Source organism: Barbus barbus, assembly GCF_936440315.1.
Source record: "Barbus barbus genome assembly, chromosome: 44".
In the NCBI taxonomy this organism is placed as follows: domain Eukaryota; kingdom Metazoa; phylum Chordata; class Actinopteri; order Cypriniformes; family Cyprinidae; genus Barbus; species Barbus barbus.
Genome location: NC_136722.1, coordinates 11,983,788 through 12,127,966, shown reverse-complemented (window position 1 = coordinate 12,127,966; position 144,179 = coordinate 11,983,788).

Genomic DNA, 144,179 nt, shown 5'->3' with positions numbered 1-144,179 from the left:
TGTCATATCCTAATAAACCATACATCAATGGGAAGCTTATTTATCGGCTTCCATATGATGTATAAATCTCAATTTAAATAAATTGACCCTTATGACTGGTTTTTATATATATATATTTGTGCTACAAACATCAATACAAACACACATTCTACATATATTCTACATATATTCACACTATTATAAATTTTCTCAGCATGAATACAAACACTTTTAGGCCAGCATTTGTGGCATAATGTTGATTACATAAATACTAATATACATACTTAAATTAAATATACATTATTATATACATACATTTTAATATACATAAATAATAAATGGATTAATTAATTTGATGTCCTTCATTAAAAAAAAAAAAAACAACAGGAAAAAAATCAAGGTTACGGCGAGGCATTTATAATGAAAGTGAATGGGGACCATTTTTGAGGATGGAAAAAAAACAGAAATGTTATTTTATGAAAGCATTATGTTAATTACTTTTTCAATTTAAAGCGTATTATTTGCAGTAGAAATTTGTTCTCGTAATTTTTCCGGTCATTTTGGGGTTTTAGGTGTTACATTGACATGACGATAAAGTAAAATTGGATATAACTTTACACAGAAAAGTGCAAGATAATGATAAAATGCATACTGTACTTATGCTATTGAAATTGTGTGCATTTTAATGTTGACAGCAGATTGATTGATTCATTCTAAATACAGTCAACATTCAACAACCTCACTGGAACCCTTTTTATCTGGGGTGGGGGGGCCAAGTTTATTTTTGTGCTAATCAACATTATGCCACATCATTTGAGTTTAACTTAAATATTTCTATAAATTCTAAATTTCTACAGCCTATAAAATAGTGACTGGAATTCATTAAAGTTCATTGATCCACGTCTCAACATTTGAATGAAGGTTCTTTTTCGTATGCATTTAACTTGTTGGTATGGAAAGCAAGAGAAAAAAAAAAGATGCTTGACTTGCCTGTCATGTATTAAAAATGAGATCTTTGCCTTCTGGACGTTTTTTTTTTGTTTTTGTTTTTTTCCAGTGTAGCGTAACGTTAGATCTCTTTGCACCAGCATGTTGACTGTGAAACCAAAGGCCAATTATACAGTAGCAGTTTGTGCAAGTTTCAGCCAGTCCACTCAAAGATCACCGACTTTCCTCAATAACTTGACTTGAGGAGGAAAACGCTGTTTGAAACATAATCACCACCAACAAAGCTTCATTCGTTCTCAGCCCACCGTAGTAGTTTTTAATTGCTATTGTGATAATTGGTGCAATCTGAAGCTATTTTAGGTGTGGTTTAATCATAATCTTCGATTACAGAGAGTAATAAGCTAACTGTCTTTCGTCAGCTCTGTTCACTATTTGTGAAGCCTACTGTGTTTGCCTATTCAAAGTCTGCACCACACACATCCTGGCCCAGTTCTTGGGAGCTTCCCATCTGGTTTGACAATCTGTTTTGATGGAATTCAGTTGTTTTTGTTCCGCTCTCATCTTAGCAGCGCGCCACTGCTTGATGTTTCAGAATTTCCTACTTTAAAGCACGGTGAAAACTTAGGCGGGATCACAGTCCTGAATATCAATAGATCAGTAGCATGTCTGAGAGAATGTGTCCGTCTGTGTTCAATGAAGATTTACAACAAAAAGGGGAAATTCGAATCAGTTCTTTAACTATTTAAAAATTATTTAACCATGAAATACTCAACATAAAAACTAATTTGTTTTAACCCTATTTATTTTCTTAATTCATATTTACTTGCCTCACCATGCATGATTAGTGCAATCATATTATTCCAATAGAATAGGCTTATCTTTGTACTCCAAAATAAAATAACAGCCTCTTTTTCTATCAGTAATTTTCAGGCACAATCAATACTGCAAAACCCAAATAGCCACAAGCTATAACCGTCTACTGTCTTTTTGCTATTTTACTTGTACAATGTCAGTAATCTGTAGTAATAATGAAAGACAAGGCTTGTGTTTTGTTGATGTCCTGTCCGATACTGCTCCTAATGCAAAGAGTTGAGATATACTGTTTCTATGGTTACCGCCTCAGGCGAACAAAACTTCTGTGAGCGTCTATTTAGTGCACTCAGATGTAGTGCACCAAGATGTATGGACTTTTCCTAACTTTACTGAGAGATTGTTTGAAAATGTTGTTGAAATATATACACTCCCATTCTAAAGTGTGGGGCTGTTAATGTTGTTTAATGCTTTTGAAATGAGTCTCTTTTGCTCACAAGGGCTGAATTTATTTTTTATTTTTGATCAAAATACAGTCAAAACTGTAATATTGTTAATAAAAATACATTTAAAGCAGCTGTATGTAAGTCTTTTTAAGTTTGAATATCAGTTTCAAAACCATGGTTCACTGACTACTAATAAGATGAACAGGTCGTGTTTCTTTCCCACTTTTCCCGCAAATGTCTGTTCTGGTAATATATAAATTTGATGAGCAGGTACGAAATTCCAAGAAAAGGGCGGATTGCTTTACGGCAGCAACAACTGCACGTGTACCGCTATCCACTGTAATTACGATAATGATATATTTACAACAGCACATTTCACTCAATTAACTGTAGGGTGCTCCAAAGTCGCAAAATTTCACAAGACAACATATAGTTGTTTAAACTAGCCATTTTCTATTTTAATATATTTTATAATGTCATTTATTCCCGTGATGGCAAAGCTGAAATTTCAACAGCCATTGCTCTAGTCTTCAGTGTCACATGATCCTTCAGAAATCATTCTAACATGTTGATTTGTTGCTCAAGAAACATTTATTAACAATGGTTAAAAAAAAAGCAGTTGTGCTGTGGTCACACTTTATTTGAAGATCCAATTCTCACCATTAAAAAACTATTAACTATGACTTTTGTCTCAATAAACTCCTAATTGGCTGCTTATTTATAGTTGCATTAGGGATGTAGAATAGGGTACTAATAAACAGCCAATATGTTAATAATAGGCAACTAGTTAATAGTGAGAACTGGTCCCTATACTAAAGTGTTACCTGTGCTGCTTAATATGTTTTTGTGTAAAATGTGTTATTTTAAAAGAATATCATTTATTGAAATTGAAATATTTGGTAAAATTATGCACTTTCATCTCTACAGTCACTCTTTAACAAATTAATGTATCCTGGCTGTAATAAAACATGAACTACTTAAAAAAAAACAATACTTGTGTATAAAAACCTTAAACACTTCTATCTAAAATTCAATACTATCATATCAAAAGGATGTGAATATGATAATTCAGTGTCCTATTCTGCTCCAAGGAAGTAATGTTTAGTTTATCCATTCAAAGATATTGAAAACCAAACCATGCAAAGCCTGCTCAAGCCAATGACACGATCATCCTACGAGGACACATCTTTACCAAGGTAAGAATCCCTAGCACTGGTTACCCGCTTTGTGCAGGAAAGCTGGAGCAAATAATTTACCTTGTGTACATGTGGCTCAGAGAACAGAGTGATGTTGGAGAAATTCACCCCAACGTCCTCTGTGGAATAACAGTGGCTGTCTTGTGGCTGTCTGCATGCGTTCTGTCAGCAACTCCTGACACTCCCCTCAGATGTTCAAGCCTCCCCTCCACCCACCACCACACAGCTCTCCCCTGACGGAGCGGGCGGGCGAGAAGAGACAGAGGCTTGTTTTGCTCGAGCATTTTTGAATATTCTTTTGTGTTTGCTGTTTGCAACTCCCTCTTTTAAATCACAAAGCCGAAGACTTTTTTAAACACAAAGCTGGCGTGGTGGAGTATTTCTCCCCACTGAGAGAATGGCAGCATCCAGCCGCTCTTTATGTTTCTGTCTCTCTCAACGATTGTTTTAACTCGCCTTTTTTCCCTCGTTTTTCTCCCTCCACATTTTTTTTGGAGTTCTTTCTGACTTCACTTCAGAGAAGTTTAGGAAAAGTAGGGAGATTTTTCTCAGCTCTTTCATCTGCCTGCAAAGTGAACAGGAGAGAGCATGTGTTGAAGCAATTTCTAGTTCCTCGGTGTTTCGCTTCACTAGCATCTGCAACCTCCCTGAGTCCCTGCCTGTCACTATGTTCGCTGCCCTGCATGTACCCCGGCATCCCCATGTGTTTAACTTCCCACCGTTTTTTAACAGGAAGCTCTCGCACCACAAATTATGAGAGCTTAGTTTTTCGGAAACTGCTACCAGCAGCCCTGTTTAAACATTTACATATTTTGAAGCTGTTCTTTATTCTTTTTGTCACTCCAGGAGTGTCCCAGGTGTTCCATTTCAGAAGTAATTGAATAATGTAAAAAGGACAAGAAAGACAGGCCTCATCGTTGCTCCAAGCAGCCTCAGGCAGCTGCTATTTTATAGCTATTACCATTCTTTCTAATATGGAATCTAATCCGTATCCCCCTCTGTGTTTGGCTCCTTCCTCTCAACAACTTTCCCTTGTGGATCAAATCAGTAGAATATAAGAACATGCAAACATCCCAAATTGGCTTCAAAGAGTGCTAAAATCAATCTGTGCTGAAAATTGCAGGCAGTGATGCCTTGGGATATTTGGAAGGGGAAGAAACCAAGGCTGTGTGTGGTTATGTGAGACATTGCATGGCGTCGTGGTGCTAACCAAGTGACTGACAACAGTCAAAATGTAGGTACAAGCAAACTCCTGCTTGGGGCTACAAAATCAGTTTGTGCACGCTGGGTGTTCGGACGACTGCATTAAGTCAATCATTTGCATAACATCCACCAGTGCGGGTTAAGAAATAAGCATTCAGTAATGCTATGAGGAATGGCACAGTTCCATCCCTTCCATAATAGCTTTGGAGCGTATTCCCCCAGGTGAGAAACCGGTATTGCTGATTCATATAGAAGCTACACTAAAATAATGTTGGGATTTTTGGTATTTCCTTGCCCATCCTTGAAGGGATATTTCTCTCAACTCTTACAGAAAATCAGTCACATGAAATCACGTTAAAACCACATGCAAAATATGTGAAACACATGCAAAACATGATGGATGATATGGATGCATCGTATGGGTTTCACAAATTTACACCTTGAAATGGTTCCAAAACCAGATGTTTCTGTAAGGGAAAACAAAAATTCTGCCATCATTTACTCTCCCTCCACTTGTTAAAACCCAGAAAAAGATATTTTGAAGAATGTTGATAACAGACAGTTGGTGGTAGCCATTGACTTCCATGGTATGAAAAAAAAAAATATATATATACAGTATATACTATGGAAATCAGTGGCTACTATCACCTGTTTGGTTAATGGCATACTTAATGAATACAGCAGTTTACCATTTTTTTTTCTTGCCTATTCTTAAAAGGATATAGCTCACCCAATTTGAAAATTCTGTCATCATTTACTCACAGTCATGTTGTTCCAGACCTGTATGACTCTATCCTCTGAATATTCTGATAATAATCTGAAAAATTGTAAAAAAACGTTTTAAATATCTTTTGTATGAGTGTGTTTCCGCAAGTTTGGACCAAGATGATTAAATGATGGAATGTTCACTTTTGGGTAAATTAATGTCTCTCTCTCTCCCTCTTTCTTTTTTATTTATCACTTTCTCAACATATTCTTCAGACATGTGTCATTAGCCTTGACTTTAAACTGTTTGTGCACAGCAGTGTGCCAACAATTGCTAGCATCTAATATCCTGAATATTCATTGTATTTGTTTCTCACTTTATATTGAAATAACCACGTCTGTATACTTCTCTCAAAATACAGCCTCACCTGGGAACATTAATATCTTCTACAGTCTCAAGCTGGCTGTTTCTAAAACATGAATTATAATGCAAATAAAGTGTTGGAAACTGGAATGTCATGACCCCAAAATGGATTTGGATATCTGGCACAGCTGTGAAAAATGATGCTAAATGAAAAACATAACATGCAACAAGCCGTATAATAGTGCAGGGTTAAGATTTGAGCACATATAAGCTCAATAACACAGTAAATATGTTTAACAACATTTAAAATGCTCCCCATATATTTAACATTGTTGAAAATGGTGTGCATTAACTGTAAACGTAAAAAAAAAAAAAAATGGTTACCATCAATTATTTGGTTACCATCATTCTTCGAAATATCGACACAAAAGATTATGTTAAGCAGATGAAGGAAATTCACACAGGTTTGGAATGACAGGAGGGTGAGTAAATGATGAGAGAATGTTCATTGTTGGGCGAACTATATTTATTTATTTAGCAGATGCTTTATCAAAGCCTATTTAAAATAAGAATAACACAAGCAGCAGATGTGTATGGATTTTTTTTTTTTTTTTTTTTTTGTCCAAACAGCCAAATGTGTAAAAAGAAATCTGGTTAGTTAGATTAGTGTTCCCAGACGAGGTGTGAGAAATGAAGAACAGTATAGAATAAATAAGATAAACATGGTACTTCTGTATGTTGGGGAGCCACTCCATGTCCAGTTTAAAATGCATATTTTAAAGCATTCGGATATGCTCTGAAGTTTGTGACTCAGGTGCTCTTCTGTACTTGGTTAAGCAAAGTTATGGGGCCTAGCAGGGCTGATCTGAGCAGAAGGCAGCCACATCATTAGGGGGAGTTCAGAGCCTGCTCTGCCTCTAGGGAGGAGATGACAGCTCATCACAGCCTTGGGGTTATCTTTCTTTAAAAATATGTTAATCAAAAGGCGCTAGGGAGAATTTTAATAAAATGAGATCAAATGCATTCATTCTTTTTTTAAATAATAATTGTCTTCCATGATTTAAAAGAAATATTCTGTACCATCTAGAACTATATCTGACTAATCATCCTGGTCCTACAGAGAGATGGCCATGTGATATAGAATAATTGGCTACACACTGTCCAGAAAGATTCAGAGCTTTAGTGCATAGGACTACACCGGCATGTCAACTGCCTGAACTTGTACATGACAACAGAGTAAAAGCTGAAGACTGAATCTTTATTACTCTTCATAGTTATTATTTATAAAAGATGGGCTTTTGAAAATAGAGGTGTTTTTTGGCAATAAAGTACAATAAAATTATTTAGGGCTTAATTTAAAATAAAATAAACATTAAATAACACCCTACAAATATTTGTGGACATAAATAAATAAATGATACCCTGCAAATACATGTAGTCATTAACTCGAATATGACAGATAAATAGCATAATAATAAAAATACAAACTAAAATAAAATAAAATAAAAGTTGCTTAGGGTTAAAGTTGCTTGCAAAATGACCTCAACCCCTGTGTTTCTCTTTCTTGCTGTCTATATTAGTTGATATTGATATTAGTTTGTTACAGATAAATAAAATAAAATCAATGCAAATAATAATAAAATAGACATATTAAATAAATAATACCTTGCAAATATTGAAGACAAAGCATGATTCTGCAACGTGTTCCCCAATAAACACTGCTTGGGACCTCTCACAAAACAACCCCAACCCATGTCTTTCTCTTTGTTGTTGTCATGAAGCACTTTGCCAGTGCTCAGTTGCAGTAATGCTTAATATCTCAATAATTCTCCTTTCCCTCTGTTATTGTATACTCTATCATTTTTTTATAGTAGGATGCAGTATGCATAGAGAGCCGTCTTAAATTCGGCGCTTTATGTGTTGAAACTATCGGGCAATGAAAGCACATTAGTACATCTTAAAGGCAGTGTCCGTGAGATCCAGACAGTCTGTACATAAGACTATTCACATGGGAGTCTTTGTCAATGCTAATTGGCCCACCAACCTCTGGCAGTGAAGAAGAACAACATTTTCAACACACAATACTTGTTAACTAGTAAATCCAGCCCTGAAAGATCCACTTTTTGAGCTACAGCGTCTAGGGATGTATTTAACCTGTGATTGTACAACAGGAGCAAATTCTGAGATCAGTGACCAAGAGCAGAACGTCTCTGAGGCTTTCGCAAAGCACATAATGCTGCCAGACACTCTGTTCTCTTGTATACCATTTTATTTTACTTTTTCAATTTTTAAAATAAAATGGACATTTGTATGTCCATTTTATTTCCAGAAGTAATTAAGAAACATGTTGGATTTTGTCTCGTATCTATTGGAATTTAACAAATGCATATGGTACTATTATACAACAAAGGCAAGAGGAAAAGAACACATTCATAGTCATTTCTTTTCCTCTTCTCTTTCATGCCATAAAGCTTGGGTCATGATTAATGAGTTTAACACATTCAAATGCCATTTTGCTTCAGATAAATAAATGCTTTCCGAGCAAGAACATTTTCTTTTCACATAGCATTTAGGGACAAACACGAAACGCTGACCTTTTAAGAGAAATTTAATGGCCATTAGCGTACTGTGAACATGAATATAGTTCTTTTACCGCACACAGTCACATTTAATATGTCTTTAGATTGCATTTTTTTCTTTTGCTGTTGTCTTGTTCTTATTAAAATGCGTTTAAATTCCCTTTGTAGTCTGCAGCGCTCAATAATGAATACAGTGCCTATAGTTTTCCATAATTAGAACCCATGAGGGTTTTTTTTGTACTACAGTATTAGTTTGTTTTATTCAGCATTAAAGGGGCAATTTGTTTAATTTCTCAAGAGTTTAATACTTGCTGACAACGATGGTTGGCCAAAGACAAACTTCACTCATTTCTTGGGATGAACTGAAATATTAGTGTGTAATCTTTAGAAGCAACTGTTGTCGTTTAGTCTGAGATTTATATCCTTTACATAATTTAAATTTGCATCAGGGAGGCTGCATGGATTAAATGGAACATTATTTGAAAATGAGTTTCAGGTTCCCTCAAAGCACCACCAATAATTCTGCATTAGTCTCTGAAATATTTAATAAGGTTTTGAAATATTTATAAAGGATGGAGTTTGGAAAAAAGAGACATTTTCTGGTAGTAAAATTCTTATCAAATTTGCACAGTTTGCACCATTAGGATTGCAAAAAATAAAATAAAATAAAATAATTTTAAAACTTAAAATAATGTATAATAAAATTTGCATGTCAAAATTTGTTGGGTAAAATCCACTAAATAAAGATAAAGTCATTAGGGCAGCCAAAATCATTGAACAAAGAAAATAAGATAAGGATGGTGAAACTGCGGTACACAAATTTATGACATGTTAAAACAAGTCGGTATACTGCAGATGAGGACTGCTTACCACACGTTTTCATAAAAAGAAGAACAAAATATCTGAGACATCTGTTTTCTGGGTCAGACTTAAAAGACAGATGTCTAAAATGGTATCAATGCATTGGTGTGGACAAAATAAAAAAGTTGCCTCCACCTTTCACTTAAAATGACGCATCAACTGTAAGTCATTTACCTAACCATTGTTTAGAGACATACACAAAAGAAATGCGTATCTATGTATGTATGCACTGTGAAATGTGTAGCTTTGAGTGTAATAGTTAGAAAAGTCTGAAGTGTAATAGTTGTATAGGTCACAGAAATACACAAACACCTGCTTCTCATGCTCGGTTTGTCTTGTGAACACACACATCTTAGACAGACCAGAAAGATGTCCTAAATGAAATATCATTTGTTCAGTCTTAAGCAGCGCCGTGTAGAGAGACTGTCATATTTGATCGATCGATAGAAAACAATTATTTTGCTGTATTTCTTTTGAGAGTTTAACCCTGTTAACCCTAATTACAGAATAATGCAATATCAGAAAACGATCAGACAAATCTGAACATAAAACGATTAAATCAAATCTGATTTAATTTCTTCACTTAGAGAATTTGTTAAAATGTTATCCATTAAGGAATTTTCTTTAACTCTTGTAGGTTTATGATTGAATAAGAGGAAAATAATAACTAGAATAAAGAATATTGAGAAAATCTGCAGTAAGGGTATCAAATTTCTCAGACCCGGTATGCTATTGTGGCGAAGAATAATAATTTTCGATCCATCTCAGCTATCATTGAGGTTTTGTCTGTCTGTCTGTCTTTTGGTCAGGTTTTTGATTGAATGCATTGTTTTAAGGCGAACAGAATGCGTTAGATGGATGCATGAACTATATGCGTGATGGATATGTATGTGTTTTGAACATATTTTCAAGCTCAGTATAAGTATGCTTCGCTTTGAGAACTTGTTGGGAATTTACATGTTGGGAACTTGCAGACAACATTCTGTTTGACAGCATTTACCGGATATGAGTTTATAGTATTTGATAAATGTTTTATAAAGCGTTTCCATAAGAGGAATGTATTGAAATGGTTGTTTAACAAGTTTGAAATGTTTTAATGTTCCTGTTTAACTGTATTATATACAGGATGCTGTAAATAAAGCGGTTAAATAAGCTCATAGTAGGCTATTATTTCAATTAGTTCCGTGTTAACAAACAGTACGTACTTCAGTGGTTCTTTGTGTGATTTCATAATAAAAGCATCTAAATTGTTAACAGACTATTATCTTTTATACTAAAACTGAATAAAACGTTAAGAAACACGCAGTTGTGTAAGACACAAACCAAAACATCACGTTAATATGTTATCCGTCCTTTTACACACATTTTGCGCACTATAGATTTTAAGAGCGTATGGATTATTGCTTGTGCACATTACATTTTAAAGTTGTTAAAACAAATCAATGAGTTTATAAGACTGGTTTATTCTTTCTACAGGCTTATACTTTAGACATGTAGAACATATCCGCGTTTATGTGTAGGCTGCCCGATATTGGTTGGTCGTGACTCGTATCCGACCCGAAGGATAAGTGAATGAAACCGCGATCACAAACATCATCAGGATAAATGAACAAAAGACGATGCGCGTTCACACGGTTAAATTTATTTGAATGTTTCACTGATATATAATGACCCCGAGTTGTTAGAAAAGAGATGTACACTGACATCATCACGAGACGACTTATGGAAACGATGAATCGGTACTTTGAACTGCTTCGTTGAACCGAACTGTGTGAAAGAATCGATTCGCAGAAATGAATCGGGCTTTGCATCACTAACGGAGATCGCAAAAAGGTTTTGTAACATCACGACGTGGAAGAAGCGTATACTTCGCAAAAAGTATGGAAATGCGAGTCTTTTTATATAGGGTATCTGAACATCCGTATAATCAGAAGTCCGACAATTTACAGCTCTGTCACGTATGACCATTTTGGGAAATGGACCCCCGACGGCCATGTTTGTAGTCTGAGGTGCATGCTGGGTATTGTAGTTCGCTGACCTGAAAGGCCGCAACATTTGAATGAGGTATTAGATACACCCGTTCAATATAACATCTTTGTAAAAACAAAAACAAAAAGAATTGTTAAAACGTATTTAGCCTAAACAAATATATATATAAAAAGAATACGATATACCTGGTAAAATAGACTTGAAATGTAAATGTTGAAATGGAGCACCCGTCGTCGTGTTATATTGTGAAATAGCATTAGGATTTGTTTGCGTGTTCGTGGTCTTAGACAGCTTGCTTCACGACCCTCAAGTTTGCTGTGTTCACTACCTCTGTATGTCTTCATCTAATTGTACGTGACCAGTATTTTTAACGACTGTTAGCTCACACCTATATTTTTCTAGTTTCGTCATAAACTATAAGTAGGGCCTTGTGATAATATGTTGAACGTCTGATAAGTTGGGCGATCACACATCCAGAGTTTTACTGCGGTGCTATAATACATTCTTAACGGTTGTACTTGTTGTTAAAATGCTTCAAATTGGTTCCGGGCTTGTTTTATGAGCGCAACCTTGTTTGTCAAACTAGTCTTGAATGATATTGTTCACATTTTTAGAGTTAAACAGGTTAATAATCTCAGCATCTACAGTTGCAACAATGCATAAAATAACTCTGTTATAGGGTTTCAGCTACAGCTGAATGATAAAACAAAGTTAAGATTGTTGTTGGCAATTTGTGGGTGTCTGAGAAAGCTGCGTGCCTGCAGAGTTTGAATAAAAAAAATTTTTAAGTTAAAGATGTGATTACCTACAAGCATCCTAAGTTAGAAACACAACCCTATATGGTTTTCCCCCAAAAGCGGTTGTTCAACACATTTAAAAAGTCATTAGAAAATGTGTGTTTTGAAGTGAAAGTCAGATACTGTATATAAAAAAAAAAATAAAAAAATTGATTAATATGATAGAATCACGCTGAATTTATGAGGTTATGTATTTATACTGGTTTGTGTACTTACCGGTTACTGTATACATATTCAAGAGAAATATATACACTCAATTTTTTTATAAAGTTTTTAGTCTGTCAGTTACAAATATCTTAAAGAGAAAAGTCTTTCACACATTTTATTTTCATTTCTCTCGGGACTCTGTTACACAAAAACCCCATGAGTGTGGACACGAATCCTACATGTGTTATATGTCTGTGGTTTTCTGTTTCTCCTGTGACCTAGTTTTCCCCATTCTGTTTAATTAGTCATTCAGTTCACCTGTGGTCTTAATTATCTCATTAGTTTCCTTTGTTTGGTTCATGCTTTATAAGTCCTCAATTCTCCCTTAGTCTTTGTCCGTTCTCATCCATATTATGCCGTTATACTTGCCTGTTTCCTGGATTTACTAATTAAAATACTTTTTATTTATCTCCTTTGTGTGAATGTGCCTCATCCACCTGTGACAGAAGAACAGACCAATACAGTTTGTTTTTTTGCGGCTTTTTTTTTTTTCCACTTCCTGTCACATGGACAATCCCGATATAGCCCTGCTATGCCTGGAGCAGGGTGACCGTCCACTGGAGGATCACACACAGGACTTTTTACTCGCGTGCCTGAGCCATTACCCTGATCGCTCGCTCTGTGTATTCTACCACGCCAGCCTGAGTGAGCGATCGAAGGCGTTCCAGCAGACGGTCCCAGGGACAATTTCGCCACATTTGTGGAGTGGGTGCTGGAGAAGAATGGACTATTCTTCTCCGTCTGCTCCGCTGATGAGGACATCTCCAGCCCCACTCCCAAACCAGTAACCAGCCAGCCATCATCCCGCTGCACAGAGATATCACCTGAGCCCACTCCAGATGGAGAACCTGAGCCTGCTGTGACACATGAGCCATTACCCAGTGCTCCTAAATCTCCTGTGTCTCTGCTGGTTCTGTCCAGCCCTGAATCTCCTGCGTCTCCACTGGTTCCACCCAGCTCAAGTCCTCCTGTGTTCCCTCCCAGCCTCCCTCTCCCGCCTCCTCTTAAACTGGTCAGCTCCTCAGCCCAATTCCCACTGGTGCCTGTCAGCCCCTCAGCTCACTCTCAGTCTGCCACAGATGGGCGCTCTGATCCATCGCCTCGGGACTTCCAGCCTCCAGCTCTGCCAAGGTGTGAGGATCCCCTGTCTCCGCCTCCGAGCCTGGACTCCATCTCGCTCCTTCGAACCATCGGCTCCACCTTGGCTCATAGCTCCCTCGTCTCCACTGTGGCCCGTCCTCCCACCAGCTCCACCGGGCTCCCTCGTCCCTCCGGTTTCGCCTTGGTCAGTCGTCGACCATCCGCCGCCACTCCACTCCTCTGGCTACGCCTCGTCACTCCGCCCCTCCGGCTCTGTCAGGCTCCTCCATCCCTTCAGCTCCACCTTCGTCCTCTGTCACTCCGGCTCTGCCATGCCATTCTGGATCCCCGCCTCCACCTCAGTCGCCTGAGCCACTGGCTCTGCCTAGGCCCTCCGGATCCTCGATGTCACCCTGGATCTCCATCTGTTCGGCTCCATCCTGGGCTCCCCTTCCATCGGCTCCATCTCCGTCAGTCGTCCCCAGGGTGTCGTCAAGGACTTTTCCGCCCTGGGGCCTCATCCTGGCTGGTCTCCAGATCTTCATCTGGGTCCTCCTGATCCTGTCTTCCCCTTGGCTCCTCCCGCCACTCGCCCATGGACTTAAATTTTTTTTTGGACTCTTTTTGTTTCAGTCCCCCTCCTGTTCCACGTCCTCCAGAGCCCCCACCCTCCCTCCTCAGTTTGCCTGTTACGGGAGGGGGCAAACTGTTATATGTCTGTGGTTTTTTTCGGTTTCTCTCCTGTGACCCTAGTTTTCCCCCATTCTGTTTAATTAGTCATTCAGTTCACCTGTTGTCTTAATCTCATTAGTTTCCTTTATTTGGTTCATGCTTTAAGTCCTCAGTTCTCCCTTAATCTTTGTCCGTTCTCATCCATATTATGCTGTTATACTTGCCTGTTTCCTGGATTTACTAATTAAAATACCTTTTATCTCCTTTGTGTGATTGTGCCTCATCAACCTATGACAACATGAAAGCTAAAATAGATTAATTTTTAAACTATTTTTTACAGATGCTTAACATGTCTGTATCGGTAAGATATTTGTCATCACAAACCATCAGACACACATCAGCTTGGGGGTGATAAAATTGAATATTTGTATGTTTCTCATATCAGTTATTTGATCAAATCTTAGTAAAATAAACCTATATAGACCAGTTTTTTTTTTTTTTTATAAAACATACTGTGAAAAATAAATATGCTGTATTTAAACCCCATGGTTAAAAATACAAATTTAAAGTGAGAAAGAAAGTCTAATCTGTTGTAAGGATTCTGTGAGACATTTGTAGCACCTTGTTTAGGAATGACTTTTGCTGCAAACAACTTTGACAACTAATTTTTTGTCTAATTTAGCACCAATTCATAAAGAAAATCTCTGTAACTGCCTTGCATTCATCAGAGGATCATTTGCTTTAGAGCATCATGGTTTTAGGTTTGAAAGATCTAAAACTTATTTGTTAAAACAAAAGTTATATCATTGTTTAATCATGCTGCTTTTCATCAACTTGTAGAGAAACCCAGTGTGATTCTAAGTTTGTTTATTTGTAAAAGGTTTGTATGAGACATCATAAAAATCTAAATGTTTAACTGTATAGGGGTTGTTTTAGTGTGTGAGTGTTTGTTTTATTATACTATTTTTAACAGTAATATTGCACTTCACACGTTTTACACATACTTAACATTTGTATAGGCATACTTAACATTTGTATAATTTTTATGACCCCCTCATCAATCAAATTTTGAGACTTAGTATACTATGGTCTCTCTCATTTATTTCCATTACATCTCGCAATGTTTTTCTTGTAAATTGCGCCATTAGCGCCTTTTCAGTTGTTAAGTTAATACTTCAAGTTAAAAAAATGCATCCCTGCTTTTAATGGCAAAAATTCATTGTATGTAGAAAAAGGTCACAAATCATGTTCTTCGAAACACAAAATGACTTGCATGCTTTACATTAACAGTCATCTTTTCCTTGGATGTATAAATAGACCTCCAGTATAAATTTCTTCCCATTGCTAATAGAAAGCAAGGCTCACCCAACACTCATAGGCTCTTCCACAGAGAGACTCTCTCTGCTGCCAGGCCTATTCCCACGTAAGAGATTTGGCAGATCCGACTCCAGAGAGCTCCTCTCTTTCTCTGCCAACATGCATGCCTGCTCCCTGGGCCCTATCCATGGCAACCTCATCACTGCTCTCCTCTCCTCCATCCTCCATCTGTGGCCATCACTGCGGTCTCAGACCTGCAGTTAGCGCAAAGCCGTCTTTACCTCTCATTTCTGCTCACCGCTATGATGTGCTGAAGGCTGAGACCCGTAATGAGCCCCTGTCCTACCACCATCAAACTGCACAACACTCTGAACGCAGACACAGGAAGACAATAAAGCAAAAATGACACGAACAGAAGGTCTGTCTTATTGTGCCCTGAAATGCAAACACTGAATATCTTTACAAGCTGGGTTCATCATTCGGCCTTCCCCAGTTATGATCCGCTATCGGCAAACACCTGGCGCAGGAAATTTAACAGTGACAAACATCAGAGACTGAATCTTCAAAGACTGAAGGTTATTGAATAGATTTCCCTTCTTTCTATGCCCATTTATCACAGTAATTTTGTGTAGGCAAATTATAATTAAGGAATTTATGTCAAAGTGTTTGTGCATGTTTATGCAATTAAAGGGAGAGTCCATCCAAAAATTATGTGATCATTTACTCAACCCTTTTGACGTTCCAAACCATTGTTAGCCATTGCTACCAACATAGATCAACAATTTTGTGTTTCTCGAAAGCATAGTTCAAACGAACATTCGCAGTATATTGAAGAAACGCCAACTCTCAGCCTGTGGTTAGAAGCATAGTTTCTTGCTAGTATGATATATGGACTTGGGCGTAATACGCAAGATCACATGCTGTACATTTTATATCAGTGAAATGACATTGTAGGGAAATCTCCTAACTGAATTAATCATGTGTATGGGAGTGAAGTGTATGCCAATTACATAGGCTAGTGCATAACCTGTTTTTTTTTGTTTTTTTTTTAATTAACTGTTTTCTTTGTTGGTGTAAATTAACTAGTCCTGTATTAGAGGCTTTCACAGCAGGTAGTTATAGGAAATAGCCACCAGGGCGGTCCCTTGAGATCTAAATTTTCCCCTAGGGCCATTGTCCTAGTTGCATTCGCACTACCAGTTAGAATTCTGAAGTGACATAAGCTGGCAAGGAGCAACGTTATTTAAGCACTCAACAACTGGAGGATGTAGAAGTGCCTAGACTCTTTAGCTTTGGTTAATCTATCGCGTTTTTTCATGTTTTTGGAGTTAGTCCGTATATTAAAGGAATAGTTCACGTAAAAATGAAAATTCTGTCATTAATTACTCATCCTCATGTCATTCAAAAGACTTTCATTCATCTTCAGAACAAAATTAAGAGTTTTTTATGAAATCCGAGAGCTTTCTGACCCTGCATATAGACAGCAAGGGAACTAACACGTTTCAAGATCCAGAAACCCAGTAATTACATTGTTAAAATAGCCGTTATAATATGCGTCATGGCACTCTCGTGAATGACGGCGGAGACTGACAGGAAGAGAACAAATTGTTAAATTAAGTCATTATTTTTGTTTTCTTTGCGCACAAAAAGTATTCTCGTAGCTTCATAAAATTAAGGTTGAAACACTGATGTCAAATGGACTATTTTAATGATGTCCTTACTGCCTTTCTGGGCCTTGAACGTGATTGGTCCATGGCTTGGGTCAGAAAGCTCTCGGATTTCATCAAAAAATCTTTAATTTGTGTTCTGAAGATGAACAAAGTTCTTACGGGTTTGGAACGACATGAGGGTGAGTAATTAAAGACATAATTTTTATTTGTGGGTGACCTATCCCTTTAAGTTTATGTAAACTGTATGTTAACACGGCTTTTTAAAAATGTTGGATGGCAGTGTTTCGTATGGCATGTGTTCGGCCCATCAACATACACTTCTGTCATTGTTCCTATTGCGCTGGTTAGACCCTATGCTGTAGTAGGAGGTCATTTAGTTCCCCCAAAAGGCATTCCTGAAATCTTTCCCAGTTCCTGCTGTGCAAACATGCCAAAAAGCAGGTACTTCTGCCAATAGTTATAGGAACTATGGAAATATTCCTCTGGTGTGAAAGCCGCGACTATTTGGTTAGTTTCTCCAACAAGTTACACGATTGTATGCGAAACACCACAGTATGACTTTCTTTCTTCTGTGCAACATAGAAGAAGGATATTTTAATATCTGTTCCCAATGACTTCCATTACTGTTTGGTTAACAACATTGTTCCAAATATCTTCTTTTGTGCTCAGCAGAAGAAAATAAAAAAGTCATACAGGTTTGGAACTACATAAGGGTGAGTAAATGATGACAGAAGTTTATTTTTGGGGACTATCCCTTTAAGCTCAATTGTTTCTGTTATTTTGAAAAAAAAAATGTAGGATCAATTGGTTATTTTGGCACTTGTTTTTTGTAAAAAAAAAAAAAATAAGGCAAATGTAGTATTATTTATAGCTAAATGTCATTTTTGTTTCAAAGAAATCTATTGCTGGTTAAGGAAATCCAAAAAAGCCCTTTTTTTCTTCTTCTGAGACTTAGTGTCCCGCTGCGCAGGAAATCTTAGAAACTCTAAATCAATCCAAACTGCATTATTTGTCAGGGGTCCTTGCTCCTAGTTTCTTTTTAGTTGCCTACCGCATTCTGCTAGAACACCTCCTACCCGGCATCTATAGCGGGTTCATTGCTCTACTTTCGGATAATTCTGTGGTATTAACTGGCTAGAGTTATTACCCTTTATATGAGATGTCTGTGTTGAGAGCAGTTTATGAGATTCTGGTCCCGGTGGAAAGGAAGATGGAGTTGAGGCAGGCTGTCATCCAGAGCGGTATAATAGCATCAGTTGGGAAATACACAATGCCATGGATTATTGATAGAGCTGTATCTGTTCTTCTGCTGACAAATCTGAGAGCTCCACAGAAGGGGCACGTAATCTTGAAAAATATCTCTGCTAATCTGCTCATTCCACGCATTCTCTTCCGAGTTTCTCTCTCTCCCTTTTTTCTTCATCTCACACTCTTTTTTTATTATGATAAACGATCAGCGATTTAATGACAATAGCGATGGTGTGTTAAACAAAAAAAAAAAAAAAAAAAAAAGGAGAAAAACGATGAGACTGTCTTGCCTGCTCTTTTGCAAGTGCAATGCATTTTGGAAGGATTTTATCCCTTTTTAAGTAAAACGCTGCAGCATTTTTCGTGCCTCAAACATATAAGCGTAAATCAAAGTCAACCGACAGGCTCTATTTAGGGTCTGAGAGACACCAAGAGCCCTTTGAGAAATCCAAAAAAAAAAAAGATTTCACATTTCTCTGGAGCAAGGGAACGAGGAGACAATGAAGTCTACAAATAACAATATCCTTTAATCAGAATATTCGCAGGGAATCCAAACACTGAGGACATTCACGGACAGGTGAAGACAAACAATATAGGACATTGAAGACGGGGAGGCACAGGGCTTAAGAACACTGGGAAATCAATGAGGAAGAACAGAAACAGGTGAGGAGTAATTAAACACAGGGTTGGGGACTAATGAACTAATAACTACGGGAACGAGGACAGGAACAGGAAGACCAAATATGAGCACGAGAGGAGGGGAAACACGAGACACAGTCTGACATAAGTACACAGAAAAAAAAACTGGTGTGGAAATAATTTTCACACAAATTGCTAGTAAATTTCACAATTAATTACAAAGAAATGGGAAGTAAAAATTTTGAATAAGAAAGAATATATATAATTCATTTATTTTTTCTTCCTATTTTGGGCCTCAGAGACCACAGATTAAAGTCGAGGATATTATAAAAAAGTGTCAATAATATCTGTTAAATGGGTTAACTAAATCAAAGGTAAAAAGATTTAAGAGACAAATAGGTTAATTTAGTCATAAAAAGTTGAATTTTCACCAGCCATCCCTCCAGTCTTTGTTGTCACAATACCCATCCATGAAATCATTCTAATATGTTGATTTGGTGCTCAAGAAACATTTATTAATGTTATCAATGTTATATTCACCTTTGATTTATGACCAAATAATTTTTTTTTTCTCCTTAAGTTTTTTTTAATATTTACTTTTAATTTAATGGAATCAAGATATCATTGATAGATATTATTGACACTTAATATTGACTTAATGTACATCACTGGGTCTCTGGAACTCTAAACAAAAGCAGTCAATCAGTCTGCTCATAATATAAAAGTTAATTAAATAATTTAAACACCACTAATAGCTGTGGTTTTGGAAAATTTGCACTTCAAGATACAGTTTTTCAAATCAGAAATTTGAAATTAAAATATATAAAATAAAAAAGTAAAATAAAAAAAGGCTTGTATCAATTTTCCTCGTGAGACTGTAGATCACAGCTGTTCCTTTTGCTTATGCTTTCTAACAGTTACACAGTGTCTCACAAACGCTCTTCCAAAATGTGATATTAGGTATCAGGAGCAGCTCAGTGCACTTCTCCTCAGGAGCTCTGCCTAATTGGTTAGAGTGGGCCAAAATATGCTCATATTGCAGCAACTCAGCCTCATTTCCATACAAAAAACATAAAGGTGACCTAGATATAAGATTTATTTATATGTGGGATTTTTTCTTTCTTTCATATTTGGTTGGAAGAGGTATCAAACAGTGTGCTGGGGATATATTAAAGACATTTTTCAAAGCCTTCTACAAAGTGAAGCATCCAAAAAGAAGAAAAAGAAAAAAATCGGCGCCACTCACTGCTGTGCCGCGTTAGTGTAAGACTCACACTTAATAGCGACTAAAAAATCCCACTCCCTCTATTTATGGTTGTCAGTTAAGTACATGCTCTGGCAGGACTCCAATAGAGAGAACACTAAGTCACCTATAATTTGCCTTCCTGCGGTCTGAATATTAAATTGGCAGTTGAGGACTTTGTGATTCATAGATCCAAAGCCGTTCCGTCTATAATGCTTATTAGTCATAGCATGTATAAGCCTTTTCCGCTGTGGTATAAGCGTGGCTAACATCGGCGGCATCGAGGCAAGTACCTCCAGTCAGAATCAGGGCTGCTTCGTCTCAAAATGAAGCAATTTATTGGTTATGTGATACTTCCTGTGTTTCCCTGTGTTAAGGATGTTCCACGTAATCTGATTGTACTGTATTACGCTAGCAAGACACACTTTCTGTCTTCCAACTCCCCACTGGAGGGCTATAAAAGCTCAAAGTGGAAATAATTGGTGAGCATATTAACCGTGCGAGAGACACGTGCGTACAGGCTATCGGGGTGTTGTTCATTTCGTATATGGGACGCGGCAAATTAACTTGCACCGCTAACTTCCAGCGCACCTGGGAATATTGCTGGTATTATAGAGGGTAAAGCGGAATGTAATTACCAACCGTAAATCATTGCCATGGGCACAATTAAAAACTTTGCAGACGGCAGCTTTTGATTGCAAATTGAGTAAGATACTGAGTAGGCGGGGGTGTTGTTAATTACAGAATATGTGTGCTAAATAAGTATTAACAGGGCTATTTGGAAAGAGAGGCGTAATTACCTGTGAGACTTTTACGGATGAGAAAGGAGAGGGTCTGATCTAAAGATGAAACGGGGGCTACTTGCAGGTCAATACATTAAAATGCTTACAGGATGTCAACTGGGTCATGTTATTGTGAATCGTAAAGAAGATGAGAAGTGGCTGCACCAGATGATTTCATAATAGAGGTTAAAAGTGCTATCTATCTGGTTAATTGTGCTGATCATAAAACCAGTGACCACCAGCATTTAAGTCTGTTTGTTAATTAGGCTGCAGCTCAGGATTTCACAAAATCAGACAAGATTTTGTCTCCATTCTGTTTGCAATCAGGCTTAAACTAATTGTTTTCATTGTTAAGGCCCATCTAAATAAGCACTTCACACGAATTTTGAATCAAAACTTAATGGAGCATTCAAATGATTGTATATTACTGCTGATTTGCATAGTTTACACCTTATTTGTGTTTTCACAAATGATTAATTTACCCTTTCTATTATATGTATTTTGTCCTGTTTTTAGAAGAAAAATGTGCTACATTAAATACAATATTGTTTTTTGTACTGAAATGGCTCTGTGTGATCATACTTTTTTTTTAAATTCATTTAAAAAAAATGTTTTATCAAAGATATTTATAAAGTTCTAAATTATTTGTAAATTTAATACAATAAGCAAGAGTTAAAATCGCACAAAAATATTAAGCAGCACAAGTGATTTAAAAAATGATAATATGTAATGTTTCTTGAGAATCAAATCAGCATATTAAAACGATTTCCGAAGGATCACGCGACAATGAAGACTTAAAATTCAGCTTTGCCATCACAGGAATAAGTTACATTTTTTAAATATATTCAGATACAAAACAGTTATTTTAAATTGCATTAAACATCATTACTGTTTCTCTTGCATTTTTAAAAACATTTCCGACCCCAAAACTTTGGTATTATTTGTATGCATACACCTTGACCCGTATTTAAAAAGCAGTTATGACCTTTGGCCTTTCAGCATATTATTCAGTAAATAAATTGTGCTTAATAAATTAATTAATATAATTTCAGCTCTATATGTTTAGATTTTCTAAAATTAAGGCCCTCAGATTGTTTAAGGCTCTTTATCACATACATATTACATACACATGATGTAATGCATTAATTAAATAATTAATTAATGTAATTAATTAAATAAATATTTTTTCTTTGCATCTTTAGACCTTTAGACTTCTTAGTAGACATTATTTATACATTATTTTCAACAAGTGACAAATATGACCAGAGATTTACAGGTGGAAGCAGTTTCTTAGGACTTAATGAAAGTTAATAAATTATGTTTGAATAACGCATGAAAAGATTCATGTTGGACTGGATAGAAGGAAAACACAGAAATCCAGCCAGATTTTAAAGAACTGGAACGTGAAAGTTTAAACACACACATACAAATGAAAGCTCTACAGTGCCGTGTGTGAGCAGAGCCTGCGTGCTTACCAGAGGCACTGTTCAGGTCTTGGGTTAGTCAGAGCCCTCGACTGAGCAAATCACATAGATCTTACTCAGACCTAGTGCTCAGTCTTGCTGAAGTGTTGTCTGACTGTGACTGTGTATTTGGTGGGAATTAAAGCCAAGCCGAAGGCTAGAAGCTGTCTACATCTTTTTATAAGCTCTCTTTTCCTGACCTTTCTTTTCAGCAAACCCTCTTGAGAAGGAAGACCTGACATAACACGACAAGTTGCCAGGTCACTAAACATGTAGTGGGTTAAGAGATGAGAAATCACCTCCAAAAATCCTTCGTGCATCATACATTTCTGATCTTAGTTAAACGATTTTCATTGTTGCACAGGCCTCAACATGTATTTTAAGCTCAGAATTTGCAAAATTGAAAAGTATAGTGCTGCTTCAAATTAAAATGTTTCCTATTTGTTTCACTTTTTCAATTAAAATGCTTAAAATTATCGAACAGGTCAGTTTGTTTACCACTAAAATATATGCACAGAATTGGAAGCATCTGTTTCCTATAAGCACTTTTTTGTTCTAAGTAATTGACTTAAAATTATGATATATAGATTAAAATATTAAATTCAATCTTTCTTTCTTTCGTATTATTTTTAAGTTGCCATGCAGTCACTGCTAGCATTTTTTATCATATTCACAAATTTTTCAAGTCCCCCAGAATATTTTGTTGCACGAATATGTAAATGGTGAAAATCAAAAGAAAGAACAGAGCCTCTGTTTTTAAACAAAAAAAGAGAGCAAAACGTCCAAGTATCATCAGTTTATTTACCACTGAATCAGTCTTTCAGGTTTTTATGTCATGACTGCAACACACCATGTTAGTTTGTTTTCTGGTGTTTAAACAACTATTTCAGAAGATTACTATTTTAGAAGAATAATAAAAGTGCCCCCTACCATAGAACAGTGAAAATATGGACCAATTGTGCGGAAGCACTGTGTCATAAATGATGGAGATACTGGACGTCTGAGACACATAATAACAATTAAAAAAAATCACTGGAGTAAAAAATATGACTTGCACTGGTTTCCCCTAGGTAAGAAAACCACCTAGGCTCATTGGAAATACATTATTCTGCCTACATTTCTGCAAAGTACGTTCCTCCAGGTACATTTCGTTGGAATTTACAGATGACATATCCACAAGAGGCACTATAAGCTAAATCATTTTTTTCTGCATTGCAGATGCAAATTTATTAAGCACCACAGCACATGAAAAGACAAGCCAGGGGATTTTTAGCATGGTTCATGGCAGTTTCAGAGCGAAATGTCTAGTGTCTGTGTAATGGAGGCCAGATGGAAAGAGCTATGCAGGTAAACCTCACTCCCCTGATCTCAAGAGGCACCTTAGCGTCTTAGGCTGCCATTTTTAGCGTCCTCATTAGTGCACCCACCTCCCATCCTCGGAAACGTCAACTCGAATCCCACTCGGAGCGAGGGAGGGGAGTAGAACCGGAGGGGTTTTGTTGGTGCCGTGACCCAGATGGAAGTGAGGTTTAGGGGGGTGAGTGTAATGGAGGCCAGCTGGTAAGAGCTGGTAAACCTCACTCCCCTCTCAAGATGCATACTGTGGTCTTTAACATCCTTGTTAGCGCCCACCTCCCATGCCAGAAATGTTGGTTCGAATCCCGCTTGGTGCAGTTTTGAGCAGAACCGGAGGGGTTACATATGGAACTAAATAGTGTGTTTAATTTTCAGTTAAACATGACTGGGGCAACATTTTATTACATTGTTTGCTGTTTGTCTCATGGCAGTTCAGAAATGTCCAGTAATTCATGCTAAAACGTTAATGCTCTTTTGTATTTTGAATTAACGTACCACCTACACTAAACCATATCCTAAACCATTCAACCTATCCAGCATTGTTAACAAAAAAAAAAAAAAAGTGCTAAAGCAACCATGCCATTTTAGCTTCCTTGCATGGCTTTGAGTTCTTTTGTGAAGTGTTGTGTTGTGGCTCCACATCACAAGTGCAGCGCTGTACCAGGTGAGCTACTGAGCAAGCTTACTACATCAGAGAAGCCAAACATATTGAGCAGACTGTGTGATGCAAACATTAAAATGTATTTGTTTACAAACTGTACACTATGGTAAAAGTGTTTTGATGTCATAGATTGTATTGCGCAAGGAAACATGCCAAATGAGGCCTTTATTTATCGATAATTTACCCCTGTAATTATAATTTGTATCAAAAGGAATAAAAGTTGTTTGTGTTTTATGCCTCTAGTGTTTATTTCACCTTGAAACTGCAGTGGAATCTATATATAGATACACATGTAGGCAGTGTCATGTATTTCTAATGAGCCTGGGTTGAAGAAAACTAAATTATGCCTCAACTTCTCTGCATTATGAAAGGTATATAATGATCGCCTAACAGAAGCTACTTGTTAAATTAATACTTGGAAGCAGTGTCTGGCACTGTGCACTCTGAAGGTGGCTCTGTTTGCCAAGTCCAGGGCGTAGTCACAGATACCATCTGCTCATGCCACGTCTTCAACGCACACCTGAAACACACACTCATAATGCTGCCATAACTGATCCCCTCAACCTGAAATAACTGAGATTCTGTTGCACAGTCGTCACATAAGGTCCACTGACACAGTGTTGAAAGCTGCAAACGACAATCTCAGGAGTCTCTACAAAAATAGTTACCCCGGTCTCACTTTTTCTATCAACAGTGTCTAATTTAATTAGAAGCGCACTTGCAGGCAGAGAGTAATTTCAAAAGTTTGAGGGATACACTTTGTTGTATATTAACTTTGAAAAGACTTACGCTCCTTTGTAATTTGACTCCGCAAACAGCAGCTTTCTATTGCATTGCATTACAAGAACAATATCTACACTAAAATGGGGTATCAGAAGAGATTTTCACAACAGCACATGACATATTTGCTGATAGAATCACAAACACAATTTCTCTAACAACCTTAACTCACACTGAAAATAAACAAATATCATACAGAATGTATTTTGGTTAGGGGGCTTGAGAGTCTGGCCTTACAAATTGTGTAAGGGTGTATCAAGATATCAAAGCTGGTTAGCCTGAAGACCTGGTAAATGGTTCAGGTGAAAAGTATGCTGTTTCTTACATGAAGAAAGCCCTTCCAGTAATGTTGATCTTATACTTTTTCTCTTTTTTTTGGTATCAATTTTAACGATGTTTGCAACTGTTTGCAACCTTGTTACCAAAATGTTGTCCAAATGTTTTTGTGCTATTTTCTAGCAATAAATATGAAATATACAAAAGCACAACTAAAATTATTTATTGTAAAATTAAATAAATTGTATTCAATGAAAATATAAACACCTACACCAGAATGGGTAAGAGAGTTGAAAATGTACTCAGTATATAGTGTGAGGCCAAATTTGTAGAGATTTACAAACTTACGGTGGAATTCAGCTAAATGTGACATTATTTGAACATTAAAATTAACAATAATAGTTTTTACTGCAATTAATGGAATAAACCTCTGTTCTTGTTATGTTGTTTTTTCATTTTGTCTTATAATAGTTCAAAAAAAGAAGAAGATTTGTCTTGTACACTGTAAAAACAATTCCGTAAAATTTACGGTAAAAAACGGCAGCTGTGGTTGCCGGAATTCTACTGTAAAAATTATGTTAACAACATTTTAGGTTTTACAGTTTTAACTTAAATTTACAGTTAAATACCATTATTTCATTAACCAATATAATGTTAACATACCAACCTATTGAAGTACTGAAATCTGTTTTGTTACTTTGAAATACACTTATTACTACCAAATGCAGGTGGTGATGAGAGTCACATGATGAACCAAAGCCCATCACAAGCAACTTTTAAATAATAACATATAAGGTGCACAGTGTCATTCACACAAGCACTAAACACCATCATGGTGAGTAAACTGAAATATGCAATAAACATTTTATGTAACAAACAACCCTAATAAACATAACTGATAAGAAAAAACTAAGAAAAAGTTATTTTAAAGAAAAAACATCAAATTCAGTTCACGGTGTTTTCCCTGTAAATTTTACAGGAACTTACCGTTAACCATTTAACAGGTTTTTACTGTAGCATTTTCACAGTTTTTTACTGTTAAAATCACGGTAATTTTTTATAATGTACCATATTTGCGGAAAATGCTTTATATAGACTAGTTCCCTCAGCATTCACATACTCACATGATTTACCACCCAGAATATATATTCCTCTAAATCGATAGTTCATAACAACATGCTTTATGTATTTGCATATACTTTAAAAATGACATTGCTTTCAGCTTAATTAAACTGTTGCATTGCACAGTGTGTGGAAATCTGGCACATAGTTCTAATCTCTGTCGTTTTCAGTGCTGAATAAACTCTGTGTGTTAACTATTCTGGAACCTTTTAGTGATAGACTAACAAGAGGGAAAACAGGAAGTTCCAGAAGGGTGTAGAATGGGAAAAGGAAGTGAAATAACAGCTTTACAGGAGTTAAGTAAGTAACTAATGAAATAAAGGAGGAGAGAGAGGTGACAAAAGCCAACAGTCCCATTCGAACCATATAATTTCATACCCATCCTTTCCCTAGGACTTGATCATTTGCAAACAGCTGTTGTTGCTGAAGGAGTACTCACTATTTTCCAAAGCACGTTTTCTGCTCATCTCCCTGGAGAGGCTGGGATAATATTTTGTGGAGGGAGTTATTGGAAGCAGGACAGTAGGATAGGGAGGATCTTTGTGGTTCTTCACTGTCAAAACATAACAAAAAAAGAAGAGTGCAATAGAAACCTTATGAAATATGCTGAACAGTCATGAACTTCCAAAACAGAAATAGACATCTTACAGTGTTTAATGTTATTCAGCAGGAGAATGAGTTTAAAAGTGTTAAACTCTGAATGTCTGGGGCAATGGATGACAGTGTCTCATTTATGTTCCTGACCCTCATTAAAGCACTGCTGTGCTCCCTGTCCAGCAAAAGCTTAATAAAATATGACAGGCAATATTCCTACATATCCATATTATTCTTTTTACTAAAATAAGGCTATTAGTGTAAAAAAAATACTGGATTTATGAGAGTGACATATTTAGGCTATGTGACATGCTCCGCCCTTTTTAGTCGTTTGACCAAGAAACACATTCTGAGCTTTGTTTTTCTGTAAAGCTCTAAAATAGTGTGCTGTGGACACTGAACTACTTTTCTGAGGTAAATGTAATGTCACGTGATATATTCGCGATGAGCTGTTGTATTGCCTTTTTTGTAGTTGAAACACTGGCCCCTGGTTTCACAGACAAGGCTTAAGACTAGTCCCGGACTAAAATGTAATTCTGAGCTGTTTCAACTGTAATAACCTTGCACTGACTAATCTTAAAGCATATCAGTGCATTTGTTTTCTCTCAAGATGCACGCCAGTAATGTTTTTTCTAATGCATGTTAATAAAAATTACTCCAATGCCCTAATTGAACTATGACCTAATCCTGGCTTAGTCTAAGCCCTGTCTGTGAAACCAGGCCTGGGTGATTACATGAATGCTGATACATTTCCGTAAGTTGTACCGAGTTATTCATTTGCGCTTTGTGCTGCCAGTTTCAAAACAATACGTCATTGTTTAAGAGCGTCAAAACGGCATTTATTGTTTGAATTTTATAATAAAAGTGAAAATTTGAAAGCTGAGACTGCAAAAAGGTTCAAAATTCAGGGATTACCTCGATTCTCCACAGACGACCTAAAAGGTGCGGTTATATTTACCGTCGTTTGGCCGATTATGCAGGAGAAATTACAATAGGAATCCACGTGCATGGGAATTTCGCGTGAGGGCAAAGGATTTCCTGTAACGTTACGGAATTCAGAACAGGTTCAAATTTGTCCAGCGAATTTGCCATGTTGACCAACAGAAAGTATCATTGAAAGTGACTTGTATGTGACCTGCTTCAATATTGCTACACTATTGACAACATACAATTAACATTTTTGCCGTGCTTTTTTTCTAATTTGACCCCCACCTTTGAACCTGCATGTTCTGTGGAAACTGAATTTAAAATATATTTTTTTCTCTTTCAATTATTCCTCTGTCCACGTAAAAACTGTCAAAAAGTGGCACTCGGGTCTCATAGACTCCAAAAAGAAAATGTGGGCTTATATAACCAAAAGAAAACACCTGGAATTAAAACCTGATTATTGTCCTCTCCCTTTCTTTATTTCCATTGTTTCATCATCTCTCATTACCGTGTTTTTCAGTGCACCCTTTCAAACATAATGCAATACAGACAGAATTTACGCACCCTCTCAATAATTATACAATCACATTGTTTACAAAAAGCCCATAATGCCTGTAACAAACCTGTATCATTGTCAAGCGATTAAATGTGAACCTCATTTAATTGGTAAATAATTAAAATATCACTAGCTCATTCATAATGCTTCTGTTACACTGAACTTTTTTTGCATTGAACTCAGCATTCCCAATCTCCAAATAATAATAGAGGCCAACAGGAATAATTTATATGTACACAATATCTTTTTGTCATTGACATGAGTGACAGCAAAGATGGCGATATTGTGAACTCATGTAGGTTTAGGGCGATGAAGTGTTTTCTCTCTCTAAAGGAGTCATTTTGGATGCAGCTCTCAGATTATGTTTATAGCCATTGTCTGGGATATGAAAACTACTGGTTTTTTAATAGCTTGCCTGCTGCATTCCCATCAATCAAGCTCAGCAGCCGTCTCATTCCCGCTCCAGCCCAACACTAACCAAGTTACCGGCTCCTGAAACTAACTTGGAGTTTTGAAATGTGATAAAAAGTAATCGGATTCCCCGCGTCGGGATCCTTATGGATGTGAATCGATGGCATTAATTACTGCATCTTATTATACCGCAAATGTGGTTTAGTCTGTTTTTATTTATTGAGTGTGGGGAATGTAGGTGGGGGGTCTTCTTTTGGAGGGTGGCATTATGGGCCTCTCTATTTCCCCTTCTGGTCCATCCCTTTCTCCCATCTCATCAGATTGTACTGAATGGTACATTCGCACAGCAAATATTAATGCAAATACAAGCACTTTTTTATGATTTCTCTTCTCATTTCATACACAAACGGAAGTATTTTCTCATAATTTCACTGTATTTGTTCTACAACACAACTTTGTGCAGTATCTCATTTCCGTATCATCCAAATGATTCTGTAATGTGTTTAGCCTGACCTACATATTGACGCCAAGGAATACTGTGATACTGCGGCGGATTAGCTTAGCAATCAAGACTATATTCGTTTCGGTGCTAAAGGGAATGCTTTCACAGTATATACAGATGCAATTATCTTTAGTTAGCCTTTAATGGTGCGAGTACAAGAGTTATCTGCACCTTGGAACGGCTTTCTGTGAAGTCTGGCTTATAAATTGGCAGAGGTGCCTGCAGTCAGTGATCCAGCTTGTCTGTAAAACAGTCATGTGCTCTTAGGTCTAGAAGTTTGGCTAAATAAGATGACTTTCCTCTAGTCTGACATCATTAGAGCAGACGAACTTCTTGCGATTGTACTGCTCCCTTTTTTAGACAGTTGTACCGAGAAGACAGAATAATGGCATTAACAATGTAATATTTCCTATGACATGTTTAAATTGTTAAACGAGTCATTAAATGCATTAAACGTTCATTAAATTGCTGAAAAGATGACATTTCAGACCTGCGTGGCAAATGTGAATTTTAAAGGGTTAGATCAAAATGAAAATTTTGTCTTCACCTTCTTGTCATTACAAATCTGTAAGTATTTAATTTGTCTTTCTGTTTTTGTCGATAGAGTGAAACAGGGTTCAATGTGGTCTCTAAAAAAAAATAGTGCTGGGCAACGATTAATCGCGATTAATTGCATCCAAAAGTTTTCGTGTACATAATATATGTGTACTGTGTATATTTATTATGTATATACAAATACATACACATGCATGTATATATTTAAGAAAACTATGTTATGTTTATATATTAAATTTATTGCTATATAATTTGAATATAAATATATACATGTGTATATATATATTAGGGTTGTAACGGTACACAAATATGATGGTTCTGTATACATACCTCAGTTTTAACATCACGGTTCGGGAAGATTTTGGTACAGAAGGGGGAAAACAAAACTTTTTTTTTCTTTTTTTTTTATAAACAGTGGTTTACTGAACAAGATCGCCTTTCTTTAGATACATTCAGTTATAGTTTACATTTTCTTAGTGATAAAAATCTACCTCAGATTATGCTTAAGACTATAGAGAGCCCTTTTACATTATAAGGTTGCAATTAGGCCTAACAACTTAACCCAGACTTAAATTTAATTACTATTTATTTTTAAATAGATAATCAGCACTCAACTTAAAAAAAAAAAAAAAAACTATTGTATGCAAACATGTAAATTGCACATAATGCAGTTTTTTTATTAACTTATAAATAATAAAATTTCTAGGCTATTTGTTAAAATATATTCAATTACACACAGGCAGTCATAGCATGTTTCATAACAGATTTATTTAAACATACATTTAATAATTAAGACTAACAGGTATAGTAAAAAATAATGAGTATATAGTGTAATATTTCACAAAATGCTCCTCTCTAGACTTCATTTCTCTAGTGAACTAACGAGCTGTAGACACTGATGACTTTCTGAGGTAAATTAAATGCTACATGACATTTTATTTCCACGCTGTTTTGTTGATGTCTTTCCGCAGTTGAAACACTGATTGAGTGATTACATGAGGCATGAGATGTTCAGTCATGTTTATTCACGTTAAAACTAGTAGTACAGAGGAAGGAATGATCGCGCTCACTAGCGCTCCGCTCTGCACAAGTCTGCAGCGCGTCACGGCTCAGACACGGGAACCGGAGCTGATCAGAATCAGAATCAGAATCAGCTTTATTCACCAAGTGTGCACAAACACACAAGGAATTTGTTGTGATTTTTTAAGAAGCTCTGGTACATACATGCATACATATACACATACATATCTGACATTAGAACAGAAACATTTAAATAAGACTTAACAATAATAATAATAATGTGTAAGAATCTGGAACAGAAGATTTATGTACAGATTTGTGCCTCATTTACTCTATATATACAGCTGTTTTGAAAATATGGATATATATTTACAAAGTACTAGGGAGATAGTCAATAATTAGAGATGGGGAATGAATTACAGGACACAGGTAATATTTCCTGTGTAAGTTGTTTAGGCTGGAGATGGCATGGGGGAAAAAACCCAGGAATCTGAATGACTCCACTGCAGTCACAGTGCTGTTCATGATGGTGAGTGGGGGAAGAGCAGGGGGGTTTCTCCTGAAGTCCACTATCATCTCTACAGTTTTGAGCGTGTTGAGCTGTTTAGCTGTTGTTGTGATTGCACCAGACAGCTAGCTGATCAACCTCCTGTCTGTAAGCAGACTCGTCACCGTCCTGGCTGAGGCCGATGACTGTAGTGTCATCTGCAAACACGCATCACAAAAAGATTGCGGCCGCTCCAGTCAATGCTTGTGTTGGGTTTATGCATGTTTCTGAACCGTCCCTGAAGTGGCTCTCCAAGGCGTTTATACAGCGATCTGTCATGCCACATCATGTGTTAAAACCAACCTGGTCTCATAAAAATACGTACCTCTGTGCACTTTCTGTGCGACACCTTTATACGTACCTTACTGCACATTTCGCCGCAGTTTCAAAGATAAATGTCCACTGAGTGGCGTTAAAAAAAGCAGGTTAAATACGTGAACCCTGGCACGTTTTTATTATGTTGATATAGTTACGTATTGCTCTGTTTTTATGTTGCTATAGGTACGTATTGCTGTGTTTTTATTATGTTGCTACAGGTACGTACTGCGGCGGTTCAGAATTCAAATATCCAGGGTCTGTCTCTAGTTAATGCTAAAGTTAATGCTCTATCATGTTGGAAATATGCCCTACACCAAACCCAACCCTAAACCAACCCGATAGTGTTAACAAATGCAAAACTGGTATAAAAACGTATTTGTTGATGCAACCATGCCATTTCAACTTCCTTTTATGCAGATTTGAACTGTTTTGTCAAACCGTAGCTACACGGGATTCGAACCAGAGCTCCTCGCCTTCTAAGTACGGCTCCCTACCCCGTGAGCTACCGAACAAACTTTCCATCTATGAAAACCCATAGACACGAGGCTGGATATGTGCGATGCTAACATTCGAAAGCATCAGTTTTCAAATCTCCCAGCATATTAATATTGTTTTGAAGTCGTAACATTATATTCTTAAAGTAATTGTGCGAAAAATACACTTTATTAATCAAAACTCTGTACATTTGTGTGAAAAGGAGTAAAAGGTGTTAGAGTTTTACTGCCTCTAGTGTTTGTTTCTTTAGGAAACTGAAACTGCAGTAATATGTAGTTATTGGTACGTATTTTGTGTCTCGCTAAAAAGTGCACCCAGGTATGTAAATGTCATTAGACTAGGTTGGTTAAAACATCATTTATTATTTGAATTTCCAGAAAAAAAAAACTGTATTGTTACCGAAAGACCCGTACTGAAACGGTTCGGTGCGAATACGTATACCGTTACACCCCTAATATAGCTATCTATGTATATACAGTATATATATATACACACACACACATACACACACACACACACATTTATATATATAAATATAAAATAGTTGGAACGGGGGCATGTTTACCATAGTGTAGCATCTCCTCTTCTTTTCAAAAGAGTTTGAAGGCGTCTGGGCATCGAGGTTATGAGTTTCTGGAGTTTTGGTGTTGGAATTTGGTCCCATTCTTGCCTTATATAGGTTTCCACCTGCTGAAGAGTTTGTGGTCGTCTTTGACATATTTTTCATTTAATGATGCATCAAATGTTCTCTATAGGTGAAAGATCTGGACTGCAGGCAGGCCAATTCAGCACCTGGATTCTTCTACTATGAAGCCATCTGGAGGGGAGCATATGTTGCTCCTTTATATATCTTTCAGCACTGATAGTGCCTTCCAAAACATGCAAACTGCCCATACCGTATGCACTTATGCACCCCCCCCCCATACCATCAGAGATGCTGGCTTTTGAACTGAACGCTGATAACACGCTGGAAGGTCTCCCTGTTCTTTAGCCCGGAGGACACGGCATCCATGATTTCCAAAAAGAATGTCAAATTTGGACTTTATTTGGCATCTGCAGATGGTACGGCGGATTGTATTTACCGACAGTGGTTTCTGGAAGTATTCCTGGGTCCATTTAGTAATGTCAATGACAGAATCATGCCGATGAGTGATGCAGTGTCGTCTGAGGGCCCGAAGGCATCTTCATCATGAGGGTCTGAGGGCATCCAACAAAGGTCTTCGCCCTTGTCCCTTATGCACAGAGATTTCTCCAGTTTCTCTGAATCTTTTGATGTTGTTATGCACTGTAGATGATGAAATTTGCAAAGTCTTTGCAATTTGATGTTGAGAAACGTTGTTTTTAAAGTATTCCACAATTTACGCACACACAAAATGGAAAGTTCCTGTCATGTCTGACAACTGAATATGCTGGAGTTTGTTTTTGGATGAGCTAGGAGAGTTTTTCTTGAAACCCTTCCAGACAACATGTGGTGATGTAGGTGCTGTTTGACCCCGAGACTCAACTATTTTCTGCAATTCTCCAGCTGTGGTCCTTGGAGAGTCTTTAGCCACTCTCATTCTCACCATGCATTTGGACGATATAGACACACGTCCTCTTCCAGGCAGTTTCGGAACAGTTTATGTTGATTGGAAATTCTTAATTATTGCCCTGATGGTGGAAATGGGAATTTTCACTGCTCAAGCTCTTTTCTTCAAACCACTTCACTAATTTGTGAAGCTCAATTATCTTTTGCTGCACATCAGAAATATATTATTTGGTTTTACTCATTGTGATGGATGATTAAGGGAATTTGGACTTTGTTTTTCCTCCTATTTATATTTCTGGGAAACAGGACGCCATGGCTGGATAATGTCATGTTCATAATCACCCTGGAGTGCTCAAAATTGTGAATATGAATGGGAATATACTTCAGAGAATTTCTAGGGATGCCAATAATTATATCCAAAAATGTATTCAAAATATATACTGTATGTGTGTCTTTATATATACATAATAAATATATACATATATAATATAAATAAAAACTTTTATTTTGGATGCGATTAATCACAATTTATCATTGCCCAGCACTAAAAAAAAATAAAAATAAAAATGGCTTCAATAACTCTGCTCCCAACCACTAGATAACTTTTACCTTCTGATCATACTGCAAAAAAGTTATTTTGTTTAGATGTTATGTTACGCTATATGTTATGTTATGATATCTGTAGGTTTTTTTTAGTGCATGCAACAACATATATAAATTTACTCTTACAAAATCCTAATAATAAAATTTAACTCACATTCTTAAATCCTTAACATGTCTGCCTTAGATGTTATGCTACAATACTTCAATTGAAGTATTTCAAGTGGAGAGCAAAAAAAACAACAAAAAATAAACAGTTGACTTCTAAATAATTTGATGAGAAAAATAGGACAACGGCTTTAACAAATAGACTCTAATCGCTTAATTCCCTTCATTAGATCACTGTACTCTGTTTTTCTTGCAAATCATCCTCCAGTGGCTACAGTTCAATCAATCCTTCAGGCTGTGCTTCACTAATTCTTATTCAGCATGCTGAGATGGTGACAACAGCGCTATTGCATCAGAATGGCATCTCACAGTGAGCCGGCCTAAAGGGAACTACTGGTTTCTTAATTTGTGATTAAAACAAATTAAGTGAGCTAAATCTATCCACGTATATCAATCTATCTATCAATCACAGAGATGTGACACGCTGGCTAAAAATGTCCATCTGATGCAGTATGTTTCAGAATGTTTCAATTTTAAGTTAATAATTTTAAATGATCAACTGCTGTAAATTAGATTTATTAGTAGAATATCGTTTGATTACAATTTCAATTAAGTAATGCATTAATATACAATTTAATTGATATGTAGGTACAGGTGTGCATATACTGTAGACTTTTTTTTTTAACAATGGTTTGATATTTGGCTCAGAATATTAAAATGAATCACGCAACGCGATTTATTAACATTTTTAGTTCGTCAAATTACTGGTATTTGCGGCATTATTTAATGCCCAAATAAAAGCATGCCTTAAAATATTTTGCGCTTGAAATGGCTGTAATTGTTGTTGCTAAGAGGAGGCACTGCAGAGAACACAGAGGAAGAAGAGAGAGTATTTTTTCCACATGTATTAATTTATTTAGAAAGAGGTAGAACATATCATCCGAACATATCGTTTGCCAAGCCATTTTATTTTTAATTTGCTTTAGGAAATAAAAGACAACTTGGTACCTTCAACTAGGAGGAGTGACGCAATACCAAGTCTATCAAAACTTCTTGCTCCCCTTCATTTTTTGGCCTCCGGTTCTTTTCATTGTACTGTGGCTTCTTTCTTTCTTTCTTTCTTTTTTATTTGTGACAACGTTAATTTGCTCTGCACTTGGTATATTGCATTGGTCGATATGTAAATGAAATGTTGCGTCTGTGTGCTTTAATTTACATGTTGTCAGTAAATCACCTGCAGAAAGTTTTGGAATTGCGCTCTCACGCTAATTTGCCCTGTTTAGTAAATCTGGCCCCAAATGCTGTAAATTAGATTAATTAGTGGTATATCATTTGATTACATTTTTAGGGCCAGTTTAATATTAGGACGATTTTTAGGATGTTAAATAATGGCGCAAATACCAGTAATTTGATAGCTCAAACGTTCGTAAAACACGTTGCGTGATTCATTGGAATATTCTCCTCCCATAACTTTTGCGTCTGAAAGGGAAACTCCTACAAAGGCATATTCACTAAGGTCAGGTGCAAAAATAACTGTGTCCACGCCTTTTCAGCGCTAATTCGTCACTGCGCATCTTTAGTAAAACCTGACAGTACAATTTTACGGCAAAAGACGGTTTGCGCTGACGCAAGCTCTTAGTAAAACTGCCACTTAATCAGACTTATTAATATTCCATAACGCAGTTGGAGGTGTGCATATATAGTTTTTCCTTTTTTTAACAGATTGATTGTTTTTTATTACTTTTGAGTGTCAGAACTTACTATTTAATGAACAGTAGAAAATATACACCTAAAATCAGGTATTAATGTAGTTAATAGTAAATAAAATGATCAAAATAACTCATTATCAGAGTATTCAAAGGCCAACCCTTGTAGAATTGACAGGATGAAGGACAAGGCTCTCATAATGCCATGGTGACAGAGGAATGAAGCTCTCAATTTTAATCCAGGCTGCTGAGATTAGCTCTGGGAGATAGGTGTCTCAGCATGTGCTATCTGCTGATGGGGGCCTGTGGAATTAAATTAATGGCAAAGGGAAATCAAGTGAGGGAGCTCCTGAAATCAAATTACCAATCCAGTGCAAATAACTTAGTTGGGGAGTCAAAGTTGTAATTGATAGCAAGCAAAGGACGAGACACTGGATGAGACAATATGATCTAGCATGCATTCTCTCTAACATCATTTGTGAATCTGTTGTCTTGATTAAATATTAAAGAAGTGTGGATGGGGAATAAGGAAATTTTGATGAAAATTTTCGATGAGTGTGAGGTTAGGAGGGGTGATGGGTATACAAGCTATGAACTGAATTTAGTACATGGCCTCTGGGTATGTTTGTAAATTGTATTTCCCTTGGCATGTGTCAAATGAAAGAAATGTTATACTAGTTGGGTCAGATGTGTTACATGGTTGTTCAGCTGTAAAAATCTTTCAAGGATTTTTATCATGATGTCACTAGTCCAAATGTCCAAAACGTCTGAAGGATCTGATGACTAGACAGTCTTAAAGGAATAGATCACCCAAAATGAATATTAACCTTATATACTCATATAAGGTAATTTTTCCATTCATAATCTGTCTGATAGCCCCTCCCCCTCTACTAAATTACTTGCACTGCTTATGCTACAAAACGCCACCTGTTGTCTCTTTATTCCTTCATATTTATCAGTTAAGGCCAATTCACTGCACCAATCCTACAACCGATATTAATTCTAAGACATTCCAAGATGCAGCAAATGCCAATTCAGCATATTCAGTTGGTGAAAATAAGCACTGACCAATGCCAACAGATCCCAACAGGGGCAACACACTGATCCGACAAAACTCGGTGAATGCATCTGCCACCGTTTGTCTGTGTCTATCAGTGTACTGTAAATAGGCCTTTTTGTATTTTTGTTATTTATTTTGTTATGTATGTTAGTAAAAATCAAATATAACATAGGGCTGACAATAGATAAAAAATAATTACATGATACAGTACACAAAATATTTCATTAACTCTGTCACCATTAATAATCTTATTATTAATAATAATAATAAAAATAATAATAAAAACAGTAGAGTATGGAGGTACAACAAGTGTTGGTATTTTGAACTTTGAACTTTCTATTCTTTAAAAATAGACACTACTATTGAAAAGTTTGGGATCGGTTAGATTTTTAATATATATATATATATATTGTTTTTAATGTTTCTTATGCTCATCAAGTCTGCATTTTTTTTAGGCAAAAAACAATAATATTGTGAAATATTTCAATTTAAAATAATAGTCTTCTATTTTAATGTACTTTAAAATATAATTTATTCCTTTGATGCAAAGCTGAATTTTCAGCAGATAAATGACATTTTATAATAAAATAAAATGAAAATATAATAATAAAAAAATATTAAAATAGAGAGGGGGTGCAGAAAAAATTATTTCAAATTGCAAAAATATTTTACAATATTACTGTTTTCACTGTATTTTTTGATCAAATAAATGTAGCTTTGGTGAACATAAGAGATTTTAAAGAAGTTTCAAAAATCTTACAGACCCCAATAGCAGTGTATATATGGACTATTTGCTCTCTGTACCATCACAGACCTATAGCAATAGCAAATGGTAGTTATGTGTGAATATGTTTAGCATGATTTCCCCACAAGGACTAGGGAAACAGCATTAGGAATGCATACAAGTTAGCATTTATCTGAATATATAGAGCTACATATGTCATTCAGAGAGAGAAATGATGACAGAACAACACAGATAAAGAGCAAGAGACACGAAGAGAGAAAGCTGACATTATTGAATGAAGTTGTTCTTTTTAAGGGTGTAATTTTCACGCTGGTGTCCGGCTGTGCACAGCGCGTCAGTCCCGCTGAATGAACTCTCTGTGTGATGTGTGTGAAGGGCTCAGACAGTGAAGGCACCTATTCAGCCTGGCTAGCGTGTGCGCACAGTAGCAGCCCTTTGAAGTCTGTTTACTGCATAGGAGCCATGCTGAGCACACTAGAATGCCAATCTGTGACACCACTGACACCTGGCATGTAAACATCTATAATAATTCCATCTTCAAATGCCATGTAGTGTTGCCCTTTCTTACCTTTGTGGACTGCAACAGTCTGCTTTTTTAATATAATCCACTGAGAGTTGACATCAACTCGCTTGCTCTACTCTTTCTTTACTATATGCACCTCAGATAGGTTGCTTCATAGGATACAAATGAACAGTATCTGTATGTACTGTTTATAATCAAAGCCATATAATGCTTAATTAGCATAGTTAGTCATTTCATTATGATTGCTTGTTTTAACAAACTTTTTGTATGAACATGATTTATGGGTGTTTTTCTTCAACTGCAGGCACAGTTATGTCCAAGGGATTTATTTTTAATAAAATTAATACATTTCAAGACTGAAGATGAAATTACATTTTGTTTTACAGAAGGACATAATGTCTGAAATTAGAATTGCAATCACTATTTATTTATTTGTTCTTATTTTAATGACTTCAAATGTATGCATAGATTTAATTGTTTTACTTTTGTCCCAGAGTTATACTGGATTTATAAAATGCTAGCTTTGAAACTAACATTAGTAAGACAAATTGTTCTGCTATTTCATTCCAAAACAGTTTAAAGTATAATTTCCAGCACAGAATGAATAGTGATTGTTAATGCTTGGAAGAAACTTGAAATTTAATTTTATTACTTTTATTCAGCAAGGATTCATCAAATTGATAAAAAGTGACAATAAAGACATTTATAGTGCTATAAATTATATCTATTTCAAATAAATGCTGTTCTTTTGCACTGTTTATCAAAGAATCCTGAAAAACTGTATCACAGGTTCGACAAGAATACTATGCAGAACAACTGTTTTCAACATTTATGATAAAAAGTAATGTTTTTTGAGCACCAATCAGCATATTAAAATGATTTCTAAAGAATCTTGTGACACTGAAGACTGGAGTAAATTACAACAGTAAATACATTTTTATAATATAAAAAACCCGATATACTTTTGAAAACTTTAAATAGGCGTATAAAACTCTATAGGCGGAGGTTGACCCAACTACACTGTTTTTAATACGACGGATCGTACCCTGCATATATGTAAAAAAAAAGTGGAAACTTCTACAGCTTTTGGCTCCACACTTCTCTGGAAATGATGATCTGGCAAAGATGAACACAAACAGCACACCATTATCTTGCTGGCCCCTCTTCCAGGTCAATTTCAGACATGCTGTCTTTGAACAAACAACCACTATCTCTCCAAAACAACTGACATTTTAAACTTGATTTGTGGCTTGACAGCCTGGTCTCATTAGCATATTATTTAGCTAACATCGCACTTGTTTTGACAGATTGCTTTCATAAGTCACCAATGAAAAGCTTCCGTGGACATTTTGGGTTTTACAGTCACCAAGCTTCCATCTGTTCCAGCTGGACCCAGTTTTATGTTCCGCCATCACTCACCTCCTTAGAACAATAAAGTTTTTTTTTGACTGGCAGGATCTTTTTACTTCAATTTCACTTCAAAACGCTGCCTAATTAAGAGTTTCACTTTAAAGCAAGGGATATCATATATATATATATATATATATATATATATATATATATATATATATATATATATATATATTACTGCTGTCAAATGATTAATCATGATTAATCGCATCCAAAATAAAAGTTTTTGTTTACCTAAAATATGTATGTGTACTGTGTATTTTTATTATGTATATATAAATACACACACATACAGTATATATTTTGAAAATATTTACATTCATGCACATTTATATATTTATATTATTATGTTTTATATTATATATAAATATATTTAATATATAAACATATAGTTTGGTAACACTTTATTTTAAGATGTCCGTAATACAGAGTAATTATCTAGTTAAGTACTTAGTAGTAACCTTATGTAGCGGGTAGGACGTAGGCAGCGGGAATTGCGCCTTGATTGAATCAGGTGGTGGCTGTTTGGCGCTGCACCTTTAAATCCAGCAAGCTGGCGGTTTCTCTGATTAGTGTTGTGCTACAGACTCTTGGTTCCTTGGACTCTTGATTTGTTGTACGAGTTGATCTCGACTTGGTGTTTGTGCGGTTATTCAGTGCCGTGGTTACATCCAGCTCCTTGTCTTCACGAGCCCTCATTGGCTAGGTATTGTGTCTGCGTGTTTCAACGATAATTAGTTACTGGTTCAGAGTGTGACCACTACAAGTTTGCCGAGTGCTGATTGTTGTACGGAGAATTTTGGCCTGTGAATGTACGAGTAAAAACCAGACATAATAAAGTGATCGCTACAGTATTGCCAAACAAGCTCTTGGCTGGACGCTGCGGTCTGCGTTCATACAGGTTGGTAATGTAGGCTACTTTAGCACCTTGCCCTGTTCCGACTGTTGATATTTAATGGAATACCTTTTACGGTTTAAGTAATTTTTAGCCCATTGATGCACAGGCTACAAATTAGGCATAGCTTTGATTTGACCTGTATAATTATTTGTATGATATTGTAATTGTTTTCTTTGCAGGAGGGTCGTCATATGCCATCTTGGCCACTGTTTTTCCTGTGCCTTGTTTTTAGTATTCAGTGTGAGTGTGGGTGTGGGAGGGAGGCTCACTGTGTTGCCCCTCAGTCTCTCCCTTGTGCGTGTTGTTGTATGCTGTGTTTGTGTATGTAATGTTTGTATTTTAGGCCATTGGGTTGGTGCAATATCTTGGGGGGTAACAACTCTGTTGTGTGGCCACTGATTTACTGAGTGTAAATTACTTTTTTTTTGTTCTTTTTGTGCATGTGACTTGTGATGTGCCCTATTTATTCTGAGTTTAAGTTTTGCTGAATTTTTATTGAGTGCTATTCATTCAAACACCTTGATTTTGCACTTTGTTGCCCCCGTTGCTGAATTTGTTGCCCAGAGGCCTAACGTCTGTTTTTCATGTGTATGTCTAATTTGAGAAATAAAATAAATGTTTTTTTTTTTATAATACTCCAGTCCCTCTTTATCCTTTTATTTCCCTTTATTGGGATAGCCTGCTTGTAGACATCTAATATTTAGATTGTTGGTTATCAACTTGTGATCGGTTACAAAAGGCCCCCTAGGGGTTACACTTACATGAAACAAAATGTACTTATCATGTAACTAAGTTATGGAACAGCCTGTACTTACAGTTTGTAATTATGTAGATGTATTAGGCAGCTACTGTTACACACATGTAACAAACCGAGTCTGTTACACCGCTACTTATGTAACCAAAATATTGTTACATGTGTTGCAGACATTATACAATGTAATTATACATGTAAGTACACAGACATAAGCTAATTAAAATAAAGTGTATCAAGATTATACTTAAGTGTACTTCATGTGTATCTATACTGTACACCTTAGCCAGCTGTGCCTTGGTTTCATTTAACCCACCAGTACACAGCTTAAATACATGTAATACCTTTCTAATTACATTACAGTTACATAATATTACACAGGCATAAGCTACTTAAAATAAAGTGCATCAAGATTAAGTGTACAAGTAGCTGTGTAACAGACTCGGTTTGTTACATGTGTGTAACAGTAGCCGCCTATTACATCTATATAATTACAAACTGTACGTACAGGCTGTTCCATAACTTAGTTACATGGTAAGTACATTTTATTTCATGTACGTACAATCTCATATTTTTCTTACACACATGCATTTGTATGTGTTTGTATTTATATATACATAATGAATATACACAGCACACACACATATATATATTATGTAAACAAAAACTTTTATTTTGGATGCGTTTGGCAACACTAATAAATAAATAAATAAATATCCTTCAGAAATCATTTATGCTGATTTGGTGCTCAAAAACATCTTAATATTTTTCTGGAAACCATGATATATATATATATATATATATATATATATATATATGGATTAAAAATAAAACAAATTCTCAAAAGAACTCAAAATATAAATGAGTGTAACATTATAAATGTCTTTAATGTCACTTTTGATCAATTTAATGTGTCCTTGATGAATAAAAGTTTTGAATTTATTTTAACAACAACAAATATAATCTCTATTTTTACTTCCAGTGTTTTGTATTTGACCATAACTTACAAGCAACAGAGGAAGATTTGCCAGCTGCTACAGATATGTCAAACACCCAAGAGTCGTTACAAATGAGCACCAATTGTTCTCTTAAATGAAAATGAATGGATGGTCATAGGTCTCTCATATGCTGTGTGTCCCACACAAAAGACTAGCAATATTGACTGTGTAATTCAATTGTATTGTTGCAGAGGAGAGTTAAAGTAATGAATCAGTAGAGATGATGGAATCATCACAACATCATGCATCAAAGAAAACATTTCCCTCTTTCTGCATTAGAAGCCTTGTCAATTATAGACACAGCATTTGTTTATAATAAATAATGAATCCAAAAGAGTCACACTGCGATGCTGATGCAAAAGTCAATGCTGAAACAAAGAAATACACTCACTGTGACTCTCAGCCATAGCGGGGGATATTCAGATGCACCGTAGACACTGTGAGTGAATCAGCTGCGAGTCCTTATTCATATCAAAGGCAAACTGATTCCTAATGAGCTGCTTTTCTGCTGAACACAAACAAGGTGTGAGACAGGCGAGTTTCACCCTTTAAATGAAACAAGAAACAAAGCAAATTCAGTTGTTTTGATCAAGCATAGTTGCCCTAAACCATTAAAAGAAAAAGAAGGAAATGACAGACTTCTCTTTCATTTATTTATACACCCTCATGTCTTTCCAAACCTGTATGAACTGCTTTCTTACATGGAATAAAGAAGGTGAATATTTTTGACACTTTTTTTCAGTGTACTACTTCTTGTCTTAAAATAGTCAATGGAACTTATGCACTCGGTATGCGATCAAAAAAAAAAAAAGAAAAAAAAAATACACACACATATATATATATATATATATACATATATATATATATATATATATATATATATATATATATATATACATATACATATATATATATATATATATATATATATATAATTATTTTTATTGTTATTATTATTATTATTTCAAAGTTGTAAACAAAAATATTATTCAAGTATGTTGTAAAATAAAATACTATTTTAGTTTTTCTACTTCAAAAGTTTATGGTGAATACAATGTATTACTTGCTGTTTTTTGTAATTAATTTTGAAATTTACAAGCAGTTTCTAAGTTCAAGTTTTTTGCATTGATTTTCACTGAAGCTTTAAATTGCATTTCAGCAATATTTTTCCCTCCACTGAACTGTTAATCACTGTGACCAGATCAATGAATCAGTGAGTTAAAAGCTTCAGAAAAAATGATTAATCAAAAAAGAACCAAATTATCAGTCGAAAGAATTACTTGCTCATGAATCAGATTTTGCTAATCATAAATGTCAAGATTTTCAGTGAATAATGACAAATTGACAAATTTTGTTCTTAGTCCCATGCAAAGCTATTAAATAGTCAAAAGACTACAAAGTGAACAAATTTTAAAGTCAGCATAACATAAATTGTGAAAATATTCCATTAAAAAAACATACAAATTGTCAATTTTGATTTCAGGGCAACTTGAGTCTTCTTTCACTGTCATTACATTGAAAAGAACTAAAATCAAGCTAGAATTTAAAGGCTAGAATTGTTTTTTTTTTGTGTGTGTTCCACAGATTAAATAAAGTAATTTTATTAATTTTCATTCATTTTTAGCAGAACTATTTATTGAAGGCATAACATTTGAATCAAAAGTGGCCAATTCTTCACCAGACGCTTTTGAGTGAGTTGACCATTAAATTTGAAGACCACATTGTGAGCCATTTGAAGTAACACACAAGTGACTCGATGCACACAAATGAGTTTTTTTCCACATTCAGAGGCAGAATATACAGTAGTTGCTCTTTTGTTCTGAAAGTTAGCCAGACTACAGTAATTCCAGTGCATATCAATCATTAAGCTTTCAGCTGCTGTGCTCAGTGTGCTGCACGCGCAGGCTTATTTTGATAACCCCTTATTACTTTCATTGGGAATGGAGGCACTTGTGGCTGGCCACTGATGGCCTGAAGAGAATGAATCGAACTTACAGGTTATATTTTCAAGTAATACATCAGTTACACACCACATGATGCCCCTTTTCGCTCTAACCCTGAGAGAAAATGAGACAGAACGCCCACAGTGATGTATTCTTTGATCTCTATTACAGTACATGGACAGCACAGACACATGACCTCTAAGCTCAAGTGGACGCTTGGGAAAGTTTATTTTTTTAGCCTTTATTAGACAGAGATAGTGGCGAGTGACTGAGGGAATGGGATCAAGGCACATGTCAAAAATAAAGTAAAAATAAAAGATTGGTAACATTTTTATGTATGCATTATTTACTTATTTATTTACTTACTTATTTGATATTCAGAAAGGATGCATTCAATTTATTAGAAAAAAATATTTATTCCAAAAGATGAAAAATTTAGATAAAAAATAGATTTTAAAAAATAGATTAAAAACTAGCTAAAAATGGAGCTTTTCCATTACAGAAAATATTTTACATTGTAAAAATATTTAAATTTCCAAATGCTTTTTACTTTTGACTGGTTTTAGCCAGTAAGTGTAGCCTTGGTAAAGTATAACAAATTATATACATAATTATATAATAAGTGCTGTCAAACGATTAATCACAATTAATCGGATCCAAAATAACGTTTTTGTTTACATGATATATGTATATGTATATTTATTATTTATATATAAATACACACACATTCAGTATATATTTTGAAAATATTTACATGTATATACATTTATATATTTATATTCTCATATTACAAATATATTTAATATATAAACATAACATATTTTTCTTAACTATATACATGCATGTGTTTGTATTTACATATACATAATAAATACACACAGTATACACACACATATATAATGTAAATAAAAACTTTTATTTTGGATGCAATTAATCGCAATTGATCATTTGACAACACTTATATAAATACACACTCACACACACACACACACACACACACACACACACACACACACACACACACACACACACACAATATATGGTGAATCTGCATTAAATACAAAAAAACAAATAACTTAAATATATAGAAATTTACACATTTAAAATTGTATAAAATACAATATAATATATATTATATTATATATATTATATATTTTATATATATGCAATACAAATATTTTTCAATTAAAGAAAATTGGATTTCAATTGATAAACAACAAACAAATAAATAAATAAAAGATAAATGTCTTGTATGTAATGCTATGACTTAAAAGTGTTTAAGCTTTATGTATTTCACCGTACATATGAGATGTGTCATAGATCGATGACGTAATCAACGGAGTGTGTCATAAAAACACACCATATTCAAATTTCAAGAAGTGTGGCCAAGAGCTTAGAAAATGTTCCAAAACATTACAGTCTGAAAGCTTTCAAACTGAGCTGCTTTGGTGTCTGCGTTGTTTCAATTGCTGAGCTTCTAAATTAGGAAGCAGAAGAACAACAGTCTGAATTAATGAATAATTTCATCCGGTCTAGACACGCTGTCTGCCAGTTTCCTGCTCCTCAAATCTGCCAAAGCACAGCACGATACCAGGAAATGGTGATGCGGGTGTCTTGTGTGCTACTTTTCATTATGTCCCTGCCATTTGTGAGGGCTTTTTTGCCTAGTACCTCCCCTATCATCAGGGAGAACTTTGCTGCTTGATCTGGGGGATAATTTGCTGGGTTCTCTCCAAGGAATTATTGATCTGTCTGTGATGAAACAGAAACCCCAGGACTACAGTTTCCCAATTATGTTTTAAAACCCACTTAAAACACCCAGGATTTGTTTTTCATCATTGTGTCAAGTGCACTTTTAGGTATGTGCAATACTTCAGCTATTGTGAAACACCTTGAGACCTAATCAAAATGTTTAGGACATTTTTTTAATATCGCAAACCCTTCGTGATTGACTTTACAGACATTCTGGAGGACAAATTAAATTGAATGGTTATTCTCTATAAACTACTGTGGTTGACATATTTGAAAAGACGGTTCTTCCATTTTTAAACTTCAGCGTGACACTTTAATTTTAAAAAGCAATTTTTAGTCTTAATTTAATTTTCAGAATTTTGAAAATATTAAATATTTTAAAATAAATTTTTCTGAAGAAAATATGAATGGTGTCCATGTTTGCCCATGCCACAGCGGTGCACTCTTAAGAAAAATGGCTCTAAATTAGAGTTATCCAGCTTGTAACAATACCTGAACCCTTTTTGGTGCTAAATAGAACCCTTTTTATAAGGTTGCAAAAAGAACCATGCATTGACCTTAAAGGGATAGTTCACCCAAAAATGAAAATTCTGTCATTAATTAATCACCCTCATGTTATTCCAAACCCATAAGACCTTTGTTCATCTTCGGAACACAAACTGAGATATTTTTGATGAAATCCAAAAGCTTTCTGCATAAACAGCAACACAACTACCACGTTTAAGGCCCAAAAAGTAGTAAGGACATTGTTAAAATAGTCCATGTGGCATCAGTGGTTCAACCGTAATGTTATGAAGCTACGAAAATACTTTTTGTGTGCAAAGAAAACAAAAATAACGACTTTATTCAACTTCTCTTCCCAAAGTCAACTCGAGAAAAAAAAAAAACACCTGAAATCTCTACAATATTCTGGTTCCTAAATATGCCTCAGGTCCCTCCTTTAATGCAATTCTGAGATTTCTTTTCTCTGATTTAATGTCTCAGCAATACTGTAGAGGGAGTATTAATGCAGTTAAATCTGCAAAAAAACACATCTCATGATAACATCAAAAAAAGTATTAGCTGAAACAAGACGCCTCCAGTTTTAGCTGCCCATTTGTATTGCCCCATACCTGCTTCATCATTAAATAGATATGAGCAATGCATTACCACAGCTAAAGCCAGCCACGTTCCAGCTTTAAGTCAAAATAATTATGCACAAAGAAGTGTTGTCTCTGGTAAATAATGGCTGTGAACGAGACAAGTGATCTAGGACAAAAATTAAACTTTAATTTATGCCAAATAGCATTTTCAAACCCATCTGCATGGTCTTTATATAACGCCAGAGCCAGTTGTAAATGCCCTCATACATTTTTTAAATACACTCAAGTTGGGATGAGGTTTCTGGATGCTACAGAGCCGAGAGTATGTGTTAGTGAAACATAGTCTCTCAGAATTAGTTTCATGTAAAACAAGCAATTAATTTTAGACTTAGCAATGTGTGAACACAAACTACTAAGCAGTACTAGGGTTTATGTGGTTTAATGTTTGTTTGTTTTTTGTTTTTTTAAATTCATTAAAAGTTAGCATGTATTCTTGAAATGCATAATAAATTGTCTGAGATGTCAAGTGATATAAAAAAAAATAATAATGATAATAATACAAATATTTAAAATGCTGCTGATTATAAAAGTGGAGGACAAACTGATGAAAATAAAAATTTGCTGAAAATTTATTTAGGCAATTCAAGATGTAGATGAGTTTTCATCGGAATAGATTTTGGGAAATTTAGCACTTTGCTCATCAATGGATCTTCTGGAGTGAATGGATGCCAGCAGTTCCACGTGATTCCAGTTCATCAATTAATACCTTGTATCGCCAAAAAGCTGCATGTTTGTAAGAAATAAATCTGTCACTAGGGCGTTTTAACTTTAAACCGCCACTTCTGATGGTCCCTAATTAGTTTTGCCAAGTCCGCGGGAATTAGGCTACTTTAACACTGTTGCCATGGGTTGTTTTTCATGACCGCAGGTTGAAGCAAACCCCAAAAACATAATATTTAGTCCCTTAAATGTGAATTTTACCAGGGGAACCCTGCCAAAAAAAATGCGTAGTTTACCCCCGGAGCATGATTTCTACTGGAGGACCCCTCTCAAAACGAGATTGGGCTAGTTTTCAGTAGCAATTGGGCGGGTTTTGTTGTGAAAACCTGGCGACCCTGTCCTTAATCCATAATGACGCTTCCTCCAGCTTGTGAAAAAGTCCATCCCATGTTGTCCTCTCACATTAAAATCCACCGGCATGTTTGTATAGAATAGTTTTAGACTCTTCTCGCTTGTAAACCGTGCTTGATCTGTGCATATTTCTCTCCTGATTCAGGTTTTTTCAATGGAGAAAGCAATATTATGGATAGTCGACTTGTATTTTAGCTGGAAGCAACAGATTGAAGTTTCATACACACATATAGCTTTTCACTTCACGAGACGTTAATTAATGAACTACAGTCATGTGGATTACTTACTGATGCTTTTATTTATTAGCTGTCTGGACTCTCATTCTGACAGCACCCATTCACTGCAGATGATCCATTGGTTTGGCAAATTATGTAATGCAAAATTTATCCAAATCTGTTCTTATAAAGAAACAAAGTTTCCTACATTTTGGAAGGCCTGAGGGTGAAATTTTCATTTTTGGGTGAACATTCACCTGCATTCTGACTTTTAAATGTTACATTCATAACAACATATTATTAGACAGACACATAAAACAGGACCTTTTGTATTAAATTACTGACTTGTACTTGTTCCTTGCTGTTACAATGTTTGTTATGGAAATAAGGGAATTAGAAAATTAACATAGTATAAAGATATAAAATCTGGGATTCAAAATCATAATTTATAACTGGAAATAACCAAAGATTGCTGTCATTAAAGCAAAAGAGAGACATCCCGTCAATTTTTCAGATCAGCTTTGCACTTAAATTATTATAGCATAATTTGCAAAGAAAACTGTATTCAGTTATATGAAAAATGCAAAATAGAAACATTTGCACTAAATATCATTAAACCTAATAGTTATGCCAGCGCACATCAGCGGTGCCCAGGGAAACTGTTGTTGTTGTTGCCTTTCCCCCCCCCATTTTCCACCCTTTCCTTACATTTTGTGCCACGGCCGTGCAGCGCAAGTTTACAAAGTTGCCAAGAATTCATTCACTGTCTAATTGCCCCCTTAGGAGGCAGGTGCCGGGTTCAATCCCATCGAATTCTTGTATAATGAGTGCGAATGATGATGCCGGTCCAGCTTCACAGAAAGGTCACACTATAATCCTCTTTTACAGAAACAAATGAAATTAATGAAAGCACTCTGTCTCACTCTGGAGTCCAGGAGTTGATGAGTCTAGCATGAACCCCTCCCCGAGTGTTTGTGATCCAAACAGCACTCAAGACTGATGGAATCAACAAATCACATTAGTTAGTTTAATAGCTGAGGATGTTGCAGTTGCAGAAATGTTCAAACGAATGTTTGTAGCACAAAATGACAATGAGCGTAAATCTCATTATTTAGAGAATAGGAAACTCTAATTGAATTATTGATGCTCGTCGTCTGCGCAGTGAGCAGTTTAAGATGTGTAAGACTCCAAACAATCTATAAAAGTTGCTTCTCAGAAACTTTAATCAATAGTCTCAGACACAATATGTTGAATATTTAGAACGTTCATAATATTATCAGTAAAGAAAATGCTGATGGGAAAAACGGGCAAGAGCTACATCTCAGAAGACATCTTTATAATGCTGCCTTTGCAATCTGCTTTATTGTTCATGTATTTCGAAGTATTTCGAACATTAGTATTAATTTATGTGTGTGTGTGTGTGTGTGTAGACTTACATACCGTATACAGCATATATCAATGGTCATGGTGTATATTCAGGAGGATTTTACTGCACATTATGATTTTCATGTCTGTAACAGCCTTCTCATGTAAGTGCTTGTAAAATGTCATCTGGAGTCATAATGAGGTTATAGCCTCACATTATTTTCATGCACAAACATCATTACAGTGTTCTAAACATCCAAAACACAACCAATAAAGTCAAATGCACACAAGCAGACAGATGGTGGATTAATTTCCTTAGTTATAGTATATGACATAAACTTATCAGAAATTGTAGAAAATGTGCTGCATTGGTCAAGTGCTCAACTGTTTTGCGAAAGAGAACCTGCTTAAATGCAGTACTAAATAAATACATTTTAAAAGTACAGAACTTCTTGATTGCCTTCACAAGTCTGCAAGACAAGAAGTACACATCAAATGCAGCAAGCACTATGAACACCTTCTGTTTCAAAACCTAGTGAGCTGTCTGACTAACTGCCTACTTACAGCTACCTTCTAATTAAGCATCATAACAATGTGAAACTAAAAAAAAAAGAAAAAAAAAAAAAGACTTGAAGTGCTCTACATGGGCACCACACAAATAGAGAGCTACTCAACTCGCAATTGATAAAAAAAAGTTTGATTTTATCATGTTGTTAAACTGTGACACTCTAAAAAGCATGAAAATATACAACACTATAATAATCAACTTTAATTACATAACTTTTAATAAATACTTTAGACTCTGTGCAAATATTCTATATATTTTAAAGTTTTTAATCAACATAGGCCAGGGGTGTCCAGACTTTGTCCAAGGGCCACTGTCCTGCAGATTTAGCTCCAACCCCAATTAAACACACGTGAACCAGCTAGTCAAGGTCTTACTAGGCATACTAGAAACTTCTAGCTAAACTCTACAGAACAGTGGCCCTTCAGTATCGAGTTTGGACACCCCTGGCATAGGCTCATTGGAAAACCAAGCCTCTACCTACATTTTTGGCAAAAATTTACCTATTTGTACAATTCACTGCTGTTTCCAGTTGAAAGGAACACTTGACGCAACAGTTTTTATTCAGATTATCGATTAATAAAGATTATTTTCGCATGGTTTCTTGCATAATACTAGGTGATGACCTCAAAACCCTTCACTTATATTGCATGGTTTGTAAACTAATATATTTAGTAACACTTAATGGAAATTTTGTTTCCAATATGTACGATAACTAAAGTAATAAAATGGCATCACATTTGTTTCAGAGAAAATTGTATGTGCTTGTAATAACACTTACTGTATATGTCACATAAAAGTGCTGTGAAACATGCAAGAAGCAACATGCACGTAATTAAATTTTGCAGAAATATCACCACAGGCTTTTTCCAAAGGGCTATGGGTTGTTTTTAGTTGTATTAGAATTATGGTGCATTCAAAGCAACGGGAAGTCAAAGCAAAGTTATGCAAAGTAACTTCATCAGTTTGAGCAAGTTACACACTACAACAACCAATGGGAGCAAAGAAACTGGAGTTGGCCTAATGGCAGAACAGAACTTCAGTGTGAACGTGCCTTAATTCACCCTTCGCCAAGAGTTTGATTCACAGGCCATTTTGTCTGACAAACAAACCAGACCGGAGAGTAGATTAATTAGATTAATGTTGGTGGACTTAAACTTGAAAAATGGTGTGTACTGACATCTTTGATCATTCATTTTTATTTCATGCTATAACTAGTAAAGAGGAAGAGATGATTGCTTCACATGCCGCTTGAACTGAGGCAGTACAGCGATCTGTCACGACACATGAAAGAGCCACAAAATGGTATTTATTGTTTAAATTTCGTAAAAAAATGACAACTTGAATACTGAGACTTTGTTTCATACCAAAAGTAACCTGCTCTGTCTTGTCTGTCGGTGTGTTGTCAGTGTCCTCTTTGCTCCACAATGTATTTTTCACTGTGTGAGAACATGATGTGTGGCGTGAGAGCGGCATGGCTTGTCAGGTGAAGGGTTAATTCCAATCAAGTGTTTACAATTTCATGTCACATCCCAAGCTCATTCCATTCTCAGAAACTTAGTTGAAATTATGCAGTCCATTGTCAATGTTGCCATTAAGCATTAACTGATTTTGGAAATGTGAATTGGGGAATGACTAGTATGTTTCATGAAATAACCAGTGAGGGCTTTGGGATCCATATTTACCATCCCTGACTCATTATCGACGTTATGGAAAGCTGCTAATTTTAGATAATGAGAGACACTTCTCACCAGGATTGTGGGTATTCGGAGACAGATGCACGGGTTGTATGTGCGCATTTGCGTGTGTTGGGTTCGATTGTGTGTTATGGGGCAAGAAGCGCTTGGCGCAATTCCTGTTCCTCTCCCAGCATGCCGCGGAGCAGACATAAGCCACCTCCATCTGCCTATCACTGTACTCCTCCCTCCATCCCAAATGACAGATAAACACATGATGTTTCATTTAAATCATCAGTTTATCACTGCTCTGCTTCCTAATTAACACACAGGAGCGTGATGGATCTGTGGCTGAATGCTGCATATTCCGTACAGAGGCTCTGATGGCCGTTCTGAGATGGAGGAGTGGGCTTGTAATGACACTGTTGAGACCCGTGGGTCTCCAGAACTACATCCGTGCAGAAGCTGAGCAGTGAACTTTTCAACTTAAATGTAAACAAAGAAGGTGATGAACAAAACAGCAAAGGCGTTATTAGCTACGATTAGCAAAACAACTGAGACCTTTTTTTCATACACAGACTATTTTCACACAATCTGCTGTTCTGTGTTGCGCTATCATCTCTTTTACCCCGTGTTGAGCGGGGTGAAATAAGTCATTTTAACAGATTAACAGGTTTTGGTAGTTTAGCAAGAGCTAAATATACCCATTACAACACCTGTCCCACACTTGTTTAAGAAAAAAAAAATAGCAGCGCTCCTCGCAAATACACCTTATCAAAGTCACCGCAACCATTTTGTTTTCATGTTTAATCAGGGTGCTAAGTGGTTTCAAGTCTCCGGTGTAACAGACCGTGTTAAATCCATGCCCGAGACTTAATGAGGGCATACATTTATCCCTGCCTCTGAGTGTGAATTTTAAACACCTTAAGAAGTGCACACATGCTCTATATCAATTCAGTGTGCCAAAGGATTTCATTTGCACATTTTCAGGGAAAGTACGGTCTGTGGAACCGAGAAAAAAAAAAAAAAAAAGCTCAGGGCAAATTTTATAGCAGGTGTTCAGCACACAGCAAGTACAATAATCATTCTCAGCACTCAGTCAGGCACTAAAGAGCTAATATTATTTTAATGTGGTGATTAAATATATTTACAATAAAGTGTACACTTTATTTGTTTAGGAAAAATTAAACTTGGACTTGGCGGTGTGGTGATAAAATTATAATATAAAAGATAAATAGGGCTATTATTTTATTAATACTTTTAAATCAAAATATGCTGTTTAGATAAGTAAATAAGTTTATGGTCAATTATATATATATATATATATATATATATATATATATATATATATATATATATATAGGGGTGGCACGGTACACAGATGTCATGGTTCGATATGTACCTCGGTTCGGGGTCACGGTTCGATACGATTTCGGTACAACAGAAAAAAAAAAAAACGAAATCTACTATGCTCAGTTTCTTTTCATTTATTTGAACAGACAGTAGTGCAAATGACAATTTTTTCACCTAGATGTGAAAATACAAAATATTATTACGATATATATATAAAATATGTTTTGTTTTCATTGTGAGTGTACACAAATAAAAGCAGACGATTATTAATAAGACAATAAGTGCTTAAAGTTGATTCTGCTGGTATAAGGAAAGCCGGAGCGCACGCACACACACAAAAAAACAAAAAACAAAAAAAACACATCAGTTCCAGCATTGCTAACTTGACAGCGCAGTTGGTACTTTATCAAAATAAAATACAGTGAGCCAAACATCAGCTGGCCCGCCTCTGTGTCAGAACGCAACTGAAGTACAAAGCCTATAATTTACATATTAAATAATAGTTTAGCATTCAGATACGTTACATCGCAAATATGGAAATATTATGGAATATTTGGATTTGTACCGAATGAGAGAGGTAGGATACACGAGCACAAAGCCCCATTTCGCAAACAGTTGAATTCACAAGCCATTAAAGTATACTCCTTTGTCAGTCTATGTGAGAGACGCGTCCAGAATCAACACATGGTCACTCTCTAGTGGGCTTTGTTTTCAAGTGCACAACTCTAAGCAGGCTAGAAAGGATACGGATGTCCCTACATAGCATTCGCCGTTCTTCTGCTGGTGGTTATCAAACAGCGTTGCGTTACTGCAGGGGCCCCCTTATGGATTGGGGGTGAATTGCCTGTATTCGTCGTAAGGCCTCATGCACCGAACCGAGATGTCCGTACCGTGCCGGTTTGGTACGAATACATGTACCGTGCCACCCCTAAAAAAAATAAAAAAAATAAATAAATATATATATATATATATATATATATATATATATATATATATACAGTATATGAAGAGTTCAGATGCAAAAGCCTCTAAGTACGTCTGACTTTTTTCTTTAAAAGTAGCATTTCTTTCTGGCTACTATGTATAGGTTTCAATGTAAGTACTGGTAATTCTGAATGGGTTGAGGCTGGCATTTAGCGCATTTGAAGTAAAAGTACTTGAAGAACATATACTATGTGTGGAGAGCATTCACTCAGTTTCGTCATCTCATTTTTGACCAAGATGGCTTTTAGAGGCTTTTGCATTGGAACTCTGCATATATATATATATATATATAAATATATATATAAATACATACACACACATACATACAGTATAAAGGATGCAAGGATCAAGGATGCATAAAATTTATCAAAAGCGACAGTAAAAATATTTATAATGTTAAAATAAATTGTTAGCAGCCAACTGTTAATCACCAAATCAACATGTTAGAATAATTTCTGAAGCATCATGTGACAATGAAGACTGGAGTAATGATGCTGAAAATTCAGCTTTGCATCACAGGAATAAATGACATTTTAAAATAGATTAAAATAGCAAACAATAATTTGAAATTGTATTATATTACTGTTTTGCTGTATTTAGATCAATTAAATGCAGCCTTGGTAAGACTTTCCAAATGTTCTGAAAACATTAAAACAATATATTACTGACATATGCATACAACTGTATATAATTTGCCTCAAAATGCCATGACATGTATTTTGAAATTGTTTTATTTCTGTTGCAAAAATTGTCCTAATTGTTACTTAAATAATGTACCGAGAAAGGCAATATATAAAAAATTCAAAATGACAAAATGTGCTTCAAAATTTGACTTCTCTCAGAGAGGCGTCTTGACAGATAGGTGCCGTCCTGCTAACCTTTTCAACAGGCCAAAGTGTTGAGTAATGAAAATAGTTAGATATTAGCCCTTATCCATATGGAGTCCAGATGGCCCTGCTGCCCTGACCTTTTTGACAGTGTCCTCAACCCAGCAACAGCAGCCACGTATGGATATCAGTCAAGGTGAGTGCTTACATATGCGAAAGGTAACACAATACCATACGGTCCAGAGTGGATGTTCGCTGTATATACTCTACTGGGTAATCACAGTGCAGCTCAGACACTGTCAACATGCATTACAATATAATCATACAATACCCATTATAGTGCCTGCAATGTAAACACAATAAAGGCGAGGGGGTGATACCCCGCTCTTCACCTCCGCAATATTGGAGAGATGTAGAGTATTCCATCACCTAACTAAATAAAAGAAGAGAAGTGGAAGCTCATAGGGTAGTTAACTTGTCAGAGTAATCTGAGTGCAACCCCACAGGGAGCCGGCCAGTGGCATTTTCTCTGCTGTTTGTTAGAGGAGAGTGAGTTTACATTTTGATTTAATAAGGCCCAAAGGCATGGCCAAACAAGAATCAATCTTTATGATTGCGAAAAAGACATAGAGCACAGACTGATAGAAACAATATGTCTGAAATATTTACACTACTGCAGTATTTGTTAGTCATTAAAGGGAGAGTTCATGCAAAATTAAAAATGTGTCATCATTTATTCACCATCATGTTGTTCCAAACATGACTTGAAATGTATGATTTGAAATGCCAAAGATGACCAAAGGTGGCCACTTATATAAATATAATGAAAGTAAAGACGGACTGGGGCTGTCAAGCTCCAAAATGACAAACAAAAAAGCACCATAAAACTAGTCCAAATGGCAAAATTTAAGTCTATTCTACTTTCATGGTGCATGGTTTAATACAAAGTTCCTTCAAATCCTAAAATAATAGCATATAGTTAAATCTGAAACATCAATAAACAGGGAGATAAAGACAGATGCCTGTACATTGGTTATTAAAGTTCAAATTGTTTTTAGGCTTTATTCTCGATTTGTTCGATCGTAAACTAAGCTCTTTATTTCATCCTGTCCTCTGATATTGCAGCACTGAAAAGGTCATAAATTACAACAATATCACAAAAATAATCTCACCATATTTCCTGATAGGTCAGAGACTCAACCATGTCTGCCAGCAATGCTTCACAAGAGCAAACAGCCCTTTATAGATATTCTTATAATGCAATGGAAATCTCTTTGTAAATCAGATTTTTAAATGGGCCAGTGATCTAATTTATTAATTCAATTTTAACAAATGTAATTAATTTCAATATAGATTATATAATTTATTCTAATTCATCAGACTCTGAAATTGGAGAAAGTGAAGATTAAGATCCATATTGGATGATTGTCTTTGTAAACAAACTGTATACTGCCGCCATATGGATTTACAACAAAATCTCTGATTATATTCACAAGCTTGACTGAAATTGCTCTCACCACCATTTCTGGGATATCCATAATTGATTTAAATCTGGCCCAAATATAGTTCTATTTCAGAATAATTTTGCAGCACATTGGTTTTTGATTGGCTGTCTAGTCAGCATTGCTGGATTGAGCCACACCTAATCCGCAAAATATTGAATCATAAATATTAAAACATCTGTTGGTGAATAACTAAGTAATGACAAGAGTAAGTTTACATTTCTCAGTAGTGTGGTAGTAGTTCAGTGAACACATTCACCTCAACAACCCTCTGTCTCACTCATATATAGTGAAAGAAAATGCAGTTCATTGTAGTAAATATAGCAATCTTAAATTACCCTGTCTTATATGGAGCATTTGAACACCCAGTTTAATCAAATGAATCATAAACCTTCTTTACTCTTTTATGAAATGATGGAAAGTCCTATTCATTCCAGTCAATCAGTTAATTCAGACTAATGATTTAAATGAACAAATTCATCAAATTAAACATTGCCATTCATCTACGTCAGAACGCTAACTCCTGTGTCAGCAGCACCACATGCATGTGTCGTGGTACTCTGACATGGAAGAGAAGAAATGGTTGAATAAATTTGTTTATTTGCGCACAAAAAGTATTCTCATAGCTTCATAACATTATGGTTGAACCACTGATATCACATTAACTATTTCAACAATGTTCTTACTACCTTTTTGGGCCTTGAACGTGGTAGTTGTGTTTCTGTCTATGCAGGGTCAGAAAGCTCTCGGATTTCATAAAAAATATCTTAATTTGTGTTTTGAAGCTGAACGATGGTTTTACGAGTTTGGAAAGAAATTAGGGTGAGTAATTAATGACAGAATTTTAATTTTTGAATGAACTATCCTTTTAACTATACTTCCAACTATCATTTTAACTATCCTTTTAACTATGGTTTCTTGTACACATTGGAGGGGAAAAAAAAGCAATTATTAATAGCCCCGCCCAGCTTGAAATCTCATTGGTCCAAAAATCCCATTATATGTTAAAATTTCAGCCAAGAACATATAATAGTCTCATCATGCAGGAGACAAATCGCTCATCCATAGAAACTTATTGTGTCACGCCTGGTTAGGACACAGTGTCAGAAGCATCCCTGTCATGAAATGCGATAGATAAAGAAAGGCAATAATACAGCGCACAGCTTGTCATGTTCCTCCTTCGAATGATTAAGCAGGAAACGTTGCCCTCTCCAAGAAAGGCCTCTTCAAATAAATTTATATCGTGTGTTTTTATCAGGTGAAGGGGCCACGGACTGAGAGGGTTCACTAGGAAGTCACCATATTGCCTGGAATAAGATTAGAAGATTACTGGCCTTGACCTGCTCTAACGGTACACCATCATATTTATCAAATGGCATTATTTGCACGGCGCCTACTTAGGAAGAGATGAAATAGACTGGCAACAACAAAGCCGTCAGCTCTCAAGGGTGTACTGTCGAGATGGAAGAATCCAGGGCAAACAACAGGGAGATTTCATCACATGCAAGCATTACAGCTCTTCTGAAGCCGAGAAAAACGGGATGGCTGCTTTTCAGAATTGGCGTATCCTGATTTACACAATCGCGCTTAATGCTGAGTGGGCTTTTCTTCACTTTTTTTTTTTTTTGCACAGTCACTGGATTCCAGGTTGCCGGGGCGTAACCGCCTGTTGTCCTGTCAAACCCCAGTAATACAGTGTGAGCAATGCAACATGCAATCCGGTTAAATACCTGGGTGACAAATAAATGTATTGTAAAAGGGGAATTAATTCAGTGCTTGTATGACATGTGTCCTTATGACAAATAAGGGGGACATTTGTCAGTCTGTAGCACAGATGGCCCCGCTAGAGCACTTGACAAATTACCCCACCTTGCCTTTACTGGTCGCTTGAGCGCGGGGAGCCGAGCGATGGCATTGTTAATCTGCAGCATTTGGCAATTCAAACTGCTTTCCCCCTGCTCGACGGAGAACTGCCTTGCTTTTAATGACCTTCAAACTGTCTTCTATTATTCATGCCAAACATCCCAGCAAGCATTCTGGTGCTAATAACTAATTAAGCTACAAATGACGAGCCTTTTGGATTTCAATACCATACATTGGTGTAAATATTTTATGCACTTGGGTTGTTACGTTGCTTGATCCCGACATCTTGTTACTAGAGCTGTTTGGTGTTTTATGACCAAGCCTCTGGTTCCCTTGTACAGGTCATTCCCTTCAGTGTCAGATGATGGTATGGATAACCTCAGGGAAAATGGGTTTAAGAGAGATGCGGCTGTATATGTAGGAGTGCTAAACAATACCTCAAAGAGTGAAAATGTCCTTAGTCTGTCTATAGCATGCAGTCATCAATTGTTAATGAGACTTATTAAGTTGTTAAGTTATTGCACTATAGCTATGAAGAAGGGAAAATGCATTTAGGGCAATGTAAAGATACAGAGATTCCTCAACAGTATTGGAAGAGGGAGGAATAATTTTAAGTATTAATGCTCCCAACTTAAATGGGATAGTTCATTCAAAATGTTAAAAAAATATATCATTATTTTGGCACTCTGTATACACTTGCGTTCATATGTTTGGGGTCGATATGATTCTTTAATGTTTTTGAAAAAGTCTCTCATGCTCACCAAGTCTGCATTTATTTGATCGAATATACAGTAAAAAGAGTAAAATTATGCAATATTATTACAATAAAAACTGTTTGCATTTAATATTTTAAAATAGAATATGTTCCTATGATAATAAAGCTGAATTATCAGCAGCCATTCTTCAGTGTCATACTATCCTTCAGAAATCATTCTAATATGCTGATTTCATGCATGGGCAACAATTTCTTATTATCATCAATGTTAAAAAAAAAGTTGTGCAGCTTTTTTTGTGGAAACTGTTAGCAACTTATTTCTAAACATTTTCTTGAATTTACAAAGTAAACAACACATTTTTAATTCCTTGTCACAATTATTCCATACGTTTTCCCTACATGCATTTTTTATATGATGCCATTATTTATATATTATTTAAACATGTACATTTATCTGTCATATTCTCTGAGATTTTTTCCTATATTATGCTGTCCACTCTATGATTGGTTATTTGTACTGCCATAGACATCTGCTTGTTATTGTGATTTGGCCCTTGTCCATGACACAGTCACTTAATGAGGTGTGGCTGACCATGTGTTCCTGATTTATCAAGAACGAATGATGAATACGATCCTCGTTACTGTTTAATTGGCTGCATATCAGCTGCAGTGTCAGGATCAACACAACAGGAGGATTTTACTTAAAAAAGACGTGTTTTAGCAAGCAACCCACAAGGAATTGTACAAATTGTGTAACAATCACAAAATCTAAAGCGTTATTTTATGCACATGCCTCACAGAACTGGATTGTTGTGATTTAGTGAACAAGATACAGGAATTTAGCTGAAATACTGCATACTAAAGCAATTGTTCAGTGAATGTGCTGTGTGGTTTTTGGATGTTCCCTACCTAATTAAGCATCTCATCAATATATATGCTTTTGTAAAGAGTGACTGCACAGATAGAAAGACACTGCAATGATTTCTGAACTCAGAAACCGACTCCAGATAAGAGCTGTATGTCTCATCTGCATCCCCTTGAAGTCATTCACCACGTCTTTTAATTGACTATGCATATATCATTAATTCCTAATTAGCTTTTAGCAGAGCACTGCCTCTTCATCAGTGATAAAAGGACATTTAAATGGCACAAATAAAATGGGTATATTCTCTTTAAAGAAAAAGAAGATTTATTATTTTTTTCTTTATCCAAAATAGAACATTTTATTGCTAACTTAATATATAATTAATACAGTGTTTGTACTATTTACATTGACAGATATCGACATCAGCAGATGTGTTTTCTCATTTATCATCTATCGATACTCCACTCGTACTGCATCTTGCTAAAGACGCTATGGGAAAAAAACTTTTTTCTCCTTTACTGAAGCCCTATTAAATCACGACTATTGGTTCGTGCAGTGTGTTAAAAACGAACCAATGTGTCGGCAGCAGAACTGCACGAGCCTATGGCGATGGAGCCCGCCAGAACGGGCGGGGTTATCTGGCTATATAATCGGACGTCTCGCCATAGGATCCTCAGATTCCTTCTCCTTCAGCGACGACATCTCGCATTCGCTGATCCCAAGAAGCCGCCATCGCCGTTGACACGCCTCGCTGCCGCCATCTGGCGAATTCACGTGCTCTAAAAGAGTCAAATTACAGGTGTTGTTTCAAATGCCTGGCCAACATTGCGGTTCGTGCAGGGCTCCCCTGCACTCCGATGACGGCCACAGAGAGTGCGTTTCCTGCTTGGGGAAATCCCATGCAGATGCCGCGCTCGCTGGAACTGAATGCTCTCACTGCGAGAGTTTCAGTCTTGTCTCTCTGCGCTCACGGATCGCTTTCTTTTCAGAGAGCGAGCCCGCCCCTCGCGCCCTCCCGTTTTTTTCCTCCCAGGGACCTGTGAGGAAAAAAAGGCGGGGCAGAGGATTTCAGCGCTCGGCTGAGAGCGAGCTCACACTGGTTCGAGTCCCGCGTGCCTCGTTTTCGCCACAGAGAGAGCATTCTCCTGTCCTTTTTTCCCAGCCCGACCAGCGTCCCTCCGCTGCCGCGAGCGATCTGGTCTCGTTCGGGAAAAATTACGAAGAGCTGGCCGATGACTGCAGGAGCTGTCGGGCTCTGCTGTAGACTCCGCCCTCCCGCATTCTTCAGCGCCCAGCACCGCTACAGCTGGGATGGACGCCGAGCTCTTCCGTGTCCTCTCCAGAGCGGTCGAAGAGCTGGGACTGGATTGGTCTCCGCCAGAGCAGCCCTCTCGCAGCCGTCTCGATGAGTGGTTCCTGCCGGGGCGCCATCAGGCCCGTCGACAGCGACCCTCGCCGTTCTTCCCTGAAGTTCACGACGAGCTGACGAAATCGTGGCGCGCCCCAAGCTCTTCTGCTGCCACTAGTCGCCCCAAGCCTGCGCCGACTAAGCAGCCTGCGAAGCTTTCACCTCTCGCCTCCGCCCTTCAGCCTGCCAAGGCTCAGCAGACGCAAGGGCGTTCCCGTTCGGCCAGACGTTACCACCTTCCGAAGCGCCAGGGCCCCCGACCCAGGATTGTGTTGGACCCTGCGCCTCCGGCGTCTTCCTGATCTGCAGGCCAGGAAGAGGAGAGGGCCGAGTCCAGCCGCGGCCAGACCGCCCGCCAAGCAGCCTCTCTTAAAAAACAGAGCACATTGTGTCTGTTGCAAACACAGGGCCCTTACAAGCGTCCTTGCAAACGTCCGTTGTTATAACGGGCAGAATAAAATATAAACATTCTCAAAGAGAGAGCAAATTTCCTCTTCCTTCCCTCACGAGTGTCCTGCCTCCGTGCAGTCGATCGCTCGAGCTTATCCAACCCCTCAACACGCGGGCCGAGGCCTGGCAGGCCATCCCCGGAGTGTCAGAGTAGGATACAAGGATAATAGAACGAGGTAATGGGTTTCCTCTTCTCACGAACGTCCTGCCTCCATGCAGTCGATCGCTCGAGTTTATCCAGCCCCTTGCCACCTGGGCCGAGGCGTGTAGGGCCATCCCCGGAGTGTCAGAATGGGTTATACGGATAATAGAACGAGGTTACCCACTCCAATTCGCTCGCAGACCCCCGCGCTTCAGCGGCGTGGTCTCCACTTCTGTAGACGGCGAGAACGCTCACGTTCTACATTCAGAAGTGATGCTGGAAAAAGGAGCCATAGAAATGGTTCCTCCAGCTCAGAGCGAATCAGGCTTTTACAGCCATTACTTCCTCGTTCCCAAGAAGGATGGCGGCCTCCGGCCCATCCTCGATCTCAGACGCCTGAATCGCGCCCTCATGAGGAGGTCGTTCAGGATGATCACACTGAAGCAGATCCTCTCGCAAATTCGCTCAGAGGACTGGTTCTGTTCCCTGGACCTGAAAGACGCATACTTTCACGTCCAGATAGCCCCCCCATCGCAGACGATTCTTGAGATTCGCCTTCGAGAGAGTGGCTTATCAGTACACGGTCCTTCCCTTTCAAATTCAAATTCAAATTCAAGTTTATTTCTAAAGCACTAAATAAAACAACAACGTTGACCATAGTGCTGTACAAATAGTACAAACAGTATGGCGACACGGTCGCCTACATATCAGGGTGATTCAGGCTTGTGTAACAGCCCTGGCTCCCTGGAAGGACCCACGATGGTTCAGAAAGGGTGTGACCATAGGGATGGTCTGCAGCAGGAAAGTTGTCATGACAGAAACCTCCACATCAACTGCTTAGAGATGCTAGCAGTGTGTCGAGCCTGCCAGTTTTTTCTGCCAGAGCTAAAGGGACGATATGTGCTGATCCGCTCAGACAACATGTCAGTGGTGTCCTACGTAAATCACCAGGGAGGTCTCTCCTCGAAGCACCTCTTCCTTATGGAAGAGCGACTTGTGGAGTGGGCTCAGCTCAACTTGCGCTCACTGAGAGCAGCACATTTGCCGGGCAGATTGAACCGAGCAGCGGATATGTTATCACGGAGCAACGTCCCCTCAGAAGAGTGGATGCTCCATCCGCAGACGGTTCGAATGATCTGGAGAATCTTTGGCAAGGCCGAAGTAGACCTAAAAAAAAAAAAAAAAAAAACAGACAATTTGCTTCGATACCTGCTGACAAAAAGAGAAAACAACAGAAGACACAACAGAAGACACAACATCAGAGAAACTGCAGCAACAACCAACATCTGTATGAATCACAATAAATTCTAAATGTTAAATGTTATTGAGCAACACGCATAACTAATATTACAAAATAAGTTTTGAAGCAACAGCAGATCAGAACAATGTGTGTCTGTGAGCACCCGTTTTTACACCAATGTGAATGCTTGAGTGTACACCTGTGTGTGTGAGCGCGCTTGTGTTCATAAGGTTCCTCCATGTAAATGTTTAATAGTGTGTGTGTGGGGAACAACAGCCCCATCCCGCAAGGCATGAAGCAGGCATGGAAGAGACCCAGGCCCCAAACATCCGGAGGGCCCCCAGGGCACGGGACCCCCAGGGGAACCACCGCAGGGACAACTGCGGCCCCCACCCAGAAAAGGGCAGAGGAGAGCCCGAAGGTGGGACATCCGACAGCCACAGTGTAGACACCCCAGGGTGCCGTGGCGGCAAGCCCGCAGGCTCCGCCGGCAGCCGACCACACCAGGGCAGACCGAGCCCTGGGCCCGGAGATCCAAGGGCCCCCCACCCCCCAACCGGGGCCCAGCAAGGCCAGTAGGGCCAGGCCCCGCCAAGCGACCGCCGAGAGTGGGCCAGCGCTCACCCGAGCATCCTACCCCGGCGCGAGAAACCACCAATGCACCGGCGGCATCCTCCACCGGCAGGGCATGGTGGTGGGGTGGGGGTCGACTGAGATGATGAGTGAGGTGGAGTCTAAGGCCCGACCTGACACATAGACGTAGACGAACAAGCACACATATACACAAGCATACGTTCCCACCCTCAAGCACGCAACGAATATTCTCACCCTCGCCCCACATGTAGACACACAAAAATGGACATGGTACCCACACTCACACTCCCTATATGCACTCTATACTCCTAGATCCAGGCACCACCACCCCCAGAGGGGTAATCAGCGCCCGATCCCGGAGCTGAACCCCCTTCGCTCTGGCGTGGGGACAGGAAGACCACCCCGGTCCCCGCAGCAGCAGAGAAGACCACCAGCCCAGACCCCGACCGGGCGGCCAGCTCATCCTCGCAGCCCCCGGCCCCGGACAGAGAACAGAGAACAGGGGTGTGAGATAAAAAAAAAAAAGAAAAAAAAAAGAGACCCCATGTTTCACCTCACCCGCTCAAATGTAGTGTTGGTGTGTGTTGTTCTAAGGTGCTTTAAAACAGGGGTGCTTTAAAACAGGGGAGGGGCACCCTCCACAAGCTTGTGTCAGCTCGTCCCCTCCCTAGAGCCCTCAATGTCTATGTGCAACTTAAAATTGAGAAGAGGGCACTGGCACCAGAGGGAAGGCTGAATGAACAGACCGCCCTCCGGATGCCATTCAGTGTGCCCACCCCCAAGGCCCTATATGTATGTGTCATGTGACAGTAAGTAATGAGAATGTCTAAGCTGTAATGTGTGATTGAGATGCAGGTGGCCACGAGGAGACAGAGGAGTACCACCTCCCCCGCATCCCAGCGACACACCCGCACCTCAAAACCCTACCTATGTGTTGGTGTGATGGGGCGGGAGAAGTGAAGCCTTAGGGATGGGGAGGAAAGCATCAGAGGGGGCAAAATACCCCCCCCTTCGGAGCCAGCTCCCCCGCTGACCCCCATAGGCACCCCCGTTACCCCAAATCTGCCCAGGGCGGGGGGCCCAGGCCCATCCAGACCAGGGCCCATGGCAGCCCGGGGCGGCCCACCAGACCCCACAGCAGAGGAAAAACTACCCCACCCCATCACTCATTCAACTCCCAGACTACATAAGACAATAAGACACCCAGGTTAGGCCCGTTTTCCCTGCCTCTATTGGATCCCCCCCGCGGAGGCACCGATGCATCGAAGACCCCCACACCAGGGCCGGGCCCAAGCGCATGCACCAACCCATGCTCCCGGCGGCACACCAACCAGGACCCAAGCCCCCCAGGCCCAGCCGTAACCCCAACCGGGAGGCAGAGCGCCCCCAGAACCCCAAGCCCCCCCCGGACCAACCCCGGAATAGTGCAGCCGCCAGGCCGGCAACCTACGTCCGCCGGCACAGGCATCCCCAGTAGCGCCGCATGCAGCCGCCAGAAAAACAGCACCCAAGAGTCACCAATACCCCATCCAGGCCAAGATCGCAGCCCCAGCGCCGAACCACCCAAGAAACCCACCCCCAGGGAACTCCCAGATGCCCCAAGCCCATATGGCCACCCCAACCGCAAAAACCACAGCCGGACAGAATCAGGACCCCCACTCACACTAGGTGATGGAGCTGATCAAAGGAGTCCAGAGAGATTGATCTAATGTGGCAGCAGAAGCTGTGTCAAGACTAATATAATCCCACAAATGATTTCTATATTGGTTGATATTAAGATTATTTTTATTTTTCCAGTTCATGAGGACAGTCTTCTTAGCAATGCATAGGGCAGTGAAAGCCATGTGGATTGTGTTACCTTCTGTAGTGACACCATCTAGGTCGCCCAACAAGCAGACTGAAGGAGAGGCTGGAATAGAGCATTTAAGACACTTTGATAAATCTTCACAAATCCTGTACCAGTACCTCTGAACAGGTGGACAGAACCATAGAGCGTGGATGTAATTGTCAGGTGTATTGCCTTGACAGTGTGAGCAGTTGTTAGAAGCTGTAAGACCCATCCTGAACATCCGATGACCTGTGTAGTGCACTCTATGCAGGATTTTGTATTGTATTAATTGTAAACCAGGATTTCTAATCAGTTCAAAGGTTTTTAAACATATCTGAGACCAGAAATTATGGTCCCAGTTTACTGCTAGATCTGCCTCCCATTTTGCAATAGGAAGTGATACTGATTCATCTATTTTGGAAAGTGTCCTGTATATTTTAGACATTAATTTGGGGGTTTTGAGATTAAGAAAATCTGCCACACTTGGTGGTATTTGTAATTTGATATGATTAGATTTAAATTTCCCTTTTACAATAGATTTAATTTGTTGATATTCTAAAAATCTGTTTTTGTTAATCCCATATTGTTTAACTAATTTGTCAAAGGGAATAAAGTCTGTCCCTTCTAATATATGTTCCAGGTATTTAATACCTTTACAACTCCAATCTGTGAGGTTCATCATATTATTGTTTAGTAATATGTCAGGATTGTTCCAGATGGGGGTACGTTTGCATGGGATTAGTGAAGACTCAGTCATTTTTAGAAACTCCCACCATGCTGTCAGAGAAGAGCTGATACTGATGCTTTTGAAGCATACGTGTCGTTTGATGATCAAGCTAATGAATGGCAGATCCGAAATCTCTATATTATTGCATAATGCCTGTTCTACATCTAGCCAAGGCTCATCTAAGAGGGTGTGTTTTAACCACCCTGAAATGTGTTGAAGCCTGTTGGCTAAGAAATAGTGGTGAAAGTTAGGTAGATCTAGTCCTCCTTTATCCTTGGTCTTTTGTAGCGTTTTTAAGCTAATACGCGGGGGTTTACCTTTCCAAAGGAATTTAGAGATGGAGGAGTCCAGAGATCTAAACCAGTCAGGTGATGGTTTGCTCGGGATCATTGCAAATAAATAATTAATTCTTGGCAAAACCATCATTTTTATTGAGGCGACTCTTCCCATGAGTGATATGGGTAGAGACTTCCATCTGGTTAGATCATCTTCTACCGTCTTTAAAAGTGGGATGTGGTTTAATTTAATCAAATCTGTCAGCCTAGGAGAAACATTAATACCTAAATATTTAATATTTCCAGATTGCAGTGGAGTGGAGGAATTCTGGAAGGAGCAATTAATTGGAAGAACTGTTGATTTTAACCAGTTTATTGAATAATCTGAGACTCTTGAGAAAGAGTTTATTAATGTAATTACCTCAGAGAAAGTGGTTTGTGAATGCTGAAGAAAAAGTAACACATCATCTGCGTAAAGACTAACTTTATGTTCTACATTCTTGCATTTAATGCCTTTAATCACTGTAGCCTGTCTAATTGCTGCTGCTAGTGGTTCAATAAAAACTGCAAACAGTGAGGGGGAGAGGGGGCATCCCTGCCTGGTGCCCCTCTTAAGATAGAAGCTAGAGGATGTTTGGCCATTTGTCCTGACACATGCTGTTGGAGAGTTATATAATATTTTTAACCAGTTTATGAAAGAGTTTCCAAAACCAAATTTGTGTAAAGTTGCAAATAGAAAATTCCAGTTAACCCTATCAAAAGCTTTTTCTGCATCTAGAGACAATATTGTAATTTGAAGGTTTCTATTGCATGAATAGTCTATCAAGTTAAGTAACCTATGTGTATTTGTTGAGGAGTGCCTCCCTTTTATGAAACCAGTTTGGTCGGAATGAATTATGAGAGGGGTTATCTTCTCTATTCTTTTTGAGATAGCTTTGCAGATTATTTTAGTGTCCACATTAATAAGGGATATTGGACGATAGCTGGTAGGCAATACAGGGTCTTTGCCTGGTTTTAGCAAGAGACTAATGTTGGCAGAATTCATATTTGGTGGAAGTCTACCATTTTCCTTGGTTTCCTGCAACATTCTGTAGAATGTTGGTGACAGAATTACCCAGAATTCTTTATAGAATTCTGCTGGAAAGCCATCTGGACCTGGAGCCTTTTTATTGGGCATACTGTTCAAGGCTTCCTGAAGTTCATCTGATGTCAGTGGAGAATCCAATGTCATCGCTTGATTTTCTGAAGTAGACCTTTTCGCCTCCAAAGACAACTCTCACTGCCCAGCCTATTATTCGAAGGTCAAGGACGCATTGGCCCACGACTGGCCCAAGCTCCTCCTTAATGCATTCCCTCCGATCACTCTGATTCCTCAGGTCATCAGGCGAATCAGGGAATAACGACACAAGGTCTTGTTGGTGGCCCTCCTGTGGGAGAACCAGCCTTGGATGTCAGAGCTGACCCTGAGACGAGACCTCCTCTCTCAGGCGAACGGTTTATTGTGGCACCCTCGTCCCGAACTGTGGGCGCTTCACCTCTGGTCGCTCAACGGGAGCCTACCAGCCTCCCAGAGCGAGTGCTAAATACCATTTCTGAGGCTAGAGCCCGTCTACGAGACGCCTCTATGCCCTTAAATGGGCGGTTTTCTCTGAATGGTGTCTAACCACGGTGAGGACCCCCCTACATCTAAGTTGGCGGTGATTCTGTCCTTCCTGCAGGAACTGCTGGATAAAGAACACGCTCCCTCCACACTCAGGGTGTTCGTTTCGGCTATAGCGGCCTTCCACGCCCTTATCGCGGGCCAATCAGTGGGCAGGGACAATGCTATCGTCCGCTTTCTAAGGGGTGCCAAGAGGCTGAATCCGCCTCGGCCCCTTACTGTCCCTACGTGGGACTTACCCACTGTGCTGAGGGCCCTGAGGGGCCCTCCTTTTGAATCGCTCCAATCCACGAACCTTCGGTCACTGTCGCTGAAGACTGCTCTGCTACTAGCACTAGCGTCAGTCAAGCAAGTAGGAGACCTGCAGGCGCTCTCTGTGAGCCCTGCCTGCCTGGAATTTGGGCCAAACGACTCCAAGGTCGTCCTAAAATCAAGGCATGGATACGTACCTAAGGTACTTTCCACTCCGTTCAGAGCTCAGGTCATCACACTCTCCGCGCTTCCTCCCTCCGAGGAGGACCGGGAGTTAATTTTGTTATGCCCTGTTAGAGCCCTACGGATCTACTTTGAGCGTTCTACCTCCTTCAGGCGCACGGAACAGCTCTTTGTTAGCTTCGGTAACCGCGCCAAAGGGCTTCTGGTCACGAAGCAGAGACTCTCTAAGTGGATAGTGGATGCCGTTACGCTGGCTTACTCTTCCTTGGGCCTTCAATGCCCCATTGGAGTACGAGTCCATTCGACTAGAGGCATTGCCTCGTCATGGGCCTGGTCCAGCGGTGTGTCCATTACAGACATTTGTGCGGCGGCTGGCTGGGCCTCGCCGTCCACATTTGCAAGGTTTTATAAGCTGGATGTACCGGCCTTACAAGCCAGGGTCCTCTCTGCTTAGATGAGTATGACTTACGTTGTGGGAACAACCATAACGGAGAACTCTTGACTGCACGGGCACTCAAGCTCTCTGATGGGTTCCTTACATATCTTAGCCCTGAAAGTGCTGAGTATGCGAGGAATACATGGAATGACCCGGGCCGAGCGTGACCTCTATGAGCTCAGCTCGCTTTAGCCCGAGTATACTACTTCCCTCTGAGCATGGAATGCTTATGGTGGTGTTTTACACAGTCGTTCCTCTACCATAGCACGGCGTGATTGAATTGTGTTCCCATAGCGTCTTTAGCAAGACACAGTACGAGTGGAGTATCGATAGGGAACGTACTCGGTTGCTATCGTAACCTCGGTTCCCTGAGATACAGAACGAGTACTGCGTATTTTGCCGTGCCAGGTAGCTGCACGACTCAGTCATCGCTTCAGTCGAAGTATACCTGAGGATCCTATGGCGAGACGGCCGATTATATAGCCAGATAACCCCGCCCATTCTGGCGGGATCTGGCGGGCTCCGTCGCCATAGGCTCGTGTAGCTCCGCTGCCGACACATTGGTTCGTTTTTAACACACTGCACGAACCAATAGTCGTGCAGTTTCACTGCATGATTGAATAAGGCTTCAGTAAAGGAGAAAAAAGGCTTTTTCCCATTGCGTCTTTAGCAAGACCCAGTACTCGTTCCGTATCTCAGGGAACCAAGGTTACGATAGTAACCGAGTACGCTTTCTCATTTACAATGGGGTAGATAATCCATAATGAACTCATTGACATTTTAATCATCACAATTTTAAATTAACATAAAAACAAAATGTATATTATTTAATATATACATTCATACATACACACACAGACATATATGTATGTATGTGTGTGTATGTGTGTGTGTGTGTATATACTGTATATATATTAGGGCTGTCAATCGATAAAATATTTAATTGCGATTAATCACATGATTGTCATGAGTTAACTTGTGATTAATCGCACAGTGAATAAACTTAATTGCACATTTTTATTTGTTCTAAATGTACCTTAAATTAATACTTTTCAAGTTTTTAATACTCTAATCAACATGGGCATGGACAAATATGGATGCTTTATGCAAATGTATGTTTATTATTAGTGAAACCATAGTCAACATAGAGTATGAAGAATATACATGTTTCAAAGGTCATAGATGTTTTTCAAAGAACATGTTCATGTCTATTAGACACATGAAAAAGAAATACCAGGTTTCCATTACTTCTCTTTCTTTGCACTAAGCAATTTACTTAAACAAACCTGTTTACATTTTCACATGACAGGGCAGCTCTTCTTCTGAACATGCAAAATGTACATATATTATTTATTATTATATATAATATATGTATAATTTATGCACATGCCTCATAGAACTGGATTGTTGTGATTTAGTGAACAAGATACAGGAATTTAGCTGAAATACTGCATACTAAAGCATACTGATTCTCATTCTGATTCTGATTCTGATTACATTTGTTTGCCTCTCTGTGCCCACATACTGTATTTTGATGCAGCTAAATTCTCAATAAAACTGTTTTCATTTATATATTTTACTGTTTCTGTTGTCAGACAATGGAAGCTCTCCCTTCCAAGATGTGAATCTGCACAAAAATCCTGATAATCGAGCTGTCTTCTGATTAAATCAAACACACATAAGATAAAGACAATAGCTGTGATGTGATTTCGGCTATACTTGCATGTAAAATTAGAGAAGCAACATAATATCTGTGTTTAACTGAAAGTGCTGCTCACTGAACAGAGCAGATGCACAGAGAGAGAGAGGTGTGTGCACGCCCTGAGAAAGCAAGACCTTGTGCTGCAGTACCAGCGAGTCTCAGAAACGAAATAAGGTTTGGGTGCTTTTTTTGAAGAGAAAAAAAGGTCGATAAAGGGGTCTGCAGTGTCGCTAAGTTGGCAACAGAAAATGCACGCTGCGTTCACAAAATTAGTGCCGTTAAAATTAATTAGCATTAACGCATTAATTTTGACAGCCCTAATATATATATATATATATATACACTGTAAAACATGATCTCGCATTTTAGTTGTCTGAATGAATTTTTTTAAGTTGACACAACTTGAACTTGAACTGAATTTGTTCATTTAACTTAACATTTTAAGTTTTCACTGTCTCAACTAGTTTGTAAGTTGACTGAACTAGAGTATTTGCCCCCGCAACTTAAAAAAGAATGTGTTGAATCAATTCAATAACGATGTCTTGAAGACCGCTGCAGACAGAAGACGTTCGTCAGCCATCTTGATGAGCTTCTGCACAAAGTCAGGAAACTTTCTCGATCAACAAATTTGGTAAGTAAATATTTGTATTTATTGGTCTAATATGTGTACAATTACGTATGTTGTCTAAAGCACAAGTGTGGTTTAAAGCGCCATAGTTGCTAGTTATATGTATGCCAGTTTTATTTTTGTGGTACTATGAATCCTCAAAATACATGCAGTGCCTCTGTATTTTCCACATAAATATTATAATACATATTCTCCCATGCGGTATTGGACTGAACTTATCTGGAGAACGATAAAAATATAGTTTGATATGTATTATTTGAGCCCAGTGCTGCGTTAGAGAACAACAAGATGGCACTGCAAGTGGCAGCCATTGTGCTTGGCTCTCCAATTGTTTTAGTGTTTTTGTTAGTTTTTCCTGTTTTTTGTTTGTCTAACACGATCAGTTTCACCAAGGAAGAACTGCTGAACATTCGACAGAACACTCCACAAAATCTCAGAGAGCATGTTACATGTCCAAACAGAGACCGTTATATATTGGACCACTGTTACACAGCGATAAAGGAGCAGCTTTAGGACTCTCTGATCACTGTTTGGTTCATCTTATTCCAACCTACAGGTAGAAACTTAAATCTGTTAAACCTGTATTAAGGACTGTAAAGAAATGGACTAATGAGACAGAGTGGGTTTTACAAGCCTGTCTCGACCTTACTCATTGGAGTGTTTTTGAAGCTGCTGATGATCTGGACAAGCTCACAGAGACTGTAACATCATACAGTATATCAGTTTCTGTGAGGATATGTGCATTCCTACCAGGACTCATCTAACTTATAACAATGACAAACCATGGTTCACTGCTAAACTCAGACAGCTCTGTCAGGCCAAAGAAGATGCTTACAGGAATGGGGACAGAGCCTTGTATAAACAGGCAAAATACACACTGGAAAAGCAGATCAGAGTGGCAAAGAGGAATTATTCCGATAAGTTAAGGATCCAATTATCTTCCAGTGACACGGCTTCAGTGTGAAAAGGTCTGAAAGACATCACCAATTACAAGACACCATCCCCCAGCACTGTGGAGAATCAACAACTGGCAGACGATCTTAATGAGTTCTATTGTAGGTTTGAAAAAACACCATTCACACCTCCTCCAACCCCCTCTCCCCTCTGTCAGTGGATCGTCCTCTTCCTGACAGACAGGCAGCAGCTAGTGAGGCTGGGAAAATTCTCATCCAGCACCCGCACCATCAGCACTGTAGCTCCTCAGGGCTGCGTTCTCTCCCCACTGCTCTTCTCCTTCTACACCAACGACTGCACATCTAAAGACCCTTCTGTCAAGCTCCTGAAGTTTGCAGACGACACCACACTGATTGGCCTCATTCAGGACGGTGACGAGTTTGCTTACAGACAGCAGGTTAAGGAGCTGGCTGTCTGGTGCAGTCTTAACAACCTGGAGATCAACACGCTCAAAACTGTGGAGATGATAGTGGACTTCAGGAGAAAACCCCCTGCTCTCCCCCCACTCACCATCATGAACAGCACTGTGACTGCAGTGGAGTCATTCAGGTTCCTGGGCACCACAATTTCTCAGGACCTGAAGTGGGACATTCACACTGACTCTATTGTGAAAAAGGACCAGCAGAGGTTGTACTTCCTTTGCCAGCTGAGGAAGTTCAACCTACCACAGGACTTGCTGAAACAGTTCTACTCTGCCATCATTGAATACATCCTCTGCACTTCTGTCTGGTTCAGCTCAGCTACCAAATCTGACCTCAGAAGACCCTCAGGCAATCCATCTCATGAACACTTGAACTCTTAACAATAAACATGAAACACACAACACTATCATACTGTTTATTTTATTTTACAAACATACTTATTACATTTCAAATTTGCACCTAACATACCTGTACATACCGAATTGTCTATTTTGTATATTGTGTTTGTGATATTTGGCACATTGTCCATTTTTGTATATTTGCACATTATTTAGTTTATTTTTAATTTTTTATTATCTGTGTCTTGTCCTGTTGCTGTCATTCTGTCGCACTGTGGAGCTACTGTCATTAAAACAAATTCCTCGTATGTGCAAACATACCTGGCAATAAAGCTAATTCTGATTCTGATTCTGATTCAAACAGCGTGAGATGGAGCTCAATGGACTGTATGGATTTAGAACAGCAGGAATAAAAAAAAAATGTTTATAAACATTTGTATTATTATTATCTATATTTAAATCAGTTGAGTATTTTTTTTCTGGATTCTTTGATGAATAGAACGATCCAAAGATCAGAATTTATCTGAAATAAAAAGCTTTTGTAACATTATACACTCTACCATTCAAAAGCTTTTAGTCAGTATATACGTATATAGGGAAAGAAATTATAGAAATTAATAGGCTACTTTTGTTTAGCAAGTATGTTTTAAATCTATCAAAAGTGATGAAAAGACATTTAAAATGTTACAAAAGATTTCTATTTCAGATATATGCAGTTCTTCTGAACTTTCTATTCATCAAAGAAACCTGAAGAAAATTCTACTCGGCTGTTTTCAACCTTTTTTTTTTTGAGTAGCAAATCAGAATATTAAATATTAGAATGATTTCTGAAAGATAATGGGACACTGAAGACTGGAGTAATGATGCTAAAAATTCAGCTTTGAAATGACAGAAATAAATTACATTTAAAAATATATTCAAAGCAGTTATTTTAAATAATAAAAAATATTTTTCAGTAAAAACATTACTGCATTTTCTGTATTTTAGATCACATTAATGCAGGCTTGGTGAGCAGAAGATAATTCTTTAGAAAATATTAAAAATCGTCTCAGGTTACATATGTAACCATGGTTCCCTGAAGGGAACGAGACGCTGCGTCGAAAACGCATATGGGAACGCCTTCAGCGTGACCAGGCTCTGAATATGATGTGTAATCAGTCAAACAAGGGCGAGGCGTCACGGGCGGGGTGACGTCACGACCAGGAAGCATATAAGCACGTGCGGCGGAGCCGGCTTCAGCTTCAAGTCATGAAGCAAGCGCTGGCAGGGATGCCGGAAGTGTGGCAACGCGATGCAGCGTCTCGTTCCCTTCAGGGAACCATGGTTACATACGTAACCTGAGACGTTCCCTTCCAGGAACTTCGAGCTGCGTCGAAAACGCATATGGGAACGAGATACCAACGCCGCCAGACTGACAAGTCCCTGCCTGGTGTCAGGACGAAAGGACAGAGGAGCCGGGAGTGGCTCGGATGTCGAGGTCATAGAACCTAACGAAAGTCAGGGGCGTGGACCACCCAGCTGCGTTGCAGATGTCCTGCATGGAACACCTGCCCAGAAGGCCTTGGAGGCCGCCACACCTCGGGTTGAGTGCGCTCTGACTCCCACCGGCGGGGGGAGCTCAGAGGCCTCGTATGCCAAAGCCATGGCACCCACAATCCACCTACTAAGAGGAGGGCTTCGTAGCAGGAAGACCCCTCTTAGGTGGACCATAGCACACGGGCAGCTGGTCCGCTTTCTCCACAGGGAGGACCTGTGGATGTATGCGTCTAGTGCTCGCACTGGACACATACGATTGTGCTTCTCCTGGTCTGGCTCCCCGAAGGGAGGAGGACAGAAGGCCTGCAGTACGACCGGCTGTGGAACGACCGATGGGACCTTCGGAACATACCCCACGCGGGGGTAGAGGAATACTTTCGCCGAACCGGGCGCAAAGTGAATAGAGGCCGTAGTCAGGGCCTGAAGGTCACTCACCCTCCTCAGAGAGGTGGTAGCCAATAAGAAAACGGTCTTGATAGTGAGGAGTCTCTCAGTTATCTCCTGAATGGGCTCGAAAGGTGCATTGCACAGAGCCTCCAGAACCACAGCCAGATCCCACGTAGGGACGAGATCGTACCGGAGGCCTCAGCCTCAGCGCACCGCGGAGGAAACGTGTAACCAGGGGGTGTCTACCCACTGACTGGCCACCAGTAAGGGCGTGGTATGACGAAATAGCTGCCACGTAGACCTTAACAGTGTAATGGGTTACCCCTGCGGAGAAACGGGCCTGCAGGAACTCCAGTACTGCACCAACGGGGCAGTTGACTGGGTCGAGCTGGCGGTCCCCGCACCAAGAAGTGAAGAGCCTCCACTTCAAGGCGTACAGTTTCCTCGTAGAGGGAGCTCTGGATTGGAGGATGGTCTCGACAACCTCGGTTGACAGACCGGAAGCTATGAGCTGTGCCCCCTCAGGGGTCACACCAACAGCTTCCATCCCTCCGGGCGAGGGTGCACCTCGGTGCCCCCGGCCTGTGAGAGGAGGTCCCTCCTGACGGGCACTTCCCATGGAGTGCCGTCGAGGAGAGATATCAGGTCCGAGAACCATACTCGGCCCGGCCAGAACGGTGCTACTAACAGTAGACTGACCTCGTCCCGGCGCACTCTCGCCAGAACTCCAGGGAGCAGAGCGATCGGGGGGAAGGCGTACAGACGGAGCCTCGGCCACGTCTGTACCATAGCGTCCAGTCCCAGAGGAGCTGGAGGGGTCAGCGAGAACCAGAGAGGACATTGTGCTGACTCTTGAGTCGCAAAGAGGTCCACCTGGGCCTGGCCGAAAATACCCCAAATCTGCTTCACCACCTCGGGGTGAAGCCTCCATTCCCCGGGCCTCAGCCCCTGCCTCGACAGGATGTCTGCTCCCACATTGAGATGCCCAGGTATGTGCATAGCTCTCAGAGATAAGAGCTTGCCCTGGGACCACACAAGGATCTGGTGTGCCAGCTTGTACAAGGGGCGCGACCGCAGACCTCCTTGGTGGTTGATGTAAGAGACCACTGCCGTGTCTGTCGGTGCGCACCAGCACGTGGTGATCTCTCAGGTCTGGGAGGAAGTGCTTGAGTGCACGGAACACCGCTAACATCTCTAGCCGATTGATATGCCACGTCAGGTGGCAACCTCTCCACAGACCGAGGGCAGGGTGGCCACTCATGACCGCACCCCAACCGGTGAGGGAAGCGTCCGTCGCTAGCGAGACGCGGCGACAAGGAGCTCCCAACCCCGGGCCCTGGGACAAGAACCAAGGATTCCTCCACATGTCGAAGGCACGGACACAACGGCGTGACACTTTGACAGCGCGGAGTGAGTTTCCCCTCAGGGAGACCCCCTTGGTCTTGAGCCACCACTGTAGGAGTCTCATGTACAGCAGGCCAGAAGGTATCACGCTGGACGCAGCTGCCATGAACCCCAGCAGTCTCTGACACTGCTTGACAGTGAGTGACCGGCCTTCTCGCACTCTCCTGACTGTAGTAAGGATCGACTCGATCCGAGCAGGGGACAATCGTGCCTGCATCGTGGTCGAATCCCACACTACGCCTAGATAAGTGATTCTCAGAACCGGAGAAAGCACACTATTCTTGGCGTTCAGTCTCAACCCCAGTTCTTTCATGTGGGCGAGAACGACATCTCGATGCCGAACCGCCAACCGCTCTGATTGAGCGAGGATCAACCAATCGTCGATATAATTGAGTATGCGGATGCCCTGAAGCCGCCACGGGGGCCAGTGCCGCATCCACACACTTGGTGAAAGTGCGGGGTGAAAGTGCTAGGCCGAAGGGAAGAACCCGATATTGGTACGCTTTGCCCCCAAAGGCGAACCTCAGGAACTTCCTGTGAGAAGGAAGGATGGAAACATGGAAATATGCGTCTTTGAGATCTATCGTGACAAACCAGTCCTCGGACCTGATTTGAGTCACGACCTGCTTGATAGTAAGCATCCTGAACTTCAGCTTTCTGACTGAGCGGTTCAGTAGACGCAGATCCAGTATGGGCCTCAGCCCTCCATCCTTCTTCGGAACAATGAAGTACCGGCTGTAGAAACCGGACTGGGTCTCGTGAGGAGGAACCAACTCGATGGCTTCCTTCCTCAGCAGAGTACCAACTTCCTGTTCCACAACCAGAGCCTGCCCGGGGCGGACCGCAGTCATAACAACCCCGCAGAACGGCGGGGGTGGCCCGCCGAACTGAATACGATAGCCTTTCGCTACGGTCTGCAGGACCCAAGGAGACACATTCGGCAGCCGCTGCCAGGCTGTCAAATGCTCTACTAAGGGAATCAGTCTCTCGAGACTGACCTCTGGTGCAGCCAGACCGCTGTCTTGAAGCGTAATCTGGCGGCTGAGGCGAGTTTCTCGGCTCCGTGCTGCCGGGCGGACAAACCTGAGAAATATACTCGCTGGGACCGGCTGTGCCCTGGAACAGCGGCAGGGTCAGCAGACAAGTCCCTGGAGGGCACCGAGGGGAGACGGTCACCGTGTGCCACGGTGTAAGCCGCTCCACCCCGGTAGGGGTCGTCCTCCATAGTCCTGGGGCTCACCCGTCAGGACCTCTGAACGAACCAGACCCTGCAAGGCAGGACCCAAAGAGACACATTCGGCAGCTCGCTGCCCAATGATCTTCTAAGGGAATCAGTCTCTCGAGACTGACCTCTGGGTTCAGAGAAGCGGCCAGACCGCTGTCTCGATGCGGCGCACCGGAATGAGACGCGTAATCTGGCGGCTGAGGCGAGTTTCTCGGCTCCGCGCTGCCGGGCGGACAAACCTGAGAAATATACTCGCTGGGACCGGCCGTGCCCTGCAACAGCGGCAGGGTCAGCAGACAAGTCCCTGGAGGGCACCGAGGTGAAGTGGTCACCGAGTGCGGCTGTGCAAGCCACTCCACCCCAGTAGGGGTCGCCCTCCGCGGTCCTGGGGCTCGCCCGTCAGGACCTTTTGCGCGAGGAGCTGGTATGCGGAGGAGGCTGCGCCCGCCCAGCAGCCACCTGAGTTTAGAGAGCGTGCATACCCTCTGCCCACCAAAGATGTTGTAAGCAGAGCAGGAGCCTTCAAAGGCGATGCCGTGGAGGGAGACAGATAGCTCGCAAGCATCTGTTCAACCCGCGGCATCATCGCCGCATACCCGCGCTCATTCAGTTCCCGCGGGAACGACTGGCCGGGACGAAAAAATTTCACCCGCGATCTCGACACCTCGGTGAGGAGATCGGGGAAAACGGAAGGCTCCTGTGTAGAAGTAGCTCTCTGGGGCGAGAGAGGCGGCGAAACCTCGTCAACGCTCGTCACATCAACCTCCTCAGAGGAAGAGAGATGAAGCATTGAGCCCTCGTCTCGGGGAAGAGACAGCTTCCACACCGAGAGACGGGGCGCCAGATCTGGCTGATACGGGAGGAGATAGGGACATGCCCGTCTCACACTCACCAGCCAGATCAGCCTGCGAGCCCCACGAGTGCAGCCGCCGCTCTGCCTCCGCAGCAGCGGGACCGGCACCGCGTGGGGAGCTCGCGAAGGCTCCCTTCTCGAAGAGAGCCCTCCGGGTGCGGAGACCGATTTTGCGTGCTCCGCACCCAGGCAGACCACGCGCAAATCGTGCTTATATGCTTCCTGGTCGTGACGTCACCCCGCCCGTGACGCCTCGCCCTTGTTTGACTGATTACACATCATATTCAGAGCCTGGTCACGCTGAAGGCGTTCCCATATTCGTTTTCGACGCAGCTCGAAGTTCCTGGAAGGGAACTTACTGTGAGAAAACCTTTGACTGGTAGTGTACGTTCAAAACTGTAGGCTTTTGAATAACAGTAATATTAGCTTAACTTGTATAAACAGCTCTGCAATAAGGATGGACACAAATGTGTGAAATTAGCTCATGTGTTAAGTAATTTAAAAGCCTTGTATGGATTGTAAAGTAGGGCTTTGGTAATTGAGACGTAAACTTGTCATGACATTTGACTTTCTCTGACAAAATTTTATTTATTTGTTTTTTTATTTTACAGTGTTGTTAAACATGTTTCTTTGTTTTTCATGTTTATGATATTCTGGAATGACTGAAGATCAGCGCATAATTCAACAATCTTGTGGATGGATCGCAGCAAGTCCTTTTGCAGTTGTATCCATCAAAGAACTATGCAGTCAAAATGGAAATTACTTTCACATTGTAAAGTTTGGACAAAGTTATAAGTAAATGTATTTACTTTATAAGTGCACATATTGGAGTCTGTAAGTTTTAAAGGGTTACTCCACCCCAAAATGAAAATCTTGTCATTAATAACTTACCCCCATGTTGTTCCAAACCCGTAAAAGCTTTGTTCATCTTCGGAACACAATTTAAAATATTTTGCATGAAAACCGGGAGGCTTGTGATTGTCCCACTGACTGCCAAGTAATAGACACAGTCAAGGCCCAGAGAAGTATGAAAAGCTTCGTTAAAGTAGTCCATCTGCCATCAGTGTTTCAATCTGACTTATGAAGCGATAAGAATACTTTTTTTTCTTACGAAATATCATCGTGTTCCGAAGACAAACAAAGCCTTTACTGGTTTGGAACGACATGGGGGTAAGTGATTAATGACAAAATTTTCATCTTGGGGAGTAGTAACCCTTTAAGACTGTAAGGCACATTTTAATGATTCCCTTTGTTTTTATTTAAGCACACAGGTTCTGAAAAGGAATTCATCAAGGACATAGTCTCAACCTCAAGACTTCATGCCTACAGACCGCTGGCTGAAGCATATGGCTCACAAAAGTTGAAACACTTCAGGAGTTTCGAAGTGGTCATCGGATTCGTTAGATTATACAGGATTTCCGAGAGACGTATGTATTGCGTTTTTTAACGTTCCACCTGAAAACAAAGATGCTGTGATGCCAAAACCCCTCACAAAAGAAGAAAGCCGTCATGTTTACAACTGTGACTACGAGCGCTTATCAGGATCAACTAAACGCTGGATTTTCAAAAGTATGTGAAATATTTAAAGTTCGGGGCATAGAATCTTTAAAAATACATCTGAGAGTTTTACACACCAGTCTGTTATTGTGACGACATTTCCACGCCCTGAAACGTGATGCTGAAAGAAAAAAACTGTGATTGGTTGTTTGACATGTTGGTTAAATGGCCTTACTACGTTTCTGGCCCTGGGAACAGTTCAGTTGCGTTGCTTTCTATGTAGGGTCAGAAAGCTCAGATTTCAACAAAAAATATCTTAATTTGTGTTCCGAAGATGAATGAAGGTTTTACGGGTTTGGAACGACATGAGGGTGAGTAATTAATAACACAATTTTCATTTTTGGGTGAAATATCCCTTTAAGTCAGTGGCTACGTCACTTTGAGAGTAAAAAAAAAGAATATACTGGCAAAAAATTACTTTCTGTGCATTTATTTCAAGTAAATGTTCACCTTTAATCATTATGCAATTGCTATGTAACTTATTGTTTTTTTGTTTTGTTTTTTTTTTATTTGAGAAATTATTTTTCTGCAATTCTTTCTATAATTTCTATATAATTAGTTTCTTAATTTGTATTTACAAACATTTAGAATCGTGTTGTGCATTTCTAATAAGAAATGTGCTAGTTGTTATGTATTTTGCAGTTAAAAAGTTGTTTCTGCATGTTTTTACAGTTTTCATGCATCAGTGGCATGACTCTTTTTTTTAATGGTAATCCACTTTCAATGAGTTAATAGTTTTAAACGCTAGGTAACTGAAATGTCATTTAGACAGATTTCTGGAATCTCTGTGATTTTTAACATGTTTTAAGAGTTTGTCCTTAACATTTGTTCATTTGCAAGGGACAATAAAGTAATTTATATGGAACAAAATGTGTTATTTATTTGGTTGAATGTGCTATTGCAAGTTTAGAAAATATGCCACATTAAGTTCAATGAACTTAAATTGTGTTACGTTCTATCCAGGAAGGCAGACAAAGACAGGGCAGGCAGGAATATCAAAAACTATAGGCTTTGATCACAAGAACTAGAAACGTGTATCAAGCAATAACTGGCAACTGAAATGGGGAAAACTCAGGACTTATAAAACCTAGAGGCTAATGGGATAATTAAACAACAGGTGGCGATGATGAACTTAACAAGACAGGCAAAACTAGGTCAACAACAGAAACTAAAACACAGACATGTAACAGATATCGCCCCCTCCCGGGAAGGCGTGTCCTCACACCGAAAAAGTTAAAACTGAGGAGGGAGGGTGGGGGCTCTGGAGGAGGGAGTGGAGCAGGAGAGAGGGCAGACAAAAACCAGAACAAAATAAAAAATCCATGGGGGAGTGGAAGGTGGAAGGAGCCACGGGGAAGCCAGGAGCAGGAGGAGCCATGTGTTGAGCCAGAGACCAACCAGGATGAGGCCCCAGGTTGGAGTCGAAGGCGGGAGGAGCCAGGGTGGGAATGACGCCTTGAGAGTCGTGGACACCCTGGGGACGACCGACGGAGATGCAGCCCTCGCAGAAGGAGACCCAGATGGAGCCGAAGAGCCGATGAGTCCACGAGGAGGAACTGGAAATCCAGAGGTCGGAGGCTGAGCCGGTGGGACCGAGGACAAAGGCGGAGTCGGAGGGAAGGAGGATCCAGCCGAAGCCGTAGGTGCAGGCAGGTCGACAACTGACCAAGACGGAGCCGGATGGACGAGGGAGCCCGGAGAAGCCGTATGGCTGATGGTTTCCAGTGGAGCCGAGGGAGGGAGGAGCCAAGGTGGAGCCGAAGTGTCAACAGACCGAGGTGGAGCAGGGGGCGCAGAGGTCTGAGGTGGAGACAGGGGATCCTCTGTGTAGGGTTGAGCTGATGGTCCGAAGACACTCGGCATATCCAGATGAGCAGCAGGAGGTGCAGAGGGACTGAAGGACTAGTTGAGTGAGGAGGCGGGAGAGGGAGGCTGGGCGGGAATTCAGGACACACAGGAAGCACAGGAAACTCAGGGCTGGACGGGACCAGCGGAGTATTGGGAAGAATAGGGGGCTTAGGGTTCAAAAACCTCTTCAAAAAAGTAAATTAGATCCACCGAAAAAATGTCCTTCAGCTCATCATAATATCCACCAGAGCCCAGTTCGTACTTACTTATCGCGGTAGGAGTGTGGGCGGGGCAATCCTCCAACTCCCCGAACTCTCCTAACACTCCCTCAGCGCTCAGCGGTGTAGCCGGATCAAACACCTGGTCAGACCATTGCGGAGAAATGGGCTCCAGGGCGATGGTAACTTCCGACCTTGTCTTCGGTCCAAGTTCCTCCATCGCGGCACGCCGAACTCCTCGGACTGCTGTGGGCTCGTGCAGGTTCAGGGTGTGAGCTTCCAGCGGGCGATCTCCCTGCTCCAGGCAGAGAAGTTATATGGCAGGATCGTCCATGAAAAAATTAACAAAACAAAAAGGGGAAAAACGCCACTCTAAACAGTATGGGCCAGTTATTCTGTTATGTTCTATCCAGGAAGGCAGACAAAGACAGGGCAGGCAGGAATATCAAAACCATAGGCTTTAATCACAAGAACTAGAAACGTGTGACATAAACAATAACTGGCAACTGAAATGGGGAAAACTCAGGACTTATAAACCTAGGGGCTAATGGGATAATTAATTAAACAACAGGTGGCGATGATGAACTTAACAAGACAGGCAAAACTAGGTCAACAACAGAAACTAAAACACAGACATGTAACAAATTGTAGTACAGATAACTTGATAACTTGCAAAAGTTGCTTAAAAATGTAAGCTGACTTATTTCAACTTAACTTTTCAAGTCCAGGTTGCTTGAAATTCGTAGTAGGGTCAACTATTTTATTATGTCAACTAAACGTTTTAAGTTGAAAGTACTTAGAAGATTAAGTAAATAAAACTTAACTGAGTCAAAGCAAAATGATAACTAAAAAATTTAAGTTGAGTGAAAACAATTTTTTTTACAGTGTATATATATTCATTATCAAGATCTTAGGTTAGATTTCTTGTAACTGCTCTCTATTTAATTAATTATTGAATAATTTTAATATATTTTATTTATAATGTGTATATTCCCTGTGGAATATCAGATCATATGAGGTCATAAAAAAGAAGAAAAAGAGAAATGCGCTACTGCATCTAAAACTATTTTAAAAAGCATTTCACACCACAGGGTCTGTCATCACAAAGAGATGTTGTAACACTCAAAGGGCAATATTTGCAATTTCATAACACTAGGACCTTTTATTACTCCATGAAGCGACACTCTAGGTTCCTCAGCCAATCCACAGGAGGGCCATCATTGAGGAGCTTTGTTGATGTAAAAGAGGAACACCCAGCTGATATTCACTTTGAACATTATGGTAGAAAGGATCTGGTCCACCCTGCTCAAAGTTGCACAAAATACAAGACTGGAATGTGGAATCAGACATCCATGTGCTCCAGTTCTTGAGTCAGAATTCAGAGAGAGCCTGAAGCATGTAAGCATTCTTACTAAAGATTGCGTCAGAAAACAATAGCGCTTCATTTGGTGGGAAAGTCTCCTTAGAGGAAAAAAGAAACCTAGATTGGCACGCTCTCATTCACATTTTAAGAGTGAGCCATGCTTGGAACTCAAAACATTTGATTTCCCTACCAAAACCAGTGAAGTCTGGATCATCTGAAACTGACTCTTTTGCTCGATGCTTGCAACATCGACTTTTTACACATACTTACAGCGATGTTAAAAGCACTGTTGGGAGTGAAACCATGGCTAACCCTTGTTTCATTCTGTCAAGAATCGAGACATGTCTTTCAATTCAACCAAGTATATAGTCCATGATAAAAACACACAAAATGCAAAGAAATCCTTGGCAATAGCCTAGCAATGGTCTTGAGGTACATTTAAATTAACCTTGACGTATCATCGACCAAAACTACTTTATTTCTAAAGATGTTAAAGAAGTTTAAGAAAAGACAAAGGGCTGTGAGATAATGATCTCATTAAATTGTTCAGTGAAACATCCCCTTGATTGCCTGAGAAATAGGCTAAAAAAAATAAAGGAAAGGCTTCACAGAGAGGAATGATGAGGTTGCTTTCCAATGACTCACTTTCCAATGAATTTTTAAATGACGGAGTACACATGCCACCTCAAAGAAAACAGATCATCCAACAGCTCAGGCCTTATGAATTATACAAACCCCCTGTCGTCAAGTATCCTCCCAGTCCTTCATTAAAACTCTGACTTTAAATTCATTAAATAGCATTAAAGAAAAATGTTCCGTTGGTAACTTGGACATTGCATTCAGAGCAGATTTTTTTGATGCTGAGGTTGTTCATTTTGGGATGTTTTTAAAAATCAATGAAAAATTACTTAGAAACCAATCGAATTTGATGATCAGCTTGAAAATCAGTCGCACAAGTACATTAAATGATTAGATTATTTTAGATTAGATTAGATTAGATTAGATTAGATTAGATTAGATTAGATTAGATTCGATTCGATTAGATTCAACTTTATTGTCATTGCACATGTAAGGTACAGGGCAATGAAATGCAGTTAGCATCTAACCAGAAGTGCAATAAGCAGAGGTACAGGATATACAGTGCCTACAATATGTTACATATGTACAGAAATATACAGATAAGGCAGTACTATGGACATAATTTACAAATTTTTAAATACTATCAGTATGATATACAGATGGGTGATATGAACATGCTATACAGATGGATTATGCAGTAAATGTACGTACACTATGAGGAAAAACTATCCATTTGCATAATTACAAATGGATATGAATAAGCTATGCATTAATATATATATATATATATATATAAACACTAGTGCAATGAACACTGAAAGTGCATAGAAAATAAAAATTTCCAGTACATAGTACTCAGTGTGTAGATGGATTTAAAAAATGTTTTTTATTTTTTTTAAATCGATTTAGTGATGGGGAGGGGTGAAGAGTTAGTAGTGGTGTGTGAGGGGGTATAATCGGGCAGAGTTCAGTAGGGAGACAGCTGTAGGGAAAAAGCTATTCCTGAGTCTGCTGGTCTTTGTTCGGTGGCTCCTGAAGCACCTCCCAGAGGGCAGTAAGTTAAACAGTCTATGGTCAGGGTGAGAGGAGTCCTTAAGAATGCCGCGAGCTCGACGTAAACAGCGTTTTCTCTGGACGTCCTCAATGGCAGGAAGTGGTGTCCCTGTAATGCGTTGGGCAGTTTTCACCACCCTCTGCAGTGCCTTGGGGTCAGCAACTGAGCAGTTCCCATACCAGACTGTGATACAGTTGGTCAGGATGCTTTCGATCACACACCGGTAGAAGTTCACCAGGATGGCTGGAGTTCTTCTTCAGTGTCCTAAGGAAGAAGAGGCGTTGGTGAGCCTTCTTGACTAGGCTGGATGTGTTGGTGGTCCAGGTCAGGTCCTCCGAGATGTGGGTTCCCAGGAACTTGAAGCTGGAGACACGTTCAACAACCATCCCGTTAATGTGGATGGGGTCATGCGTGCCAGTTTTCTTCTTCCTGAAGTCCACAATAAGTTATTTTGTCTTGCTGGTGTTGAGGAGCAGGCTATTGTCAGCACACCATGCAGCCAGGTGCTGTACCTCCTCCCTGTAGGCAGTCTCATCGTTGTCTCTGATGAGGCCAATCACTGTGGTGTCATCAGCAAACTTGATGATGGATTTGGATCCATGCACAGGCCTGCAGTAGAGAAATGGGCTCAGCACACAGCCCTGTGGTACGCCGGTGTTGAGTGTGATGGTGGTGGAGCAGGTGTGGCCTGACCTAACATGCTGAGGTCTGTTGGTCAGAAAGTCCATAATCCAGCTGCAGAGGGAGGTGTTAACACCCAAGTCTCCAAGTTTAGTGGTCAGCTTGGAGGAAATGACGGTGTTGAATGCTGAGCTGAAATCAACAAACAACATCCGTACATATGTGTTGTTGTTATCCAAGTGTGTGAGTACGGAGTGCAGTACTGTGCATACTGCATCCTCAGTGCTCCTATTGCTTCAATAGGCAAATTGGTGTGGGTCCAGTGTGGGTGGGAGGCAGTTCTTCAGGTGTGCCAGGACCAGTCACTCAAAGCACTTCATAACAATGGGTGTGAGTGCTACGGGGGCGGTAGTCATTCAGGCAGGTCAGGGAGGAGTGTTTCGGCACTGGCACAATGGATGTGGACTTAAAGCATGTTGGCACAATTGCTTGGGTGAGGGGCAGGTTGAAAATGTCTGTGAAGACCCCTGCGAGCTGCTCTGCACATGTCCTGAGTACACGTCCAGGAATGCCGTCGGGGCCAGCAGCCTTGCATGCATTGATCCGGCTCAGTGCTGTGCAGACATCTGTGGAGGTGAGTTTGAGGGTCTGATGGTCTCATGAGAGTGTGATCTTGGTGGCTATCTCGTTGTTGTTATTGTCAAAGCGAGCATAAAAGTAATTTAGCTCATTAAGGAAGGAGACGTCTGTGACCATCGGAGTGGAGTTGCATGGCTTGTAGTCACTGATGACCTGGATGCTCTGCCACATGCGTCGGGGGTCAGAGTTGGAAAAATGTTCTTCTACCTTTAGTTTGTAGCAGTGCTTGGCCTTCTTGACGCCCCTCTTCAGGTTAGCCCTAGATATGCTATATGCCTGAGCGTCATCTGATCTAAAAGCAGTGTTGCAAGCTTTCAGCAGGAGCCGCACCTCCTTGTTCATCCATGGCTTCTGATTGGGTACGTTGTGATCTGTTTAATGATGTTAAATGATAAATATAGTTTGACTTTAACAGTAAGACTGCTAGTGTTGATGCTTTTTACAGCTGAAATTACATTTTAGACTGGCATAAAAAAAACAGTCAGATTGATGAGTAACTTTGCTTATTTAAATTAAACATTTTCACTACTAGCAAATCTTAGATATTGATTGGGTGTTTTGCTAAAGAAACTTTTTTGCTCCATCCAATTATCTTTTGTCTGATATTCTGTCTTCTATGAAGCCTTGAGCAGAATCACAAGAAGTTAACAAGCCAGTCAAAAAGGTCAGTCACAAGAAGAAGAAACAAATGTAAAATTTAAAATGATGTTTCTTGTCCATCAAAATAAGTTCCTATAATATATTTAATATTTTCCTTAATTGCAGTCCAAATTATACAGATAACTGTTTTCTGTTTAAGATTTATATCAGCAAAATTATTTGGATATGAGTGGAAAGAGGATCCTTAGGAAATAGAGCTTAAACCAGCCTAAGGTGTTGGACTGGCTTTCCAGAAGATGGTTAGGCCGATCAGCTAAACTCCAGCTAAACCTGCTTAAGCCAGCTAAGACCAACAAACTGTTTAGGCTGATTTAGCTGTTATATCAAATGTTATTCAGCAAGTATGCATTAAATCGATAAAATGTAATCATTATAATCAAATGTAATCAATATAATCATTGCCATTAATAGTGTTCATCATCTGTTTGATGACATGTCATTAAGTAACTGCATGAATTTTACTGTACATTTCTGCCATACGGACATCAACTTGACATAGTCACCAGTGATAAACTACTACTAAATATAATGTAGAAACTTTAATATAGAAATTTACATTTTCTGTAAAGCTGATTTGCAATGATTTGTATCAAGAAAAACACTATACAAATAAACTTGAATTGAATTGAGTTGAACTGAATTGAATTTAATTGAACTGAATAAAAAGCAACAGGAAGTAAAAAGAAAAAATATATATATTTCACATAATTGCTGTTCTTTCAAACCTTTAATTCACTGCAGAATATTGAAAAAAAATGTATGAAGTTTTCCAAAACATATAAAGTAGCACAATTATTTTCTACATTGATAATAAGACATGTTTCTTGATTGTAGTTTAATATGCATGTATGCATATATATATATATATATATATATATATATATATATATATATATATTCAAATAAATGCAGCATGAGAGACTTTAAAAAAAAAACACACATAAAAGTAGCAACGATTGTTAATAAAAATGTCAGCAGTATTTCATGGAGACAGCCTCTTTATTTGAGAAACACAACACTACGACCCTAAACTTTTAAATGGTAATGTACCTAGGCCTATATAAAAACCAAACCCCTTTTTCTTTTTATATATGTTGTTTTATTCCTCCACTTGTTCACAAGGAGTAAAGAGAATTCTGCTCTACCTGAACCCATTTCTACTTGACAGAGTAATGATCACTTCTTTATTCTAGCATTCAAAAGTGACCCATTATGAGCTGCCTTTTTCCATTCTTTCATTCTTCTTCTCTCCATCTCTCGTCACTTCAGTCTGAATGTGCTTCAACCGCTCTGATGACAAGTGAACGACGGCAGTCTGCTTTCAAAAACCCGCCATCGGGTAAATCGTCTTTCTGGAGAAATGATGGTGAAGAATGTGATTTAAACCTCATCTTGGGACTAAGCGTGGAAGCTGACTAGAGAGATATTGAGCCCTGAGGGCAGATCTGGCCTCTGGTCTTTTGCTCTTCTGTGTTTTTATTATACACTACAGGGACCTGTTGATTTATATGTATAACCCATTTCACCTACTAACCCCACAGCCACTCGTACAGCATTTTAAATGGGCACACACTAAACTTATGCTTGTCAGTCTGAGCAATCCAAACTAAAATAGCATGGCTACAGCAGTGCTATGACTTTTTGTTCTGTGACTGTCACTGAGATAACATGTTGTGTTTTACATCACATTCCTTAAGGACTTTTAAATGGATAATACATTCAAACATGAATTGTCTTCTGAAGCCATACAATATTAGACCAACTACATTATCATTCTAAAGTTTGGGGTCATTAAGATTTTATTTATTTATTTAGCGATTAAAAGTGGCTTTTTTTTTAAATAAATACTGTTCTTTAAAAGTTTCTATTTATCAAAGAATCCTGAAAAAAGTCACAGTTTCAACTAAATATTAAGCAGCGCAGCTGTTTTCAGCATCAATAAAAAATAAGAAATATTTCTTGAGCATCAAATCAGCATATTAGAATGATTTCTGAAGGATCATGTGACGTGACAGTAATGATGCTGAAAATTCAGCTTTGCCAGTACAGGAATAAATCAAATAAAATATATTCAAATAGAAAGCAGTTAAATTGTAATCATATTTTGCAAAATTAGTGTTTTTATTGTATTTCTGATATACAATAAATTGCAGCCTTTGTGAGCATAAGATATTATTTCATAAACCATAGCTGCCATAAGTCTTCCATAAATATTTGCATATTCAAATTTGTCATGTTGTTTTAAGACATATAAGAGACAATTATATTCAGCAAGCTTGAAAGAATTGAAAGGTAGTTCTGTCGGAAAATTCACAGATATGATTAATCTGCCTATGAAGTATTCAAACAAATGAACAAATCAGACCAAATATTGAGAAAAATATAAGAATTTGAAAAAAAAATGCTATTCAAAGTGATATATCAAAGTGATATATTTCTTTAATTGTCTCTTTGTTGCATTTATTTGATCATAATATATTAACAACCAGTGTTGGGAGTAAGGCGTTACAAAAGTACTGCATTACAGTAACGTATTACGTTTTGCTGTAACGCAGTATTGTAAGGCATTACTAATCAATTTTTCAGTAATATTTTACTCGGTACATGTTCACTAACGCTTGCATTACAACACACGTTTAGCCCCCAATTATTATATATTTTTATTTAATTTAAAGTCGGGATCCTACTTTTTTATGTCCCTAGGGCCAGGCTTCAGGCCAATATTCACGTCATAGTTCAGACACGGGCCGGTCCTCGGGCCTGTTTTAGGCTTCTCCTTATCTTTATATTTTAGACATCCATCAATTATTGATGAAAAAAAATTGCCGCGCTGGTGGAAACAACATGAGTCCGTGCTGCCGCGACTGTCAAGAGCGACTCGACGGTGTTTAGTGTCCCGCAGCAGCAGCGAGCCGTCAGCAGCAGCTGAAGAGTTCTGCCTTCAAATACACGCAATAAAGCAAAAGCCCCAGCAAAAGTAATTACCATGAATGTGTCCGGGGGGAAATAGTAAAGATTCACCATCTCCTCGTTAGACGTGCCTTTAGAGAGAAGTGCATCTTCACGGATAATGATTGTATTAAATAGTTTTTGTTTTCGTTTTTATTTATTTTGTTTTTGTTTTCGTTTTTATTTATTTCCTTAAGTAGTAATTTAAAGCTTTCTATAGATATATTTATCATGTCTGTGAGTCATGTATTTTGGTTCATTTTTGTGAAGCGCTCCTGTTCAAGATAAAACACGACGTTTTGTTGATATTGTGAGTGCACACAAATAAAAGTAGACCCTTTTCAGTTACGAATGATGTATTACTCTTACCTTTATGAGCAAAAAATTATGGCGTAAGTTGTTTCCATTGAAAAAAAAAATACAATTGATTGCGCTGGTGCCTCCATGTCCTGCGCTTTAGCTTCCACTCTCCGCACAAACTACTGGATGCAGCGCACATTTATCTAGGTTTAACGTTTAAACATTGTGATAAGCTTGAACTGTTTTAGTATATCTATAGATTTTATTTTAGGCAAGTCGTGATGATTTGAGAAGGCTATATTGATCAAACATAAGCTATGATCAGCCTGCCGGTCTGCTGCTGGCCGCTTGGTCGTTACTTTAAGAAAGAAAAAACTTATTTAATGAACAAAAAATGCTCCAAACGTTTTTTTCTAAATGAACTTAATAAAAAGCCGGAATGAAATATAAACACTTTGCCACTAGGGCATGGCTCTAGTACATTTTGTCATTTTAGAATGTTAAGTTCTACTTCTATAGTTATTTTGGTGAAAGTAACTCAAAGGTAATACAGGAGTCATGTAATACATTAAAATTCTGAGACAGTAATATTGTAAGGTAAGGAATTACTTTTAAATAACAGTAACAAGTAATCTATAATGTATTACAGTTTAGAAGTAGCTTGCACAACACTGCTAACAACACAGTAATAATACAGTAATAAGCAACATTGTTAAATAGAATTGCAATTTAAACAACTTTTTTTCTATTTTAATTTAGTACTCCTTTACTGAAACTCTATGCAAATGTTAATCGTGTTGAGAAAGTGATAATCAGTTACTTTTTAGTAGACTTCAGAAGATGCAAAATAAAGGGTATGAATCATATCAACTTTTATAGTTCTTTGTTGATCATTTTTGAGCTTGATATTCCTTCCTCACTATTTAATTTCATTGTGTAGAAAAACGTAGTGTGAAAATCTGCCTAAACTTCTAATTTTCTGTTCCAAAGAAGAAAGAATGTCATAGTGGTGGTTTTGAGCAACTTGATTTTTAGGTTAACTATTTCTTTAAGATATGTCACTGCAGCATATACATTGAAGAAAAGGCTTTCTTAAACTTTGACCCAGATTAAATCAAAGGATATAGTTCCCCTACCACACACACACACACACAAACAACTAATTACATGTCCAGCACTGATATTCCCACTGGAACACCACTATAAGCAGTTCTGCAGTGGGAGAAAATGCCGCCAGGTAGAATTTCTCTTTCATTGTCAAAACTATAATAATGTTATCTTCCTGCAGAAGCTTTATAATCATCACTTTAGTTTTCAAGTTTACCTATACAACCCCAATTCACACACAGCAATAGTTTCACAATGCCTGTAATCAAACCTACAGCAAAGGACAACAGAAAGCCGTGATTTGAGAACAGAGATCTTGCAGCATGCAGAGGCCATTCCTGTAAACACTGGTTTGAGAAAGTGCCAATGAAACAGTTCAGAATAGAAGGGTTTTTTTTGTTTTTGTTTTTGAGAATGGGGGCCATAGTCTACAAGGACTGTTTTTTTTTCACTAGATTGGAATAAACAATGTTGTCACGGATGTATTACCTTTGGGAATCTACATTTAGAGGCTCTATTTTAGTAATAATACACTATAACAGTAGTTTTATAAATTATATATCCAAGTTCAAAATACCTCTAATCATAGAATATTATTCTCTTTGTCTCTTTGACTTTTTGTTATATGTAACTGCCAGAGCTGAAATCAAGTATTTACTTCTCAACTGTAAGAATAAACAGAAATACACTCCACTTTATGGACACATGCGATTATGCGTCTCATTTCCGTACTGAAGGATTCCATTAATTTTCAGAATGAAGTGGACAGAATCTCAAGTTCTATTCCCCACCATAATACGTCCTGGAAAAGCAATAAAAAGAGGAAAGGGTAAAAGGCCTCAAATGAATTGATAAAGAGGAGACTTAGATATAGAAAGAGGGGGGAAACAACCATTGTAAGGGCTTTTCTGAGGTGCACAGAGGACATTATAAGGCAGAGGGAATTTTTATAGACAGGAAAATATTTTGTATAATTGAGCAGGTTATTAAACTTAAGAATTGAAAGGTATTTATGTCAGAAAATACACTGATATGTCTTTTCAGATTTTGTAATCTGTATACTTATTCAAACAAATGAACAAATCAAAGTGAATGCTACTATATATAATATATATATATATATATGTATAATTATTGTTATATGTTATTATTATTATTATTATTATTATATTATATAAAAATGCAATTTAAAGAGGCAGATGTTGACAGTTGCTTTTCAAATGAAGTCTCTTATGCATTAAAACTGCATTTATTTTATCCTAATAAATCAATAACAGTAGTATTGTTAAATATTTTACCATTTAATTTAATTTGTTTTCTATTTCAGTATATTATTTCATCACTCCAGTCTTCAGTGTCACATGATCCTCCATAAATCATACTTTTGTAACATTATAAATCTATTGATTTTGATTAATTTAATGCATCCTTTCCATAGAAGGTAAAGAAATAAAACATCACTGATTTTTTTTTTTTTTGTAACAATGTAAAACCTTCTATTTAATTTAATTGATCAATTTAATGCATCATTGGTGAATATATATATATATATATATATATATATATATATATATATATATATATATAATTGATAAAAAAAATATTATATTTATATAGTTACATATACACTGTAAAAAATAAAAAGTTGACTTAACTTAAAATTTCAAGGCAACGTGCTGCACAGTAGGGGTGGGTGTATCGATCCTAATATCGATAGTATCGATACCAACGTTGGTATTGGTATCGGATCGATACTAGCCTGATAAGATCGATACTTTAGGTTATTTTTTTTCTCCTATACACGTAATAACATTGCTTAATACATACAACACAGTGTAGACATGTCTGGGTGCATATGCCGCTCTTTTCACATCTCTTATGCAAACATTGCTGCTCCTCCCCTGCTACGCTGTGTTTGGTTGTCATGCCATCACGTGACTCAGCGGCTCCGAGCGCGAGCGGACGGATACAGTGAGAGATGGAACGGAACTCCGAGCTACAAACGAAATGAAAAGGAGAGGAAGGAAATCCTTCACATAGTGCATATTATACCTGTATACCGAATTTGTCCTTTTTTATACAGTATCACTGTAAGGTGTGGACTGAGTTTAGCTTTTTAAAATTATTTCTTAATGCATTAAGACACTTTAAATTTTCATTATAATGGTTTTCTATGGGAGTAAAATGCTTAACGTTGTTTAGCATGTTTGCATATATATTCTGGTCTCAGCTGCTTGCAACATATTATATTTTATTAACAAGCTGTATACCGAATTTAGTTTTTATTTATTTATTTGGTAAACTAGTAAGACAGTCTTTGGTAAGACAGTCTTTATCACTGTCTTCCTCCATTCATTAATTGCACCATATTGAATGTTTTTATATTGCAATTAGAGAAAATTAAAATCAGCGTGTTGCATTCATGTTCTGGGTTCATCTGCTTACCTGTACATGCATAGGCCTATATATTTTTATAAACTATACCGAATTTGGCCTTTTCATATCACAGTTTTGTTTTATTTGCGATAAACAAATATTACAGTATGTATAAAACAAACAGAAAATACAGTACGTACATAACATACTAAAATCCTTTCAATAATAAACGAGTTATGGTTTAATAGTTCTTTTTCATATCAATGTCTTCATTCAATAAGCCACTTACGTTAAACTTTTCTTTATAATGTTTTTTTATGGGAGGAAAATACATAATGTGAAAACTTTGAGCGTTGCTTTCATATTCTGGGCACATCTGCTAACTTGTATATCTAGTTTGCAACATTAATAAGGTGTATACTGAGTTTTGTCTTTTAATATTACGTTCTTAATTTATTAAGCCACATTAATTATTTTTATAACTCTTTTCTTTGGGAGGAAAAGACTTAACATGAAACTGTTTATTGCTTTCATATTCTGGGCTCCTCTGCCTGCAAATTCCTTTTAGAAAGGCACGTAGCTTTAAGGTGAATATACAGGTCCTTCTCAAAAAATTAGCATATTGTGATAAAGTTCATTATTTTCTGTAATGTACTGATAAACATTAGACTTTCATATATTTTAGATTCATTACAACACAACTGAAGTAGTTCAAGCCTTTTATTGTTTTAATATTGATGATTTTGGCATACAGCTCATGAAAACCCAAAATTCCTATCTCAAAAAATTAGCATATCATGAAAAGGTTCTCTAAACGAGCTATTAACCTAAACATCTGAATCAACTAATTAACTCTAAACACCTGCAAAAGATTCCTGAGGCTTTTAAAAACTCCCAGCCTGGTTCATTACTCAAAACCGCAATCATGGGTAAGACTGCCGACCTGACTACTGTCCAGAAGGCCATCATTGACACCCTCAAGCAAGAGGGTAAGACACAGAAAGAAATTTCTGAACGAATAGGCTGTTCCCAGAGTGCTGTATCAAGGCACCTCAGTGGGAAGTCTGTGGGAAGGAAAAAGTGTGGCAGAAAACGCAACACAACGAGAAGAGGTGACCGGACCCTGAGGAAGATTGTGGAGAAGGACACCAGACCTTGGGGGACCTGCGGAAGCAGTGGACTGAGTCTGGAGTAGAAACATCCAGAGCCACCGTGTACAGGCGTGTGCAGGAAATGGGCTACAGGTGCCGCATTCCCCAGGTCAAGCCACTTTTGAACCAGAAACAGCGGCAGAAGCGCCTGACCTGGCCTACAGAGAAGCAGCACTGGACTGTTGCTCAGTGGTCCAAAGTACTTTTTTCGGATGAAAGTAAATTTTGCATGTCATTCGGAAATCAAGATGCCAGAGTCTGGAGGAAGACTGGGGAGAGGGAAATGCCAAAATGCCTGAAGTCCAGTGTCAAGTACCCACAGTCAGTGATGGTCTGGGGTGCCATGTCAGCTGCTGGTGTTGGTCCACTGTGTTTTATCAAGGGCAGGGTCAATGCAGCTAGCTATCAGGAGATTTTGGAGCACTTCATGCTTCCATCTGCTGAAAAGCTTTATGGTGATGAAGATTTCATTTTTCAGCACGACCTGGCACCTGCTCACAGTGCCAAAACCACTGGTAAATGGTTTACTGACCGTGGTATTACTGTGCTCAATTGGCCTGCCAACTCTCCTGACCTGAACCCCATAGAAAATCTGTGGGATATTGTGAAGAGAAAGTTGAGAGACGCAAGACCCAACACTCTGGATGAGCTTAAGGCCGCTATCGAAGCATCCTGGGCCTCCATAACACCTCAGCAGTGCCACAGGCTGATTGCCTCCATGCCGATTGCCTCCATGCCACGCCGCATTGAAGCAGTCATTTCTGCAAAAGGATTCCCGACCAAGTATTGAGTGCATAAATGAACATAATGGCCATTCTTTTATTGGTCGGATGAAATATGCTAATTTTTTGAGATAGGAATTTTGGGTTTTCATGAGCTGTATGCCAAAATCATCAATATTAAAACAATAAAAGGCTTGAACTACTTCAGTTGTGTTGTAATGAATCTAAAGTCTAATGTTTATCAGTACATTACAGAAAATAATTAACTTTATCACAATATGCTAATTTTTTGAGAAGGACCTGTAATATTAGTCATATCAACATTAGTATTGTTAATTTTTTTTAATTGTTGCTGGTCATTTAAATTTATGTTGTTTTACATGACAAGTATCGGAATCGGTATCGGTATCGGCGATACTGGCCCTGTATTTACTTGGTATCGGATCGATACCAAAATTTGCAGTATCGCACACCCCTACTGCACAGCTTTTTTGAGTTCACTCAACTTTGGACCGAGTTGTTCACTCAACCCAAGCCACTGAGTAAAGTCACACATGTCTGTTTTGTTCAGCTAACACAGTTTTGTTAGTTAAAAAGACTTATAATGCTTTTCCAATGCGTCTCAAATTATGTCCTGTGAATTTTTTACTTGGTTACAAATAACAAACATTAATGGATAAGTTAGTCTAAAAAGTAGATAATAGTGTCTTTGTTTGTAAGACAACTTCAAACTCCAGAAAACAGACAAAACTAGTTGAAAATACTTTAGGCCTTAAAACTAGACACTAACCTCAAGAACGGTGACAAAAACAAATGTTAAAAAGATGAGCCCTTTACATCACAGTACAACAAATAACTAACAATAATGATAAAACAACAACAAAAAAGTTTAAATGAAATCAGCAAACAGCAAAACAATAATCCTATAACAGTAACTGCATAATTTATTCATGCTGCAATGCAAGCTGGGAAATCACAAAGCCTTAACATTTCAACAACATGAAATTCTTTTGTTCAGACAACCGTGTTTGTCTAGTTGGAACAACATTTGCGGTAATTTTGTTGGTCTGACAAGGGTTTTTATGCAGTTTCAAGAAAATATAATTTTTTAGTATATGAGACTCAAAAGGTTTTGTAAACTGGAAAATGTGCAGTTGAATTTTTTACAGTGTAACTTAACTTAATAAGTTGCCCAAATTTTTTTGGATGAACTTGCAAAACCTTGTTCACAAAACTAAACGTTTTAAGTTTATGGAAAGAAACTTGGTTTAGGTTGAATAAATGTATTAAACATAGTTTTACTGACTTTTTCATAGAAATTTGCTGAGCCAACAAAAAAAAAAGTAATTTGAACCTTTTTCGAGTTGGATTTTTTACAGTGTATAGTTTAAGAAATATAAGTAAATATATAAAGTTTATTTCTGGGGTCAAGTAAATTAATGATGTAATGCTGCTTTTACATAAAATCAATTCTGAGGACAACAGATCATAACCTTCTGGAACATGTGTCAAATTCAGTTCTTATTGTTATTCAGAGCAATAATTTTGAGTGTTTGAATGAATTAAAATTCCCACTAGAAAAAATACTAGCTGTACTTTTTGCCTCTGACTCAATGCATTCTCTATAATTGTTAATTATGACTCAGTTGTTTTGGTACTCCATATGCATTACACTACATGCCATTTATAATTAATGGCTTTAAATAGAGAAACTCAGATAATTCTGAGAATCCACTGCTGAGGCAAGTGGAGCATTCAGTGCATGCAGCGTATTGAAACTGCAAGAGTGAGCCAGAGCAAAACCATCCATTCATCATTCTGTTAAGTCCCTCAATATTTCCTGCTATAACAAACCACTGATCTGCATTCAGGGAGAGCAAGAGGAAGAAGGAGCAAGAGGCTTATTGCTCTATCTGAACGATTTGTAGGATTATTTATTACCAAATTTGGTATTTTTATCATTATTTGATAATTGGCCTGAAATAAAAGTCATTGCCCCCGAGACAGAGTTGCTCATCTTACTGGATCGTAATGTGCAGTGTAATGCTATTAGCAAATCAAGCTAACACAGTGAGAGGTGAAAGGGCCAAAGAACCGACATATGCAATCAACCACCTGCATAAGAATCTGAAGCTCTGTGCCAAACACATCACAACCTGTGGGCAACCCTGCATCTGTTTCTGATGATTCAGCCTCATTATACAGCCAAACCTGAGCTGTGTGAAACCTGCAATGCTTTTGCTAAAGACGATCAGGATTACATGGAGCTGAGAGTGCCAGACAGATCCTGAGCTAGCTGGATGCCCAAAACAGGAGCGTATGTTACTAGAGATTGGATTTTGTGCCCATCATGTTACTCTGTGGCTACTTTTAGTCAGAAAGGACACTGTTTGCTGATCATCTGATGCATATGAACACAAAACTGGACGCCACTTTCTTGATCTAGGAAGCTCTAATCTGATTGGCTGACTGGAAAGTTGGTCTGGGAGGAAAGTCGTGCTAACGGCCAGTCAGACTGAAAGAGTTTTTCAATGCAAAAACATTGAAGACAGTGGAGTGAGGAAAATGCAACTTTTTCAAAGTTGACCTTCTTTAACTAGGGTGCAGCATTTTAAGACGCTGTGGAATACAAAAATGTGATACGCAGGGCAGTGTAAAAATACAAGGTCTACAGATGTGTTTTTAAAAAGTTGAACTGCAATGGTCCAACACATCCATCTAATGAAGGTTTACAACGAAAAAAAATTGAAAGGCAGTGCAATTGAATATGAAAACATTCTTGTGTTGAAAAAATGCAGTGGATTGGAAAAAAGTAAGGTCTCAATCTTTTAAGATTGTTGCCAAGATTTTAGAATGCTGTGTCATGTGTGAAACGCTGCAAAAGATGTGAGACATGAAAGCAACTGTCCAGCACATCCATGTAGTGCATGTTTACCTAAGAGGCTCTGAACCGGTTCAAGGAACGAAAATGAAAACCGGAAACGAATGAAATTTTGACTGGAACAGAACTAAATCAAATTTTATAGTTCCAAACAGAATCGAAAATTTGAAATGGCCATTAACCGGTTAATAACGTTATTTTATCGTTCCATTTAATATTTGAAATTTGCCGTCAACCAATCAGGAATTCAAAGTAGTACAGACTGTGCAAATGTGATGCTGACGCATCCAGCGAGTGAAATGCCCTCCCGCATTCAGCTGTGAACTCTAGTCGCAATGGCAATGAATTCTGCTACCATCTGTTTTAATGGGAGGTAGCTAAATCTGACAGGGTAGCACAAATCGACAGAACACCGGCGTTAGAGTTTATCCGACGACAGTGTAAGATGGATTCAACAGATCTTACGCACCTGACCTGCGGCACTTCTGTGAATGGAGAAAACACAATAAAACTATAGGCTTACATAAAAAGGAATATATATGCCTATACACTAAATATATTTCACGTAAATCATTGACAGATTAACAAAACGAACAAAAATATATATATACTGAGTTAGGCCTACGGTTCATTGTGACCCATTCCAACGTTCTCAGAAAGGAAAATGAGACGGCAGAAAACTTCTTTATTTTGCAAAAGCTTTACAGTTTTATTTTATTTTGCAATAGCTTGACCGTTTTGAATGATGTCTTCTGTATAACCAACCAGCGTTGGTATGGCCATATCGCACAGACACATATTTTGGCAACATTGCAGCCAGTTCATTATCAAAATAAAATACAGTTAAAGGAACGTGTAAAAAGTTACCGTGCTCCGTTGTCCAATCTGTTGCGTTCAGCATGGCCACCGCCTTACTGTGCTGTTATTGCCGATGTGAAGGATGTTTTACGTCGATGAAAGTAAAAGCCTATAAATAATATTTTAGTATACGTCGAGAATATGAAAACATTTGGATTCGTGCCGAGTGAGAGAGGTAGGCATCAGTTTCACCTTTAATTTTGTTTTTGTAATTACGTTTTTATAGCCTTTTATAGCAGCCTCAAGTTTAGAGGATTTGTTGTGGAGAGAAACTAATAACTGTTTATAATGTTTGTAAACATTTTTGATTTACCGGAATTTTAGCCTACATCATTTCTAAATAATAGCCTAATAAAATGTGACGCGGCTTAGCCTTTGTTTTGTTTTTTCCTCAAAACGCAATTTTATAGAAGTAGCGTTTTTTTTTTTTTACAATTTGCAGCAAACATTTTTAAATATCTTAAAGAAATACTTTAATCCTTTAAAGCATTAATAGATTTTTTTCTTTTGTTTAGTAGCCTCCATTTACAAATTTAAAAATCTAGAAAAGATGATGCTGTGTTGGCTGTGACTAAGCGCAGCGGGTTAAGATACCATCTCTTTCTGTATTTATTTTTTTCTTTCTTTTTCTTTTTGTGTAAAGAAAACACTGTACTTTATTATTATTATTATTGGCAAAGACAGTTTTAAAAATAATGGTATTAACCGTTATTTTTTTCTACTCGAACCGGTTTCGGAACGGTAATAAAACAGAGTAACGCAGGAACGGAAACGTTAAAATATCGTTTCTACTCGGAGTGATCCAATTGACTTTTTTTTTCATTGTCAAGCCCTGCCTAAGACAATGAAAAAGCAGAGCAGTTGAAAACCACAACTTGTAAGCAGTGGAATGGACAAAACTGAATGGGGGGGGGGGGGGGGGGGGGGGGGGGTCTTGAGTTGCTTTTTTTTATTTACTTATTTTAACTTAATAAATAAAATGCTGCTTCATGCATGGAGAACATGAAGGACGTGAGCTGCGAGCACAATAGTTCAATAGTTCACAATAGCACAAGAGCACAATAAAGACATTCATATAGCATATGTTTACATAAAGAAAACAATGAAAAAGTGCAGGTGAAGGCAAAAATGCATGCTTGCATTGAAAAATGCAAAGGAATAAAAAACAACACAAGGTCTCAATATGCATTTTTTAAAGCTTATTTAAATTGAACACCACATTTTTTAAACAGTGTCATGCATGAAACACTGAAAAAGACGTGAGGTGTGTGGTGTGAGACTCGTGGCGCAAGAATAGAGAAGCAAGACACCAGATGTGAATGTCAAAGATGTCCATCTAGCACATATTTATGTAGAAAAAACAACGGAAATGCAGAAATGTGGAATGCAGAAAAATTCTTATCAGTTTATCCACATTTTCTGTACAACTATTTGCCAAATTGCATTTTTTGTGTGTGTGTCTGCAATTTTTGTATGTAAAACAGTCTCCCAAGGAAACAAAAACTGAGAGTGGTCATGTCAGGTCTCTTCTAGTCTACACAGGCGGTTCCTGGTCCAAAAACACTGCAAATCACTTCCTGTCGTATAACATGAGGTCTGCACTAATGAAATCCCTAAAGGGTCTGATATCGATCGATCCTCCAAATCTAGCTCTTCACATGCTGGGTTTTTCAACCTAAGTAGGTCTCCCTCACACTTTGCTGTTTATCAGCGTACAACATCTTATAGCCCTATTTACTTCATTTATGTATTGTATTTACCCAGCAGTGGAGCCTCCAAGCTGTTTTATGCCCTTCCTCATTCTGCAATCACTTCCCCTCCTGGTAAGATCTCCTTCGAGACCTCGACCCTCCTCCAGCAGATGTAGCCTTAATGACGCTTTGATGCCATATGTCAGATTTCATCACTTGCTGAGTGAAGTGACATTTTTCTCAATCACTCCAAGCAACTATATTACAACCTGATGACACTCACCTCTTTAGACACAAATAACCTCTCAGAAAACAATTTATCCCAATGCTAGTTAACAGTTGTCAATGAGTCCATTTCCATAACCTATAGATATGATGCTATTGAGATGAGTTATTTATGACAACTAGATCTTTCAAAAGCAGATGGGCTGTAATATTTCCACACATGCGTCTATGATAGGGCTTGAGTGGCAGCCTTGGTAGCAGGTTACACCGCTGTCAGTTCTATTATTAACACTGTCACAAATTGCTTTCAGTAAATTGTGGTTACCCAGAGTGCACTTGTTGGGTTTGGTAACCAGTAAACACAGTGTTTAGCACTGACATGATGTGAGATGTTCAGTTTGTTCATCAGTCTAAGTACTGAAACGGCCGCAAGCACTGTGTGACAACCAAGATTGAACTCATTTGAATGAAAAAAGAAATAAACTGGCGAGATAACTGAGCTCCCAATGTCCTTTAAACCGTCTGTGGACAATTTAGCAACCACTACAGCATGCAATTCCTCTGCCTGAGGCACAGCCTGCAGAGAAAACAGGAGCCATACCACTTCTCTACACTTATCCTCTATCGCCTCTATGACCGTATGTGTTACATATTGCAATTTTACCAATATAATGGAAGGGCAGGAAAAAGGGTCTTGAGGTGTTAAGTAAGGAAAATGATCTGTGCAACAAAACACAGGGCACAGTGCAGCAAGGACATGCAAGAGGTGTTTTCAATGACGAGATTCTGCATATTTTTATTCATACCTTGTTTCCTGATGCTGTATAGGAGATCAAGGATAGATGTTTTTGCTAATGTTTTGTTTCATCAGTTAGTTTTGGTCCTTGATTCTGATTGGCTGAACTGCATTCCAAGTATGCATTGCATAATTCCCTAGTATATAGTAGGAGAAAAACAGTAGGCCAGTGTAAAAAGTGAAGTATTCACAGTATTCATAAAACAGTACAGGCGAAAAGTTCCTGGATGACCAATAATTCTGGTGAGATTCTGAAGTCTGTGCATAAGTAAAGTAACACAACTGATGCCGGTAGGTAACATGACAATGACAACATTACGAATGTAGTATATCTGTATTACAATCATACTACACACATTCATATTCTTTTTAAAGAATGGGAGTACTTATTTTTTATAGAACCTACTTAGTTTGCGATTTCAGAAACAGCCACGGATTCGTATGTCTTTATAAGTAAATCTTTGTATCATTCACTCAGCCAATTTGTTCAGAAATACTGATTCACTTAGGAACTAAAGTATATAAATTATTTCCAGTGCAAAATCATAACTGGTTGTTAGTTATGATTGTGCACTGAAAATTATTTATATACTTTATGGCCATTTTTCAAGCAAAATATAGAGATTTAAAATGTACCATGTCTTTATGTTTGTATGCATGTATGTATGAAACATTGTGACCAAATAAGACCAGAAAACAACATGAAAACATGTTACTTTCATCGATCATTACCATCATCTCCCTTTTTTTTTTTTTTTTACATTTTCAGCCTTTCTCTGTGTTCAGTAAAGCAAATCTATATAAATTAAACACAGCAATATGTTAAGTGTTGAAATTAATATATGGTGTTAAGTGGATCTTTCTATCCCATTTTAGTGTTTTACACTTCATTACGGTAATGAGAGAATCTGGAACCCATGTAAAAGTTTAGCATAATTAGCCCAGCATAAAACATTATTAATACTCACCTTTAGAGAAAAGCCAAACATGAATCTCATTGACTATCTGCAGCAAGCATGTAATTTATGCAGAGAGCAGTAAACATTTTCTTAATTAACAGTCGGCTGCCCTCTCTGAAAGAAGTGTGACAGGGTAAAACGAGCAGGGCAGCGTGCAGGTCTAAGAGCGAATAAACGTCCTGTTTAGTTCCCTAGAGACTGCGAGTAACTCATGAGCAAGCAGGTTTTCAAAGCCCTTGGTTAAACTCCAGGTTTAATATGGAAATACCACATCAACAAGACAAGGCAATCTCCCAGCCCTGCCAGTACACTGATAAAAATGTTCTGTTCAAAACCACCGCGAGGATTAGACTGTTTTTCTATATGGAAAGAAACAAAAACATATCCCTGCGTGCCCTCTAAAAAATACAGAACTCCTAAAGGTATATTAGCACAAAAAGGCGAGACTTCACTTTTTTGCACACACGAACATGTGGTGAAGTTTTCTAGTGTTTGCATGGTACTTTAGGGGCTCCGTTGTTTATTTATCATGAAAATTAACAATTTGCATAGAAGTCTTTATTTTGGCACAGCTTCTATTCTTTTTTTATAATATTATAATATGTAATATTCTTAGACCAATACCTTCCTTAGACCTTGAATACATTTTGATATACTGTAGAGGGCCTGTCCCAATACTCCCACTTGTCTTTCCCAGGTTTGGAATAATGCCAAAGCTCAGTGCCTGTAAAGGGATAGTCCACCCAAAAATGAAAAATATCCCCCTGTTGCCATACTGGATATAAAGGATTTTAATGAAGGACAAACAGAGTCAACATAATGCAAGTGCACTGGTTCCTCAAAATCAATCAAGCTAAATTAATATCACAGTAATCTATACAACCCCAGTTGATAAATCAATGTCTTCTGAAGTGAAACGTTAGATGTGTGTGAAAAAATGAATATTTTAAACATTTTAACCAAAATTTTCTCATTCATCATATTCAGAAACTCACATAACCTGAATTTAAAGGAATACAAGAAAAACTTTCCAGTGTAAATTATATTAATTAGATATTGCTATTAATTTTGTAGTAAAACATATTGCACATTTTAATGGTACAGAGATGAGTACATGTATTTCGTAAAATGTTTTCAACATTTTCATCACAATTACTAAATCTTGTCGTCTTTTACACAGGGACTGAAGAGATATTTATAAATATTATTTTAATGTGCAAAATTTGATGTTTCCCCATTTTAAAAAAAATAGGAGCTGCACTGCGCGAGAGGAGTTTTAAAGATGACTGCTGATTAAAATGACTTGTCAAGAGGTCATATGATGCGATTTCATGTTTTCCTTTGTCTTCGGAGTGTTACAAGCCATTTGTGCATACATAAGATCTGTAAAGTTGCAAAGACTAAAGTGAGTAAGGACAGAATTTACATTTTGGGGTGAACTATTCCTTTAAATTAAGCTTCGCAAGAACTTTAGTTGCAATATTACATCACTATGTTGTAAGTGTGTTCAATCAGGTAATTAAAAAGTCGACACACATTTGTGGTCTTCGTGGCCACTTGAACATGGGCCGAATATAGCAAATACATCATGTAAATTAGACAAGTGGTCAAGTGCAAAGACCACAAATGTGGGTTTTGGGACAGGCCCAGTAATGTTCTCCCTCTATGCACGGTGACTATCTACATATTTCTGCTAAAAGCTATGTGCTGCTATGTAAGCTTTCGGTAAAGTATTGATCCACAGCAAACTGTGATCATAGTAAACTCTTTCTGTCACATCTGTCTTATATAACTATACTGATATAAGCTATTATTAACTATAGTACTGAGCATTGAGGCTAGAAGCATAGAGTCCATTAATAAGATGATCTGAGAACTATTTTTCACACTTGGTCAATGCAAAGAGTAAAACGTCACCTATCCCAAGTGTAAATTCTAAGTGGTACAATAATTCTACACCTGATTGATATAAAGGAGTGTAAAGAACAGAACATACACTCCACATTCATCGAGTTCGATTTAATTTGCTATCTCAGTAAACAGTCTGAACTTTCTTTCCGCAACTCCAAATGATTGGCATCTCATGGCATTTACAAATCCTAAGTAAAACTCCACAGTTCACCAGAGTACACTTTCCAGACTTGTTTATTAAACTTTTGAGCATTTCCAGTTTGTATCTCATTTGAAATTTCAAAGCTGTGCAGCGGTAGCAGAATATTAAATATGAATTGTATTGGCATGGTTTGAATCCCTAATTAATTAAGCTATTTAAGATAAACACAGTACAGATGTTTCTGACCCTACCGCAGTGGGGACAACATCGGTGATTCACGGAGAAGAGAAAAACATTTGAATGACCTTGACATTCCACTTCAGTTAAATGCCAGTTGATTTTCTCAGCTGACTGCATGAAAAGGGAAACAACCAGCAGGAGCATTATTTTGCATGGAAGATTGATTTCAAATTTCAGCATTATACAGACTACGGCATATTTTTTATCATCCCTTGTCTTCCTGTCTGAAAACCATCTGTGTGGAATTCTAAAATCCAACTCATTAATCATACTTAAAAAATGCTAAAATCGCAGAATAAAAAAAAAAAATCTATTGTTACTCTACAAGATGCTGAAAGAACAGCTATAATCTCACATAAAAAAATAACAACACACAAATCTAGCTGGAATTGTTGAGATGTGATTGAATATGACAGTCTGAAAAGGGGCCTAGCTGAAGAAAGTGGGATTATTTGAGATGTGTGTGTGTGGTTGTATTAATAGGCCTGAGCGTTGAGTAGTAGCAGGTGCTTTTGGCTGATTGAGTCATCTCTCACCCTGTGCTTCCCTCCAAGACCTCGTCCTCCGCTCTCAGTAGTCTTGTGGCTCTAGCCCTATAGGCGCGCACACACACACACCTACTCAACAAATACCCAACAAAACTAACAGCCAAGGCTTCATCTCTTGCCATATTGCTTTTCCTTTTTTATTAAAGGGGCCGTTCACCCAAAAATGAAAATCCTGTCATTATTTTCTCAAACCTGTATTGCTGTTGTTTTTTTTCTGTGGAATACAAAAAGAGAATTTCCTTGACGCAGCTCTTTTCCATACAGCAGTATTCTGTGAAAAAGTGACCACAGCTGATGGAACAGACACAATTGAATAACAACATAATTTATTCTGTTCCTCACAAAAAGCTAGCGTATGACCTTAGAAGACTTGAAATATATAGCACACAAGTGCTTTTAGTGGTTTTTATTTAAGCTTGACAGACATTGTGATGAACTGTCCAGGAGTGCGTTTCCCAAAAGCAACTCTGGTCGCAATGTTTTTTATTAATATTTTGAATTAGTTTATTTTAATATTTTCAATTTTTATTTTAATGTATTTGTTATTTATTATTATGTTTATTAAAGTATGTTTACATAGCTTTCATGATTTTTATTTTAGTTTTTAATTATTTTAGTGAATGAGAAATAAAATAAACTTTTTTATATTTATTTATTTATTTTAATTTTATAGTTAACTATAATAACCCTGGTATGCACAACTTTAGAATCATAAAAATGTTGGGGAAAAAAGTTAAAAATTACATTTACTTTATAAAGGATTTATATAGCTATAGCAATTATACAGCTATTTTTATTAATTTTGAGAAATTAAATTAATTTATTTTGTAAAGATCAAATGATTATCAGTTTTAACATTTTAAAGTGTTATAATTTCAAATTAAGTAAATAAATTAAATTTAATGAACGCATGTAATTGTTGAATAAATACAATAAAATCAACCTATTTCATTAATTATATTTTTTTTATTATTTTCTATATTCTATATTTTATCATTTTAAAAGGATTTATTATTTTTATTTTTATTTTATTTATTATTTACTTAATTTTATTATTTTAAAGGATTTACATATTCAATTTCCATATGTCACTACAGTAGCCTAAAGTTATTGTAGTAAAATGCTTTCATTGCTGACAAGAAATTCTGTACGAGTCAAAAATGCCAGAAAAAAAACACTATATGTATGAATACCTACAAAGATCACATTGAAAACATTGTCAAAAGAGCTGTTTGAAGATTTTTTTGAATTTTTCAGTGTTCCATAGGAAAAAGGGCGACTTTCATTTTGGAGTGAACTATTCCTTTATGATTAAAAATTTTGTCTCTGCTCAAGAAATACAAAACAACAACATCCATTGGTGGAATGTCTTTTAAACTCAGCTCAGATCATTCAAATGTGATTTTGTGTCTGTATTTCTACAACACATTAAAGTTGTAATATTTTATGATTTGTAGTTACTGTATATTGTGTTATTCATCTTGAATATTGCAGAACACTGCGATTATTTGTTTCCATCAGAAGATGTCAACAATCTTTTGTTATGAACAGAGGTGCATCAGGTACGGTATATAACATGCTCAGCACAGACGATGGGAGTGATTGACAGGTAGTTTTATTCAGGCAGAAGGGCTTTCCCCTTGCTCTGCTGCTCCCTCAGGTGTGAACAAAGGACAGAACTAGAGCAAATCCCCATGTGACACAGGCTGATCTCTGTGAATGAGTTTAATTACTACTCTGTGTTTAATGTCTATGGAGGGAAATGATAAAAGGAAGCATTACTTAACATGGTTTGTACATTCAAATCTTTGTTATGGAAAATAAATAAAAAAAATCTAGAATGTCGTAAAGAAGGATTGTATTACAATGACTAAAGCGTCAAACGTTGCTCGGCTTCAACAAGCTTTTAAGAATTACTGTGAATTTTTTACATTCATGAAAGTGTTAACCAAGTCCATATTGTTCATTTGTTAGCATAAATCTGATAATATATGTACTTTGTTATATATTTTCCCCTTTGTTCAACAATAATATTAAAATAGCCACCTTTTTCCAAAACTGGCTTTCCATTTCTCTATTCCTGTTTTCCTTATTCCTGTCTATCAAACATTAGCCTATACCATGATGACCTAACCTTTTATAAATATTGATTTAATCATTTTAACCATGTCATATCTTATCTTAAAAATCCATCTAAAAATATTACTGATTACATTTTTTAATTTAAAAACAAAGAATGAAATAAAAACTGTTAGTTGCATTGTCTAAAAATATTTTTAGCACTTTCTTTTTTTAAATTAGTGCACTTACATTTACATTTAGTCAATTATCAGACACTTTTATACAAATGAGGACAATGGAAGCAATCAAAATCAACAAAAGAGCAATGATATGCAAGTGCTATAACAAGTCTCAGCTAGCTTAACACAGTACACGTAGGTGTACTAAATTATATAAATAATAGAATAGAGCAAGCAAGTGTTAGAGGCCTTTTTTTCTTTTGTTAATTGTATAATAAATGAAAGAAAACAAATAAATAGAATACAAAAAGATTAGAGAAGCTAGGTTTTTTTTTTAGAAAACAAGCACTTAGTAAATGAATAAGTCTAAAAGGGACACGTTCTTTCTTTGTTATGCAAATGGTACGGGAATGTAACATTTTATAATTTTGCAAAAACTATGGGATTGTTACTTTTGAATGTTCTTTGAGCATTCTGAAACAAGCAGGCTAACATATAAAAAAATTTCACCCGGCTCGGACCACAGGAGTTTTAAAATCCTAACCGATTATGAAATCTGGTTGCAGCACACACATAAGGAGAATCTTCACAGATTCTCTTCCCTCAAATCTTAAACATGCACACACTACAAGATTTGAAAATCATGGCGCATCACACACACTACAAGATATTATAAGATTATCATGCCAGAGGGAGCGCCTCACGTGATCTCAAGCAGCAGATCGTTTCAGCAACTGTTTTCATGTTAGCTAGCGTGCAGCTTTCTACACTCACCTCATATTGGTTACGTTCAAAACTGAGGTAATATCACCTCAGCGTTTCTCTCTGTCCTTATGGTAGTGGTACGTTTTTGACACATCATGCACAGTCGTGTGATTACAAAACTTCCTCAACCCGTTCCTCCATCTTCATTATCCAGTGGACCCGTATAGCAGTTGTTTTACAGGTGTACAGTGGCTATTGTGATGATAATGACATAATTTCTAGATTTAAAATCATGTTTGATATGATCGGCGTGGCCCCGATTTGTGTACGAGCCAATCAGGAAGACCAAGATTCGATCTGTAAACTCTTCACATTACCAGATAATCCACGCCGAACATTAGAACTGATGGTCCTCGACAATATTTTTTCTCTGGATTTTTTACTCGGGAGGGGAAAATCGGGGATTAATCAGCCTAAAACTCCTGTAGTTTGTGGTAACGTTTTGAGAACATTAATGAAGACCTGGGCCCTCGTTTATCAACAGTGTGTAGAAAAGTTTCTATATTTTGTCCTACGAATTAAATTTAGAATGTGTGTTATTACAAAAAATCTGTATTTATCAAATGTCTGCACACCAGTAAGTAGCCTAATCCCACATGTTCATAAGCACCATGCTTGTTCATGTTCATGGTCATTTGCATTCAGAAACGCATCCAATGAACCATAGGGTGACAACGCCTCCCTTTATAAATCACATATAAATGTATACATCCTCACCGAAATCATGGCAAAGAAAGCTGTACTGACTGAGAAGTAATTCTGTGCTCTCACTAAATAGATCAGCGAGGCCTTTGAAAATGTGTTCTCGGTGTAACGCATAGTTTGCCCAATCTTCCAGCAAAGCGAGATCAACCATAACACGATACATTTCAAATTGACTTCCCAGCTGTTTTTTTATAGCTTTTCACATGAATTATGCAAAAGTGTAGCTTGAACTATGAAATTATTAATTGAGTAATTGCAATTAAAGGACACGGGAATCATGCAGAAGCACTTTCTTTTTATATCACAATTCTACCACTAGATTCTATGTATAAGCATGCTCAGAGTTGTGTTTTTATTTACACACATTCCTACCTTTAAGTACAAGTTGGTAGATCCCACACTTTGCGTGAAACGTCTTAGGTTACGTATGTAACCCCAGTTCCTCGAAGGAACGAGACGCTGAGTCAGGAGACGCTTTGGGGAACGCCTACAGCGTAACCAGCTCTGAATACCAATGAAATCTCTCAAATGGAAGGGAGGGACGTCATGGGCGAGGTGACGTGGGCTAACCCTGCGGAGAGTCGAGCCTGCAGGAACTCCAGCACTGTACAAACCGGGCAGTTAACTGGGTCGTGCTGGCGATCTCCGCACCATGAAGTGAAGAGTCTCCACTTCAGGGCGTACAGAGCAGAGCAATCGGGGGAAAGGCGTACAGACGAAGCCTCGGCCACGTCTGTACCATGACATCCAGCCCCTCGGACCTCGGTGTGAAGCATCCATTCCCCAGGTAACAGCCCCTGCCTCGACAGGGTGTCTGCTCCCACATTGAGATGCTAACTCAGATGCTCAGAAGGGAGCGGCATGCTCAAGGTGACCCTCTATAGTGAGGGGAACAATGCCAGCTCGACCAACAGGAGAGCCGGGAGGGAGCAGCATGCTCATAGGTGACCCTCTATAGTGTGGGGAGAAATGCCAGCTCGACCAACCAGGAGAGCTCTGCATCATAGCCCACACAAGGATCTGGTGCGCCAGCCTGTACAGGGGGCGTGAACCGCAGACCTCCTTGGTGGTTGCTATAAGAGACCACCGATGTATTGTCGGTGCGAACTAACACATGGCAACCTCTTAGGTCTGGGAGAAAGTATTTCAGAGCCTGAAACACGGCCAGCATCTCGAGCCTGAGCACGTGCCAAGCGAGATGATGACCCCTCCACAGACCGTGGGCAGGGTGGCCACTCATGACCGCTCACCAACCGGTGAAGGATGCGTCCGTCGCTAGCGTATGCGGCGACACGGAGCTCCCAACACCGGGCCCTGGGAAAGAGCCAAGGTTGTCTCCACATGTCTAAGGCACGTAGGCATCGCCGCATGATCTTGATCATGCGAAGCGGGTTTCCCCTCGGGGAGAACCCCTTGGTCTTGAGCCACCACTGTAGGGGTGTCATGTACAGCAGGCCAATAGGTATCAACAAATAGTCGGTGTAATTGAGTATGCGGATGCTCCGTAGCCGCAGCGGAGCTAATGCAGCGCCCACACACTTGTAAAAGTGCGGGGTGAGAGTGCTAGGCCGAAGGGAAGTACCCGATATTGGTAAGCTTTGCCCCCAAAAGCAAACCTCAGGAACTTCCTGTGAGTGGGAAGGATGGAGACATGGAAGTATGCGTCTTTTAGATCTACGTGTCAAACCAGTCCTCGGACTTGATCTGAGATACTTACCGTAGCATCTTGAACTTCAGTCTTGCAGACTGAGCGTTTCAATTGATGCAGATCTAAAATGGGACGCAATCCGCTTGGAACTATGAAGTACCGGCTGTAGAACCCGGACTCTCTTCGTAAGGAGGACCCACCTCGATGGCTTCATTCCTTAAGAGGAGTATCTACCTCTTGTTCCATTACCAGAGCCTGCTCAGGGCCCACTAACGTGGAATTCACCCCGTTGAATTGAGGCGGACGAGAATCGAACTGGATTCTGTAGCCGCTCTCTACAGTGCGTAGGACCCATCGAGACACATTTGGCAGTAGTTTCCACGCTGCGAAATAGTCTACTAAGGGAACCAGTCTCTCGAGACTGGCCTCTGGTGTAACTGGAGCGGCTAGTTCGGTGCCCTGGAACTGCACACCGGCAGGGAATGGCCGAACTAGCTGCTCCAGAGAGAACTCAGCTCCGCTACGATACTGGGCGGAAGAGACTGAGATATGCGCTCGCTGGAGACCGCTGCCCCTGAAGCACCATAGGTTGCAGGGTTGGCAGAACGATCTCCTGAGGGCGCTGGGGGGCGACGATCGCTGTGTGCTGCGGGGGCTACTCTCATAAGCACTGATCCCACTCACATCAGGGCTTCTTGGCCGAAGACCTCTTCGCCTGCTTGGCTGGGAGGTCCTTGACCACGCACCCTTCTTACCGCCCCGACCCGCTCCAGCGGGGGCGAGCTTGCCTATACGAGGAGCCAGCTCGCCCAGCAGCCCTGTGAGCTAGAGAGCGGTGAGGGAGAAACCGCTGGAACGCTGCCACCTGCCTCCCGAACCAAAAAAGGCCAGAAGTCAAAGTGGGGCGTCCAGAAGGAAGACCATGTTGCGGTTTTTCTTTAAATCTGACAGGGTCAACCAAAGATGCCTCTCCTCCACCACCAGGGCTGCCACAGATCGTCTTGACGGTCTCCCTGGCGGCGTGGAGAGACAAGTCAGCGGTTTTGAGGAGTTCACGGATGTCCTCCGCACTAAATCCCTCGCCCTCATCCAACTCCTTGAGCAGGTTAGCCTGGCATGCCCGCAACACCACCATGATGTACAGACATAAGCCAGCCCAACCTGCTGCCACGTACCCCTTGCCTTCAGAGACGACGCAGCGTCAGGGGACAGATAGCTCGCAAGCGTCTGTTCCACACGCGGCATCGCTCTGTAACCGCGCTCACTCGTCCCCATCACATTACCGTAGTAATCGAATGAGGGGACGAAGAGGCGGGCCGAATTGTTTTCCCTACGACCTCGACACCTCAGTGTGGAGGACGGGGAAAAAAAGGCAGGCTCTGATGTGGAGGTGAGTCCCGCAGAAAACGCTCGTATAACCCTCTCTGCGGTTCGACAAGACACTCCACAAGCTCCTCATATTGGGGTGACAGAGTGGGTGCAACATGCTCGACGCTTCCCATGTCAACCTCCTCGGAGGAAGTCACGAGAAACGCCGACGAGGGGAAGTAACCGCAAGTTCTGAACTCGAGGAGCGGTCATGGGATCTGACAGGTGAGGATGGAGATAGAGACTCGCTCGAACCCCAAGAGTGCTGTCCTCGCTCCGCCTCAGCGGAAATGGGGCAGCGCCGCGGGGAAGGCCAAACACACACAAGCTGTGTGTATCCCCCGCACACACAAAAAAAACATTTGCAGGGAGGAACACACAGCTCGTATTGCGCTTCTCCCATATTCCAAGCCTTAAACTGGTTCTTAGACATAGCTAAAGACAGACCGACAGAATAACAGAAAGCTGACGTCGGTTTCACCGCACATGCTTTTATACCAGCTGGTCATTACGTCACCTCGCCCGTGACGTCCCTCCCATTAATTGGACAGATTTCATTGGTATTCAGAGCCGGTTACGCTGTAGGCGTTCCCCAAAGCGTCTCCTAACGCAGCTCGAGTTCCTGAAGAGGAACTGTATATTTACACAATCATTACGCACACATCTCTGTGTGTACACACTGTTGATAAATAAGGGCCCTGATAACTAACAAACATTCTAGTAATGTTACTGGAAGAACGCTCGCTCATTATTTTGAAAGATCTGTGCCAGAACATTAAGAAAGTTAGGGAAATGTACCCTGTTAGCTAAGTAGCCTTAGTAAGACCAAGCAGTCGGCCATTAAAAAAATAAAATAAAAAATAAATAAATAAATAAATATATATATATATATATATGTATATATATATATATATATATATATATATATATATATATATATATAAAATATGATTTCCACCATAAAACAAATACCAATGTGAGATGTGATGGAAATGAAGGTTGTTCATGATGATTCTTCTGTGATGCATGTACAATTCAACAAACTAGTTTACATTTGAAAGACTTCAGTTTAAAAGTTTTGAAAGAGTTTGAAAAGTGTATATTTAAAGAGTTTGACTAAGGAGTGTAACTTCTAAAAGTCTGCAAGGCAAAAAGTGCCCATAGTTTTAAAAAAGACCCAATAACTTTTAGAAACAAACCTTATTCAGTATAAAAGCACAAAGCGGGAACAGAGCAGGTCATTCCTACTTGGGAATGTTGTTGTCTGAGATGTTTTGTTTATTCAGTGAATAAGAACACCATCCTTGCTATAGTAGCTATCTCTCTATTTTCAAAGTAGTGTCCCCACAAGACCATCAAGAATACCTTCTCAGAAACTCTCCAGAAAATATGCCATTGGTTTTATTTCGATATACCCAAAAAGAGCTGACGGAGATTCACTGATTGTGGATCGCGTATGGCAATAGCTTACGTCCAAAAAAATCACAATCACCTCATTTCCAGCTTTCTTATTTATTCACCACAGTGCTTTGAGCTGCTGAATCTCAGGAGTGGGTATTATTGAAAATAGCTCTCAAAACTGGCTTATTTTGCCAGATATATAATGTGCTCTGCTAAAAAGATCTCAGTTTAAAGTGCTTCTTTGACAGTTGCCGTGTAGACCCCACATGAGATGTATAAAAGAGTTTGAAACTTGACAGTTTTGTCAGGATTGCCATGGAAACCACGAAAGGGTCTCATTATTCACTGGTGTATTTTTATTTTTTTTTTTGCATATAGAAACCTTCTCTCTAAATAAATATTAAACAAAAAAATTTTTCTTTTTTTTAAAAATAAAAACACAAAACATTAAAAGGCCATCTTAAGTTATGTTTGAACTGCAACAAAAACCCTTTCGTCCTGTTTCTTCATCACTTATCAGTAAATCCTTTTTTTAAATCCCATTAAAATTATGGTATCTATTTCTAAAATTAAAAGATAGCTGCAAACATTGTCTTTATCTCCCCCCTCATGCTCATCCAACATCTCAATAATAATATACAAATTTCCCTCAGATATGTCCCATTACCCTGCTGCATAATTCTAAAATCGTTAAATAAATCTTGTTAATAACTCATTAGCATAAGGATCTCAATATTGTTAAATAATGAAGCATCCCTTATTTCTTTCATCTGAGCGAGGGGCCTTCAGGACGTTTCGCTGTTGTGTAATGACGAAAAGCCTGGAGGAATATCACCGTTTAATTCAGACGGTGGGACTAAGTGATGATTACTGCAAATTCATCTGCAAATAAGAACTTTCCATATTTATGGGTTCTTATAGTTCGGAGCAGATGGCAATATTATGTATTAGTGAAAGAAAAACTTAATGGTAATGCATTTGCTTGTCATCAGGGTTTTTCAATGAGATAACAGGGAGATGTGATGAAGCCAAAATGTCAGTTGTTTTACAACTAATAGCTAAATAAAAAATAAATCATAATGGAGATGAGAAACAAACTAAAGAGGGAAAAAACAACTGTGGAAAAAAATAAATGGTAAGAAATGTCTCTGCCAGCATCCCCATGGAAACACATCACTGACTAAATTAACGTCTGATTTTATCATGTCACATCTTACCCTTACAGATATGTCAATGTATGTTCATTACAGTCATTCATTCATTGGCAATTGATAAAAAAATGTACTAACATTTAATTGTGTGAACTAACTCAACTGTTAACAGTGAAATGTAAACCTATTCATTTTAAATAGCCCCTTAAATATGTAAATGTACAGTTCTTGCAGAAATTGCTAAAATTAAACACCTGCCACAAAGCATGCTGGGTAAAAATTGGGGCAAATTGCACCAAACCATCCTGTTATAGGGAAAAAAACATCTGATGTGTGTTATAATAGGTCCATGCAGTACAGTAGGTCTTATCATAGGCTGCCTGTCTCATTAATGTTAATCTAACAATAAAAGATTGAACTGCTTTTATAGTTTTAATATTCGATTTATTTGTAATGAACACACTAAATTGATCTTATATTTTATAAATTTTTTTCTTCCTTGAATGCATTTGTTTAGGTGTAAAGTGAATAAGTAATGCACTATTTGTTTATTTCTTACATTTGTTCTACTGTGCTTTATTTTGCATCTGTTCTAATTTTTAATAACAGATAAAATAAAAAATAGCTATATTGTGATTATTGATATAGTATTTATTATTAAGAAAGGAAGTGTAGGAAACGATGCAATGTTGCTAGATGATTTTGATTTGCAACCTTCAGAAAACTTTAACTCGATTTTTCCAACCCGATGTCATGAAAGTGTGAATAAATAGTACGCCAAATAAAAATGAAAACTCGTGGTATTGATACACAAAAATGGACTTTGGCATGTATATGCTACGCGATGGATAGGATTAGGGTTGTGGGGTAGATGCGTATCATATGCACACGAAAACTGCGTATCATATGCACACCAACAAATTTTGTATCATATGCATGCGAAAACTGTGTTTTATATGCATGCCAAACACGTTCGTAACATATACACGCCAAAGTCCATTTTTGCGTATCAATAGCACGAGTTTTCGCTTTTATTTGGCATACTATTTTTATGGATTTTAATGAGGCCGGGCTCATTTTTCTCAAAACTGAATTTGCTGACTCTATCGACTTCAAACAGGTGTACCTCAGTCTTTTTCATCCGATTCCTAGAAATCATACATAATTTTGAAGGTCTTTTAATGGAGAATGTGAAAATAAAAATACCCCCTTCTTGAAAATTTGCTCATTCTGACTAATTTTGCCAGCACAGATCACATACGTATATTTCATAATTGATTAACCTTTCAGCATTGACACTGTTAATTAAGCTAAATTTAGTCAACACTGAGCTAAACTGAGGTGAATAATGACACAATTGTCTTCTGCTGTACAGATGACATAATTGATTTTGCAGTATGTACACTGTTATTTTTCTGTTTATTACTGTGAAGCTGCTTTGAATCAATCTGTTTTGTACAAAGCACTGTATAGATAAAGTGCGTCGACTTAACTTTGTTTGTGCTACTAGCAGCACTAAATGCAAATAATGATTGTTTTCAAACAGTTCCCTAAACATTCCCTCTGCCATTAGCAGAAAAAAACAGATAGCCCCGCCCCCAAACTCAGTCAATTGGCTGAATCAGTGTTGCTATGCTTGGCTGCCCAATCAAACAGAGCAATACAGAACCACAGTGTTCACACTTTTTTGAGTAATCAGCATATGAATGGCTTATTTATAGTCGGCTCTGCTTATTAAGCTGGAATAGAGAAAGTGTTCAACAATTTAAAAAATATAATAAAAATATTATGCAAACAAAATCCACATTGATGAAGAGATTGAAACAGAAAAGGAGCGGATTTAAGCTAGAACCCACGCTGCCTCAGAGGTAGATAGGAAGAGGCAGGAACATTTAGAGGAAGGGGAAGAAGGAGAGAAAGCCGGAAAAACATCAGAGGAAATTCAGGGGCCACACCGGAGGGTTGGGGGGGAGTTCATAAAGCAATGCAACCTCTGTGGGAAAAAAAACTGGAAAATGATCGGAGCGATGCCGCAGTCGTATTCCACCCGGTGACATCGTTCATGGAGAGCAAATAGTCCACAGAACATAGAGGCGTTTGAGTCCATATTTGCTCTCTAATGTAATTTTCCTGTGGGCCAAGACTTTCAAAAGAGCACTACAGAGTGCTGACAATGTCTGGCCTCCATGTCAAACCCCTGCTATGATACTAATTACACTCCTCGCAAATTGGTTTAATATGCATAAAGTGTCTCAGCTCATTATCCACAGGGTTTTGTGTGCCCTGACCAGGCAGAGAACGCCTCGGTGTGAGCCGTACACCTGCATTCGGCACCACACAAGCACTTTGTTGTGACATTTACACAACAAGGGGCAGGGAAAGGGGGGTAAAATGGGTCAGAGATGAAATCGGAGCAGAAAATAAGACGGATTCGCACATACGGAGTAGTTTTTATCACATTTGGAGCTGTAAATGAATAAACAAGGTTTCGTAGCACTAGCAACTGAGCGCAGGAGGCAAGCTCTGGGAGAAATACAGAGACAGGCAGAAAGGAGAAGTGGTGAGGGAAACTAGAAAGACACTGGAAGACTATTTGGAGTCCAATTTGGCACTGTCCTCCTGTCAATGTGTTGCCCCCATCTTACCCTTACTTTCAGTGACGGCTTCTGTGTGTGTGTGTGTGTGTGTGTGTGTGTGTTTGTGCTTGAAATCTCTTTCCTCACCTGTTAATGCATGACACCTCAGTGAAGAAGCATCTTGCACCCTCTTCCCACCCCAACATCCTTACTCCTGACATAATGACTGATGAAAATTCCTGAGGAATTATTCTTCTTCTCCAGTGAAATAATGCAATTAGAGAGAGAAAGAAGGAGAGAGAGAGACAGGAAAGACCTGAGAGGAAGCAGCAACTACTGCTGCTGACAGCAAATTATGTCCCTGCCCCGACCCATAAGGTACTGATGCAAGACGTTTTTTTTTTTTTTTCTCTCTTCCCTTTTATTATCATCATGGTTGAATTATTCAGCAGGGCCCATTAGCGTTAAGAGAGAGCAGGACTATTTTATATTTAGTCGGCTGTGTTGACTGCATCAACTTCTTGACTGCTCTCTTCTGAGACCCTCTGTTAACATTTATGACAAGAAAAGAGAGCAGTGACTCAGAACTGACTGCAATTAAAGACTGGGAAGGGAGATGGAAGACCTCTGATAGGTCCTTTTCCTAAATCATCACCGTTTTGCGCAAGAGCGCATGGCCTACAATGTGTTTCCATAATGTCGTCGCATTTGCTGCAGGGAGAATTCGTGCTTTCAATGCACTGACATGACTGTTTAGTAAAAATTTAAAGGGATAGTTCACCCAAAAATCATTTTTCTGGCATTATTTATTTACCCTCATGTCATGTCATTGCAGAAATGTACATACCGGTATATATATATATATATATGTACGTATAATTTTTTTTATCAAAAGATCGTTAGTCAGCATGATGTGCCAGTTCAAATATGTAGAAAAAAGAATTAGATTTATTAGATGCAGCATGACATTTTCACAAATTAACACTTTTGTACACCGAGATGATAATGGTTTTTGATGATACGATTTTTTTTTTTTTTTTAAAAACTTGCACTTTGAAACCCATAGGCCCGTAAAATTAATTGTTGTCTAAATTAATGACCAAAACGCGTCAAAATTGTTAACGTTCATAGTTGAAAATGGTGTCACGTAAATGCCTCCTCAAACTGCTTGAACTCCGCCCCTTTCTTACAATCAGCCTCCACCCAATCAACAACCGATGATAGAACCAAATCCGGCCCTACATTATTTTATTTTCAGTAATCAGTTTAACTCGCAAATACACCACAAAACTGTCGCTACTTATCACTGAAACATTAACAATATTTTTTTAATATTTCACAATATTTAAAATGTTTGATTGCCATACAAAAGAGAGGGAGTAAGTTCCACTCTAATATGTGATCCTGGACCACAAAACCACTTAACCCTCTGGGGTCTGAGGTAATTTTGGGGCCCTTGAGATGTTTTGACATGCCCTGATATTTGTGCTTATTTCAGCTACTTATAATATACTATTGACCAACATGTATTTTTTTTGTATTCAGCACAAAATATGATACAATAATATGTGACCAAGGTGGATGTACATGTTTGCATTTGTTAGAAAAAAAATATTATGCGGGGTTAGTAAGTTTTGGGGAAAAAAAATTAGCTGAAATAAGGCCATAAAAGCCACACTAAATCGTCCTGAATAAGACTTTTATGTAATCAGTCTTCTAGGCTAGAATATTTACTTCACAATTATGTGAAAATCATTCAGCTTACTCATTCACAGAAAACGTCTCAGGTTACGTATGTAACCATGGTTCCCTGAAGGGAACGAGACGCTGCGTCGAAACGCATATGGGAAAGCCTTCAGCGTGACCAGGCTCTGAATATGATGTGTAATCAGTCAAACAAGGCTGGGGGGAGCTCAGAGGCCTCGTATGCCAAAGCCATGGCACCCACAATCCACCTACTAAGAGAGGGCTTCGTAGCAGGAAGACCCCTCCTAGGCGGACCATAGCACACGGGCAGCTGGTCCGACTTTCTCCACAGGGAGGACCTGTGGATGTATGCGTCTAGTGCTCGCACTGGACACATACGGTTGTGCTTCTCCTGGTCTGGCTCCCCGAAGGGAGGAGGACAGAAGGCCTGCAGTACGACCGGCTGTGGAACGACCGATGGGACCTTCGGAACATACCCCACACGGGGGTAGAGGAATACTTTCGCCGAACCGGGCGCAAAGTGAATAGAGGGGCAGGGCCTGAAGGTCACCCACCCTCCTCAGAGAGGTGATAGCCAATAAGAAAACGGTCTTGATAGTGAGGAGTCTCTCAGTTATCTCCTGAATGGGCTCGAAAGGTGCAATGCACAGAGCCTCCAGAACCATAGCCAGGTCCCACGTAGGGACGCGAGATCGTACCGGAGGCCTCAGCCTCAGCGCACGGCGGAGGAAACGTGTAACTAGGGGGTGTCTACCCACTGACTGGCCACCGATAAGGGCGTGGTATGACGAAATAGCTGCCACGTAGACCTTAACAATGGAATGGGTTACCCCTGCGGAGAAACGGGCCTGCAGGAACTCCAGTACTGCACCAACGGGGCAGTTGACTGGGTCGAGCATGGCGGTCCCCGCACCAAGAAGTGAAGAGCCTCCACTTCAAGGCGTACAGTTTCCTCGTTGAGGGAGCTCTGGATTGGAGGATGGTCTCGACAACCTCGGTTGACAGACCGGAAGCTATGAGTTGTGCCCCCTCAGGGGCCACACCCACAGCTTCCATAACTCCGGGTTAGGGTGCACCTCGGTGCCCCCAGCCTGTGAGAGGAGGTCCCTCCTGACGGGCACTTCCCACGAAGAACCATACTCGGCCCGGCCAGAACGGCGCTACCAACGGTAGACTGACCTCGTCCCGGCGCACTCTCGCCAGAACTCCCGGGAGCAGAGCGATCGGGGGAAGGTGTAAAGACGGAGCCTCGGCCACGTCTGTACCATAGCGTCCAGTCCCGGAGGAGCTGGAGGAACCAGAAGGGACATTGCGCTGACTCTCGAGTGGCGAAGAGGTCCACCTGTGCCTGGCCAAAACCTTCCACATCTGCTTCACCCCCATCCATACCCCGGGCCTCGGCCCCTGTCTCGACAGGACGCCTGCTCCCACATAAAGATGCCCAGGAATGTGCACAGCTTTCAGTGATAGGAGCTTGCCCTGGGACCACACAAGGATCTGGTGTGCCAGCTTATACAAGGGGCGCGACCGCAGACCTCCTTGGTGGTTGATGTAAGAGACCACTGCCGTGCTGTCGGTGCGCACCAGCACGTGGTGATCTCTTAGGTCTGGGAGGAAGTGCTTGAGCGCACGGAACACAGCTAGGATCTCTAGCTGGTTGATATGTGGTCAGGTGGCGACCACTCCACAGACCGCGGGCAGGGTGGCCACTCATGACTGCACCCCAACCGGTGAGGGAAGCGTCCGTCGCTAGCGAGACACGGCGACAAGGAGCTCCCAGCACCGGGCCCCGGGACAAGAACCAAGGATTCCTCCACATGTCTAAGGCACGGACAGCGGCGTGACACTTTGACAGCGCGGAGCGAGTCTCCCCTCAGGGAGACCCCCTTGGTCTTGAGCCACCACTGTAGGGGCCTCATGTACAGCAGGCCAGAAGGAATCACGCTGGACGCAGCTGCCATGAGCCCAAGGAGTCTCTGAAACTGCTTGACAGTGAATGGCTGGCCTTCTCACACTCTCTCGACTGCCGTGAGGATCGACTCGATCCGAGCAGGGGTCAAACAAGCCTGCATCGTGGTCGAATCCCACACTACACCTGGATAAGTGGTTCTCTAAACTGGAGAAAGCACACTTTCCTTGGCGTTTAGTCTTAACCCCCCAAATCTTTCATGTGGGCGAGAACGACACCTCGATGCCGAATCGCCGCCCGCTCTAATTGAGCGAGGATCGACCAATCGTCGATATAATTGAGTATGCGGATGCCCTGCAGTTGCAACGGGACCAGTGCCGCATCCACACACTTGGTGAAAGTGCGGGGTGAGAGTGCTAGGCCGAGGGGAAGAACCCGATACTGATACGCTTTGCCCCCGAAAGCGAACCTCAGGAACTCCCTGTGAGAGGGAAGGATGGGTACATGGAAATAGACATCTTTGAGGTCTGTCGTGACAAATCAGTCCTCGGACCTGATTTGAGACACGATCTGCCTGACAGTGAGCATCTTGAACTTCAGCTTTCTGGCTGAGCGGTTCAGAAGACTCAAATTCAGTATGGGCCTCAGCCCCCCATCCTTCTTTGGAACAATGAAGTACAGGCTGTAGCAGCCGGCGTGGACTTCGTGAGGAGGAACCAACTCGATGGCTTCCTTCCTCAGAGGCTGCTCGGGGTGGACCGTAGTCACACAGACCCCGTTGAACAGCGGAGGTGGCCCATCGAACTGGATGGAATAGCCAGCCTCTACCGTCCGCAGGACCCAAAGAGACACATTCGGCAGTCGCTGCCAGGCTGCCAAACGATCTACTAAGGGAATCAGTCTCTCGAGACTGACCTCTGGTGTTAGAAAAGCGGCCAGACCGCTGCCTCGCTGCGGCGCACCGGCAGGAGACTCGTAATCTGGCGGCCAAGGCGAGTTTCTCAGGCCCGCTGAAATCACAGGCGGAAGAACCTGAGAGTAATACTCGCTGGGACCTGCTGTGCCCTGGAACTGCAGGGTTGACAGACAAATCCCCGGAGGGCACCGAGGGGAGACGGTCACCGTGTGCCGTGGTGTAAGCCGCTCCACCCCAGTAGGGGTCGTCCTTTGTAGTCCTGGGGCTCACCCGTCAGGACCTCTGAACGAACCAGACCCTGCAAGGCAGGACCCAAAGAGACACATTCGGCAGCTCGCTGCCCAATGATCTTCTAAGGGAATCAGTCTCTCGAGACTGACCTCTGGGTTCAGAGAAACGGCCAGACCGCTGTCTCGATGCGGCGCACCGGAATGAGACACGTAATCTGGCGGCTCAGGCGAGTTTCTCAGGCCCGCTGAAATCACAGGCGGAAGAACCTGAGAGTAATACTCGCTGGGACCTGCTGTGCCCTGGAACTGCAGGGTTGACAGACAAATCCCCGGAGGGCACCGAGGGGAGACGGTCACCGTGTGCCGTGGTGTAAGCCGCTCCACCCCAGTAGGGGTCGTCCTTTGTAGTCCTGGGGCTCACCCGTCAGGACCTCTGAACGAACCAGACCCTGCAAGGCAGGACCCAAAGAGACACATTCGGCAGCTCGCTGCCCAATGATCTTCTAAGGGAATCAGTCTCTCGAGACTGACCTCTGGGTTCAGAGAAGCGGCCAGACCGCTGTCTCGATGCAGCGCACCGGAATGAGACGCGTAATCTGGCGGCTGAGGCGAGTTTCTCAGGCCCGCTGAAATCACAGGCGGAAGAACCTGAGAGTAACACTCGCTGGGACCTGCTGTGCCCTGGAACTGCAGGGTTGACAGACAAATCCCCGGAGGGCACCGAGGAGAGACGGTCACCGTGTGCCGCGGTGCAAGCCGCTCCACCCCAGTAGGGGTCGCCCTCCGCGGTCCTGGGGCTCACCCGTCAGGACCTTTTTCGCGAGGAGCTGGTATGCGGGGGAGGCTGCGCCCGCCCAGCAGCCCCCTGAGTTTAGAGAGCGCGCATACCCTCTGCCCACCAAAGATGTTGTAAGCAGAGCAGGAGCCTTCAAAGCCGATGCCGTAGAGGGAGACAGATAGCTCGCAAGCGTCTGTTCAACCCATGGGATCGCCGCATACCCGTGCTCATTCAGTTCCCGCGGGAACAAATGGCCGGAACGAAAAGATTTCACCCACGATCTCGACACCTCGGTGAGGAGATCGGGGAAAACGGAAGTCTCCTGTGTAGAAGTAGCTCCTCACACTGGGGCGAGAGATGCGGCGAAACCTCGTCAACGCTCGTCACATCAACCTCCTCGGAGGAAGAGAGACGAAGCGTTGAGCCCTCGTCTCGGGGGGAAGAGACCGCTTCCGAACCGAGAGACTGGGTGCCAGATCAGGCGCGAGAGTAGATAGGGACATGCCCATCTGACTCTCGCCAGCCAGATCAGCCTTTTTCTTTCTTTTTCTCTGCAAGCCCCGCGAGCGCAACCGCCGCTCTGCCTTTTTCTTCTCTCTTTTTTACGGCAGAAGCGGGACCGGCTTATTTTTCTCTTTGTGCTTGTGCAAACACTGCAGCTTACAAAGCTCATAGTTATATCATATTGGGGTGACAGAGGCGGCGAAACCTCGTGAACGCTCGTCACATCAACCTCCTCAGAGGAAGAGAGACGAAGCATAGAGCCCTCGTCTCGGGGGAAGAGACCGCTTCCACACCGAGAGACGGGGTGCCAGATCTGGCGGATACGGGAGGAGATAAGGACATGCCCGTCTCACACTCGCCAGCCAGATCAGCCTGCGAGCCCCACGAGTGCAGCCGCCGCTCTGCCTCGGCAGCAGCAGGACCGGCACCGCGTGGGGAGCTCGCGAAGGCTCCCTTCTCGAAGAGAGCCATCCAGGTGCGGAGACCGATTCCGCATGCTCCGCACCCAGGCAGACCACGCACAAATCGTGTGTGTCCTCGCTTGTGATATAGCGAGGGCAAGGATGCACACACGACTTAAAACGTGGTCTGAAAGCTTCACCCCTGAGTTTGCCCTTGGTTTTGGCATGATACTGAATGCTTTCCACTTAAAACTAGGACAAACAACAGTAAATAAGACTGACACACACAGAGCGCTTCGCTGAATGACAAAAAGCTGACGCCGGCTCCGCCGCACGTGCTTTTATACTTCCTGGTCGTGACGTCACCCCGCCCGTGACGCCTCGCCCTTGTTTGACTGATTACACATCATATTCAGAGCCTGGTCACGCTGAAGGCGTTCCCATATGCGTTTCGACGCAGCTCGAAGTTCCTGGAAGGGAACAATATAATTATTTAAATTTTTTAAGACATGTTTTGTGATTGAAAGCCAATATGCGAGGGAGTGGTAATAGCCTTGAATATTAAGTGATTCTCACCTGAGAGACAAAGGGCCCTTCCCTACAGCTGCTAATGGCCCATCAGTGTGACTGTGACTGAGACAGGTAAGAGACAATGTGAGGAGACTGAAAAAATGGGGGTTTTAAATTATTTGTATTTTATTTACAACACAGTATAATCAAAACATACATAATGAAGGTCAAAGACACATTATTGTGCACACTGATCTAACCACAGAGATGTGAACAGACTTTGAGTCATTTCTGCAACAGATTCTGTTCAACAAGTGAAACAAGTACCTGACATTTACTTATTTCCATAGATTCAAGAAGAAAAAAACATAATCAGTAGTCAAGGATCTTGTTTTACCATAGAATATCAGTGTAGTTGACCATCTAATGTTGGTACAGCGCTCTCAGAGGAAAACATCTTGAAGAAAGTCATCAGGATTCATCTCTGTTACGGGGCTGACGAGACGTGAGACGTGCGGATCCATATGCAAGGCTTTATTATAGAACATGGTCAGAAACAGGCAGGGTCAGACAGTGGCAAACAGGTATGGCAAGGGCAAGACACAGTAATCCGCGGAGCAAGCGTGGGTCGACGATCAACGAACAGTATCCAAAGGGGCAAGGCAGAGAGATAATGCAGAGATGAGAGCAATAATCCAAACGGGGAGCGAACAGAGTCCAAATGGCAAGGCAAAGGGGTAAATCCAGGAAACACGGGCAGGGTCAGACACGGCAGGAAAACAAGGCAAGACTAAGGCTAAGAAAATGGCTCTGTAAAGTGCTATCGCTAGGTGAGTGATAAATGCAAACAATACTCGGCCCTGAGCAAGAGCAAGTCCCAGGCTTATATGGTGTGTGGTGGTGATTGAAATGATGATCAGGTGTGGGCGAGATAGTGAACAGCTGTGTGTGTCGTCAGTGCAATGTATTGTGGGAACTGTAGTCCAGTGTGCTGTACGAGTCCATGTGGTGAGTGAGTGACATCTGGTGGCGAGTTAACGGAAGAGCATGGCCAGGATTCGTGACAATCTGTGGTTCAGGTACCTGATTCAATAAAATACAAACAACCCAAAAAAAAACATTTGTGAGCATAGACTCATGCATGCTTTGTACTATCGTACACAAAAAAAGACATTTTATATCTGAGAAACTAATTATTATTGTTTAGTACGTTATTAAAAACTATTTTTGAACAGAGTAGGCTATTAATAATAAACATGTTGTAAACATACTTAGACTCGTAGCATTCATCATGTTACAATGTACTCTCATATTACTTTTATTGTTTTATATAGAGCATGAAAACAACAGTTTGGGGAAAAAAAACAAAAAAACACAACTATGATTTTGTGTAAATTTTCCAAAATTGAGATTTATACATCATCTGAAAGCTGAATAAATAAGCTCCCCATTGATGTATGGTTTGTTAGGATAGGATAATATTTGGCCGAGATGCAACTATTGGAAAATCTGGAATCTGAGGGTGCAAAAAAAATCAAAATATTGAGAAAATCGCCTTAAAATTGTCCAAATGAAGTTCTTAGCAATGCATACTACTAATCAAAAATGACGTTTTGATATATTTACGGTAAGAAATTGACAAAATATCTTAATGGAACATGATCTTTACTTAATATCTTAATGATTTTTGGCATAAAAGAAAAATCTATAATTTTGACACATATAATGTATTTTTGGCTATTGCTACAAATATACCCCAGCAACTTAAGACTAGTTTTGTGGTCGAGGGTCACATATGATCTAACATTAAAAGTGATTGTTTGAAATGTGGTTGATACACCTGTGGCCATAATTTGAGTGACACTGAGCTCCATTTGTGAGTATGTCTCTGCTCTGTCTCTATCCCCACCAGCTGTGCCCTTTGACTGGCACCAGGCTTTGATGAACTGTCATATTTTAAAGCTGCCTTCATTCATTTGATTCAGCGAGCTCGTCACCTTCACATCTGAAAAAAGAAACTTGTGAAGAAAAGGCAAAGTTTCTCAAGTCACAGACAGACAAAGGCTCCAATTCACTTCTGAAGAGACCACTTGGAAATTGCAAGCATTATATATTTGGATTTTTTCAACATCTTTTGCGTTTTTTCAGAGCTGAAAAATGGGATCATGCTTTTAAAACCCTTACTGACAAAACTCACAGGAGACCATTAAGAAACAATTCCCCGATATCAGAGCTCGTTTGATAGCAAGGCGAGGTTATGTTCTTCGCAAATCACACCGAAACCAGTCAAACCCCTCAATGCTCTTCTTATTTGAGATTTTAACATAGCTTTTATAATGTTTAAAGCTGTGAAACAGGAATGGCTCATCCCACACTGTCACATGATATTCAGATATGGCAGATTATTTATGATGAGAGTAGTCTGGCTGTGGGTGGAAGTGAGATGGTGCTAGCTCTCCATGTCTCTCAGGAATACGTGTAAAAAATCTACAAAGTGACTCTCTAAGACCCGCCTGCTCTCTCACATATGCAGTCAGACCACTGCGTCTGAGTTTCTCCAGAGATAAAGTTTTAGATGACAATCCAGAGGCTGTGTCAATCAGCTCTGCTGAGTTACAAAAATATAAGCCAGTGCTATGGGATCCATCCAGTGCAATGGATCTTCTAGAAAAAGCAGGAAACTGGCATCAAAATGAAGAAAGGCGTCTTTGTGAGCAGGTTGAACTGACACTATATTTCTGGGTGCTGTGCCCTTTGAAGTTTTAAAACATTGGCCTCAAACTCAATTCCTGGAGGGCCACAGCTCTGCACAGTTTAGCTCCAACCCTAATCAAACATACCTGATCCAGCTAATCAATGTCTTCAGGATCACTAGAAACTTCCAAGCAGGTGTGATTTGGAGCTGGTTGGAGCTAAACTGTGCAGAGCTGTGGCCCTCCAGGAATTGAGTTTGAGACCAATGCTTTAAAACAAAGTGAAACAGCCAAAAAGAGTATTTTAGCATCTCAAAGGACATTTAAAATAGCAATTGTATGGACGAAGTGTACATAGTTTAGGAATACTGTGTATCAGCACTCACTGAAGTCTTCACTTTCAAGTGTTCTAGAGGCCATTGATCTTCAAGTGACCTCTTGATATCGAATCATTATGCTCCACATTTGTCTTTCAGAAGAATATTTCTCCTTTTTCTCCAATTGAAATTCAGCTCAGACAAGGTCACATATCGTAGCAAATGACTTCTGTTGATAGAGGATTCAGTGTCATACTGTTCCAACAGCAGCACACACACCCAGGGTAAGGGGGAGGTCGGGGCTAGTTGTCACATACTGTTTATAAGTTAAATTATATTATAATATACACTCTAATATCATTCTGAGGTTTTTGTATGAAAGCAATTAATACTTTTATACAGCAAAGATGCAAAGAAACGAATAAAAAAATCATGAAAAGTGACCGTTCATTTAAGTTCTTTTGTACTTTTTATTCATCAAAGAATCCTAAAGTCCTCAAAATGGATCATGTTTTCCACAAAAAAATATTATGCAGCTCAACTGTTTTCAACATTGATAATAGTCGGAAATGTGTCTTGAGCACCAAACCAGTCTATTAGAATGATTTCTGAAAGATCAGCTGTTATTTTAAATTATATAAAAACAATATTTCACTTACTACGTCTTAGAATATAAAAATAAACCTACCCTGAGAAATACATACTTGAAGAAAAAATGTGACAAGTAACCCCAGTCTGCCTCATTAACAACCGACTAACACAAAATTACTAGAATTTAAAATGACTAAAATAACAAGAATTGTAGTCAAATAATAAATTGCCAAGAAAAAAAAAAAAAAAAAATCAAATAAGATATTATGAAAAGCAATCAAAATTGTGAAATGAAACTTCAGCTGGGATTTTTCCTCGAAAACTCTGAATGCCTGTGCTTCTGTCTAGCATCCATCAGGTTTGGTAAAGGGCTCTCAAAGGTCGGCGAGTGAAACACCTCCACATCCCTCTCAGAGTTTAACAGGGAAGTTCTTTTCTGCCCTGAGCAGCCACTCAGTCTGGGGTTTGTGTTGAGTGACAGAGCGCTTTTACACTGTGACACGTCTGATAGGAACAGCCACAACTCTCCTATGACATGTTTCTATGTGCTTCAGAGCACCCAACTCTCTTCCACAATCCACCCACAGAATGCCAATGATCGGAATAAGGGTCTCAGCTACAAAAACAGTCACTCAGGTATGACCGGATGTCAGGAATCAGTCTCACAAGTGGCAATTACACTATTTTCCTCCTCCATTGGCAGGTCCTTGCTAGCTCCAGACCGATGCTCTCATTTACATGACCTTTCAATGGGGTGGTTCGTATTCGACAAAGGCCCTGTACCGGAACCGCAAAGGCTGCGAGTGCTAGCTGTTATTATATCCTCTACTGCTCTCCCACATAATATGGAATGAATATTAATACACTCACACTACAGTACCGACTGATGGGTTATTAAAGGTAATTATGGAGAAACTTTGCCAATACTGGATCATTCTACTGTTCTTCTGTATAGAACGGTTGGAGAAGTAGTTATCTCTGTCTGTGAAAGGTATCCTGCCACTTCTGCCATCTTTTATTGCAAAACTGAAAATTCTGCCATGATGTAATCACTTTCGTGCCATTCCAAACTCGAATTACTTTCTTCTGTGGTACACAAAAGCAGACCTTTAGCAGAAAGTTCACGTTGCTATCCCTTCCATATAATGAAAGTGAGGGGTGACCAAGGGCTGTCAGGCTCCTAAAAAAATTAGAAGACATTAGAAATGAGAAGAAATTCATAAGAGTAGCTCACTTTTTTACCAGACTAGTCTGTTATAAGTCTTCTGAAGACATACAGTATGACAGTTTGTGATCAAAATAAAATTAAATTTACTATTTCAAAAATTCCAGGGATACCAGTGCTAACACAAATAATGGCAAAAATCATTGCAACTCATGTGTCTTGCAAAAAATCACAATGTGCCGAATTTTAATATACACATACTGAAATCATACAAATCTACAGCCGAGGGGATGATTTGAACTGAAGAATTAATTATTATAATATATGATAATAATTATAATATATAAATAAAATTTAAAGTTTGCTGTTCAAACAAAGTAATTGTACCAGCAACTTTTATCTATGTATGTATTTATATTTATATATGTCTACTGATTTATTCTTATCTATGTATTTATTTTTATATATTTACCTTGTCAATTTGATCATTTTATCTAGTTAGTCATTTTTGGAGATCGACTGGTCACCATTCACTTTCAGTGTATGGAAATGAGCAGCATGAACATTCTGCCAAATTCTGTCTTTTTGTGAAATCTGTGTGTGTGTGTGTGTGTGTGCGTGCATGCGTCTGTGTGTGTGTGTGTGTGTGTGTGTGTGTGTGTGATTTTGAGGGGAACAATCACTCTGAATCAAGTAACAAAATACTGTTTCCGAAGCCACCAGAACAGTACCAAGACCAAAATTGAGATAGAAACATTATATAATATAGGTGGCACCGTACACAGATCGGTTCGGGTTCACGGTTCAGTACGTACCTCGGTTCAGGGGTCACGGTTCGATACGATTTCGGTACAACAGGGGGAAAAAAAAGAAATCTACTATGCTCGGTTTCATTTATTTTCAACAGACAGTTTTCCACCTAGATGTGAAAATACTAAATATTATTACATGTTATATATATAATCTGTTTTGTTTTCATTGTGAGTGTACACAAATAAAAGCAGACATTTCTACAGTGATTATTAATAAGACAATAAGTGTTTAAAGTTGATTCTGCTGGTATAAGGAAACAGTTGAAGTGATCGCGCCGGAGCGCGCGCACACACACACAAAAGAACTAAACAAAAAAAACACACATCCGTTCCAGCATTTCTAACTTGACAGCGCAGTTGTTATCAAAATAAAACACAAACATCAGCTGGCCCGGCTCTGTGACACCGTTGGAACACAAAGTACAAAGCATATAATTTACATAATAAATATTAGTTTAGCATTCAGATATGTTACATCGCAAATATGGAAACATCATGGAATATTTGGATTTGTGCCGAATGAGAGAGGTAGGATACACGAGCACAAAGCTCCATATCACAAACAGTTGAGTGCACAAGCCTTTAAAGTATACTCTGTCAGTCTATGTGAGAGACGCATTCAGAATCAGCACACGGTCACTGTCTAGTGGGCTTTATTTTCAAGTGTGCAACTCTAAGCAGGGATATGGATGGCGCTACATGGCATTTGCTGTTCTTCTACTGGCGGTTATCAAACAGCGTCGCATTGCTGCGGGCTCATGCACCGAACCGAGATGTCCGTACCGTGATGGTTCGGTACGAATACATGTACCGTGCCACCCCTATTATATAAACTAAATTAAATGTAGCTGAAGCATTATTAGCACAACTTAAAAAAATAATAATAATTAAATACCGACTGCCAAAAAGAAGTATGACACATCAAATGTATTTGCTAAATGTATAAATTCTAACAGTTGCAAAAGTCATATTAACTAAATGTTACCTGATCACATTAATTTTAACCAACAGCATTTTATTATCAGAAACCCTAACTTATTACAGCTACAGTAATGCTAATTTGAAAACTCAACTCAACACAAGAGAAGGTTTTTCCGCGCGACCCCAGTTATGTTGTCTGCCTGCATCAGAGTTCTCCTGGGAAGAGCCTGCAGGCTTCCTGTACATCTGACATACAGCAGCCATATGAAACGTTCACCAGGAATAAAATCTGGAGCCACAGCCTCAAAGGAATCCTCACAGAATACATTACCGAAAATATAACTGACTTTTCGAAGTATTACCAATGTCAGGTAAGAAATTAATAAGCTTCAGAAGCGCAGCATTTGAAGATGGTTTCAAGGTAGCAATGTTTCTTTCATTTGATACTTTCCTTCATTTCGAACGCTCCAGTGCATATTAAGGAAGAGACGTCAAGGAGATCGATGGATTGTGTTTGCATCCACCCAAATTTCAACAAAATTGCCGTCTCGCTTTTAACTCGACAAAGAAAATTAAATCTAGAAATGCAGCATGGAATTGAATCAAACACAAGACTGGATCTGAGCACCGGTCCTAAAAAACACAGACCTGCAGGGTTTGGCTTTCAGCTTATGTTCAGAAATACCCACACACTCAGCAGGATTTGTGCATAAAGAGAACGAGGAAAAAAAGTCTGGAGAACCAAGGGGGCTGAAAAATAAGAAGTGTTGAGAAGTACAGGAGGGGTTGCGGACGAGCTGTGAACTCCAGGGGCAGGGGGTGTTGGAAAGAGAAGGATCACGCCATATATAGCGAGGGCGGTTCAACAGGAGCCGGTTTAATTCGATGGGTGCTCAGCTCGGCCCTTCTTCTCGAGAGGTCTTGCAGCAATCCACTGATCATTACAGCAAAGGAGCTGGAGAGGTACAGAGCATACACAGAATATCAATCATCCTCGCATGAATTTGATCTTGAGAGTGTGTCCAAATGGTGCGACATGGTTCTTGCCAAGTGTAAAACATTTAAAAACCGATGGCAATTCTCAATAGCAAACATGCATTTGGTGTCAGGTCACGCTTTGTTTCCTTGCGGTTCCCTCATCCCTGCAGAGGAAGGGGAAACACCTGGGGTAGGTAGTCCTGCTCCCATACGTCTGTTTCTGCCTGGCTGACTCACCTCGTCATAGGCCGTAATTAAAACCACAGGTGGGAGTTGCAACACTCCCGATCCCCTCCCGGCACAGAGAGGACACCATATGGTTCAAAGGAAGGTTATTTATTCAAAGAAAAGATAGGGTTAAAACATCAAAAGCAGTAAACTTTTGATCAGACTGAAAGGTGGAGGCTAGAACAAAGGCAATCGCTGTCCTTCAAATCATTCTGCAACATAAAGCATGAAATCTGAGTTGATGTCCAGCGTGGCCACGCTGTGATTGTTGTTGGACCGGACTTTTCTCCTTAACACCTCATGGGATCGTGTTGTTGGATCCGCCCTGCAACAAATACACTTGATGTAATATCAATATCATCGTTATCAGGCATGAATAAACAACATTTAATTCATTTAGGGTAAAACCCTATAAATAACCCTAAAACACAATGCAATGAAGTGCAAAATTCAAAATTAAACATCTGTAAATAATCAAAACTGAAAATTCCGTCATACACTGTAAAAAATGTCAGACCTCCCAAGTCAAAATTTTCTAGTGACAGATTACATCTAAATTTTTCCATTGGCTCAACATATTATTTCTCATTGAGCCAATGTTAACAGACTGTTGCCACAATTGATAGCAGAAATTGCAATTGGGCCAATGGAAAAATTTTGATGTAATCAGTCACTAGAAAATTTTGACTTGGGAGGTCTGTAAATTTTTTACAGTGTATTAATACATTAAATTGTGCCCTAGTTTGACAGATTATTTATTTGTTTATTTTTAGAGAACATTATATTTATATTTGAACACATGTGAGTATTATAGACATAGACATTATTAGTTTTCAAGGTGAAGCATTTTGTTGTTGTTGTTGTTTTTACAAATATAAAGAATTCTAAAATCATAAACATTACATTTTTATGGAGTCAAACCACATGACAGTTTACAACCTGAACTAACCTTGCCTGTCATAAAAAAAAAATCACACTACTGGATGTTTTAAAACAACATGTATTGACCTCACAGACAGTCATGAGGGTCTCCATTTATGATTTTTGTTCCAGGGTTTTTCAAATATTGATAAGCTGTTTTCTTAAGTTTTTTTGTTGTTGTTTTATTACTTTCTTTTTAAGAATTCCATTCGCTTAATCAGTCCTTTTCTTCTTGCCTCCCAAAATATTATAAAAATTAATTTAATACAGAAATGAAATATATGGTATTCAAGTCATTGTATGCATTTTCAGTCATTTTAATAGATTTCTTTAATAAATTAAATGATTACAGTTTTTTTCAACTGCTCACACACGTTTTAAAACTTTGCCTCTTGTTTTTACAAAACCTTACACACAAATCCAAGAAATGCATACACAAAATGCAAAATGCCTCACATCTCTTGCAAAATGAAGCACTGCATTCAAAATATCATAAACATATCTCAAAAGCAAACTTTGCCATAATATTAATTCCTGTTAGATTTGTGTGTTGTGTTGTGAGTCAAAGGCCGAGAATTAGTTTATGGTTTTGCAGATTTGGTGTGTGGTTCTGGTGTTTGAGTGTTAGCTTTCAGAAACTGTGTGACAAGTAAAGATTTTGTAAGCATTTGAAAAAAAAAATTGTAACATGATGTCATTGACCCAAATATTACCATGACACATCACAAATATGTCTCAGAAGGTGAAGCACCAAGGTAGTACTAAGTTTAATAATTTAAAAAGGAATAATAATAACAAGAGCATAATCACTTTATTGTTTGTGTGAGAATGTCAGCACAACCAGGGGAGCTGTTTTACACCCTTGTAAACATGGAGAGCATCACTCCCCTGTGAAAGCATCATTTAAAAATGTTGTCTCAGTGGGATGATAAAGAGCCATCCAATGTACTGAAATTTAAGCTTCCATGAAATCCCATTGTTCTCAGACCAGTGATGATCATCCCAGCTACAAGAGTAAGGAGCATTTGCACCAATGAGATTAAACCGGTGCTGTTTTTTTCTGTCGTGTCTTCTCATGTAGGGCCTCCAAGGCAGTTACACAGGGACCAGAGTGTTCAGAAAGCATAAACAGAAACAGAATGCTTCATCTGCTGGATTTATTCAATGTGTCTGCAGCATCTGTTAAGGCCAATAGCAAATCAAGAGCTTGTAGGCCAGAGTGTTTGTGAACTATAAAGTTTTCCAGCCATCCACTGATAAGGTGTCAACTGTGAACTTGCAAAAAAGTACTAATTGTTTTAATACTTGAATACCACACATAGATATTTCACTCCAAAATGATGAGAGGCTTTTCAAAACTGTTTGGATGCTGGTATTTTAGCTATTATTAAAAAATATTGGGACTGTATACATAAACTGGAGTTAAGTTTTTGTTAATAGCCTATGTGACAATTTAGGTTAATATTTGACAATTTAATAAATACTGTGTGTGCGTGCGTGTGTGTGTGTCGCAATACAATTCATTATGTTGATTTGGTGTTCAGTTATTAATAATGTTATATTATTATCAGTTTTTTGCTGCCTATAATTTTGGTGGAAACCCCAAACATTTTTTTCCAGGATTCTTTTATGAATAGAAAATTCAAAAGAGCATATATTTGAAATAAAAATCTTTTGTAATATCTTATATGTCTTTACTATTTCTTTTCAATTAATTTAATGCATCCTCACTGAATAAATGTAATTCATTTTGTACAAAAAATAAATATACAAAAATGAATAAAATAATAATAATAATAACTTTGAACGTAGTGTGTCATGATTTCAGAATTAATAATAAATTTTTTGAGCAGCAAATCAGCATATTAGAATGACTTCTGAAGCATCGTGTGATTATATGTAATAATTATATTTAGTATATTTAGTTTAGTTTGTTATAACCCATGAATTTCTATTACACCATACATTAGGACCCAGAAAATCACAAGTAATTAAAAAGCTTACACTCCTACTCTACATCTCAATTTAACGGTGAAACTCCTCCCATTTTGACATCACTTATGGACACAATAATGAAGCCACACCCACTCTAGTTTCTTTCCCTTTCAACGTGAGAATAAGTGCTTCTAACAGGGCAAAATTATATTAAATTCTGCATGTTCCTGACATCTTTCAGCCCAAATGCTTATATGCAGGATGTAGAAGCCGAAACCGCAGAATTCTGATCAGCCTGTTACCCTGTGACCCTACCAAGGCAGCATTCACGTAAATCAATACGTCTATTTGCTCATGGTAACACCCATCAACTTAAAAGGTGGCAGCAGTAACACATATTAGCAATGCAGTTTCCAAAAGACCACATGCATTTCAATATCTGATTCTGGAGCATGCATTTTAATAAATATAAGTTACAAGAGTGAAGGGGAGTCATAATTTACAACACAAATAATATCTGTTTTGTTCCTAAAATAAGGAAGCAGCTTAACATTTCTGGGAAAGCCTTTTGCCCACAGTCTCCAAAGCAATATGTTTCAATTAGCAGGAAAGCTGTTCTGAGTTTAAAGGCTGTTGTGATTTTCTGGGTTCGCTAAGTGCCTTGTTTTGCAAAAGGTGACTTTTCAGGTAGTTTTTTTTAATAAATAAGCCAGAAACCTACATGCCTGCATAAATAGCTGAAATAACAGTGTTTGCTTCTAACATGGTGCGAATTCTGTTCTTTCAATAGCTTTTGAACTAATGAAACATTGTTGTTCCTCTTGACAATTAGCCTGCACTTGGTCCTGTAGGCTATATACCAAATGTCTTTGAACCTGTACTGCACGTCAGAGACCATTAAAACACTACAACAAGGATATATCTACAATCTATCTCAAGTCCCATATGGTTTAAGACTAGCTCTATGAATCCCAGCATGGTTCTCCTACCTGGATGAACTCCCATCAGATTAAGCCCACTCTCACCGACTTTGAACCCTTGAACCCATGCCTAACCTCGCCTTCCCAAAATTACCAAACCAGATCTCTTTGAGTCCTAAACTCACCCATCTATCCATCCCTCATCTGGCTCACAATTTTGATGATTTTTCAAAGCCAAATTTCAACCCAAATAGTGGTGCTGTATAATCATTGTCTTATTAGGGGCCATTCTCACAGAACACGTCTTTGCACTTAAAATGCAAGATGTATAGTAGTGGAATGGGATAAAAAGTGCAAGGTCTGAGTTGTGTTTTCTAGATAAGTTATTTTAACTTTTAATGTTTTTGAACGTTTTAATTCTGTTTTTAGAATAAGTTGGACAGATATCTGTAATGGGAACATTTTCTCATGGCATTTACGTGCACAGAGGTACTGTATGTATTTTTATGAGACCAGGTTGACATTTTCTAATGCATGCAAGGGTCAAAATATTATTGAGATTACACTTGGTATTGTCTATAGGGAATGACTTAGTATGACTCATGCATTGCATGACAGTAATAATCACTATAGAAAATAATCACTACTCAATTGCTCTGGTGACTAGCAGGCTATGGTCGGGCTTTTTTAAAGTGTATTTGCAGGCTGTTTTGAACATGCTGTAACATGGGGAAAGGACACTAAAAAAGGGAATGTCTGTTCACCTATTTTAGAACAACGTGTCGTGTGAGATGCAAGCCCAACAGTTAAACATGTTCATCTAGCATGTTTACATAGAAAAGCAATTATACGGGTCCTTGGTCCCAAACAAGAATTCCTGATCATTTTTAGGTAAAACAATAAACCATGAGAGACATTTCATACTGTAGGCCTACAGTCAGCCAGTCATTATTGCAAAATAAACCCCCACAGAGTGATCGAGTATCACCCAGAAGGGGATCATTTTGTGATAATGACCGTCTGATTCCACATTGCCCCGCTTATTAGATGTCTGCTTGTTAAATAAATAAATATGTGGAAAAGTTAAAAATAAATGTTCATTAAAAGTTCAAATTATTTAAAAATGTTACCTAATTGTTCTAAAAATTACGCTAATAAAAAATACAATGTACAAAACAATTACACTTGCAACGGAACACTGCAGCTGTTGACCATAGTCAGGGTAGCGCCATGTTTAATTTTTGACAGAAATGAAAACAAGGCTGTGAGGGATATAAGTACAGTGTGTTCAATGGACTGAACAGTTTTTTTAACAAGGTCTATACTAAATTACATAAGGTCTATACTAAATTACTTTGTCCCCTGAGGTGATTTTTACTGCAATTTCATTTACTGCAAAACAGGGTTCACAACCTGTCAAATGTTTACCATAGTCAATTTATATACATAATAAAAAATATAAACCAAATTTAAATCTGTAAAAACCAACCTGGACTCATAAAAATACGTACCTCTGTGCACTTTCTGTGCAACACCATTTTATGTACCTTACTGCACGTTTCGCCGCAGTTTCAAAGAGAAATGTCCACTGAGTGGCACTAAAACGCAGGTTAAATGCGTGGACCCTGGCACGTTTTTATTATGTTGATATAGGTACATATTGCTGTGTTTTTATTATGTTGATACAGGTACATACTGCAGCAGTTCAGAATTCAAATATCCGGAGTCTGTCCCAAAAAGTTAATGCTCTATCGTGTTGGAAATATGCCCTACACCAAACCCAACCCTAAACCTAACCGATAGTGTTAACAAATGTAAAACTGGAATAAAAACGTATTTGATGATGCAACCGTGCCATTTCAACTTCCTTTTATACAGATTTGAACTGTTTTGTCAAACCGTAGTTACACAGGATTCGATCCGGAGCTCCTCACCTTCTAAGTACGTCTTCGTACTCTGTGAGCTACCGAACAAACTTTCCGTCTATGAAAACCCATAGATACAAGGCTGGATATGTGCGATGCTAACATTCAAAATAATCAGTTTTCAAACCTCCCAGCATATTAATATTGTTTTGAAGCCATAACATGATATTATTAAAGTAATTGTGCGAAAAATATGCTTTATTAATGAAAACTGTAAATTTGTGTGAAAAAGAGTAAAAGGTGTCAGAGTTTTACTGCCTCTAGTGTTTGTTTCTTTAGGAAACTGAAACTGCAGTAATATGTAGTTATTGGTACGTATTTCGTGTCTCGCTAAAAAGGGCACCCAGGTACGTAATTGCCATGAGACTAGGTTGGTAAAAACGTCTTGGTACAATGTAAGTCAACATTTGAACCGCTTAAATGTTTTTAGTTTTGTTTTTGGTTTTGGTTTTCCCAACGAATCTTGGGATAGTGTGGGCCACGGAGGATCGATTCGCTATGTCCTTCATGACCCAGGAAATAAAGGACATATTTTTCGGCTGCATTTGAAGGAGCCTTCGAAATAGAATAGCCTTTGTCATCCCACTGTGATGCAGTCAGTCGTGGAAGCAGTCTTTGATGGATGCAACCCCAGATTTGGGACTCAAAGGTGTGACGTTAGGGACCACATCAATGACTGCATTTCCATTACCCTTCAAATTGTTTAAAATATGCCCAAAGGAAACTCCCATATATCACAAAAAAAAGTTTTTACGTTCACAAGAGGTGGTTTTTCAGACAAATCGAAAAAGGAATATTTAGCAAAACTGCAACGGAAACTGTTTTTTTTTTTTCATATTTACAGGTTACCTGGCGTAATTTAAAGTCATATGATTTTTTTATGTATTATAACCTCCAAGAAACACCTCATACATGCCATTAATGTGGATAATTTACACTGCACATGTCTGCAGCATCGACGCAGCCACTGGAGCTGATCGCGGCCACTATAGTCAATGCTTGTGTTTATACCATGTTTTAGAAGATGGCGCTGCACATGGCAGCCATTGTGCTTGGCTCTCCAGTTGTTTTAGTGTTTTTGTTAGTTTTTCCTGTTTTTTGTTTGTTTAACACAATCAGTTTCACCAGGGAAGAACTGCTGAACATTCGACAGAACACTTCACAAAATCTCCAACCGGTTTTCGATTATTCGGATGTTTTGCTGAACATAGTAGTCGGCGGAGCTGCGGCGCTGTTTAGACGCTTTAGAACGCACAGATGGGGGAAGCGAGCTGGCGTGCTCGTGAAGCTCAGACAGCGTGGATTTCGAATGCCGTTGCCTAGCATCCATCTGGCTAATCTCCACTCTCTACCCAACAAAACGGACAAACTCCTTCTGCTTTCCCAGTTTAACAAGGACTTTTCAAACTCCGCTGCTCTGTGTTTCACGGAAACCTGGCTGAACGACACCATTCCAGACAGCGCCTTACATCTTCCTAATTTCACACTGATCAGAGCAGATCGCGACGCGGAAAGGGGAAATCGTGCGGCGGCGGGACATGCTTCTACATCAATGAGAGGTGGTGTACAAATGTAATATTGTTAAAGAAGATGTGCTGTTCAGATCTAGAAACGCTTTGATCAACTGTAAGCCTTTCTATTCGCCGCGGGAGTTCTGCTCGTTCATTCTCGTGAGTGTCTACATTCCACCGCAAGCGCACGTGAGCACAGCTTTACAGAAATTTGCTGATCAGATCACAGACACAGAACAACAACACCCGGACTCGGTTTTGATCATTCTCGGGGACTTTAATAAAGCAAATCTCTCCCACGAACTGCCAAAATACAGACAGCATGTTACATGTCCCACCAGAGAAAGTAATATATTGGATCACTGTTACACAGCAATAAAGAATGCATATCACTCTGTTCCACAAGCAGCTTTAAGACTCTCTCTTATTCCAACCTACAGGCAGAAACTTAAATCTGTTAAACCTGTATTAAGGACTGTAAAGAGATGGACTAATGAGACAGCGCGGGTTTTATAAGCCTGTCTCGACCTTACTGATTGGAGTGTTTTGAAGCTGCTGATGATCTGGACGAGTTCACAGAGACTGTAACATCATACAGTATATCAGTTTCTGTGAGGATATGTGCATTCCTACCAGGACTCATCTAACTTATAACAACGACAAACCGTGGTTCACTGCAAAACTCAGACAGCTCTGTCAGGCCAAAGAAGATGCTTACAGGAATGGGGACAGAGTCTTGTATAAACAGGCCAAATACACGCTGTAAAAGGAGATCAGAGTGGCAAAGAGGAATTATTCCAATAAATTAAGGATCCAATTCTCTTCCAGTGACACGACTTCAGTGTGGAAAGGTCGGAAAGACATCACCAATTACAAGACACCATCCCCCAGCACAGTGGAGAATCAACAACTGGCAGACGATCTTAATGAGTTCTATTGTAGGTTTGAAAAAACACCATTCATACCTCCTGCAACCCCCCTCTCCCCCACACCTGAACTGCAGATAACAGAAGATGACGTGTGCCAGGTCTTCAAAAAGAACAAGAGAAGGAAGGAACCAGGCCCAGATGGTGTGACACCAGCCTGTCTGAAATCCTGTGCTGGCCAGCTGGCCCCCATCTTCACACAGATCTTCAACAGATCACTGGAGCTGTGTGAAGTCCCCTCATGATTCAAACGCTCCACCATAATCCCCATCCCAAAGAAACCCAAGATTACAGGACTTAACGACTACAGACCTGTGGCTCTAACATCTGTGGTCATGAAGTCATTTGAAAAACTGGTTTTGTCTTATCTGAAGGACATCACTGAACCCTTACTGGACCCCCTGCAGTTTTCCTACAGAGCAAACAGGTCTGTGGATGATGCAGTCAACATGGGACTGCATTACACACTGCAACACCTAGACAGACCAGGGACTTATGTGAGGATCCTGTTTGTGGACTTCAGCTCGGCCTTTAACACTATCATTCCAGACCTCCTCCTGCCCAAACTAACTCAGCTTTCTGTGCCCACCTCCGTCTGTCATTGGATCATCAGCTTCCTGACAGACAGGCAGCAGCTAGTGAGGCTGGGAAAATTCTCATCCAGCACTCGTACAATCAGCACTGGAGCTCCTCAGGGCTGCGTTCTCTCCTCACTGCTCTTCTCCCTCTATACCAACGACTGCACATCTAAAGACCCCTCTGTCAAGCTCCTGAAGTTTGCAGATGACACCACACTGATTGGCCTCATTCAGGATGGTGACGAGTCTGCTTACAGACAGGAGGTTAAGGAGCTGGCTGTCTGGTGCAGTCTTAACAACCTGGAGCTCAACACACTCAAAACTGTGGAGACTTCAGGAGAAACCCCCCTGCTCTCCCCCCACTCACCATCATGAACAGCACTGTGACTGCAGTGGAGTCATTCAGGATCCTAGGGCACCACAATTTCTCAGGACCTGAAGTGGGACATTCACATTGACCCTATTGTGAAAAAGGCCCAGCAGAGGAAGTTTAACCTACCACAGGACTTGCTGAAACAGTTCTACTCTGCCATCATTGAATCCATCCTCTGCACTTCAATAACTGTCTGGTTCAGCTCAGCTACCAAATCTGACCTCAGAAGACTACAGAGGGTAGCGAATCATTGGTACAGCCCTTCCCACTGTCCAAGAACTGTACTTATCCAGAGTGAACAAAAGGGCTGGTAAAATCACTCTGGACCCCTCACACCCAGCACACACCCTCTTTGAACTGTTGCCGTCTGGTCGACGCTACAGAGCTCTGAACACCAGAACGACCAGACACAGAAAGAGTTTCTTCCCTCAGGCAATCCATCTCATGAACACTTGAACTCTTAACAATAAACATGAAACACACAACACTATCATACTTTTTATTTTATTTTACACACATACTTATTACATTTCAAATTTGCACCTAACATACCTGTACATACCGAATTGTCTATTTTGTATATTGTGTTTGTGCTATTTGGCACATTGTCCATTTTTGTATATCTGTACATTATTTTATTTTATTTTTTATTTTTATTTTTATTTTTTTATTATCTGTGTCCTGTCCTATTGCTGTCATTGTCACACTGTGGAGCTACTGTCACTAAAAAAATTCCTCGTATGTGCAATAAAGCTCATTCTGATTCTGATTCTGATTCTAGAAGCATCCCAGAAGTGTCTCTAGACGCTGCTTTACTAAAGACGAACAGCTATATCTCCTTTGATTCAAAATAATGGCTAGTGCGGCAATATACGTAATTTACCTACCAATAAACCAACATACGGCAATATACCTACATCCGTCGCCATGACTTATCACAAGAGGAAAAAATTACGTTTTCGCATCGGTTAATGGAAACACCATCATTTCACAATAGTTTTTTTTTTTGGACGTTTAGAAAATATCGCTAAAGTTTTGTGAAAATCTGTAATGGAAATACAGCTACTGTAAGAATCAAAGATTCTGTGAATGATCACTGATGGACCAGTAAACATCGCTTACCAAGAAGTGAAAATACTATTGAAAAAAATATTATTTTAGATGCTGTATGAATGCCAAATAACATCAAGGCCTTACGAAAAATAATTTATTTAAAATTCATTCACAGTTGTTGGTAGTTGAGCAGATTTTATTTTTAAGCAAACTATCTTACACAGTTTTTTAGTGATGATAATTCAGGGGCTGACTGAGTAATGCTGCACATCAGTAAAATCACAGAGAAACATTTGAAGAGGAAAAACCTGTAAAATATTCTGACAGTTGGACAGGTAGAACATATCTGAGAAGTGTCCTTGATAAAGTTTGCGTATATATAAAAGTTCTTAAACTTTGAGACAAAAATAAAATAACACTTTGCATTTCTACCCTTGACAAATCTGAAATATAGGTTGCAACATCAATGACTTTAGTTTTCTTGTGGTTTGAAGTGGATGCTGAGGAGAAATCAGGCCAAGCTTTCGAATAACTAAGATTAAATGTTATGTATGAATTGAGAGAAGCATTGAAATCTGGTAAATAATGAACAAGTTTTTAATAATTAATTATAAACTAGAGATTTCAAATTACAAAATAATCAATCCAAAACAGTATTTGAAATTCAGCCAAATCAACACAAATTGATTAAAGTATCTATAATGTAGACAAAGAAGCCTCTATCATACCATTTACATTCATACCATGAAACTAGTACACTCAAATTTTAAATATTGTTGTTGTTTTTTTTATGAAAAATATGAAAGTTGCTAAGTAACTTCGCCATTTGCACTGCCTTAAGCACCCTCTTTTAAAATCTGACTAAGATTAGAAAAGCATGACATTCTACCCACATCAAGGTTTAGTAATACCTGTGCTTAAAATTTCTTTGGCTATTGAGTCTCAAAAGCAATTTCAGCTAATGACTTCTAATTTATACACAAGGATAACCAATCCTCCCC